The sequence below is a fragment of the Ruditapes philippinarum genome, unplaced genomic scaffold (assembly GCF_026571515.1).
Source record: "Ruditapes philippinarum isolate M1 unplaced genomic scaffold, ASM2657151v2 ctg1759_1_1_1_1, whole genome shotgun sequence".
Classification (NCBI taxonomy): Eukaryota; Metazoa; Mollusca; class Bivalvia; order Venerida; family Veneridae; genus Ruditapes; species Ruditapes philippinarum.
The window spans coordinates 572,274-716,452 of record NW_026856458.1 but is presented as its reverse complement, the minus strand read 5'-3'; the positions used below and the strand labels follow the sequence as shown (position 1 = coordinate 716,452).

Here is a 144,179-nt window from a genome sequence, read left to right as displayed (position 1 = left end):
CAATTCTTTATGATAACTTGAAGACGATAGAAAAGCGTATTAAACGAGATGTGTTTTAAACCGGTGATAGGGGTCGTGGACGATAACTTGCAATTGACAGTACCGTCGATCAAACCGAACCTGCAACATTTTCAATTTTGCCGTTTTGAACTTTCTTTAGGGATTCTTATTTTCTCTATTTTAGTTTTTATAAAACATAATTATCATTTAACTTCACGTACTTAAACAATCGTTCCATATCTCCAATGCAGCAGAAAATTAACACATAACCTATAAAGCATAATAAATGATGTTAAAATAGTTTCATTTTCGCCTCTGCTCTGCTCTTTTGGAAAAAGCATAATGTTAGATGACAAACAATCATATTTTATATTGAGATCAAACATGCAAATGATATTGCATTAATCATATCTGTCTAGGTTTCAGTCGTGGACTAATTCTTTGCCTACCGATTTTTTATAGTAACATATTATAGCGCAAGGTCTACAAATATATGTATGTTCTTAAGTTGAATTAAAGTACCGATTTTTGTGCCTTGTATAAAACCTGCGATCAGACATTGACTGCATTTGCATCAATTTTCTTCAATTATAGAACATTTAATTTAGATAAGGCAGTTCAAGAAAAGTTGAAAGATACATATAACTGATCTCGCTGTAGTCACTGATTTGCTTTCATGCTTCAGTTAGTGAGCTATAATCATTAATGGTATGCAGGAAATATTACATCATTCATATGAACATCAGGTTAAACAATAAATACTTGTGATTTATTATTATATCGTTGTTTGCTTTGTCAGCAGTTTTTCTGTTGTAAAGTGTCAACAGTAAGCAATCCTATCTACAATCGGTATACATTCATACAAACAACACTTTAATGTTAAGGTCATGCACGTCATTATAAATTTACATCATTTTTAAATAACATCCGATGTAATCGAAAAGTTCAATGTAATTGATTACTTTTACTTATTACAGAATCGAAGTGTGTCTCTTTTATTAATTGACGACTTAAGATTGAAAAAGAAATAACGTATACCGCTTTTCCTGGAATGGCATGGACTTTTCATATTGGTATATTCAATAGAGGCCATGGCCAACCGCATGCATTTGCCACAACTGACCTTGTATAGACTATTTCTCTGTTGCATCGACACTTTTCTTTCCGCAAACGGTTCACCTTTTTTCCATCTTAAACTTCTCTCACTGTTTTGTAATATTAATTTTCCTTGAGGCCATTGTATGTTTTTCTTACTGTTAATATAAGTGAATCAATTTATTTCAATACAGTTTTGTTTGTTTCTCTTTATTGTGGTAATAATTTTTACAAATGTCTTTTCTTAACAAGCTTCTCTTTTTCTGATATGTCATGCATTAAATAAAAGTATTTTAGCTTTACATAAGTGCAGCAATATGTCAGGCAACAACTGGCAACGCGTTTATCTAAGAATACCAAATTAGATTTGATGTTCATCCGATTTATAACAAGTTCATAATGTGTTGCAGTCAGTTTTATTTGTATCAAATCTTTGACAGAAACTATGACGCAAACAATCTTTATTGGACAACCTCTGGCATCAGGCGGTGTTAGAAAAACATAATATTATTCATACGTTAATGTAAGTAAGTAATGTAAAGTTTATTTTGTAACATAGGCCTCCAGCCCAAAATACAACATAATACAACAAACATGAAATAGCAATGGAAAAATACAATGAGATGATCATATATATACATAGTATATTGAAATATAAACATTGGTAGACATCATATCAAATTTTTTAAAAGATATATTAAAGATATTAAGAGAATTTCGTAGATCACATGTAGATTACACTATATAATTACCTTTATATTGTTTTATGTAATGTATTTTTTAAAGTACTGAATTGGCGTCTATATTTAGGTGCATGATCGAGAAAAACGTGCGATTAGTCTTATATAATGTCACATCTGCGTTTCTTACAACAGATATAAATTTTTCACGTGAAGGGATTTTTTCACCAGTATATCTGGTAAGAATTTTTTAAGTACAGAATTAAAGTGAGTACAAATCAAGAGAATGTGAAATTCGTCGTCTAAGCCCGTAAAACAGAGAGGATATATCCTTTGATCCATTGGTATATTATTGAAGAATCCAGTGTTATAACCCAAGAGCAGTAAACCGCCTCTTAATTTAACAATGAGCGACCTGTAATATGAATTTTCGATTTGATCTAGGTACGATTCTCTTATAAAGTCAATTTTAATACTTTTATAAAACAACAGTCTGCTAGATGAATCAAGAGCCTCGCGCCATGTTTGAACATCAATATCGCGCAATCTTTGAGATAATTTGCGACAGAAAAAGTCAATATTTCCTACTCCTGGTTAATCCATACATGACCAAATCCATTTATGAAAAGAACACGCCTAATTTGAAATGCCCAGCAATCAATGTATATTTCTGCCACAGGTATTGGACATTATAGCATAATAAAGGTAATCTATTTTTCATTCATTTTAGAATCCTAAACCAGTATTTGATTGCTTAAGAACTCTGTTACAATATAGTAAAAAAAAACTCTCCATATACATACTTATTAGGAGTTGACCAGTTTAATTTCAATGCATATTTACAAAACTTGTTATGAACGATGTCAATATCTTTAGCTTCATAAGAAAACCAAATTTCAGAGCCATATGCCAAATATAGGCTGTAGTTTTGAGTCAACAATTTTGAACAATAGAGATACAGGAAGTTGTCCGAATCTGTATAAATTAGTTTTAAGTGAAAAAAAACTTTATTTGCTTGTTTCAGATAATGTTTTTTTACACATATACCATGATAATCTAGACGAAAAACACTATTCCTAAAATTTATAGTAGACGTTACTTGTATATTTTCTACCCCATAGAACCATTTTAATAAGCACGCAGGTAACCACCATTCCTGAAGACAATGACCTTATGTTTTTATCGAGATTAATTTTTAGATTCAAATTATCACAGTACGACTTTAACCGATTAATCATTCTCTAAAGCTCTATTTTTGTTTCGGGAATTAAAACTAAATCGTCCGCGTAAAGTAAAGTGATTTTTTTTAAGTTCTAATGAGACACCCCATGGCAACCATCACTAACATAATTATTAAGGTCATTTAAGATTAGAGAAAATAGTAATGGTGATAACGTACACCCCTGCCTGACACGAAACAGCGATCAAAAAACTTTCTGTTAGTCAGATGGGGATTTAACTCTTGCTTTAATATCATGATATAACGATTTGATCCATTTTAAAAAAATTAAATAACAATTATTTGAGCATAGTTTATTGTATAGAGCCTGTCTATTATTCGGTCGAATGCTTTTTCAAAATCAACGAATAAAGTATAAAAACGGCCTTGAGTTTTGTAGATACTTGGTTATAAAAGTGCACAGGCAAAATATATTATCTATAGTGTTATAAACCACTCCTAAAACCCACATTGTTCTTCACCTTATACAGAGTTTGCATCACACCATTTCGCAAGCCTTCTATTTAAAATAGTTGTAAATATTTTACTCAGTACAGGTAGTAAGCTGATCCCACGATAATTGCTTGGATCATTTTGGTTACCCTTTTTAAGTACAGGTGTGATAAGTGAGATGGACCAACTGTTGGGAATTCACCGTTATCGTATAGCTTATTATAGCAAAAACATAAAATCGGAATAACTCTGTCAGAGGCTGCTTTAATAAACTCAGCTGTAATGCCGTCAATACCAGCTGATTTGCCTACTTTGAGTTGACCTATTGCTTAACTGACCTCAGAGGGGGAAATTGCGGAATCAAGTATATCATTAAATATTACACTGTCGTTTGTGGTATCATCAAACTCACTGTTAAGAACGGGATTAAATAAACTATTAAAATAACTATACCACTCTTCAGTTGTTATATTAACACGATTAAGCCCTGTGTTTGTCTTTAAATAATTCCAAAAATATTTCGGGTCATTACAATTGGCAGCAGCGACAAGTTTGATCGTTCATTAGCTTCATATCTTAGCTAACACTTACGACATGTTTCTCGATATTCGGATTTAGCTAATTTGTAGTTGTGTAAAGCGTTATCAGTTCGTGATCTACGAAATTCTCTTAACGAAGTCGATTACAAGTAGAATTATACCATTTTTGACATTTCTGATTTGTATTAAGATTATTTACACCATTATTTCTATTAATGTTTGATCCAGCATTGTAAAAGCAATCTGTTAGTCTCTGTATAGCTAGATGTATATCATTATTATCGAAAGCAGTATTAAAATAGTCATACATAGAGTCAAAACCTATAATTAACTTTTCAATGTATTGTTCATCCCATTTCAGTTTAGTTTATAGATTTTCAGAGACAGTACTAAATACTTGTTCAGAAAGATTATCTTCTAATTGTAATGAGCTCTAAATTTTAATGTAGACGGGTATGTGTATAGATTCAATTCGGTTTTCAACATCAAAATATAAGACATAATCAGATAATGACATATCAGACAAAATATAATCAATACGACTAGGAGAATAATCAGTATAACATGTGCAACAACCTTAATACATATTTAGAAATATTATCCTAATAATTACCGTAATGGTTATGTCAATGTAGCCTCTCCTAGACCATTTCTGTTTTGGCAAGAGCTTTGACTGAAGTAAGAAATTTGAAACAAGTGCTACTCCGCAACTAAATCGACATGAATTGTAGATACAAGAAATAAGTGAAGTTAAGATTTATTTTACGAAAATTCTTCCACTTTGAAAAAAAAAACGCCGGCCAAGAACTGCGGGCCTCTCGGGGTCATTTTTCTTAGGCTAGAGCTTTGTGCTTTAAATGGCTATAATGAAAGATTCCAAACTAATGCGAGGGCTAATCAATAATGTTTTCAGACAAATGGTGTTTATACGGTTTAATGTTATATTGACGAAAAGAAGAGACTCCAATAATTTTTAAATGTGTTTTCTTCATTTAGAACGATATTCCATTTGCTCCGTAAAATTTGCCATGTTGCCCCATAGGCGGCGGAAAAACCAAACAATTTATTTGAGACCCTGTATTTAGTGATATCTTCTAAATCAGTTGAATCTTATATGCAATCATTCTATCGATATTTAAATATTATTTTAAAAATAATCATGATATATTTTGACAGTTTCAATAAAAACACATAATCCAAAAAATGTATACATCAGCAACAGCGATATTTCGAAAAAAATCCATTGTATATATTTATCGGATAAAGTTAACTTATAGGGGCTGCTACCTTCTTCATAACATATTTTACATTTGGCCTTCCAATAACTATATTTTCCCCCAATTACATCAGCTATATCCTAAACAAGTTCGTATCTAGACATATGTATACAATTAATGATATAATATTCGAGACATTAATAGTTATCTACTAAAGTACTTTTCTTTTTTGGCTTTCTAACACTACTTTTGTGCTCATGAGTATTGCCAAATTCCTAGCTAATTTCGTTTTAGATAGTTTAATGGAAAAAAGACAAGTGGTTTGTCTAAATACTCAAACGTGTATGAAGTGTTACGATTATTGAAACAATTTTTAAAGTTTTAAATAACAACAAAAATATATATAGTCCATTCTCCACACGTAAAGCAAAACAGTTGCAATAATACCTTTACATTGTTGGTACGATATAACGTTTTAGTCTCATAAAAATATATATAATATTATATATTTATATAATAATTAAAAAAACATTGCTTACAAATAGCTATCGATATTGCCAATACATGAAATGTACTTGTCCGTAAAATCATGAAAATAACATAAAAGATGGTATAAAGGTGGTTATCTCTAAATGACTTAAATTTCTAAGCTGGCAGCTAAAGTTTGTTTGTCAGAGAAATATGTATATAAAGTAGTAGACTCAAATGTGGTTCAAATTTTCTCAATATTTTGCACAAATGTTTTGCAGACATGTTAATTGGAGACAATAGAGTACATACATTTTCTGTCCACACACATTCATATATTACCATTAATCATGCGTTCTAGCAATTTCAAGTCAATGAGTAAATATATTTAAGTCAATTTATACTTGACACAAATTTGAAGTAATTAATTTGTTCCACCAGTGATTTACCTGTTCCTTTACAATTTTTGTTTTTGTTTCGTGAGCGTTAATACAATTTTGTTACAATATTATCTATAGCATTCATGTTTCCCTTAAATTTATTGTCCGCCGGTCATCAAACGGTTCAAGGCGTGTTGATTATGCAATTTCATTGAAAGCAAATACTTACACCGCCGACAAAGTAATGCAAAACACAGATGATACTCATCTGAATTATTTAAACAAGTACATAAAAATATAGCGTATCTATTTTCCCATCTACAATCTTTTACAGTAGACAAAGAAACTGGACGCAATCGATATTGAGGGAATGATAATGTTGCAGCCTCTGGCATTAAGAATTGTAAAATATACATAAATTTCAGACGCTTTTGATTCTTTTTCTTTCGAAATTGTTTCTGATTCTAACAGACTGTTTATTGAAGGTTGTTAAATTGTAAAGACATCAAGTGGCTGTCCAGACACATCGATTTATCAATTATTACCATTATTCATGAAATGTTTTCTTTGACATGTCGTTTTAAGATAGAGGGTGAAAAACATTTAAGTCAATGCATGCAAATATTTGGTTCCTTTCTTTATAATCAAACTATAAGAACAAATTAGTATTTGCTTTTAAAGTGACATTATGCCAAACCATTTGTAAACTATGAGTCTACATTTAAAATTCAAAATAACTTTACATTTTACGATTATTGTTTTTAAATTTCATAAACATGCTTTATCAAACCGAGTCTGCAATATTTTAAATTTTGTCGTTGTGTGCGTTCTTTAGGGATTGGTTTATTTTCCCTACTTTATAACCTTATTTAGAGCCCACATGACTACGACATGTACGACAATTTCAATACATATCTCAACAATTTGTTATAAAACGAGTGGAACATAAATGTTAAGGCAGTTGCCAACATTTGTTTTCATTAAACTATGGTAAAGCATCATTTTAAAAGTAAATGTCCGAATTATATAGCTAATTCACCGAACTTGAGAGCAAATTTATGAACCTCACGTCACTTGAAAGGTAACGAGACATAGTAGATTTATGGACTCAAAACGAAGTTACAGACTCAAACATGTATTGCCGTTGACTGTATTTGATATTGGTTTAGTGTTTGAAAAAATGAATACAAAATGCTATAATTATAGTTCATGTTGTAAGTTTTTTTTTTATTATTAGTGTGATGGATGTATATATGCAACACAGTTTACGGCATTATCGTGCAAATCAGACTCAAGATAATTTTTAAGTCGGTCTTTGATACATAACCAAAACCACAAAATTTATTGTATAATTATGCAACACACACAACTGTTCGTTAAAGATAACTATAAATCTAAACAATGAGGTAGTTTCCTGGTATTGTTATGAAATTTGTCTAGGAAATAAAATACGAAAAATTTAACATGCGTTTAATGGAAAATCGATTGTGATATTAAACATATAAGATTCACTTCAGTCCTTGAATTTTAGACTTGAATATTATTGTACGTTGTTGCCTGGATACATATTTTTATCTATACATCTACTTTCAATTGCAGTAACAGTGTCCTGGCATACATGTTACTTAAACGTATATTTCCATTAGTTGTAAGCAATGCCTTGAACAATCTGCAATGTAAAAAATTTGAAATTCTCCTTATATATTTAGTGAATTCATGTTAAGATATGAAATTGATGTTTATGTTTTTATTTCTTTCATGATGACAGGTGGTATTTCTTTGTTTATTAAATCTTAGTACAATCATTTCTGTTTTTTTTTCTTTCTAAACGTTGCATAATTATGGAACAGAAGAGACGGGCTATTGAAAAATGCAGAAATAGATTTATAAGCTATAAATGATATAATTATGTACGCATAAACAGAATGTTATAAATCAACTCACGACAGTATAAAACAAAATGGAAAGCAAATATGAACCCGGTTTAAGTCTATGTGTATACCTACCACGACAAGGTCATTGGAATACCATATGGTTACAGAATTGCAGAAAGACTTTTTTGTATATACACTCAATAAAATAACAATGATATTTTAAGTATCATCGAAACATAATTGGAAACATCTGACCAGATAAACATCAATTTCGAAATGAAGATGTTAGATTATCAATGAAGTTGTCATGAACCACTTTATTCAAATAAATGTCGGCCATATTCAAAACAAATACTTATTTCTAGGCCTTTAATAAAAAAAGTAATCGTTTCCATTTCCGTTTTTTAGAATGTTTTTATTAAATGCTTTGAGTATAGCATTTGCGAGCTTCTTGTCGCTTTTGCCTTTTCATACCCTTAATAATTAAATATACACGTGTTTTCCTAGTTTATTTTTACAAGTATTTCGCTTTGGTTATACATTCTTTTTGTTTTTCGCTTTGTTCTTATTCTTTTGAAATAGACAAAAAATGCTCATAGTAACGTTGTATTTATTGCGTCCCTTTGCTACTGTATTAAGTAGAGCGGTCTTATCACTAAGATATCATTTCGGTCTACCTTATATATAATTATTTAGTACATATGTCATTAAAGTATACACAAACCACACCCTTTAATTACAAGCGGATACTGCCGCCATTTACGTTATTCAAATATGAAAAGATTATCATTAATATCATCTTCTGAAAGCATGTTAAAATTCAAAGAATATATTTTGGAGTTAATTAAATTACTACATTTAATTTACTTGATGAATGATGCACAATCGTTTTTCGGTCGCATAAATTTAGGTAAATTTAATAATATTATATTTTCAATATATAATTTACCTATTTACCTCGTTTGCTTTTCAATCTAAGTATGTACAATTTTCATTATAAATTTTCAGCAGAAAGGACAGTCATTATATATAGTTTATGGCTCATAAACTACGTGACAGGCGCAGCGGACATCTTAATTGGAATAGATAGGCAATCTGTGGAACTTTCCCGTCATTATCCCATTCATTTTTCGTTTTATTACCATCAATCGATGAAGATAGTAACAGTTTTGACTTTGTTTCATTAAAAGAAATATATTGAGAAGTAAAATAGTGTTCATGTGACGTACACATGTATTTTGTTTAAGGAACTCCACTGACTCAGGTCAAAAAGCCTTAATATTTATTGATGTTGCGTTTTTGAATTTGATAATCTTGCATACAATTATCTTCTAATCTTATAATATAAGAATATGAATCTAATTGATTGAATCATATTTATAAGATTTAAAAACGCTATAAATATGTTTTTACTTAACCATAATATTATGGATGATTCGCGAAAGAGTTGCAACATATATTAACCAAAGGAATCCGGAAAACAATATTATATTGCTGTTTTAAGCAAGTTTATATCAATGAATTCGTGTATTCGCCATTTGCATGTAAGGAGATATACAAACATTTTTTGTCTATCATTTAGAAAATATGATATTATTAGTTTTTTAATTCAAATCAAGAGGCAGCATACTATTACATTATTATTATATTATTAGTGTTAAAGAGAGACACAAGCAAAATTTCATTTCTTCTTTTATATTTTTTCATTCATAATTCTGTAAATGTCCTCAAAATAATTACACTAGACAGTCACAGGAACAAAACTGTTCACCATTTAAAGAATAAAATAGTTGGTACGCGGGCAGGTTAGAGCGTTAAGATTTCATAATAGTTGTGACAGTGAACTCTGGAAACGTTTAAGAACATTTTGGTTTGTCATACATTACCCACTTTATCTGTTATTGTAACTTCCAGGGTTTGTTCTAGTCACGTGACTACTATAGTTTTAAAAATGCTCGGTGATTCTGTCGGCGTCTTAATTACGTTCAAAATTATGTAAATATATTTACGATTCAAACCAAAAATATAATATAGAATTTATACAGAAATTAATGCTGGTGCTTTAACAAATGTAATGTTAGCGTGATTTGAGTAGGTAAATTTTGATATTTTTGTCAGCTTATAAACCACGGAGCGTGAACAAAATGTCGCACTAATCAGAATTAATGCAATAGGCAATGCGATCATGTTTTGTTTTTTGGTTTTTATTTGTTTGGGTCGTCAGTAGCGGAATTTCAGAGCCTGATGTTCTTATTTGCAAATGCCGAAAGTAGTCCAAACTCCTCGAAACGGTTACTTCCCTTCATATGCACATTAACGCCGAAAAATTAAGGGGAGATCACTGCGTAAAGATTGTCAAATGACAGGCGTATTAATTTTCGTGACGAAAAATAATTTCCGATTGGTCGAAGATTTTTCATATTGAGTTATTCTTATAGATATACATGCTTATATACAGCTCAATGATTATTTACTTCAGTGTTAAACAACTGGTTTACCTCAAAAATTAATAGCGGTTACAAACTCTAATTTAGCATAATATGGTATTCTTCAGACTATTATCATATAATTCCCCTTGGTCGAGGGGTTTACACGCTCGCTTTGGAAGCGAGAGGTCTGGAGTTTAAACCCAAGTTCAGGCAACTCATGTTTTTTTTTAGTTTTTTTTTTTTTTATTATTATTATTATAATTGTTTAAGCCAAATAAACATTAAATTGAATATCAGTGCTTCAATTAGTCTTCTAACCAATTTACTATAGCTTTAACACTGGAAACAGCAGTGGTGACACTATACAAACAAACTGCTTTATAATCTCACAACCTTATCCTTTCTGACATTCTGAGACCCAAACAAATTTAGCGCCTTCTGTGCTTTTATTATTTTTTTTCATTTTTTTATTGATTGCTTATCTTTCTAACGAATTAGACTCGACAATTTGATCATATACATGCGAATTTATGTTTACTTATTTAACACTGTAAAATGACGGTTAATCAATAACAAAATTAATATGCATTGTATTGTATTGTATTGTTAATGAATCACGATCAAGTACGTATAGATTAAGTGACGTTGGTCTAGGTCACCAGTACATTTTTAACATTTTAAAGTGGAAGAAAATAAATTTTTAACGAAAACTAAGTAAATTAAGCTGTTGTCTTTACATGACATAATTTGTGCAATAAAAACAAATGTTGTTTCTTTTAAATTATTTAACCCAGGTCAAAGGCCGCTTTTTATACATGACAGTGCAGCAATTGTCTTTTTGCGTTGATATACTTTAATAAAGTATGAATACATCTGCAGATGTTAATGAATTCAAGATATCACACTTTCCATGATTTAATGTGAATTCTGCTTAAGCCGGTGCTAGAAGGCATAGACGGTAGCTTACACTTTCCGGTACCGTCGAAGAACAGGCTCAATCAAACAGAACCAAAACAATTCCATTTTTGTTGTTTTTTGGCGTTCTTTAGGGAGATATGTATTAATGTGAAGGTCATTCGCAGACATAACTCTTATTTTATGGTAGTATTTTGTTAAAAAGGTTTTTAATTTCAATATTTCTTCTACAAACTATTTGTAGACATATTATCTATGCATGTCTTATAATGTCTGACAATATAGAAGAGATTGCGATTTTGGTGAAGGTTTCAACATTTATTTAACATACATGCATTGATTGTTTAAATAAAAATGAATTGTGTGTCAACAGAATTTTAAATTCAAATTCAAATACGTTGAATGGGATCTCTACTGATCTCCACAGGTATTTGTGGAATTTATAACATAACGGGGCGTACGTGACCAAGTGGTTAAGGTAACTGACTTCAACCCATCCGCCTTACTTCTATGAGTTCAAATCATGCCAGGGACTTCGGCGACTTCATTTGAGGAAATCATCCAGCTACATTAAACGTCGGTGGTTCTTCTTAGGATCCCGCCCTTGCCAGAAATTATCCACATATGGGCACATGGGGTGTTCCTCCACCAGTGAAGCTGGAAAGTCACTTTATGATCTCTATTATGTTGTTGCGAAGTAAAACCCGGTCGGAAAAAATCCGACAATAGAATCAACCGTGAAACGTATTGTGCAATCGATTGTATTATCTTAAGCAGTATTTCTAAGGATATTTGAAACCAGACTGAATGGTTGCCAAGATACAGTGACTGTTATTGTCATATTCTGTTTCTAATAGCATTATTTTTTCAAGGTAATGGCTATAATTATTTTACTTATAGGATCTTGTTCGCCATGATGTATATAAAATAAAGTTACATTAAAATTCTATTCTAAGCTGAACAATATATAAAGTTTGTAAAATCCACAATTTTTACCGTGAATTTACAATTGCCAAGTAGTTTGTCAGTAAATCCGATAGCAATACAAACATTATTGCCAAAATGTATCGTTGTTCTTAACTGCTCATAGCGACATGTCTTCGTTTTTCTTCCATTAATTATATAAATAGTAATTATTTATCTTCTATCGGGGTCAAACGGGTTAAATAATCCTCCTTTTAGTATGTAAAAGGAATCTGCCATTGTAAAATGATAGTAAAATAATATTAAAATGATAGTAATACATCTTAAATTCATTTTAATAATTATGATCGTGTGGTGATATAAAATATTTAATATTAAATAACTTTGAAAATTAAAGTAAATAAAACCAAAGGAGATACATGTATAAAGACTCTCTGGTAAGTTTGGTAAAGTGATTTGTCACAGAACTGGAAAACAATTGTTGTCCGGACAAGGCTTGATAAATATATATTATCATTCGATAAAAATATCCAATAAACGAAGTTTCCTTAAAAGTGACATTATTCTCATTTTTCCGCTTTTTAAGTTAAGCTTAATTAGTTATATGTTTCAGAAGATTGACTTTAATAATGGTGATTGGCCAATAATTGATCAGGATAATATTTAGGATACAATATAAAAATTACTTAAGTTATAAAAGTTTGCCACACGCTTGTTTTGAATTAGCCTCTATCGATACATTCTTAACCATTTTCATAAAAATTTCCTTTGGTCACTACATAATTGAGAATTTTGCATCGTAAAATAAAACTGAAAACAATTATGAGAAAATGTAAAGTTAATTGAGTTTAACCTGAGCAATCGCTTTGAAGGACACAATGTCACTTTAAGTTAGTCATGATAAACTGTCGGATTATTATTTAACTAACGTATGTGTTGTATGAATTGAGGTTTAGTTATTATAATATATAAGACGTTCTGAGAGGTAAGTAATCTTTTATCTTTCTTAATGATAATATTGTCTGTTCAGTTTCCATTTGGTATAAACATTGTCGATTATATCCGGGACAAAACTTGTTTTCCAGACGTTTTGATTCAATAAGAGTTGCTATTTGTGTATCTTAAATTACATTTTAATGCTCCGAGCTTAACAAGTGTCATTTGTAAGAAAGGAAAATTACTTTCGATTCTATTTTAGATCGTTTTAATAATCCTAGAGGAATCAAAAGGATATTTTCAATTCGCAAAGGTTCTACCAAACATCCAGCTGACTTTTGATTATTTTTAAATTGTTGAATAAACAAATATTATCACACACCCGTGCCGATTTTGCGACTCCGTAAATATGGTATTGCACGGCCGTGCATATATTTTGACGTGACGTCATTAGCGTTATACAAACATAGTGTAAAGAGCGCTAAATGTTAGCGTTATACTGAAAAATGGCTGTTGTTTCACTTTAAACGGTCTTTATTTTGGGTATGTGATAAATAGAATATTAAATTCGTGTAAGTTCCATACTGAATTTATTGCACTCGTTAAATAAAATAATATTATGCTCGCCAGAGGCTCGCATAATATAATTTTATTCAACTCGTGCAATAAATTCAGTATGGAACTTACACTCATTCAATATCCTCTATTTCTTATTTGTTGCTGTCCTTGCAAAATGATTGATTACAATATTTTAACTTCAAGAAAAATCTGCACATGTAAAAATGCTATCAAGAAAGTTCGTAAACCTGACAAACAGCATTATCATGCAGTCCCAAATTCAGGTCCTACCTGTTTGCCGACTTAGTTAAATTTTCAACATTAATGGTCAGTTAATTTTTTTCAATATTAATGGTCAATGGTAATAACTTTTAATGACGGTTTTCTCTATTACTAAATTAATATAAACAGCATTAACACGTGGTCTCATACCGTGGAAATCGATTACATATCGCTAATCCAATTCGTGTTGACCCACCAAGTTAAATTTGCGATATAAATGATTAATGGTCAGAAATTTTCTTAACGGTTTTCTTTGCAATCCAAAGCCTCTTGATATTTGGCATACAGTATTAACATATTGACCCATGCAGTGGGATTCGATTTCAGGTCTGTCGCTCATCCACTTCCTAATTACCGACTAAGTTAAATTTCGACATTAATGGTCAATGGTAGGAACTTTTCGTACCAGTCTGCTATTTATCACAGCCTCTTGATATTTTGTATTCAGCATGAACGTGTGGTCCCATACCTTGGCATCCGATTATAGGTATGTTGCTTATCCACTCCCTCTTTACCGACTTATTTAATTGGTAAAATGATTTTTCCGTAACATTGAAACCGTGTTATACTATGTATACAGATGCAACCCGGCATTTTCTGTCTTTGGTCCATCTTTTTTGTCTTACACCGCAGCATTTCTTTTCTTTCGTTTGGGTTTGTAAAGTAAAAGTCAAGAATCAATTTGTTGGAACTATTTTGCGTTATTTTCAACAATAAAAATTTGTCACAATGCAAAAATGTTTGTCTTGTGCCCTGTCCTGTTTTTGTTTGGGGTCCGCCCGGGCTCCTTGCCTCTGGTTCTTGTTGCTGGGTCGTATGGTGGTTGCGTTCATTGAACGCCGCCTTTCCTTGATGATCTTGTTTATCATATTTTACCGACTTCAATTTTCTCTATATTTACGGAGATTAGCATAATATATACAGTTTTATGTAAAATTACATAGTCATTTCGAGCAATGTTGATATATTTATGGAAATTAACAAACAAGAAGCAAAAAGCAAAAAATGATGTTATAGTTGCAAAACATGTGATGTAAAATTGTCACTGGCTGTACCAACAATATGCGAAAGATAATTCTTGCCCGGTAGTAAGGAGGATACAATGTGGTCCATAATAATTAAACACTTTATTTTTCAAATTGAAAGATTTTCGCACATCTTAAGCCATTTCTTTTTTATATTTTCTGTCTTATTAAACGCAATAAGGAACTATGTTTAATGATTTACTTAAGGAAAGCCAATACATGTTTTACTATAATCTGGGAGGAACATCATCATTATTTAGTTTTGTTTTAGCACAGGTTTTTGTAATATGCTTTTTTATTGTTGTTGTTTTCGAGTTGTTTCTTTTCTCACATTTGAAGGATCTATTTTCACACATTAAGTTAAAAATGTTTCTTTTTTCTCTTCTACACTGATCGACTATTCACACTAGAGTTTCAATAAAAGCAAAATAATAAAAGAAAGAAAGAAAGAAACAATCAACTTGAAAAATATGATTTCTTTTGTCTGCTTTTATTGACGTTAAAAAATAACAAACCTACAACCAGCAGGGAAACGTTTTTTTTCTGTCTAGACACGACACAAAACGAATTCCAACAAATAAGATAAAGTCCTCAAAGGCTAAAAAATTCGCTCTTCTTTTTACAGATTAAAATATGTAATAAGACCTATAATACACATTTCTCTTATTTGTTCTTACAATTTGGCCGACTTCTCTATTAGTTTGTGTTAACTGGCTGCAGTAGAAAATAATTATTTTACAGTGATAATATGAAAAATATGCATTTTATTTTATCAATGTTTCTCAATATTTCATTTATAAATATATTATAATAAAAAAATCAACTTAAAATATTAAAAGAAAAACAAAACAACAACAAAAACACATACGTGTAATAAATTATATCGAATTCTTTACAACTAATACTGGACATTATATTCTTAACAGAGTAAAAATTAAAAACAAAACCCCTGAGGATTGATATTTAGATAAACATGTGCTTTGCTTATATTTTTTTAGTAAAATACTTTTTCTTGCAGAACTTGATATCTTCTATAAATACTGACGATGTATAATTTGAATAAGAGAATTCACAATTTTTTCATAAACCTTATCATTATCTGCACATTTCTGCTGAAAAAAAAACAAACAAACAAAAAACTGTGTGTTGTTTCAAACTAAGTATTTTAGTAAAAGTGCATCTTATCACTATTATGTCTTCTTCTTAACCCCGAGAGTTATCTATAACGTGTCAGTGACGTTCCTGTCTATAAATAGAAGATCGGTACACGAATCGTCCGCTTTGCTAGTTTAAATATAGAGATGGTATCCTTATTATGTATTTTGTCGTCGGCAAATTTCGTTTTCCACCTTAATTCTTTTTATTTGACAATTGTTTGAAACGATTGATCACAAAATAACATGTTTAACCTTTAGAAAAGCTGAAACCCTCTTAAACAAGCTTCCTTCACTAATCGCATAGATGTGTTGCACTGTTGAACAGCCACCACTTATCTACAGTGTGAAGTACCCTTATTGTATTTTCTGACCGAAGATCATTAAAAACAAAGCTGACATTCAATCTCTGACACAGCGGTTAAACGACAAACCTAACAACAATTAGTTCTCAAAACAGCTTAAAACCAGCGATTTAAAAAAAAGAAATATTTTCATTTTGTTAAAAGTATCCAACAAATTACAACGCATTCAAAGTTTAAAAGTAGCGTTGGCTTATTTAATTGTCAATAAATGCAAAATCACAAATTACGAAATTATTCCAATCAATAAAAAAGCTATTTTTAGCGATGTCGATTACCGAATAATACAGAAATAAATCTGAGTGCCGAGTAGTGGAATATATAGATTCTACATGTCGGACTGTTTGGGCGAGAAGATTTTCGCTAAATTATTTACTTCAATTTTAAACAACAGGTTTATCCTGAACAAAATACGTCGAAATTAATAAGGATTACAAACCCGAAATGCGGTGGAAGTTGTAAATTTAGAATGACTTGATTTTATTCAGGCATTGTTTTTATAACTTCTCCGTGGTGCAGGGCTAACGCGCTCGTTTAGTGTGTGAGAGATCTGGAGTTCAAATCCTAGTCGAGGAAACATTTTTTAAATTCTTTTAGTGTCTTTATTTAGGAAGTAGCCACGATATGCAAGAATAAAGTGTGGCTATCATAAACAATGAACATAAATGATTTTTTGATGCAACTCTAGTTATACAAAATTCCGTATGTATCAAACTCTGGTGCCCTGCAACATGAATAATAGTACATGAAAATAAACTTATACAGGAAAATACAGATATACAGTACGATTTAGATTGCAAAGATCAGAAAATACCACAGAGCTTGCAGCCCTTTGATATATATGTATCAGAGCTGTGAAACTTTCAATAGCATAATGTCGTTTCTATTGCATTGTTCTCACATAAAATGACTAATTATATCAAATTAAAGTCTAGGTTCTTTGCCAGTTATAGTAATAAATAGTTTTCCCACGCAGAATATCCCTATAAAGTCCAGACATTTTGCATTATCAATAAACAACGTAGCAAAAAGAAAGAGAAGACTGTTTACAATAAACAGACAATTTTGTTTTGTTCTATAAATACATGTTTCATTTTCATCTTGTGGTATGAAAATGATTGTAATTCACTCGTTGCTACTGGAAATATTCATTTACATACCATTCGATGAAAATAAATCCAATATTAATTTTGTATAAAAAAATTTGAATATCCTCTACGTATATGCCATCAATGCTTAACAATTGAAAGGGAATCAGAGAAAATTATATATTATTTTTGCTCTAACCAAATTTGAAATATAAGTATGAAAGCGTGCTTAGTAAAAACTTATCTTTTTAGGAATTACGTTTTCAGATGTTTTTCTCTGACAGTCGATAGCTTCTGTTATTTATCTACTATACAAATTTCAATATTCAACAATACCGGTAACCGTTATGTTTTCTCATGACACTACAAAGTGACGGCGATAAACATTGTATCGAACTTTGTCGCACATCTGCAAATGATTAATATATTATTCTTGTTGCTGTTCAAATGTAGAATGGTTGAAATCATACTTCAGTAATATTGTTGACCGATGTCTCCAAATCTTCACTGAAACGTGTCTTGAAAATACCCCTCAGATGGTAAATCGATATTGAGAAACAAAATATAAATTGAACATTTAAGATATCTTCATATAAATCGTTGGAACAAGACAGCTTAACGATACAAAAGAAAAGAGACATTGTCATTATTTTATTTTATTGCAGACCTTTAAAGTTTTCATTGGAATGAATGCAATACATTTTTTGTATTTATTATTCTAATTGTGCACACACAAAAATGTCGCATGCTTGTATCATTGAATGCACTTATGCTAGTTAAATAGTTAAACCAATTTAGTTTAATTGACATTTTTTCAACTACCTTTGTGTCAGTTATATAAAAGAAAGGATAAAGTAATAAATGGATTTTTTTTTGGAATTGACAAGTAATAAAATATCGTTAGTTAATGTACCGTACCAGACAGCTTAATTTAGATTAAGTGGCAATGTGGTGATATTCCGCCATGTTTCCTTATTAATTAAAGGTTAGATAATCCGTAATGTAATCATGAATATTTAGAAATACCAGACTTGGAATATACACACTTTTGTAGTTCAGTGAAACAAAACGAATGAAATGCATTTTTACAATCATTATAGTAATACAATTATAACTACTACGGTTTTGGCTACATTTGAGTTTAAGATATTGATATAACGAGTTTTGGGAAGCTATAGACTTACCATGCTAAATATTTGTAATGGTTTACTGGTGCATCTTTTAATTAGGACAAAAATATTTAGCAACTGTAGTCAAAATTTCAATTATACACAAGTACAGAATACATAGTAATTCTTTAAACGATACGACCATGGTTAAACGATACAGACAATGCAAATCTATTTCTTATTAAGTCCTATTTCAAAGTATTTTCTCATCAGTATGACGTTAATCACGTATAGCTTGTGAGACCAAAATCACAAGACATATCGAACAATATTAAAAGGTTGCACTACGTAAAGAAACAATCTAAACGACGTAATTAAGATGTTTGATATTTGAAATATGCTCCTTAAGCATTTTTTAGAAAATGTACCTTTTTTGTCATTTAACATCATTTTAGAAACTAATAGAAGACAGTATTTCTAATAATCAATAAACTGTATTTTGTTTCATATCTACTCTCAAAGTTTTCAAATAAGCATAACAAATGAAATGTTGCCTAGATACCATATCTTACTACGCAATAATGGAATACTGAAGTGATAGTAAAATGTAAACATTGTGCTTATATAGAAAGTTAATATCTATTTGACAAATGTATGGAAGAAGTAAAAATACATCTCACTTTTATACGTACAGTTTCTATGGTTTGACATTGCTAAATCGTGTTAATCTTCCCCTCATATAGAAATATCTAAATGCTGTTAATTATTTGTATTTCATTTTCTTCCTCTTGAATAATGTAACTTTGCAGTTCTTAAGAGCTTAGGAAGTATATACGTGTATCAGATAGCGTTGCAAATATTCAAAGCAAGTTAACAACAATATCATAAATGACCGTTATATGCCATAGCCCAAAGACAGTGATATAAAATTATGAAATCCAGAAATCTGCGAAATGCTTAAAATCAATACGTAACGAGTTATTTCTGTCTGTGAATTATCAGATTCCATAAGCAATTACTTTTTGTCTGTATGTTTATTGAATTTATCCATTTATCCCTTTGCGCAATATTTGTTATTTGTTTTGCTGGATTTACTTCATTATTTATACTGCTCAAAGGGAATGCATATAGTCACCGGGTGGTCCGTCCTGCCGTCCATCATACTCTTGTCCAGGTAATATTATGAACATAACTAAATGAAGTTTATTAAAATTTCACACAGTGGGAAAAAGCAAATGTCTAAGAACCATAACTCTACCAGACTATTAATAAAACCCCATTGAAATTACTCGCAGTTGTTTTATTTTTTAATCATCGCCCTTTATAGTCTTTAGATGTATTACGTAATGCTCGTCCGGAGTAGAACTTCTACGACTTACTGTAAATAATATCTTACTGTGACATAAACATTTATAGCGGAATGTAGTGTTAAAGAACCATAACACCATGATTCTACACTACTAAGGTTTTTAAATTGTCTCATCTTATAGTACTAAACGTAGTGTGGGATTTATATACGTAATAATGCCAGTTTTGGGAATGACGTAGAAAGTATTTAAAACAAAACAACGCCTAGACTCGGTTTATTAATTGAGCATGGTCATGGCCGGTATAGGTAAATGCAAGCAACCGCCCAGCCGCGTCTTAAATAGAGATATCTGAATTTAAAAATACCATTAGAAATTTAACTAAGATTTTGTTGATTATATTTTTTGTGTTTCATTAAAAAAAAATACAAAATTGGATTAAGAACATTTTGGCAGTGTAAATTATTTCATTTCATTTTCGTTTTCTGTCTTTTACTGAAGCGTCCTGGTGCCAATTTAAAATGTTCTATAAAAATTATATATCCTATATAGAGGATAACAAAGTCTAATTAGGAGTTTATAACTCTTTTGTAAGACTTTATAGAATTTATAAATCCTACGTAGGACTTTGTAACTCCTACGTAGGAGATAAATAAAGCCTTTTTAGGAGTTTATAACTCCTTCGTGGGACTTTATATTACTTAATTCAACGAACTCATTACAAATTTATTCCGGCTGGCTATGTCGACATGTTTCGAAAATTTACAAAAGCTTAATGAATTGGTCGTCATCAGAAACGCAAGAACACAGCCGGTTGGGTGGTTGTCTGATATAAGAGAGTCCTACTGTTTTTCTCTTGTATATTTTTAATAGAAATGACCGAATTCTTTCATATAATATTATGAAGAAACGGATGTGAAGCAACACAGCAACGTTGTTTTGACTTGTTGTTGTTTTGCTCACAACCGTGTTGTTTGTGTCGTGTGGCGGCTGTAAAAAGTATCCCCATCATGCAATCAATGTTGTTATGTTTGCATCCTCAAGGGATTGTTCGGCGTTCAGTGTAAAGTTCATTGAACGCCGCCTTTCCTTGTTGATCTTGTTTATCATATTTTTTGTTTTGTGTTTGCTTTGCGAAGTTGAAGTGACATGTGCTGATTTCAATACTTTTGAATTTAAGATAAAAATTCTGAAACAATGGTATTAAATTGAGTATATATTTTAAAACTTATTAAACAAAAACAATAACATAAACATAATCACAGTTTGGAATTACCTCTAAAATGTAATCAAAAATATAAACAAGAGGGCCATAATGGCCCTGAGTCGCTCACCAGAAACAACTGTTTGTCAGTGTTATTTTTCAAATGAACTTGCTGAAAGGCCAGTCCAGCTCAACTTTTACTTGCCCTTCTAGTTATATACTTTCACAACAGTGATTGTTTTTTGGGGGTTTATTTTCTTCATAATTAACACTAGGGCCAAGATGGCCCTAGATCACTCATCTGACCCATCATTTCATCGTTCACTACATGAATTGAAATATTTTGCCCTAATATTTTGAAAATGATTTGTTAAAAATATCCAAATTGCAAGTGTGTTCCAATGAGACTATGTAGAATCAATGCAGAATAAATGACCACTACAGCAGGGTTAATTTTGATGGAACATTCTTTTTTTATAAATTTTGTGAATGAATACACAAAATGTCATATGAAAAATATGTAAGACGTAGATGTTTGAAGTTTACAGTTTGGGACAACAAATTTATTATACATCCTATATCGTAGCAGAACTGTACTTCAAAAAGAGTGACAATAAGCCGGACAAGGTAGAAAATATCAAAAGAAGGCCAGATGATAACAAAATTCAATTCAGCATCAAAAATTACACCCCTAGTCCAAATCTTGTCTGTAAGTCAAAACATAAGAAGGTAGGTCAAATGATATCAAAATTCAATTTGTCATCAAAAGTTACACCCATGGTCCAAATTTCAAATATGTATGTCACAAAACAAAAAGTTAGGTCAAGCGATATAGAAATAATATCAAAAGTAGGTAAGCTGATATCAAAATTCCATTCGGCATCAGAAGTTACACCCCTGGTTCAAACTTAAAGTTTGTAAGTCAAAAAACAAGAAAATAGGTCAAAAGTATCAAATATACATGTATCATAAATAGGTCAGCTGATATCAAAATTCAATTCAACATCAAAAATTAAACCCTTAGTCCAAATTTCATGTCTGTATGTCAAAAAACAAGGAAGTACATGTAAAATATCAAAAATAGATCAGATTATATTAAAATTTGATTCGACATCAGAAATTACACCCATGGTCCAAATTTCTGGTGTGTACATAAAAAAGAAAAAATGTAAGTCATGCGATATCAAAAAAATACCAAAAGTAGGATAGTTAATATAAAAATTCAATTCAGGATCAGAAATTAAACCCTTGTCCAAATTACAAGTAGGTACATCAAGAACAAGAAACGAGGTCAAACAATATCATTAATACAGATTTTACATTCCTGGTCAAAATTTCACGTCCGAACATCAAAAAACAAGAAAGTAGGTGAATCTTTCAAAATAAAAATAATAGCTCAAATGATACCAAAATTCAAGTATGCACATAAAACATCAGGCATTTTTTTTGAAATATGCTTTCTCCAAGTTTGAATTCAATTCAACAAAAAATGAAAAAAAAACAACAAATTTTTAACAAAATTCAATAAAAAAATAGAGCATATTTGTTTGTAAGGTACAGCAGGAAAGAAATGTAATATTTCTTCAGGCCTAATTTTATTTCCTGTGGGACGATTCTCAACTGAGTACATTGACCTACAAATGAAGCTGCAGAAGGATGAATAGAATGATGCAATCCATGGGAGTCCGAATTTATTCTAGAGCTAAATGTTATTTGATAATTTTATTTTATTGTTACCTAGCAAACAAGATTGCATACGCAACACTAAGTTATGGTACCACAAATATATTTTGCCATAGTGAGTTTTGGGGTCAGGGTCTTATTCAAGCATGTCAAAATGAAAAACAATGTGCAGATATGTTTTCTGTTCAGATACAAAGCACATAGTGTAGTTATTGATTCAATGTAAAAGTAATCTTAATTCACAAAAAATAAGCATTTATTGTAGTACATGTATACTGTCTTTTCAATACCTTCGTATTTGTGAAAACACTAACAATTTAAAATCATCAGTATATGTTATTGTTCTTTCATGCTGTTCTACAGAAAGGCAATGATAGTGACAGGAGAATGTTTCTAATTTCTGTAAAACAGCTACGGATGAATACACATATATTAAGTGCCCAGCTTTACTTGTCATCCTATTGAAATGCTGCATTTCTTACAAATTCTGTGTGTTAATTTTCATAGAAGAACAAGCGTTGATACTATATCAAAATCTGTTCATAGTAGCCTTTTTTATCTTAGAGTGTCATAGAACCTCGTTAATAAAAATAGACATGTAGTGATGTAATTAAGTGAATATGAATGAAACCAAATAAAGCTTGATACTAAGTCCTTATAATGTGCTCAAGTTATTTCATAAATATCATTTATCTTGCAGGAAGGTCATGACCTCAAATAATTTCATCAGCAAACAGGTCGTTCACATATATGAAAGACATTCCAACATCAGTTGTTTCCCTTCCATTAAACTATAATTTGAAGAAATGCCTTGGTCTGGGGTATTTAGCTTTAGCAGCCCCTAAAAGGGGCCAATCAAATAAATATGAGCATTTTTTTTATAAAAAATTACTAAAAGAATGCTAATAACAAAGTTTGGTGATCATCCATCAATAAGTTCTGTAGAAAAAGCTGTCTCAAGGTTTATATAATTTGTAGCTCCCTTGACCCCTAAAACGGGTCAATCAAATTATTATGAGCACATTTAATAAAAGACTTCCTCAGAATGCTACAGACAAAGCTTGGTGATCATCCATCAATTGGTTCTGTAGAAGATGTCTTAATGTTTTTTTTCCATTTTTAGGTCTAGAGACCAATAAAAGGGGCCAATCAAATTAATATGAGGAAATTTGATTAAAGACTACCTAAAATGCTACAGATAAAGTTTGGTGATCATCCATCAATTGGTTCTGTAGAAAGAGATGTCTAAATGTTTTTCTATTTTTTAGCTCTCTTGACCCATTAAAGGGGCCAATTGAAATCATATGAGCAAATGTGTGACTGTCACAAGGATGCTACAGACCAAATTTGAAGTAAATCTGTCCAGCGGTTTCGGAGAAGAAGATGATTGTTGACGCATGCCGACGGCCGCCGGAGCATCCCCCTTTGATACTAATAGCTCACCCTGACCCGCTAAATACATCGACCTTCGCCTAGATGATCGACATATAGAAATTACAAAACAGTAGTTTACACTATTGAGCTATAACGCTCAGTATAATTATTTCATAGACATACATTACATTTAAACACATCTCACTGTACACTTCTAGATCATTAGTATTGCACTGGTCAAGGATTTATGCATTAGTACGCAATCGACAGCTTAATAAAATCAAACAATAACTGCACATTCACACATTTCTGGTGATAACTCGCCGAAAACTAACTAAAACCTTAGTAAGTCTAGGAGCATTTAACTTGCTTCGACAAGATTCGTCATTTTATCAGATAAAGCGTATTTTGACATAAATGTTTAATTCGAAATATCTAGGGATTCGTTTTATCAGATTAAGTTTTCCGATTTGAAATTATATATCATATTATGTATCATTTTATATAAAAAAAGCTCTTGTTTCAGACGCATCAAATTGATGTTCAAGTCCCGTGTGATTTACTAGGTTCTCATTTTATGCACATGACGTGTATTTTGACGTTGAATTTGGATACAAAATATCTGGGGAGTTCTTGTAAAAGATTTTGTTTGTAGCTTGATAATAGTATACATCATATGTTTCAAAATCACTTAATACGTACTTCAATACATGCGCGCGCACACACACACACCAAGGACTAGATATTTTGACATTTTTCTCCGTTCCTCGGCTATTGTATCATACAATATACCTCTGACTTCATAAGGCCACGTATTGGGACTTCTTTCAATCACATGAAAAAACGGTGGTCTACATGTGACACATTCTTGACAAAAGAAATAGTTTATACAGATAAAGAAAACTAACAAACTCATTCCCAATAAAAAGAAGCATTGACGTTGGTAAATGTGGAAACTCTGATATTGTGTCATGTTGTATGGTTGAAGCAATAGTATATGCAATGTTGCAAGTTTTCCAGAAGTATTTCTGACAAAACATTATATATAACATGACAACATTTATTCTGTAATGTCACTGTATTTCTTCAGTAACGTAGATTTAAGATCTACTATTATAGTAGTAAATTGGTTGCATGCAACCATGTCTGTAAAAACTTGTGTCAAAAATTGTAAACTCTTGTCCAAAAGGAACGTTTCAACTCTGAGACTGGTACCTAACATATTGTTGAGTACATTTTTGACTGTTAAATATTCTTAGAAAGCATAATTATCCAATTTTAAGAATTATTATTTTTATTTAAATATATTATTTATTTCTTATTTCAAAACATATTCAAAAAAAAACAACTATAACAGGCTAAAAACATACGCAAATTTCATATCGGTATTTAACAACCGTCTTCATAACATTCAACTGATCGTTTTTCTTCATAATTGGAAATTGTATTTCCATGCAGTCCTATATATATATTTATACCATAAAGAAAATCACATCCGTTTCATTTTATTCAAATACAAGTAAAGATTCGCCTTGCCTTGTTGATCTTTGTTCTTATTTTTTCGGAAATAATTAATATAGATTTGAGAAATATTTTTGGGGGTTTAAATATTAGTGTTACACTGTTACATAAAGCATAACGTGCGGTCATTAAGCCATTGAAGACACAAATAAGTTGTTGATAATAATTAGCAGCGTGTCATACTTCTCAACATTTCTACTTGTGAATTGGCTGATTGAAATTATAATTTTCCTTAGCTAGACATTTTTGTATCTTCTTAGTTAAATCATAATGATAATATAAACATGTAAATATATTGAGAAACAAACTGATTTCGAAATAACAAATAGCGAAAAATTGGGCCCAAGTTCTTACAACATAAGCGATCGGCCTTCCCCTGAAAAATGTATTAATCAACATTGATGGCATTTATATGAGAAAGTGTTACATGTATACATACAAAGTGACCAAAGAAAAAAGATATATTAACATCAAAAAGATTAAAACAATGTAAGAAATAAGTAAGACAGACAAAAATGTATATTTATGTATTTATATAATAACGAAACGGTTAAGAATCCCGTATTTAGCATTGTTTGTCAAAGGAAGCAAACATCAATAATAAATGTGATTGTCAATTATGTATGGTACCAGGTTATTAAAATTTATACAATCGGCCGATTTACAAAATATCAAGTGTTTCGAAAACAGTCAGTAGTTTTGATAAATTTATGGACAGCCGCAAATATTTAATCATTATTGTTAACATCTAACGCATTGCTACCCCGCAGTAATAGCTCAATATTAAGCGGATGAAAAATTCTGGTTTCTGCGAAAGGTATAAGTCTCTCTGAAGTTTAAATAATGGACAGCAAAATAGATAGTGCTCGGCATCCTCACAACGGTTCCCACATATACAGGTCGGGCGTTCTCTCGAGTAATTTTTTGAAAGGTCAGCGTGTAAGTTGCTACAATATCTTATTACATCTACAACAACGTTAAAATTAATTTTGCTGCCTTAAATTATATTTTTCTTACCTTGACATTTGTCTGAACTTTGTTATGTACTATTTTCTAGTGAATTGTGTGAAATATGATACACAAGATCAACAAAGAAAGGCAGAGTTCAATGAACACAACCAGCACACGACCAAGCAACAAGAACCAGCGGCAAGGAGCCCAAGAGGATTCCAAACAAAAACAGGACAGGGCGCAAGGCGGAGCATGGACAAGACTAATTACTCTATAAACTCTATAAACCACTTTGTAAAACTGTTTAAGTGATTTCCATAGGCGGGTGCAATATGTTGATTCTAGAATTAGAATGTCACGTGTCTGAAGCAAATCTTAATGGCCAAATCATACCCACCTCATGTCTCGTTATGATTGAATTCATAACAGCAAGTTGGTAGTGATCTGTTTCAGCTATGGTCTAATATATAATCCAATATAAACAAGATCAACAAGGAAAGGCGGCATTCAATGAACGCAGCTCCCACCCGAGCCAGTAACAAGGGCCAGTGGCAAGGACCCCAAACAAAAACAGGACAGGGCAAGTTTAGTTTCATTTTAATGTTCCTTTGAGGTAATCGATTTGAATATGTTTGAAATAAATTGTAGAATTTTCTGCTTAAACTAGTTCTATGCTCCAGATTTCATTGTCTCACAAATAATAAATCAGAAGGAACCATTATAACTGTCGACAGATCGGTTCTAACTTATTTTATTCACATGTTATTTTGAAAAAGAAATTGATGATGAGCGATTTATTAAAAATAAGATATAAGTTATATTTCATAAATAAATGCGAAGAATTAATTATTAAAACAGACATCTAGACAGTTACAAATTTTACAAACGTTCTTTCTTTCTTTGGCAGGATAATTGACTCATCGATCACCGTAAACGTTTAAAATATGATAGCAAATATCAACAAAAAAGGCGGTGTTTAATGATCTCAACCCCAACAAGATCCAGCGGCAAGGAGGCCAGGGAAACCCCATACAATATAGGACAGGGCGCAAGGCAGAGCACGGACAGGATAATCACTTGAATGATACTTAAAAAAGAAATAATAGTAACCGACAGTTAGTAAGTTCTTTAGTGCTCCACTGTACATCTTGCCAATGCGTATTGCGATTTCTTGCAATATTAAGTATCTTGCAAGCTCATAATGTACACTTGGCAAATTTACAATCTATTTTTACTGGTAACAAGAGCAATATTAATGGAGAAACATTACACTTGGACATCCCAGACGTTTTAAATGGCTTGTTTAATACCCATGTGATTTACCAGGCTCAACATTTTATGTACACGAAGTGTGGTGTATTTGACGTTTTTATTTGATGCAATATGACAAAGGATTTCTTATAGATGATTTAGTGTAGCATTTTAAAATAGGTCATACGTCCTTTATGTGTCACATTCAAATAATTATTTCAAACGCAAAATACTATTTTCAGATACAAAGGCAATTCACTACGTCTACAGGAAGTGTATTTGGACATATAAATATTTGATTCAAAGAATCTTATTTAATTTGTAGAGATTCAAAAAATCATTTTAAGATATAAAAACACTCTATCTTAATATGTACAAACAGAAACAATAACCAATGTTCTTCCTGTTAACAAAGTTAAAGAAAATCTCGCAGCCCACCTTGACAATGCCGTTCTGATTTTATAGCCGTGAGTCCAAAAGCTATGAATGTCTCCTTTCCGAAACTATATGTGACAGTTTTCAAAGAAACATGCCCGCAATATTTCCGCTAGTCCGTGACGTTGCTTATATTGTGAGTTTGTTCTTTCTATATAATTATAAACTCCGCAAAACTTTCGAAAAAAGTACAATATGGAATTTACCCATATTCCAATTTTCAAGAAGAATGGTCAACACAATAGCTTTTAATGTTGTTTTTACGGCAATATAAAACACATCGCGCAAGTCAAAGAAAAATTGCGCTTTATGCCCACTTGATAAGAGCAAATCCACAAATAGTTTTCTTTTCATAAACAATACAAAATATCTCGTTAAACCTATCGTTTTTAGCACGTGTTTATACGAAGTTGACAGAGGAAATAACAAGTTTTGAATTTCGACGGTTCTGTCCATATAAAGTCCATATAAACTCAAGATGTCTTAAAATGCAGCAGCCCACTGACTTTCCCATTGCCATTACTCCTATACAAATTAAGCTGTGCAGTAGAAGTAACAGAGAAACAGAGAATTCCTTAAGAAAGCCAACACGGCAAAATTAAAAATGTTAGCTCGTTAGGTACATGGCTGTAGCTTTAAAACCATTGCCGACAAAACGCAGCTTTTAAATAAAAAAATAAATAAAACTGTTTCTGTCATTGGATATTTTGTTATGATTCCTTTTATATCAAAATGAAACTTGTAAGAACTCTATTTCTTAATTTATGGACATGAGTCCAAGTGTACACGCATACATTTTGATACAATTATTCGGAGAAGACACAAGGGAAAAGAAAGGAGGAAAGGTGCAAGACAATAACTGTAACAATTAATTTAGTTGAGAAAAACAGAATCTCTAAATAACACATAAAACGGAGAAAATGAAAAAAAATGAAGAAATGAAGATCAGTTTATCACTCTAGAGGGACCGTTCTTTCTCGGAATGAATAAATTTGCAATTACAATTTTGAAGTGACATATTGCAGCTGTGAAAAAGTGTCTTTTACTTCATCCAAGTGTAATTTCTTTTTTCTTCTTTTCTGTCGGTTGTTGTTTGTTTGTTTGTTTTGCGTGTTCTACTGGTGGAATATTCAATTCAAATATGCTAAGCATTAAAAATAGGCTACTGCTAATGCCGCTGTATCGGGATGTGCAGACTGCAATTACATTTGTAATTGAACTTGTGCTTATTTTAATGCTGCGAAGTGATCACTTTTTTCCCAAGATATTTATATATCACAACAGGAGGTGGCAAGTGCCGTGTGGCAACTATACAAAGTTGCTTCAGTTTTGTTATTATTATGTTTCTGATCCTTTGGGATCGATCATTGGTACCAGCACCAAAAGTGTTGACAAGTGCGTACGGCCGCTCAAGCCGGTGCTAGGGCACGTTTTCATTATCTCTCATGCACATACTCAATTAAACCGAGACTGCATTTGTCATGTAATTTTGCTGATTTTAATATTTCTAAGGGATCACTTTTACCAGATATTGCAACAACGTGATTATAACTACGTCGTACTAACCACTTGACCATCGGGCATTTGTTATGGACCCGAAACGGGAATAGTAATAAATCACAGAACTTCTAACGAAAGACTTACTGAAAATAAATCCCGGGTCAATATTGTCAAACAATACTAGAGCATTCTTTTTTAGCTCAGATTTACTTCAAATTTGGTCTGTAGCATCCTTGTGTCAGTCCTACTTGGATTTAGTCATGCTATTTTAATTGGCCCCTTTAAGGGGTCAACAGAGCTAAAAATAGAAAAATATAAACATCCTCTACTACAGAACTAATTGGATGATCATCAAACTTTGTCTGTAGCATTATTTGGAAATATTTTATCAAAGTTGCTCATATTTATTTGATTGGTCTCTTTAAGGGGTCTCTAGGGCTAAAAATAGAAAAAAACCTTTAAACATCGTCTTCTACAGAACTAATTGTAGGATGATAAGTCAAACATTCTCGGTAGCATTCTTGGGTAGTGTTGTATCAAGTTTGCTCATTCTAATTTGATAGGCCCCTTTATGGGCCGCAAAAGCTAAAAATAGAAATACCTTTAAACGTTTAATTTTTCCAGAACTAATTAATAAATAATAACCAAGTTTGCCTGTAGCATCTTTGGGTAATGTTTTTTAAGTTTTATAAGTTGGTCATATCAATGTGATTGGCCCCTTTTAGGGGCCGCTAACGCATAAAATATAAATACCTTTAAACGTTTATTTCTACAGAACTATTTGATAGATGATCACCAAAGTTTGTCTGTAGCAATCTTAGGTAGTCTTTTATCATGTTTGCTCATATTTATGTGATTGGCCCCTTATAGGGGCCGCTAAAGCTAAAACTAAAAATATTTTTAAACATATATTTCTACAGAACTAATTGACGGATGATCACCAAACTTTGTATGTAGCATTCTTATGTAATGTGTTATCAAGTGTACTCATATTAATTTGATTAGCCCTTTTTAAGGGCCACTAAAGCCAAAAATTAAAAAACTTTTGAACATCAATTCCTACTGAAATAATTGATAGATGATCACCAAACTTTGTATCATTCTTAGGTAGTCTTTTATCAAGTTTGCTCATAATAATTTGCTTGGCACCGTTTAAGCTAAAGCTCAAATGCCCCAGGTCATGGCGTTTCTTCAAATTATTGTTTAAACATATTCTATGCTCAAATTTAATATTACAAAATATTGACAATAGATAATTTCCTACACTGAAAAGCAGTTGTTTCTGGTGAGCGACTCAGGGCCATCATAGCCCTCTTGTTTTTCTTTTTATAATAACAATTATTTTTAGATTATAATATTATTTTAAGTTATTTTCTCTAGACTACATAACTAACATATAAGGGGAATTCGTTTACCCTATTAAATGACGAATTATTCGAGCTTTGCTTCAGAGTGTAAGTCACTGATTTAAAAATAAAATGCTCTTTATTTATATGTCTATTTCTAAATTGTTTAATCACTGTGCATATCCAGTAACGCAGAAATTGTAGTTAACAAATTACCGTATTTTGTCGCCATTAATAAGTGCACAAAACGCTTTTGAAACTTTATTTCCCTTTTATTTGGTATCCTTCAGACATTTGCCAAGTTGCTTATACACAGATTATAAATGATTCAGATGTTTAATGACTCAACCAGTGTTGCTTTTGGGAATCAATCGCCAAAACTGGCCTCAGTCGCATTCTGTCTGCTAATTTAAATGTGATATGACAAGAGAAGATAGGTAAAGGCCTCAGTCAATCTGTAAAGATATCAATAAACATATACGTTTTGTTGTAATTATTTTTTGTAATTGGACGAAACACACAAGTCGCATTAGTTACGATAGCCAGATCGTTATTCTCACGAATGATCTAGAAAAAAATAACACTTCCATGGAAATGTTTTGAAAAGTTTTAAAATATGTTTTTGCAGCAAATTTAATAAACCATAAAAATATCGGTTCATTTACTTTCTGTTGTGTTAGTTTTGGCCATAGAATCGTACACTTCTGCGTTACTGTTAAACTAGTTCTACGATATTTGCACATGATATACACGGTGTATATTTGTTGACGACGAGAACAAGTAAAAGCAGCATAGGGGAATACAGCTAATGACAGTTTATGAGACATCAGAAAATCATGTTTCATATCAGACGATAAATCGAAAGAGTGTCGAGCTTTTATTTTTTCTTCATCTCATATTTTGTTATTTAAAAGCTGTTGAAATATCTCACAAATGTAGTCCTACGACACTGTATACACTGGAAAACGTCACAGTATGGAAGCAGATATGGTCATGCATCTTTCAATGATATGTTGACATATGCACTGCGACGACTTTAAAGTAACATATAAAAGCAAACGAGCGGCTTCATTTAAAAAGGAAACAATGCAATGAGTATCAATTTGAAAACAAAAATCAAAATAAACCACATTTGAGAAGAAAGTTATTTGATAATGATTTGTCATGAAAAAATATATCAATTTCCTAAAAAAGAAATTTAAACATTTTTTTTAAATTAGTTTGGCTACCTTGATGTTTTGATGTATCTCATTCTAACAACAGAATATTTTATTAAGCAATATATTATTAAGCAATTATTGAAATGTAAAATAGCAGCAAAGACTTACGTATTTCATAATCGTGCATGTTTATCCCTTCAATTAAAAGTAGGACTTTGGGACATACGATTTTCTGTTTGCATTCAGATATTGTGAGTACATGTAGTTTGCGCGAAGGACTGTTAAAGTGGATTCGTCCATTATGGAAGACAAATTTTTGCCATTAATCAATATTATTTTGTCGATAGTACGACAACAAACCACGGAAGAAAATTTGTATGTTGTTGTACATGAACCAATATTATATATAATGTATATATCAGATAAAAAAGTGTTTTTGAACAAATATCATTATCCATCATATAAAATTTCACAGTTTATCACTTAGACTTCTATGAACAATTGTTCCAGAAATTATTTACATGCATATCCAAATGATACATTTTTTTATCAATATTTGAAATACTTGCCCATTATTGACCAACCAACTTTAATGTATAGATTCGTGTGGGTGGGGCAAATCGTTCGTTCTTGAAGCAATAAAGTATAAACTCCTTGCTTCCTTCTGGTTGTTTTAAGCTTACAGCTTCCTTTACAAACGAACTAAAATGAATTATGTATATTAACTTAATACTGATGGAGATAGAAGATTCACTTTTTCATGATTATTAATAATTAATTTACAAAAAAGACGCCGGCAATATTACCAAGTTCAAGTTCGTTTACTTTCTTTCATTATATTTGTTTATACAATGTTTATGAATTATCACACATTTGGTCTTCTTAAGCATGATTTATCAACAATTTATGGAAATTCCTGTATAATTAAAATGCAATAGCGTCAAGCTGCTTCGTATTTTCCAACATTACTGAATACTTTTCTGCATTTGGGTCAGTTTATAAATAAGCAAATAAGTACAAGAAAACGATTCCCATTTTTACTGAAAAATAATAACGGAATGGTTATAGCTAGGACTACATTTAGATGGTTAACATTCTGAAGAATGGATTCTCCCTCGGAGGCAGTTAAAACAACAATAATCTATTTAAATAGCAGTCCCTGTTTGATTGAGTCTGTTCATGAAATATAATGTAAAAGTGCAACCAACTTAAGTAGTATTCGATCTTCAACTCATACGTGCTGGAATGAATGATCCCGAAGGACCAGAAAAATATAACAACAATGAAGCGAAGTGCTAAGAAATTGTGCCATAAAAACTAAAGCACATGTAATAGTAACGCTGACAGACACACGTTCTTCGGACATATCATTTAAAGAAAAAACATGTTATCATACTACACATATCTCATAACGACATCATCATTCATTAAATTATTCCGGATTTAAAGGAATATAAGATTTATTATTTTGACTATAAAAAATATTTCTATGTAATTTCTGTGAACAAAAAATGCAATTTTAACATAAATCATGTTTGAAAATTGGGCATTAAACATAATTCTGACCTTCAAAACTGAGCACGCAGGTATGCAGTAATTTAGAAGAACACGTAACTGGGCTGTGTATGTTTATACGTACATCATAGTCTGCAAACGCCCTTTAGGCTATGACTTTTAATGCGTCTTTGTGCTTCTGTAGAGGTTTTTGCACCCACAAAATGTGCATTATCCCTTTATGATCAATATAATTATTTTGTCGTTTATTAATATAAATACTGGAGGACATTTTCTGTCATAAATATCAGTTAGAAATGACACTAGTTTAATGATTACATATATCTACCAACCCTTGTATCAGTATAGATTCAAATCAGTTCATGAACATAGTTTTGCAATTATAAGTATTTCTAAACTATAAAATATATTAAATTAATAGTACGCATGATTTCTTTCTGATTTATGGTGTCGTTTAGTGACATAACTACGAGTATGTCTTTATTGGAAATAGGAGCGTTTTAACCATTCCCTATAAGGAATAAACGTCATAGAAGGAAGTATGTGTTTTAATATCAAGCATGTTCTTCGCCTTTTATTACTTACTAGATAATGAACAGATATGTTCAAAAAATGAATGTAAATGCTTTTGTCATATTTTAGTAATAATGAAAATGATACGCCCTTACGTCTTAAACATTATCTATTTTTCACATTATGTATACACAGCAGGAAACAGATGATATCTCTGAAATATGATGTTTCAGCAAGACCAGTAAAATTATAGTTGTCGTATACTTAAATCTAAATTAAAATGACAAACCAAGCCTGTTTTGTTGCCTGGTTACGATTATATCTATATGGAGAAAACTGGAGAAATAATTGAAAGAAAAACATATGATATGTCTATGATATTGTAACGTACATACATGAAGTATTTAATTTCTCTAAAGAGAATCTTAAAGGCGCATTATCGCTCAAAAACGATTTTTTATTTATTCGTTAGTTAGGGGAATATTAATTTTATCACCGTTAAATAATGGTTATAGAGAATGTTACATGCATATCGCCTGAAGAAAGGGAAATTACTTTGTCTGAAAAGTAACAATATAATTGTTTTGCAATATGTATGTTTTTTTAAACTATCAAGATAATTAAAGTGATAGTACGCATGATTTCTTTCTGATTTATAGTGTTGTCTAGTGACATGATCATATCTTTATTGGAAATAGGAACGTTTTAACCAATCCCTATTGGGAACAAACGTCATCGAATTGTGTGTTTTAATATCAAATATGATCTCCGCCAATCTCAGATGATGAGTTGATGTGATTTGAATAATATTGTTCATTATTTACAAATCAAACATTCGTGCGTTTCATCTTACCCAGATTTAAAAATGATTAAATGTTTTGTTACATGATACACATTTAATTCATTGTTAAAACGCCTCGAAGTCATATAGACTTATGATGTTTCAAAATTCTAAATTTTACCAGTTCATGTTAAATGTTGAATTCTGCTTAAGCCGGTGCTAGGGGGCGTGGTCGGTAGTTTGCACATGACAGTACCGTCCATGAACAGGCTCAATCAAACCGAGCCTGCAACATTTCCAATTGTGCCGTGTTGGGCTTTCTTTAGGTATTCTTATTTTTCTCTATTGACCTATTATGACATATAGCGTTTTACCGCGAAATGACGCCAACATAACTTTTGTTTGTGTTTTTACATTTAAGGTATGACCCACCTAATGCATTACCTCCACTTTGAAGAGTATTCAAATAAACTAGAACTACTGTGAACTGCATTGGAACTGAGGGGCATGGGTTCAAGCCTAAGAAGAGGCAACATTTTTTTCTTTCTTTTTTTTCTTTGAACATTATTTATGTGTTTCTCTGATCATTCTTGTTTCATTTTATGAAAGAAATCATTATCAGTATTTTTTATTGGCTAAATTTATTATCAAATATGGTTCCTGTTATTTTTAGGTCTAATAATTTAAAAATAAAAACTAGACGGTAAAAATATTTTATATTTGACAAGCTCAACCAATATACAAATTTAGGCAAACTTTGAAAACAGCCTCTTATTTTGGTAAATTTTAGGGATATTTTGAATAAGGCCCACCAAGTAGGAAAATGGTCAAACAACTATTTAAAATGGGTGGGAAAGGGTAACATTTTTATACATTTTAAACAATTTTAGTAGAAACAATACTTATGCTTCTGTCATTTGTTAGCTAAATGCTATTACTTGTTTCTTAACAATGTTCAATAGGAAAACATGTTTCCATGTCCCCCTGGGCTCCTTGTCATTGGTTCTTGTTGCTGGGTCATGTGGGGGTTGCGTTCATTGAACGCCGCCTTTCCTTGTTGATCTTGTTTATCATATTTCATAATGATTATATTATAGATTATTTAGAGTTTCTCATTTCTGAAAAAGAGCCCTTCTGATAGCCAAGTTTTTACTAAGAAAAATCTCCACAATTTGTAAACCATACGGTAAACTTTGTTTCATCTTTGCATACAGGTGACCTTTAAGGTATATTACTGACCTATGTTGTCAATTTTATAGTTCCTTACAGTGCCCATTAGGGTCTCATACCTTAAAAATATCACTAACTACAATACAATCATTGCATTTAAACGTACCTTCAATTTTCTGCAAAGTTTCTTATGTCATCATCACAGTTTTATACAGTACTGCCTCCGTGGTCGAGGGGTTAGAGTCGATGACTTCTTATCCAGTTACCTCTCTGGCGTGGGTTCGATCCCCGGAGACGCTTTGGTAGTTTAGCGCGGATGAAGGTTGTCTAGTACTTGTGTATCTCTCCAGGAACGATGGTTAGGATTCTACCCGCATATATGACTGAAATACTGTTGCAAACAGGCGTAACATCAAACAAACGTCACAGTGGTTTCTAGTCACTATGTTGTAAATTTTTTAAAAGTTATATCGCCCGTACGTTAAATAGAGGAAACAGAATCCCTGAAGAGCGTCAAACACGTCAAACTTGAAAATGTTGTATGGCAACGTAATACCGTTTTTACGGAATAGCAAAGTGGAACGGGTGTGTGATAAAACTTCAAAAATACATGTAAAAGGTTACTAAAGAATTACGGGAAACTTTGCTCTGCCTTGTGCCCTGTCCTATTTTCTTTGGGGTCCTCCTGGGCTCCTTGCCGCTGGCTTTTGTTGCTGGGTCGGGTGGGGGCTGCGTTCGTTGGGCGCCGCCTTTCCTTGTCGATCTTGTTTATCATGTTTTTTGTCGTAGAAACATTTTACAAGTATCATAATATACAAATGATATATATTAATTAACAAATGTCTAAAGAGAGAGTGTATTAACAGAAAATTGAGTCTGTTCATGGACGGTAGTGGAAATTGCAAGCTATCGACCACGCCCGCTAGCACCGGCTTAAGCAGATTCAAAATTTAAAAAACAAAAGTGGTGAAGGTGAAATTTTTAATTCAAAAACATCGGCAGACATGTTCATACGGCGGTGTTTACGGTGTAATCATTCTTCTACACTTCACCAGCAGGAAACAGAGTATGATACGTTTGATATATGATGTTTCAGAAGGAACAATTCAATTATACTTGTCGTATACAAATTATAAACCAATCCCCCCTCTCCCATCCCCCCCACCTTTTCAACCTTAAAGCCCTTATCCCTTAATTCCCTTATGGGCCCCTTTTAGTTTACAGTATATAATTTCACATAACAATGTCCAACTCCTTTCACCCTTATGTCCACTTCAGGTTTTTGTTTGGTGCCTTCTGTGTGCCCTACTCGAGTGTGTCGGGGGGGGGGGGGCGGGGGCGTCCTGTGAACGTTGTCTATGCCTTGTTGATCTTTATTCTTGTTTTTTGGAGAATGTTGCATGCTTGTCATTTGCAAAAGTTGGTGATAAATTTAGAGTAATTGGTCATAAAATTAGCAAAATGTAAACAAATCTTTTGAGAAATAACAATTAAAGCATTTCTGAAGCATAACGGCCTTTAACTTAATAAATTAATTATATAGATCACTTTCCATCGTCTGTGCGTCCGTCCGTACATACTGCATTTTTAAATCAGTTTTGTTTCTGTTGTTGTTGCGCCTTTTATCTGATGTTATTATTATTGTTAGTGCCCTTCCTCTGTTAGACAATACATGTCATATGTTTTATTAAGAGTAGTTTAATTTAAAACTCAAATAGTTTTAATATTGCATACAATAATATGATATAGGTTAATGGTTATGTAATAGCATCTATTCAAAGAAAACGAAATACAATAATGGAATGCACAAAGAATTCCAGACAATATAAATTTTGATAGCATTTATTCAACGTCAATAAGATTTATTTAGTTACGAGTGGTTAACATGAAACAATTTACCCAAAAATGATGCAGGATAATTTTTAACTGGATAAAATTTGGGTTATTTAAAAAAGGGGAGTAATATTTTTAAAACATTTTTTTTTTTGGGCTCTTTGATATAGTTTTGGTTTTCCTTTCAGAACCTTAACAAAAAAAGGGTTTTTTCGAGAAAGTTGGATTTTTGTTTCCCCGAACTTCTAATATTTTATCATAAAAAATAATGCAAATTTTAATGGATCGAGGCAAAGGGAAGGGAATTAGAAAACCGCTAGGGGTTTTTTTAAATTCCTTTTAAACCCCCTTTGGGAAAAAAAATTTTTTAAAAGGGAAAAGAAAAAAGGTTAAATACATACAAAAGACATGCATATTGAGTCACGAATTACGTAACTGTATGGAATTACGAAGTCTAACGCGTGGGTTTACGACACACACCACTAAATCATATTTTTATTAAGTGTAAGGCTCCTGTTAAGTGCTTTTTAATCTGTAAGACTACACTTTGAGACAGAAGCTTACAAAAATAACAGTACACCTTTAGAAGGATTAAGTAAATGTTTTTAGTTTTTAGTATTAAAGTTTTTTGTACAAATATATAATAATTATTTTCTTTTTCTTTAGTGTGTTCTTTTACTTAGAAACTACCCGCCTATATGACTGAAATACTGTTGGGAAAGGCGTAAAATGAAACAAACAAACAAACAATAGTAAGACATAATTTGGAGACAGAGTGATATACAAAGATATTTCAATAACCTATTAACATGAAATCTTCATTTGCCTTATCATCTGTGTTGTGAGTAGATCAATATTTATAAAACAAATTATATGGTTTAAATTTGCTTTCAAGAAATTTGGCGACTTTAGATACTTCAATTATTTTCAGCAGATCAATGACTGTATGTTGGCTAAAAAGAAATATACAAATTATCTCTTCTACAAGACATGCCAGTTGTAAGTCTGCCAATGAATCCATTAAGCATTGGAAAGATAACGAAGTTATGCATGCTGTCCATTGGAAGACGCACAGTCAGAGCGCTTCAACAATGCGTGTAAAATCATTCTCCTCCTGATTTATAGACAAAATGACGGTAAGGCGCTATACAACTTTTACGCTTAGTAATATTTGCTTTAAATGACCTTTGCCGTAACCGTGAGCAAATAGATAACGATCTAAACTTAAGACCAGACCTGAACAATATTAGGAGACAATGTGAATAATGCACTTGTCTATAAAGGATATGTTCTTTTTAAAACCATGTATTTCTTTTTTTTATTTGAAATTTTAATTATACATCTTGAGTTCGTTAAGATAATAATAGAAGGTTTTTTTAAGTTCTAATATATTATCTAAAGTGAAGAATATTGGCAAATGTATAATTTCACTACCTTAAATGTATAGTTGTACAGAACTGAAAGGGTTGTAGCACTTCTACAAGCAATCAAGAGAGTTCTGTATTCTAAGACATTTCTAAAGTCAGTTTGTTAGGAAACAGTTTTAAACTAGGTAGTCTCTTTAATGATACAACTTAAATTGGTAGAGTGTGAGGTACTAAATGCAAGAACCTTTCCAACATAGTTACATATAAATACATACAGGTATTTTATTTTGGTTTCCTGTAGCATTGCAATGCTCTGAATGTTCCTCGAAAGGTTCAGCTCGTAATTCAACAAACACAAGAATAAGAATTTGATGAAGATGACAAGAATAATAAGTAAAGCATCTTGTAGCAGGTTCTACAGTGGTGCAATTTTCTTTTGCGACCATTGCCCCATCGCATAACAATGGAGCTCGAGAAAACAAGAACAATATAGTCCGAATGTAATGAATAACCATGCTAAACATTGAATTAAATTTTAATATTACCCATTAACAAAACATAAACTGATAGATACTATTTTAATCATAAGATAATGTAAGAATGAAAAACAGTTATTCCGTGCCTGCTCCTTTCATATTTGTAATAATACAAACACAGCATGCAATTTTAATTCCTTCCAATTCAATTCCGAACAGAATCAGCTGAGAACGATTATGACATATATGTTACATAACACATTAATATTAGCTATGTTAAATCGCGACATTCCATTTTTATTTATATGTTACAAAACAATTTTCTCTCAATTAAGAGAACACAAAAACAGATTTTTCCAGACTTTTCAAACCCCTCAGACAATTTAAATAGGTAGCCTTTAAAAATGGTTTCAGAAAAGCAAATAAAATTTATATTTTCGAGTAAGTTTTTTAAAAAAAAAATGATTTTAAAAACGCAAAACAGAAATTGTGTTCATTGCCCGTTTTGACGGCTAATGCAATCGTGATAAAGTTCCCTGGCATATTTTGTAAATAATTTGTATATATTTTAGTTCTTATCTATATGCACAATCATGTTTTAACTTTCCTCAACTTCTGAGAGTATAATCTTCTACTTTGTAAAAATGCGCCCACTGGAATGGCGATTTGGGATCAACCAGAAAGTAAAGTTCCGTGTTCTTTTGGTGGAAGCGAATTTTATCAAAAGATGTTGTTACCAATTTGCAGATGTAAGTAAATAGTTCTGACATTGCCCAAAATCAACTCCCAACCCAAATACCTTCTTTCCAATTCCAAGGGGGATAAGGCTGAAAATAAAATTTGCTCATCAAACTGTTTTAAAATCGTTTATATTTTAAGACAAATAACATTTTTATTATTGTCAATATCCATATAAAGGGAGGTAATGTATAATATAAACAAGTATAAACGTGTATTTTGTAATACTTAACACAGGAGAACGTGTTAGAAAATTATAAAGTATAATAAAGTGTATAATAAATACTATAATACTTGTTAAAGTGCCTAATGTGTCCTTTTAAACATTTTCCTTTTTTGTCTTTTTTTTTCATTTTAATATCACATTGAACAGTTGTGTACTTTCGTAATGATACACTCTGAGCAAAGCAACAACCTTTAGGAAACACATACTTTGTTTGCTGTTAACAGGTTTTGCTCTAGGGAGAACACATTTACTGTTATTTTCTTTAATGTAAGCAAGATTATTTAGAAAGAAAGTTGATGGCAGTGTTATAAACAGGTAATTGCTTTAAAATAGTGTTTCTCTGCAGTGGTTACACTAAATATATATACTTTGTTTATAGTATAACCTAAAATATGAAAAAGCAAGATAAAAGGGAAGGGGGGGGTTTCAATGAAACGAAACCCCCCAATACGACCCAGAAAACACAGGCCCCAAACCGGAAAGGGAGGCCAAAGCGGAAAACCCAAAATGAAAAAAAAGACAGGACAAAAAGGGACTTAAGTCTTTTTTTTACAAAAGTGCGACACGTATTAAGCAGACGATCAATCCTTTAGTATACCTTTTACGAGCAGGGTTATCTTCTGGCAAAAAAATTTTCCCCTATGTCGGGGGAACCTTTTTTGGGTCAAAAGTCCCCCGGAAATTTTTTTAACAGTTTTTTGTCAAAGAAAGACCTGACCAAAAATTTTTCCCCAGACCATTGTGTAAATTGGTATCCCAAAACCCTTTTTGAATTCGACATCTTTTTTGTGAACTTTAAAATCCCAAATTTCATGGGTTTTTTCGGGTAAAAAACAAACAAAACCCGACGTCATACAATGTAAGAAATTTAAAGAAATTTTTTTACATCATGTTTTTTGGCTTTTCTGACTGGAAACATTTATTTAAATTAAAAACCACAAAAAATGCTTTCGATGAAAAACAAAATTTTAAAAATAAAGAATTACAACAAATAACCCTACTTTTTACCATTAAACATTTATTATGTATTTATTACTTTATAACAGATATATACATTGCAATGCAAATTAGGGTAAAGATAAATATAAGCAAAAATGGCTTAAGTCAAAAATTTCAGTTCGTAACAGAAACTTGCAAATGAGTCAGAAAAAAATCCCGCATTCAAACTGGCGACCATAATCTTAAAAAAACAAGCTTAAAACCATGATTCAACGAATTTTTTCTTGACTTAGTTCTCAGAGGTTGCAGTTTAGGAGAAAGGTTTGCAGTCAACCAAAGCAATATAAATCCCTGATTCTCATCTTGTAATTTCCCTTATGAAATAACTAGTCTCTTAATAATCTGGACTATATTTGTTGCCAACTGCTGTGATCAAACTTACACCCTGAACATTTATTAAATTTATCATTATCATTTATTAAATTAAAGTTCTGAAAAGTAAATTCCGATCTACATTTGTACATGAACACTTAATTTAGAATGTTTTACTAAACTCCTACCAGTAATGACTAACAATCGGTACAATTGTAGAGTATCTCTGGGTTTCGAGCACGACTGCAAAGCTGTACGGCATGATTTTCACATCAGCCCAAGTGCATAATGTTCTTTTCCCCAAGACTGTAATAATCTCTTTTGTCATCTTCTTAAGACAGCTGTCATGGTGTAGTAGGTTTAATATTGCAGCCAGAATTGTGTTTGATGTGGACAAAAATCCTTAAATATAAATTATCACTACATAAACTATCCCTTTTCAGACAAACTGCGTTCTTATCACATTGAATTTTGCATAAACACTAATAAAACGTCGATCTAGTTTACAATACCGGTAAACAAAAATCTTTAAATGTCAAAAGTGTTATTTTCTTTGTTTGTTTGTTGTTTGCTTCAATTCATGACAAAGGATGATCACATGACGTAATTATTTTACTTTGTTGTGTTTAACAAGTTTGTTTGTTTCTATTTGTCTTTTTATTGTTGGGTTGTTATTTTTTGTTGTTTTTCTTTATAGTCTTTTATAAGCCACCATTTCCATCCGCAAATGATTTACTTCTGAATACTAAATAAAATTACCTCATATTTCCAAAATGTTTAATAAGATGAAATTATTTCAAATAACCAATAATAAAGAAAAACTTCATACGATAATAATATGATTTCATTGTGCATGTACATATTGTTAAAGTGGCACTATGCCCATCCGATGGTATATAGTGAGTGAACAGGTGAATATCAAAATAAGTTTTCATTTTGCAATAATTCCTTTTAAATTTAATAATTTACTTCCCATAAACAATAAATAATACACACATTCAAATACAATTTCTGTAAGTATCCATTAGAATTTACCTATAACGCTCAGTTTGTAAAAAGAGTGGGGCAGTTTTTCTATATTTTAGGCAGATTTATAATTTTATCCTGAACATTTCCAATATCAACTGTTGGTCAAACACCATTTTAACAGTCAATCTTTTGAAATATAAAGTCAATTTAGCTCAACTTGGCTGTAAAAATATGAGCATAATGTCACTTTAATTACTGACCACATTACGGAATAAAATGACACATTAAATCACGTTTTTATGAAGTATTTATTTGTTGAGGCACCAACAGGGTTTATTAGACATGCTGTATGAATAATTTACTTTGCTATCTTAACATTTTTATTGCAATATACTTCAATGAGAAGAACCTGTTAATCATTTGCAGTTGACCTTTAAATTTTAATTCTGTGAGATATGAAATTACTGACGTCACATAATGCTACATAGTAAATAAATCACGTGAGGGATCATCATTAAATCAAATATTCTTTATATCTAAAAAAATAACATCGTGATATTCATGCATGAGGTAATCACACATCCGTAAGATATGAGATAAAAATTTTACCTCCTCCTATTGTATCAAGTATAAGTGCCCTGATCATATCGTCAGTCAGCCAACAGGATCCGTCCTTTTGTATTTCTGTTTCCTGTATATTTAAACAGGTGTCAACCCAAATCCCCCGTTTTTTCCTGGGTTTTAAAATTTTTCCTTTAAGTAAAGGATTGTTAAAAAGATATTATTTGCGGGTTTTTGTTTTTTGTTAAAAAAAAATATAATATCTGCAAAATTTTTTTCACGGTGGGTTTGGGTTCTTGGGGTTTTTAATTTTAAGTTGGGGAATGATAAAACAAAAAAAAACCTTCATAAACATGAAATTAAACCAAATTTTCCCCGGTTTTAAAGGGGAATCACTTTAAAAACCAAAAAAATTATTGGAAGAAAATAATTTCTCAAAATGATCATTGTTATATTGTAATTGTATAGTTTTAAACCAATATCGTTTACGGTACAGTGATTTCAAAATAATCAGTGATAACTTTGAATTTTGAGATATAAAGATAAGCTTTTAAAAATCAGTTTTATTTACACAAAATTACGACATTCAAGCAATAGGAATTCCTCGAACATTTTTATAATGTTCAATGGAGACTTGTTAGATGTTACAACTCAATACAAACGTTTCTAAGAAAGAATACATCTAAAAGTTTTTGGTGGCAACTAAATATGCTCATGTGAACAGTGCATGCCATCATCAGCCGACACATCCGTGTCTGATGTCTGATCATGGTCTACTGTACTCCAATTTCAGTCAATATTTATTTTGAAATATTCCCTGAAGTAATTAGTAGGTCTGTCAAGATTGAAAGATTTTCATTTATGATATTTGCTGAATATGAGCTCTTTATTTTTAGGATATGGATATTTAAACAAAATCTTCTTTAAAATATTGAACATAGTAAATGAATACTAAAATAATTCCTGGAACATAATCTTAAGTTATTTTGTATGATTAATTGATTAATTTTGTTACTGTATTTATAATATTTTTAGGATATTCGAACAAAAGCTTCTTAGAGATATTGAACATAATGAAAATAATACTTAAATACTTCCTGGAAAATCATCTAAAATTAGAAGGTATGATTAATTTTGTTACTACATTTATAATACAGTCCGAAATACTCTTTGAAAGAATTATATATGTCTTCTTCAATACCAAAACGTTTGTCTCATTTTTTTACCTAGAATAATTATCTTATTTGATCATATTGCAAACGGAATTATTTTAGTTGTATATTTTGCTCTTTTCTTGAGTAAAATATTTTAATCAAAGAATTTAATTGAAATCTTTGAAATTCTTATTGAATATGTCTAATTTGAATATAAAAAAATGAATAAACTGTGTTTTGGAAGCTACGTTTCCTATTACAGGACAGGTAAATATGGTCTTTTCTTAAAAAAAACTGCCAGTTTTTTTAACGATATTATATATTCAAATTGTGACCACCTATAGTGTGTTGTGTTTTATACGTGATATATCTACTTTGTGTGGTCAAAACATGTTAATTTTTATATTTACAAAAAGACTATGTAGCAAATAGCAATATTTTCTGATATCAAATTTGAGCACAGTATATCTTTTAACATCTAATAATATTGCTTTATGTAGGTTTATTTGACAATTTTGTATAAAGAACAATTTCGCGTAATAAATATAGTTTATATGAGTATTTTATTATTATTAATTCATTTTTAATGAATCCACATTATCAATATGTATATGATACAGAGTGCCCATTTTAATGCACATTAAGTTTCAGAAATGAATATAGCTTTTTCTTCTGCCAAAATGAAAACCATGAATTTCATATGGTTGTAATTATGGACAATGTTTACAATTCAGAGTAATAACTCTGAATGTGACATTACAAAATGTATGTGTCATACAGGTACAAAATATTTAATAACTGTTAATGTACGGACGTACGCAAAACGCACAGGAAGCAACAGATGGTTCAGCTTAATGGCCGATGAGTTTGGAAACTGGTAAGAACAATTTCAATAGCAAATCTTTCATGAGATGACTATACAGTGTTGTAAGGTAATCAGAGAAGATATTCTATGAATATACTAACACGATAATCAGTGAGAAATCTTTGAAGAAGGATATCTCTCTTCCTTTTGGCGGTTGTATACATAGTGCCTGGTTCGCCGGGAAGGTGACGAAGAAACGGCAAATTCTTTAGCAAGCTTTCAATTCTCGGATTTAGCAATTTGTTTGACCAAAAAACAAAGTCAGAAATAATTTTCTGATCATTATCGGCACATTGACCTGCAATCTGGAAAGGAGTAGATACATTACATTATAAGTTACATGAATTCCTTTGCATAACTATATTCTGGTAATAATATTGTGATACATTTAACAAAACGTTTATTCCTGGCATTTTAAACTTGTATTTATGTTGAAAATCATGGAATAAATAAATACGTATTGTAACATTGAATTTGAAACATAATTTATGTTTTCCACAATATACAACAAAGTATAAGGGCATTGTTCAAGTACATCTTTATCTCTGAATATCGAATTAAACGTTCAAAGTAGTCAAATTAACACTTTGTTTTGTGTTTCATGTTTTTGTAAAGTTTAAAGAATTTTGAGTTTATTGTTTTCTTTTTGCACATTGTATTCATATTGCAATTGTGTGTTAAAACAGCAACGAATAGCTACGTATTTCCGTTTTCAAAAAGGATAGACATGTGTAAAATATTGTTGTAATTATGGATCCAAATAATATTAAAGACTAATCACCTGATTTTGACTTCAATATAGTGCACTAACTCGTTTTAATGTTACAAATTGCCAAAAAGTAAAACGAAGCAAAAGGTTGCCGGGCTTTATGGTTAATACGTAACGTTTTGGAAACTATTAAAGGACACAAAAGAAATAATAAAAAAATAAAGATTAGGAATAAATGCATCCGTATGCTTACAAATTTTCGTCAGACGTTTATATCTCATACGAATTATTGCAAATGATATAATTGTTAAATGAGTAAAATTCAATATCATAGCAACCTTACTCCCGTATGTTACACAGAACAAAATATAAACAGTTAGGAAGTAGGTATTTAAAACCAAACAGCAGATTAAAATGTTCAAAACAATAAGTATCCATTGGTTCCCGCTACGAAAACTGTTCAGAGAATTCGAACAAATTTTAGTTACATACCAACATCGTTAAGGTTTTAGCAATTATTGATTCAACGCTCCTTCTAGGACAAAAATCCTTTCCAACTTTATCTTTAAAAGCATCAATTAGTTCCTCTAACTCTGCTTTTAGTTGAGCACTAGACATTGAGGGCATAAGCCCTTTGTGCATGACGCTTTTCAGCTTGAACGTTCTTTCGTTGTATGGACCAAGCAATATATCAGCATGCCCATATACCAGGTATGTACCATAAAATCCTGTGTAATATAAAAGTATTATAAACATATTAATATACAAATGTGTTCTACACATGTTTTATAAAATGTTTTAACAGACACACATCTGAAAAACATATTGTTGAATAATAATAATTTATTTACCCAATAATATACATGTAACTATATTTAACTTTATTTAAATTTCATGGATATCGCTATATGGACCAACCTAACAATACACAAAGTATGTGCAAGAAAACTCTATCGAAGATAAAAAGCATAAACAGTTGATGCATTACGAATGATAAAATGAATTATCATAGTTTGGATGCAACAAAATATAATCTGATGCATGCATAGCTAACAATCGTGTATAGAAAAATATTTAAGAGGTCTTGATGAGTTTAATATAAAGGAGAGGGAGATTAAAAATAAACTGTCTAGCACTCTTTCTTATGATTCGGCATGTTTTTTTGCTTTGTTAAGTATACGCCACTTCATTACAATCTTTGAACCAAGAGATTATGGGAAAGGGTTACCAAAACTATATTAATTTTGATAAGATTGTTTTGCTAGTTTCATGCTTTTTAATTACTGCCAAATGAATTGAGAAAATAAAACAGACGTTTTAAGATATTATCAAGACAGCAATGCTATACTTTATGAATTGTATTTTGATAACAACTTAACAACGTTATCATAAAACGCTTACAAACCTCTCCATTTAAATAACTTATGACTTTATGTTGTATTAACACCAACATAAAAGATACATCATATTAAGATATAATATTGTATGATTATCAAATAAATCAAATTCAATTGTTTCATAAATTTATTTTACTACTTTAGTGATTTGTTTTATAAAATTATATTTCATGTATGATTATTGCAGTAACATTGTAAAATAGTTATGATTATTTCGTTTAAATTAAAAATTATTTTGATATTAGAATTACTAAAATAATATTGTCCATTGTCAAATAGATCACGTATACAATATAACTTATGTCATGAAACGACATGTTGTTAAAACTTGTACATTTTGCTTTGTCATTCCACGCCACCTCTCCCCCACTTCAGAACCGGCTTAAGCAGAATTCAACATTTAAACATGAAATAGTAAAATTTTGAATTAAGAAACAGATGTGTTCATATGGCGGTTATCATGGAACCTATCAGGTGACAAAGTAGTGCCATTCCATGAAAAGCTGCGTATGGTCCCAAATTAATAAAAAGTGTAAACTTGTGTCCAAAACCTAATTACCTTTTGCTTTGTCATTCAGCGATTCTTCAAATTTTGCTGTATCGAAGGCTTTTCTCATCACTTCTGATGTGTTTAATATAACAATATTCCTCCGCAATAATCGGATGTGTACAACTGGTCCAAACTTCTCGAAAATGCCATGAAGACTCTTGTGCACTCCATTTATGTCTAAGTCCTGTCCACACAAAAATATAAGGTTAATATTTTCATTAGTCTCCAATCAGGCATGTACGCTATTTATTCATTCTGCTTTGCAACATGTTTAATGATTTTTCGTATTTTCAGATGGTGTTTTAATCTGTTTGTATGTCATCAAGGTCGCTTTGACATTGTCCATTACTCATACAAATATGTTATAAGAATTTTATTTATCAATTTAATACATCAAATAAGGCGATGTGTTTTTCTTGATTGTTTGTTTTTTCCATTAATAATAACATGTCCACTTGTACTTGTTTGTTTTAGAGATTATCATTGCGCGTAGTAATATGTCACTTGCAATAATGACATAATTATCAAACATCTTAAGTATAGTTTCCGCCAAATATTATGTCATAATGTCATCTAATCATTATGATCAACATTTTTGTTTTGAGAGACTTTCATACTTATCATTGACAAAGGCTGACATAATAATTAAATAAAATGACATAGTATAATGAGATATATAAAGTAAACAGATCAACAAAATAAAATATAGAACAGTCGTCCTCTCAAATGAATTCAAATCTTTGAAATACATAAAGTTTGCGAAATGACTTTAATAAAGTTTCAAAGTTTCAAAGTTTATTTCAATCAAAACCATTAGGCTTAAAAGCCCATGAGGCATACATATACAAAACTTTATGACGAACAGTTTATATATTTAACAATAATTTCATTTTAACAATATATCTTGCAAACAAAGTTTACTTTGGAGAAGGTTTTTTCAACCTTATTCACCCTTACCAATTGTGACATATTTCGAACTAAATTTCATGTTACCTCTTTCCAGTTTTAAAGTCAACCTTTTAACGAAACGAAACATAAAGGCGACTGACTGGAGTGAACATAATACTAAGATAAACTACATGACCAATGTACTTTTCTGTGTTATAAGACCATTGTGCTACATATGAAAGACAACTTAACACAATACACATTAATATCCATTATATAGATACAGCACCAAAAGTGATAATGCATTCGATAAATTAAAACTTTACATGATTAACAATCTAGATAAATATTTGTATAACATATACCTTATTTCAATTACCATATAATATTTCGTTACGTTTTTTAAAAGCAGTATATATGAAAGTTCCAAGCATTCTTACTATCATCTGGTTTTCGTTATTCATCAATTCTATAAATTTGTACATATTTGGCCGTCGCCAATATTTTGATAATATATATTTATGTCTAAGTTCATCGTACAACTTGCATTCAATAATAAAATGATACTCGTCTTCTAAGACGTTACAAAAGTTACATAATCTTTCATTTACTGGTATAGTCGCCGGTCTTGACCAACGACCTGCTTCTATTTGCAGTCTATGTGACGAAACTCTTAATCTAACAAAAGATTGACAAAATTTACTATTTGTAAAGTGTTCTAAGTAAGGTTGAAATCTAAAATTTGAAATAGTTCGATAAAACAATGCTCTACTAGAACTTTCTAATCTATCATGCCAATTCTGCTTGAACTGATCGTGTAATCTTTGTTTAGCTAATGACAAAAATAAATTACTATTACCAACATTTTGTTGCAACCATACATCATAAAATCCAAGTGTACAAAATAAGTTTTTTACTAAAGAGCACCAATTTACTTTACTCGGTGCATTTTCTAAATCATTTTTGAGCATATTATATACCAAAGACACATATTTATTTTCTTCTGTATGTACAACTTTGACCCAATATTTTATTATGTTATAATAGTGTATTGTCTTAAAACTAAATCTACCTAGTTCACCGTAAATAAAATCATTTTGTGTGGTCTTTTTCACTCCAAGTACTTTCTTGCAAAACTGTAAATGTACCCTTTCTATTGTCAAATTTTTAGCAAAACCACACACTTCACTTCCATAATTTAGAATAGGAGCTACTAATTTATCAAATAAATCAAATTTATGCTTAGGAGTTATATATGTGAATTTATACAAATATTTGTTTAACTTAAAAATAGCTTTTTGAGCTTGTCCAGCTAGTGTACTTTGTGCTGTAGATAAAGATCCACCACTTGTAAAAACAATACCTAAATAAGTAAACTTACTAACTATTTCAATTTCTTCATCGTCGCAATAAAATTTAAGATTTCTAGGAATGGTTCCACCTCGTCTAAATATCATTACTTTTGTTTTTGTTGTGTTTACTTTCATTTTCCAAGTTTTACAATAATCTGCTAATAAATTTATATTCTGTTGCAACGCCGAAACATTTGGTGATTATTTTCCGTAATGAAAAAATTAGTATAATAGTTTTCAAAAAAAATAGAAGAATAAAATTTATCTTGAACCCATGTTTAAAACAATGTTACATCATAGATTTAAAGCATGTTGTTAGTTAATTACTGATATAAAATAGCCCTGAATATGAAATAACGTGTATATAACTATACTAATTGCCGAAGAACAGAAAAAGCAAAAGTTGGTTTAGCTTTGTGTTATCTTGCCTATGTCTTCCTGCTCGTAAACCGTAACGGCACTTAAAAAAAACAGACGGCTTTCACGAAATACAAGCTATACCTTTTAGGTCTAATAGGCCTTTGAAGAAGTATTATACGTCTATTGGACCAGCTTTGCTGATTATTACCGTGTTGAAAAGCAATATATTGCATGTAAAACACATAAGTAATAAGCAAATGATTAAAATTAAAGCTAATATAGAAGTTTCACCTTAAAATTTCCAAAAAGCGACGTTGGCGTTGGTCCAGGTGGCAAGTTTGGTGGGAGCTTACTTGAATATTTCTTCCACAGAAAAGCCAAAAACGCTATAGCAACTCCCGTCAAGGCTAGTTCTGAGAACATTGTGGCTTGTTCTCAGTTAATCCTTGTAGATTATATGTACATCAGATGTCAGTCTCTTATGTATCACAGACTTTTTCCCATATGTAATATGGTGTCAATCTTTTTCTACAGTAAGTTTAAACTCCAATCACTTCTTTCTGGAATTAAAATCATAAAATCAATTTAAAATCAGAAAGTATTCCAATTTAAGATAAATATAAATAACATTACTGTTTAAGATTGTACAAATACATGTATCGTTAAAAACATTCACCGTGATAGTATTGAAATTTTCTACAAGCAAAGTCCATTCCTACACATTGTATTCGCCCACAGTTCTTAATAAAATGTTTCTGTGCAAAACAATGATATGATACGTCTCAAATATCCCTAGCAATCAATTGTATGTCTTTGCGGTCATTCGCGATCCTCAGGTCCATTTTCAACCATTTAAAATGACAAAAATTCCAACATTATCAAGAAAAAGAAATCAGAATATTTAACAGCAATAATTCTGCGTATTGAAATTTGCAATTTAAGTTCAAGATTTTTATCTTAAAAACCATCATCAATGTCTTACTGCTAGAAATACAATGAGGAAGCGTTACATTTTTATGAAATACCTTGTTTCTTCCTAGTATGTGTTTTCTTTCAAACAATCGTTTTCTATATGTTTAGAAAAATCACTATATAAAATTCCTAGAAATGTTTGTTTTATTTATCTAAATCTAGCGGAGAAATAAGTTTAGCATCCGTTTTTTTCTGATTGCCAAACATGCCAAAGGCTTTCCCTGATAGGTTTGCTGATATTTCTCTATAACAAATGTCACATGTGCCGTATTATTTGAGTAGAATAGCGTACACTTATCAAGTCTTGTTGTAATTATATTATTCTGTTTAACGATGGCCTGAACCTTTTATCTCACAACAGACTTTCATAAGTCTACTTCAGTTTAGCTCTTCGGTGATTTAAGACATGAATAGTATTACACTAGGAGACATTTTTTCTTCCTTTATCGCTTTAACGTCACTTTAGTAGAAGTATAAATAATTTATATTTTTCCCAGGGTATCATGTAATGGCTTTTAACACTTTAGTTTTTGGAAGATGAGTAGTATGCATATTTCACAAGTTCTCGTAGATGTAAGACCAATGGGCAGAAAAGGTCTTAGTTGTTAACTATAAGCAGAGGTGTAACACATATATATGCTTACTCTATCTAACCCTAATATAATTTGAAAATTCAAAACATACTCCATAACAAATACCTTTTTATCAATGTCTATATGAGCACTTTGCTATGTTTATTGCTCGTTCATTCATATGTAAGTACGTGTCAAACAAACTATAGAAATTCTCACTCTTGAGGAACGGCAGTGATCTATTACATACAGGAAATAGTTCAAGAGTTGTATCATCTTCATAATAATCTAATAACATACGAAGCTATTTTGTTTTGTATTGTTTAATATCCTGTTTTGACTGATGTACACTCATGGGCAATTGTCCTGAAACTTTTAATTTCATTCATAATTTTAACATAATCTTTGTTACATAATATGCAATCTAATGATACTGTAAATTGGGTTTTGCGATCAAAATCTAGGACTTACTCGTAACTAAACACTTAGCGTACATGAATGTCAAAAAGATTCATCCTTCACTGACATTTTAAGGTTTGTCATGATTATTCATGATAAATTGTGTTTTTGTGGTAATGAGGCGTGTGCCAGCGTAACGATCGAATTCCTTATAAGCTTACACAAATTAAGTTATGAATCTCAATTAGTGTAGACAAATAGTTACAAATTGATGACAGAACTATTTTTAATTGGACAAAAGAAGTCAAAAGATAGTTTACGGCTTTGAAATAGTCATGGTAGATAATTATCAAACAGGTGTGATTTAAAAAGATAGAGAATAAAAGTCTAGAAAATTGAATCTCGAAGTTGGATCATCTCTTAGCAATTAGACTGTTTTAATTCAATAGTATGATGAACAAAAAACTACTAACAAATGTATTGCAAATCATTTCAAAGTCAAAATGTAACAGAAGAAAAATAAGAAAAGTTACGCATAGTAATAGTAATAATTACGAATAGTAAATAATAATGGTTTATTTATCAGAATTATGTGAAGAATTTTCGTTGTCCAAACGAAAAAAGAAGGAAAAAGGAAACAAAATGAAAGAAAGATTCAAAAGAAAAGAAAGTGTATACATAATTATCTTTATCTGAGTTGTTTATATAAAGTATAAATTGGAAGATATGTGACAAGAAAAGCGTCTCAGCAAGATCTGGCTAAATCTATCAGATTGAAAATGTCGCGAACAACAACTGTTGTAACAACGTTCAATTAAATCAAATAATCTTTAAACACTACACAGTTCATTATCGCAACTTTTTGCTACTTACCACTTTAGCATTCATGAAACAAACCTGAGAAGTTTCAAACTGTGCTAACCATAGGTAAGAATATTGATGTGAATTTGATGTAGATAATATCATTTATCAAACGGGAATGAGTTATCAAATTCTATTATACGGCTCGATAAGTGGTAATGAATAACGTTGAGCAACTGTTTAGACTAACATTCTCTTACATAATAATTTGTACAGTTATAAACGCTTATTTTTTTAAAAAGATGATTACTTTTCTTAAAAATCTTTAACTATAATATTGAACATTATTTCAGGTAGTAAGAACTTGGATTAATTCACACAACTGTCAAGTTGGCAACATTGATCTATAACCTACTTCATACCATGAATGATAAAAATATGTCATAATGAATTGTTTATAGTATAACAATAACATACAGTGTATATCAAAAATATTATAACATGCTAAAATTAATTAAAGTAAGTGGTACATACTAAAACTTGAAAAGTTAAACCATCCAATTTCAAACTTGTAAACAAATTTATTGAAATGAATCAGTTTATATGGTCAATATCGCTACATTTACAAATAAAGGAAGTCTGTACTTTTCTGTCGGTTAATATTTGTTTAATGTTTATTACGGAAATTGATAATTGGAAAGTAATTGTTGACCACTTTGAGCACTAAATGTACTATTAAATATAGATAACAAAAATTCAACACAACACTACCTGTCTACATGAAACCATAATTTCATGATCTTGACAATGTTAAACACCTAAGCACTGATTTTGTTGGGTCTTTATTTTCTTTCTCTATCTTTCTCTTTTTTAAGATACTTTATACTATTACTTGAATTGCAGTTCACCACTTCTCTTTTATTTTCAAACACGCTTTTCCTTTGCATTGGTTTAATACGATCGTATCAGTTTCCTATACAAAGACTGTTGATTTATACAGAATTTACTTTCGCTAGGTTGTGTATGAAGCTATACGCTTATAGATACACGTTCGAATCCGTTCCTGAAACCAACCAGTACCGAACAATGTATGTAATATTTCTTGCTCAAAGAAACAACAATCTGGCTCTAACTGGGTTCGAAACCATTCAGCTATCGATCATTAGATTACTAGTCCGACGCAGTAACCACTCGGCACTGCCGCCACTCCAATATACGGACCTTAGAAGTTTAACTTAAATTTTGATTTCTCCTCTGACATAAGGTTCATCGATAGATTCATATCCTTATGTTATAACATTTTTAACTTTATAAATTTTATCTGATGTGGTTGTTTTCTGTACTTACTAATTAGACATATAGTATATCTCGCTGTCTACTTCCTTTCACGAAACTTTATTCCTACATTAAATAAATTCCTTCAACAGTACATGCAGTAATAACTATTATAATGTACATTACTTCTGAAATAGCAGCCTATCGTTCTTTGAATGTCACTGACATATAGACCGCCTTTAAAGTTACACTCTTAGACATTGAAATGAGCTCTAATTTATCAAATATTAACCTGACCAACGCCAAGGAATCTACCTTTTATATATATACAGTAGGTGTGCGTCAGATAAATGACAATAAGCATATGTTGTGATGCAAAAGATAAATACTAAAACCACTTTATGATAAATATCTTTTTTTGAATATGGGTATAAAATGAATACCACAAGGTCCGGGTGCTATGGTAATTTTTGAAGTGAATCTGATACGATAAATTCTTATCTACTGGTACATTTATATAGATTTATATAGGCGTGAATTAATTAAATTTTGTTAATAGCATAATAACACACTGGTGTTAAAAAGTGGATTTGAAATAGTGTTTAGAAATACGTGAATTTAAAGTGCTATGTTGCCATCCTTTATAAAAATGTAAGAGATTAAAATAACGCTTTCTTATCACTTTATATGAACCAGACATCTTTACTAGACACGTTTGTTTCATATTGCCTATTGTTATTAATTAAAGCTCAAGGTAGACATATTCACCTCAACACATAAGATAAACAACGTTAATTACTTGAAAATGAATATGTGTAAGATTAACATATAAATAAAACTATAATGTTAAAACTTAAAACTTTAATTGGTAAGGGAAAACTACAGATCGTCTAATTGCAAGTTATCATACATGTATTTACTTTAAACAAGCCATTTTATGTTGTACAAGGCATTAATTCTTAAGATAACATAAACCTGGAGTACAATGAAACAATCGCTATGTGTGATTTGCAAATAACATATAATATAACTGTTATTGCAATAAGAAACGCTAGAGCATTTCTGAAATGGAACTATGGAAACAATTTCCAGTTTTTTATCATTTAAATGACTCATTTTTTATAATAAAGAAAACAACGATAGCAAAATAAAGGTTGCCTTCCTTTTGTTAAGGTTTATCCAGACGTTATAACAATGTGTTTAATTGATTTTTGTCCCTTCTTTATGTTTCTATTTGTCTGCGATATTTCTAAATTATCAAATAATCGGTCAATAGTAAACGGCGATAATCGCATTTTCATTTTTCCACGGAACACTTTTATTACGGATTGCAAATTTGTTATCAAACATTTTGAAAGGCTAGTTTCAAACTTGCCTATAGCTGCGGTATAAAATGAAATGCAAGAAAAGAAACGGTATATTCAAAATTTACAGTCAAAACTGTCTTAAGCAGCCAGCTAAGGAATGCAGTCATTTTGGCTGCTTAAGACAGGTGGGTGATGAATGGAGGGTCCAGTTTTTTTTATCCAAATACATATTATTAATATATTTGTAAAATAAATATAAATGACGTATAAATAAAGCAATCTGATTCATCATCATAATCATCGCCATCATCAGTTTTTAACCATTTACAAACGTATGCTATTAATGGTTTTACATGTACACTAATCCACCATAAATTAAAAATGTCAATAGTTGAAACTTATTATCCCATAAATATATTTATCTTTTTTCACAATAGTTCAAAATCAGTAATTTTTTATTCACAAAAAAATGACAGTATTTTTTAACTTTTGATCACTAGAACAATGTGTACACATCATCTCAGTTTCGGCACTTCCTATGCCACTTATTCATTTTTGATATTAATGTCGGAGACTTGTGCATACTAGTTATTGTACATTTGTTTTTCCTCGTTCCATGTTTGTTACATAACTTTAAATATCATCCAGCAGTTTTTTCCCAAAATTATGTAATATGTTCCCAAGATTATGTAATTTTTCAAAAATAAACCTTTTCTAGTTAAAATAAGTGACAGAAATTGCATTAAAATAATACTTATATGTAATGACATTTCTGAATAACCTTGAGAAAAAAGTTTAAACTTTTCCTCCTGTTTTGCTTTATATGATTTATATGTTTAAATTCCTTTTTTTCTGTTATTTTTCAGTGTCTTAAAGTTATACAATATAATAAATGTCATTTATAGTTAAAACACTCAAGGGAATTGCATATGTTTACGTGCTCTGTGCAAAGTTGTAAGTATGTTGGTATATTTCAATAATGGCGTCTGTACTGAAGTACCCTTTTAATAACATGGACATGTTAGCGGTTTCAGTAAATTTATAATTCTTTAATGTCCAACAATACGATGTATATCTTACTACTATCACATGAAGATTTAATAATTTTTTCTCAGTTATCTTATATATTGCAATGAATATGAGGTTTTGCTGACCGCTTGTTACGACATGGTAATAACCCCACCCCCAACTGACATCCCTGCTACAAATAAACCCTTCACTTTGCCTTAATTATACTTTAGAAAGAAATCCGGTTATTTACCGATTGCTCTAATAAAAATCTCTAAAATAATAGCATTGTGAAAATAATCCTTAAAATAATTTTACATGATTATAAACTACTCACGTTATATATAATTAAATTGTCCGTATTCACTTAACAGTATACAGTCATGTTTATCAGCAAATTGCATATTAACGCAATTAATTATTTTGACAACGTTTTTGATGATTTTCGTAAAATATCCGATACCTTGGAGATATCAAAATACACATACGGTTATAAGTCCTTTGCTAACAATTTCTTTATGATATATAAAATTACTCAACCGTGTAATGATGGCTATGATGGGGTATAGAAATTATTATCTCGTCTATCATCTATGTTCTATTTTTACCAACGATCGTTAGATGATAAATATTTTTAACAATTGAATCATTGTTCACCTATACATTTGTTAATATTTGTACAGCTTGTCGAGGATAGTAATTGAAGTTTGTTTAAAACAATATCTTGCGTTATGTTATACTTATGATATTTCAAACATTTTTTCACATAATATTATCGTCAACGCAATGTGTTGTCATTTGAGAAGTTATGTATGAGAATTAGATCGAAGTAGTAAGTTTTAAACTTACATATAGTTATTTCTTAATATTTGCCCACAAAGCAAATTACACTTACATGAATGAAATAAGATGATTTTCAATATTAAATCAGTTTTTTTGCTTTTTAACTAAGCGTTACGGTATTTAAGATTACAGGTACATCATGCATGCCTTGAAGCATAAGAACATCTCATAGAGACTCATTTAGTAAAACAGCAAAATATACAAACGATATCAGAACTCAAAAAATGAAACTTATTTTACACTTAAAGGGAAAAACGTCCTTTTTAAATTTTAAAAATCAATTTCAGTTTTTAATCGAAATTATGGTAAATCCACAAACAAATAAAAAAATTTTTTTATTAATTCCTTAACAAAAATATTGCTTATTTTTTGTTAGGGGATTTTAAAATTTTTGGGCCACTTGGGCACTTTTTTTTTAAAATTTAAAATAGATATTAAACATTTTCAACAAAGCAAGGAGGAAACATTTATGTCGCTTTTTTGTTTGTAGGGGGTTTCCAAAGAATTCGTCACTGAAAACGTGAGAGAAAAAAAACAAATGAATTATATCATTGAAAAGGAAATCTTCTCAAATAAGAAAACAAAAATAAAAACCGGTAAAAAGGGGTGTCGGTAAAAAATGGTCATTAAGTTACCTAAAATAAAGTTATACCGGGCGCAAAACAAAAAAATTGGGGTTTGTTTAAAATTTCGGGCTTGTTTTATTGTTTTTTGTTGTAAAGTGGCATTTTTTTTTTTTATAATTTTTTTATTTTTAGAGGGGGAAAATTTGCAAGTATTTTTAGTTTTTGTTTTTATGAACGTAATGTAAAATTCCAAAAAGTGACCAACTATATTGGCCCCCTCCCCCCGGGCCCTTTTCGGGGGGAGTCTGTCTGACCGTTTATAAACTTAACGATCTCCTTCTAAAAGGCGTTGGGGCCATTTAAAATACCTTATACATTAAATGTCCCCCTTCCTTTTGAGTTCTTTTTAGGTATTTGTTTTGGGGGTTTTACCAATATTGCACAAACTTTAATGATCGTCCGTATTTCCAGACGTTTAGCGACTGACATTTTCAAGTAATTACAGTATTGACGACCACGAACAAATGTTTGTTTACGACCGTTACAATAGGGCAAAGGACGTCATATTTTCTAGTGACGTAAGGAATACGTACACACACTTTTCCCTGAATTTTAACGTTTATATGTAGTGTTAAAAGAATACTGTGATGCATCAAAGTAATGAACTAACCCAAATCTTTGTCGTGCGCCGGTTTTACGTTACCAAGGTAACTGTATGACGATTTCTTTTCACGACATGCAGGTTACACGTTTTTTTCTTTTGTTGTCTTATTCGAGACAGATCTCCCCTTCAAATGATATATATTTCATGTTTTTCTATCATTAACTCTCACGACAATAACTGCAGTGCACGAATTTTTTGGACAACCCTCGTAACCCAAAAAAACCACGGACTTTACAGTATTTGTCCCTTAACTTTTTATATTAATTTTCTTATAACTGCATTATAGCATATTGGATAGGGAAGCTTGAAGTCCCATTACGCTAGTAAGCTTTACCTTTACAATGTTATTAAACATGTTTAATATAAGTTTCCTATTCCAAAACGGTATTTCTAAGTAGATGTGACGTATAACGTTGCTATATTAATTTCACTCTTTCTAATGTTTTATCAAATTGAATGTATTTATTTCCTTTTGCCCCAAGTTTTATTACCCTTTAAAGTTTGAAGTTATTTAATTTTACTGCTATCTCTATATGTAACAATTAGACTTTTTGTGTATCTCGCAGTCCATTTTATTTGACCAAAGTTTATTACTTACTTCAATATATTCCATCAAATGTAAAAGCTGTCATAATGTCCATCACCTCTTTTACACTTGACCAGAGTTTATTTCTAATTTCAATATATTCAATCAACTGTAATGTCCATCGCCTTTATAACCGTTAATATTCTGACCTCAGGTTTATAACTCTATTAATTTCGTCTTAATATCTAAGTTTTATTGCTCTGTGAATACCTATTTTACTAATTGTTTGACTCGCAGACCAAGGTTTACGACTGTCTTTTATGTATTAGCACTGTTGTAATAGTTTAAATGCCCGTCAACGTTGTAATGCAAGTTAATATTCTATGGATATCTGTTGAACTATTTACTAATTGTCTGAGGCAGTCAACTGACAAAACAACTGACCTGTAAGCTGTCTTACTATTTGTTTTGTTTGTGTAATAAATGATAAAAAAAAATTCTGATATAACTATTATAGATACACTTCAAGAGTTCAACTTATTGGGGAACAATGTTTGAACATGAAATTTCAAAATAACTTTTGAGGTAACTTTTGAGGTAATGTGAGGACAAATTTTTATCTTGTTTAGCAATTATTCGATCAATAATCATTCTTAAATTTATACTGTCCATACTGTCAGTCACCTGATAAAACAATTGTAAAAAAAAAAATGTGTCATTTGTTTCAATCTCTTGTAAACTTTTTTAAAAATAATGAAATATCTCTAATTTTGGCCCCGTTATTTGGGAAAAAGACAGATGCGCATAAAATATGTTTATGATGAAAGATGTGCTATATATGAGTTTTGAAGGATTAGTTTTCACTGTATAATAGAAATGCATAAAGTACGTTACAATTGTCAGACATTATAAAGTTTTCTTCTTAATGCAGTTTAGTTTCTCATGACATTCATACACATTCCAAGATACATTGTTTTCGTTTCATTTGTAATTCTATTAAAATGTTTTAATTAAAATCACTACGGTTGACATTTAACATTTAATAGAATACACATTAAAGTTAGTTTTATTTGCATTAGAACGGGTTATTGTTTACAACACCAAATACAAATTCTGATTGAAAGTTAAAAAACATTGATGAATTAATTTCAATGCAAATGATTCTTCATCAGGCATTATATTTTCATGCGAATCTTTTTTATGTCCTACCAAACCATTCGATGACCACAGACTACCATTCTGGTATATAACGCAACTCATTTTTATTTTAAATTTATCATTTATTTTTTTCTTTTACTACATATATGGTATATGTATATATGTAACAAGAAACGTCAATGATGTAATTGTGTTATCTGGAAGGAAGCCAATATCTATTTCATGGTATAGATTTTTAACAAATATGATGTTAACAAAATACGATTTTTTTCGCAGGTTTGGTCATTACATTATGTACATTAAATCAATGAAAATCTTTATTCTTTAATTGTTTGGTGTTTTAATTACATTTGTTTCTGTAATTGTAAATTTGCTAAAGATGTTAGAATTTCTACAATATCGAATAGTCAATTCTTAATAAAGGAAGATTTCTCACACTATCATAAGTTTCTAATGCGCCGTAACGCTTAAGGGTTTATTTTGTGTTATCTCGTTTCGGAAATGATTATATCAGAACAGAACAGAACAGAATTTTATTTACAGACTTATACATAGGTACATCGTCTTGTTTAACAAAAGATTTAATTTAACATAGTCACATGACATACGAAAACATACAAATTGTAAACATTCTTAAATAAATAAACATTATTTAAGAGGACAAACTTTATGCAAGATGATAATTACAAATCAGTGTTGTTAAGAGTTAATGATTGCGTTTCTCAACGATAAAGATTCATGGATATATTTAGATAACTTAATTAAAATACTTTTATTTTGCGTTGAAAGAAGATCTATAAATTTAAACACAGTGGGTCTAACATAATAACATTTTTTTAAGATAATGCATTCGAAGACTATTAAAACAAGGGCATGCACATATAAAATGGTATTCATCTTCTATGTCAAATGTATTGCAACATAAACAATATTGTTGATCACTATGTGTATTATTCCTATTGTATCTCCCAGTCTGTATTCTTAAAGGATGTACAGATAATCTAAATCTACAAAAATAATATCTATATTTACGAGGCAGAATATCAAGATAACTTTCATAACCATAATTAAGCTTAAAATTCTTGTAATTAAACAAAACTGGGCTAAGTTCTAACGTAGCTGTCCATTCTTGTATAAAAGTGTCTATAACTCTGCGTAAAATGATAGGGAACACTTTTGCATCAACGCAATGTTCATTAAAAATTTCAGCAAAACCATAATGACAGAGTAGTTCTTTAACATTTGAAACCCAATTGCGTTGTCCTTTATTACAATCCAATAAACCATCTTCATACATAGTTTTTAAAACAATATTATCAGTGTTTTTCAACTTACACCAAAACTTGACAATTCTAACGTAACGAGTCTCATACAGCGGATAACGCCCCAACTCACCATAAACTGCAGCAGAACATGTATTTGCGCTGACATTAAGCAAACGTTTATAAAATTTTAAGTGGATTATTTCCAATTCTTTAGATTTCATGTATCCCCAAAGTTCAGACCTAAAATAGACCCAATGAAAGCATCAAATAATTGACATAATATTTTAGGTTTGAGATCAAACTTTTTACAATTATAAAACAAAACATTAAGAGCTTTTAAAGCTTTCCCTACCAAGTGTTCTTGGTTAAGCGAAAAATTACCTGTATAATTAAAAACAGTACCTAAATAATTAAAATCATTTACAACTTCTAAACTTTGGCCATCATAAGTCCAGTTCTCATTTTGTAATAACCCCCCTCGTTTTCAAAAAACATTACTTCTGTTCTGCTTGCATTTACTTTTAATCCCCATGTTGAGCAATATGAATGTAAAAGATCCAAATGGTTTTGCAGTTCCAATGGTGACTTGTCTAAGGTGGCAATATCGTCAGCAAATAACAATAAAATCAATATTTAACATCATCAAATGACAGTCCTGATTCTTGACCAGTTTGCAAATATAGCTCTAAATCCTCTACAAAGAGAGAGAATAAAATTGGTGAAATTACCTCACCTTGATGTAATCCAATAGCATAATAAAAATAATCAGAATAATTCGAACAAGATTTGACACTAGATTTAACTTTTTGATACATGTTTCTTATAATACGCAGCAATTTACCTTTTATTCCTAATTTATACATATTCAGCCATAATGCATTTCTATATATACTGTCAAAACATTTCATCAATATCGACAAAAACAACATATAAACGTTTATTTTCATTCACAAATTTTTGAATTAATGACATAAGAACAAAATTGCATCGGTAGTAGAACGCCCTTTACGGAAACCAAATTGTGATCTGATATGATATTGTTACTTTCACAAAAGGATTCTATTCTAACATTAAGTACAGTGGTAAAACATTTTGACAAACAACTAACTAATGTTATGCCTCTATAGTTATTGACGTCATCAGTACGTCCCTTCTTATGGAGAGGGATAATAATTCCCTCTGTCCATTGTTCTGGATAAAAACCAGAGTTTAACACAACATCAAATATATCACATATATGGGCACCTAAAATATCGATGCTTTCTATGAAGTATCCATTCATTAAACAATCGCTACCTAATGATTTTCCACGTTTTAACATTTTTACGGCATTTTGAACTTCATTTAAAGTAATTAGTTTATCTAACTCATCATACTCAGTATTTATCTCATCAAAAGAATAATCTTCACAAAAAATTTCAGCCTCAATATTGTTACAATTTGATATATCATTACTTAAATTAGCAAACTATTCTTTAATTACATCTATTGGAATATTGCTAGTGTCTGAAGACGACTTATTCTTAAAATATTTCCAAAACTGCTTCGGTTTACTTTTTTTTTAATTTTCTATATCGGACATCTTTTTACAATAATATATTCTTTTCTTTTCACGAATAATACTTTAATATTCCGTTTGATATTTACACAGATTTATTCTATTGATATCATTATTATTTGTATTAAAAACCCTTAAAGCATCTAAATACAAAGTTCTAGCATTGATACATTCTCTATCAAACCAGTCAGAGTCATCTATACACGAGCTATCACTAAAATAGACGTCATTGTTAAAAGGACAACATTTACCAAATAATGGATCTGCTACATTGCGTAACACAGATGTAAAACTATTTAAAACACTATTTACACAGTCACGGTATTATCAATAATTCTGTAAAACTCAAGCAATGTTGCAATAAGACCACTGCGAAATTCATTTCTATATCGTTATATAATTATCTTATTCACTATCACCACGATATGAGCCGCGTCAAAACAAAACCAACAAAAAGGGTTTGCGACCATCATGGATCCAGACCAGCCTGCGCATCCGCGCAGTTTGATCAGGATCCATGCTGTTCGCTATTAGTTTCTCTACTTGTTATAGGGATTGTAAGCGAACAGCATGTATACTGATCAGATTGCGCGGATGCGCAGGCTGGTCTGGATCCATGCTGGTTGCAAACGTATTATGTTGGTTTTGTCGTGACGCGGCTCATATGTGTTTTAACGTCTAACAAGATCAATAAAATGCCATAAAGCATTTTTAAATAAACGGTTCCAGTAACAATTGCTTTCTATATATTTTTGGTATTATACATTATCTTTAAAAGTTTACGTTATTTATCAAATGAAAGAGAAAGATTATTTGGTGTCAGTCTTTTTCTAAAGTAAGGTTAAACTCCAATGACTTCTTTCTGGAATTAAAATCATGAAATTAAAATAAAATCAGTACGTATTCCAATTTAAGATAAAATTTAATATAAAAAAGACACTGCTGGTTAAAATTTTACAAATATCGTTAATAACATTCACCGGGAAAGTATTGAAATTTTCTACAAGCAAAGTCCATTCCTTCACATTTTATTCGCCCACAGGTACTTAATAAAATGTTTCTGTGCAAAACAATGATATGATATGTCTCATATATCCCTAGCAATCAATTGTATGTCTTTGTGGTCATAAACGATCCTTAGGTCCATTTAAAATGACAACAATTTTCAACGTTTTCAAGAAAAAGAAATCAGATCTATTTAACAGCAACAATTCTGCGCATTAAACTTGGGGCAATTTAAGTTCAAGATTTTTATCTTATTACAATTGTCTTACTTCTAGAAATACAAAGAGAAAGTGTTACATATTTATAAAATACCTTGTTTCTTTCTAGTAAATGTTTCCTTTCAAACAATCGTTTACCATAGTTTACCATATGTGAAGAAAAACACATTTAATTCGTAGAAATGTTTGTTTTATTTCTCTAAATCTAGCGGAATAATAAGTTTAGCATCCGTCTTTTTGATTGCCAAACATACCAAAGGCTTTCCCTGATAGCTTTGCTCACATTTCTCTATAACAAATGGCACATGTGCCGTATTATTTGAGTAGAATAGCGTACACTTATCAAGTCTAATGGTAATTATATTATTCTGTTTAACGATGGCCTGAACCTTTTATCTCACAACAGACTTTCATAAGTCTACTTCAGTTTAGCTCTTCGGTGATTTTAGATATAATAATATTACACTAGGAGACTAGGAATTTTTTTTCTTCTTTTATCGCTTTAACTTTACTTTAGTAGAAGTATAAATAATTTATATTTTTCCCAGGGTATCATGTAATGGGTTTTAGCACCTTAGTTTTTTCGAAGAAGAGTAGTATGCATATTTCACAAGTTCTCGTAGATTTAAGAATAGTCTTAGTTGTTAACTACGAATAGATGTGGAACATACACATATGTTTACTCTATCTAACCCTAAGATAATTTGAAAATTCAAAACATACTTCATTACAAATACCTTTTTAAGCAACGTCTATATAAGCACTTTGCTATGTTTATTGCTCATTCATTCATATGTAAATACGTGTCAAACAAACTATAGAAATTCACACTCTTGAGGAAAGTAAGTTATCTTATTACATACAGGAAATAATTCAAGAGTTGTATCATCCTCATAATAATGTAATGACATACGAAGCTTTTTTGTTTTGTATTGTTTAATATCCTGTTTTAACTTATGAACACTCATGGGCAATTGTTCTGAAAAATTTAATTTCTTTCATAATTTTAACATAATTTTTGTTACTTAATATGCAATCTATTGGCAAATACTAACGCAAATTAAATAAACATTAAAAACTGTAGTGTTAGACATACGCATATAAATACTTGAAATACCATGATTTAATTATCAACTGACTTTATATATAGCCCCGCCTTACGACAAACAAGAGTTACTGTTTTAAAGCAAATCTGGTTGCAACTATTAATTAATACGCTGATTATTATAATTCTAGGACTGCATTACTTTGCAAGAAACAGAACTGTTTCAATAGGACCTTTTGTTTTGGGATTTTTCCTCCTGTTTTATATTCAATGATAACTACTTATCGAAGACGCTGTATGAATATTCGCAAGATATATCGCTTAAAACGTAAAATACACGACCATATACATGCATTATACAATGTTTACAAGTATGCATAAAACATAGAAAAAAAAACATAGAATTGCAAATGACACCTTTCTTTGAATACATAGAATTGCAAATGACACCTTAGTAAAAATTAAATGAAAAACTTAAGATAATTGCGGGTTAATATCTTTCTTGTGTAGACTTTCTAACATCTTTTTGCTGTTATCTGGTATGATTCATGGACACTATGCGTAAATGATCATTATGTGTTCTGCAAGACTCTAATAAAGAACGTATAATTTGACAATTACAGGTATCGAGTAGATGTAAATACAAATGTAAAATGTGTATGAGAAAAAATGATAAAAATAATAATACAAATTGATCACTTTCAATTAAAAAGTAGATTAGTCTCTTATTTCAAATACTAGAACATTGTAACTGTAAAATCGTTTTGCGATCAAAATCTAGGACAAAAATCGTAACTAAACACGTGACGTACATGAATGATAGAAAGATTCATCCTTCAATGACATTTTAAGGTTTGTCATGATTATATATGATAAAATGTATCTTTTTTATTTGTTGTGGTAATTAGACGTATGTGATATATCTTGATCAGCGTAACTATCGAATTCCTTATAAGCTTACACGCATTAAGTTATGAATCTCAATTAGTGTAGACAAATTGTTACAAATTGATGACAGAACTATTTAATTGGACAAAATAAGTCAAAAGATATTTTACTGCTTTGAAATGGTCATGGGAGATAATTATCAAACAGATGTGATTTAAAAATAGAGAATTAAAGTCTAGAAAAATGAATCTCTCAGTTGTATCATCTCTTAGCAAATAGAAGTTTTAATTCAATAATTTGTTAAACAAAAATTACTAACAAATGTATTGCAAATCATTTCAAGGTGAAAAATTAACAGAAAAAAAATAAGTATTTACACAGAGTAATAGTAATAATTATGAATAGTAAATAATAATGGTTTATTTATCAGAATTCTGGGAAGAATTTTCGTTTTCCAAAAAAAGGAGAAAAAAGAAAACAAGAAGAAAGAAATAAAAACGAAATATCGCAAAGAAAATAAATTCTAAACATAATTGTCATTATCTGAGTTATTACATGTTGTTTTATATAAAGTATAGGTTAAAAGATATGTGACAACAAAATTGCCTCAGCAAAATCTGGCTTAATTTATCAGGTTTAAAAGGTCGCGGACAACAACTGTTGTAACAACCTTCATTTAATCAAATAATCTTTAAACACTACAAAGTTCATTTTCGCAACTTTTTTGCTACTTAAACACTTAAGCATTGAAAATTTCAACATTCATGAAAAAAACTTGAGAAGTATCGAACTGTGCTAACCATAGGTAAGAATATTGCTGTGAATTTGATGTAGATAATATATTTTATCAAACGAGAATGAGTTATCAAATTCTATTATACGGCTCGATAAGTGGTAATGAATAATGTTGATCAACTGTTTAGACTAAAGTTATCTTACATAATAAATTGTGCAGTTATAAAACGTTAATTATTTTTTAATAAGATAATTACTTCTCTTAAAGATCTATAACTATACAATGGAACAGAATATTTAATAGTAAGAATTTTGTGATTAATTTAAACAACTGTCAAGTTGGCAAAAATAATTTATAAACTGCTTCATGCCATAAATATTTTAAAACTGCTTGAAATAAATTGAAGTAAGTGGTACATACTAAAACTTGAAAAGTTAAACCATCCAATTTCAAACTTGAAACACATTTATTGAAATGTATCAGCATGTAAGGTCAATATTGCTACATTTACAAATAAAGGAAGCCTGTACTTTACTGTCGGTTAATATTTGCTTAATGTTTATTACGGAAATTGATAATTGGAAAAGTAATTGTTGACCACCTTGAGCACAAAGTTTACTATTAAATATAAATATTAAACATTCAACATAACAAGACCACATGGAACATTTATGTCGCTTCTTATATGAGACCATAATTTCATGATCTTTATAATGTTTGGCACTAGATCACCGATTGCGTTATTTTGTTGTAATTTTAACTTTATAAATTCCAGCTGATTCGTTTTTGTTTTTTTCTATACTTACCAATTAGACTAATTGTTTATCACGCTGTACATTTCTTGTTACAAAACCTTATTTCTAAATTAAATAAATTCCTTCATATGTAATAGCTATTACCTCTGTTATGGCAGCTGAAATTTCTTTGAACGTCACTGACCTATAGACGGCCTTTACATTTATTCTCTTAAACATGGGTACGAGCTCTAATTTGTAAATTTTATGAACCGGACCAACGCCAGGAAATCTACCTGTTATATCTATACAGTAGGTGTGCGTCAGATAAATGACAATAAGCATATGTTGTGATGCAAAAGATAAATACTAAAACCACTTTACGATAAATATCTTTTTTTTTAGATATGGGTATAAAATGAATACCACAAGGTTCGGCTGCTATGGTAATTTTTGAAGTGAATTTGATATGATAAATTCTTATCTCCTGTTACATTTATATAGGCGTGAATTAATTAAATTTTGTTAATAGCATCATAACACACTGGTGTTAAATCTTTTATGAAATACTTGTTAATTTATTCAAAGGTATGAATTTATCGTAAGGGCATAGAAAAATACGTACAAGATATTTGATAGATTATTAAGTAATAGTGTTACGAAATACTTCAATTTAAAATGCTATAGTGTCACCATTTATAAAAAATGTAATAGATTAAAATAACGCTTTCTTATCACTTTATATGAACCAGACATATTTCTAAGACACAGTTGTTACAAAACCTGAAATTTGAAAAATTCACGCCCATATATAAGATAAACCGCGTTAATTACTTGAAAATGAATATGTAAGATAAATATATTATATAAAATATATTATGTAAACCTTATGTCGTCTAAATGCAAGTTATCATGCATGTATTTACTTTAATCTAACATTGCTCAAGCAAACCATTTTATGCTTTACAAAGCATTAATTCTTTAGCGAACATCAATCTGGTGTACATTGAAACAATTGTTCTGTGTGATTTGCAAATATCATATAATATGCAACAAGAAACGCTAGAGCATATTTGAGATGGAACTATGGAAACAATCTCCAGATTTTTATCATTTAAATGTCTCATTGTTATATTAAAGAAAACAACGATAGCAAAATAAAAGTTGCCTTCTTTTTGCACAATAATCTAAAGTCTGTAATATTTTCTTCACAAAAAAATGACAGTTCTTTTAACTTTTGATCACTAGAACAATGTGTACGCATCATCTCAGTTTCGGCACTTCATATGCAACTTATTCATTTTTGATATTGATGTAGGAGACTTGTGCATACTAGTTTATGTAAATTTGTTTTCTGCATTCTATGTTTGTCACATAACTTTAAAAATCGTCCAGCAGTTTTTTTCCCGAAATTATGTAATAAGTTCCCAAGATTATGTAATTTTTCAAAAATAAACCTTTTCTAGTTAAAATAAGTGACAGAAATTGCATTAAAATAAAACTTATATGTAATGACATTTCTGAATAACCGTGAGAAAAAAAGTTTTAACTTTTCCTCTTGTTTTGCTTTATATGATTTATATGTTTAAATTCCATTTTTTCTGTTATTTTTCAGTGTCTTAAAAGTTATACAATAAAATAGATGTCATTTATAGTTAAAACACTCAAGGGAATTGCATATGTTTACGTGCTCTGTGCAAAGTCGTAGGAATATTGGTATATTTCAATTATGGCGTCTGTACTGAAGTACCCTTTTAATAACATGGGCATGTTAGTGGTGTAAGTAAATTTACCATTCATCCATGTCCATAATCCAACAGTACGATGCATATTTTATTTCTCAGTTCTCTAATATATTGCAATGATAGACCTCTTGTTACGACATGGTAATTACCCCGCGCCTTAACCCCTACCACACGGTTTATATAAACCCTTCATTTGACTTTCAATATCCTTTTAAAGGTCTAATAATTTTGTTTATTGATTGCTTTAATAAAAAATATCGGAACAATAGCATTATGAATAAATAATTTTGAAATATTTTTAAATATAAATTACTTACGTTATTTTTAATCAAGTTGTCCGTATTTCCAAAAAAGTATAAATCAATAGATTTCATAGTAGCATAATCAAATATTTTGACAATGTTTTTGATGATTTTCGTAAAATATCCGATACCTTGGAGATATCCAAGTACACATACTGTTATAAGGTCTTTGCTAACAATTTCTTTATGATATATAAGATTACTCAACCGTGTAATGATGGTTGTGATGGGTATTGAAATTATTATCTAGTCTATCATCTATGTTGTATTTTTAACATCGATCGTTAGATGATAAATATTTTTAACAATTAAGTGTTTGTTCAACTATACATTTGTTAATATTTGTACAGTTTGTCAAGGGTAGTAATTGAATTATGTTTAAAACAATATCTTATGTTATGCTTATGATATTTATAAAACTTTGCATTTGTTTAACATGATATTATAGTCAAGCAATATGTTGTCATTTGAGAAGTTATGTATGAAAATAAAAATTTAGTAGTAAGTTTTAAACTTACATATATGAATGAATGAAATAAGTTGATTTTCAAAATTAAATCAAATTATTCTTTCTAACTTAGCGTTACGGTATTTAAGATTACAGGTACATCCTTCAAGCCTTGAAACATAAGAACATCTCATAGAAACTCATTTAGTCAAAAAGAGAAATAGACAAACGATATCAGAACTGAAAATAAATGCAACTTACTTTAAACTTCAAAGGAGAAAGTACTTATACGGTATAACGATTAGACTTTTTGTGTATCTCGCAGTCCATTTTATTTGACCACAATGTATTACTAACTTCAATATATCCCATCAAATGTAAAAACTGTCATAATGTCCATCACCTCTATTACACTTGACCAAAGTTTATTACTAATTTCAATATATTCCATCAACAGAAATGCCCATCACCTTTATAACCGTTAATATTCTGACCTCAGGTTCATTACTTTATTAATTTCTTCTTAGCTAAGTTTGATTGCTCTGTAAATACCGATTTCACTAATTGTGTGGCTCGCATAACAAGGTTTATGACTTTCGATAATGTATTAGCACTGTTGTAATAGTCTAAATGTCCGTCAACGTTGTTATGCCGTTTAATGTTCTTTGTATATCTCTTGAACTATTTAATTATTGTCTTTCCAGTTATTGTCTGAGATAATCAACTGACAAAAGAACGGACCAGTAAGCTGTCTAACTATTTGTTTGTTTTTCAACCATATTTGATATACATGTAACTATAAATAAACTTCCACAGTTCATTTTATGGGGAAACATATTTTAACATGACCACAAGATCCGGTTTAAAAATAACTTTTGAGGTAAAGGTGATGACAAATTTTCATTTTGTTATCAATTATTTGACCAATAATCAATCTTATATTTATAAAGGATTTCAATTCTGTCAGTAACCTGATAAAACAATGTACTGTGTCATTTGTAAAACCCATGTAGAGCTTTTCAAATAATATGAATAGCTTTATTAGGTCGTTACTTGTAAGAAAGATGCGCATAAAATATGTTTTGATGAGCTAGCTATATATGAGTATTAAAGGATTAGTTTTCACTGTATAAAGAAATACAAAAGTACGTTACATTGTCAGACAATATAAGGTTTCTTAATGCAATAATTTCTTACGAATTCATACTCATTTCAAGATACATTTGTTTCGTTACATTTCTATTACTATTAAAATGTTGTAAGTAGACTAAATTGATATATTAACAATAATACAAAACACATAAAGTCAGTTTTTATTTACATTCGAACGCGAATGTTTTTATGTCCTACCAAACATCGATGACCACAGACTACCATTCTAGTGTACAACGCGACTCATTTTTATTTTCTAAATTTTATATTTTTAAATACATATAAGGTATATGTAACAAGAATCGTCAATGATGTAATTGTATTGTCTGAAAGGAAACCAATATCTAGTTCATGGTATATTTAATTTGCCTTAGTTTTATAATAAAAAATATTCTGTTAACAAAATACGACTAACTTCTCGCTGGTTTGGTAATTACATTATGCGTATTACATCAATGAAAATTTTAATTCTTAAAATGCTTGGCGTTTTAATAACATGTGTCCCTTTAATGTTTGTCCTTACATTGTAAATTTGCTAGATATATTAGAATATCTACAATTGTTAACAAACGGTGTTGTCTCAAACTTTTGTTATTTCTTATGTACCGTAACGCTTAAAGGTCTATTTTGTGTTATCTCGCCTCGGATTGTACAGTTTAGTTATTATATGATTATGCTATTAACTACCATAACGATATATGTTTAAACTTCTAACAAGAAAATGTCATGAAGCATTTTAAATACACGGTTACAGCGACAATTGTTTTAAAAAGATGTTTGGTATAAGACATTACCTTAAAAAGTTTACGTTATTTATTTAATGAAAGAGAAAGATTATTTGAAATAATTATTTCTAATGTATTCTATAATTTCCCATGCTAGAGGCATATGTAAAATACATTTTAATGTTTTAATCTTTTAGTGCCAATATCAATTTACATCATATGAAAAGTCAACCAGTTTACTAAATGACAAGAACAAAATATGTTACTGTTAAAATAATAAATGTAATGCCAAAAAGTAAGTGATTGACAATACATTTTACTTACGTTCTGTTTGATCCAACCATCCATATTTTAGTTACTATTTCAACAATGACGTTTTGTGCAATAGATGAATGCGATATTTGACAATCATTTATTTTGATGATTTGCTCATTGATTTGATGCATACGTGTGCATACTGTTATAAGTTCATTGTAAACATTTTCCTTAGTATATAAAGTTACAAAACCATAAAAAGATTGTTTAGATGGTGTATTGAAATATATCATTATCTTGCCTAGTATCTATTCAATCTTGAAAATAATTAATAGTCTTACAATTCAACCATTGCTTAACTAGCCACTTGATATTGTGTATAATTTGTCAAAGGTAGAAATTAAATTCTATATGTCTAAAACCATTAAATTTGAAAGGGTCGACTTGAGGGTCGTGAGTGTGCATTTAATCCAGCTTGGTCGGGCTTCATCAGGGAATTAATGTGATCGGGACGATCGAGTTGATCTAATCGGCGGTGAGAACATAGCATTACGTAAAAAAGACATCGACCCCCTCTAAATGAGGTTCGGGAATAATATCTTGTGATACTATTTTTAAGATAACTTAATCTTTTTTTATAACAAGTCATCTAATTTTGTCACATAAAACTATTACCAAGACAGTACGTTGCTATTTAATAAGTTAAGTTTAAGATAAAATAGTTGTTCTTTATCCCAAAACTACGTCCTTAACCTAAGACGTCGCAGGCATATCAATTACATCCATCAATTCAATTCGAACCATCCTTTATTTTCGATGAATGTAACATAATAAATCAAATACGCAGTTGTATTACTGTTTTATCTTTTCGATCAAGTAAGCCATAACATAATTAAAAAGAAAAACCCCCGCCATAACGCCCGTTAATATACGTCTTTATCCTTCAAAAGCTGTCATCGAATGTTTGCTTCCTTTTTGGGGAATTACGTACATGTATTACATCGTCTCGATCAGTTAAATGTATGTCCCAATGTTCATTCGAAACTTTTCGTAAATTGTATGCATCGTTTAATGAATGACAACCTGTACAAGTATCAAATTGTGGTGGGGTGAATAGGATTGTAATCATCTACAATTGGGATTCACACATCACTGTATTATTGTCAACATATTTGGTAAATTACCGCTTTTGAAATGCAATAAATTGGTGGGTGTTTTCAGGATAAAAAAGATAAACAATAAATAAGGAAACAAACTTCTATCTTTTGTAACATAATCACGTTATTCAAGTGGGCCATCACTTGAATATAACCTTCTATTCATCTTACACTCTTTTATCAAATATTGATAGTGAGCCACTTGAAAGGAAACTATTTCAGTTAGAAGAATCATAAACAAATTTAATAACAAGGAAACGAAATAAAATGTAAATTATGTAAGGCCAATGAAGCTCCAAAAGGAAATTACTTTTTAATTTGTAAGAATCTGTGTTTATAATTATCATTTAATTTATTATTATATATTATTTGTAAAAGACGGAAAACAACACGCCATAAATCTTTTATGAAATTTGAGTTATTTGAAAACATAAGCTAAATAGCTCTAGATGTCTCTTTTTCTCTAAAACTTTAATAACTGAATGTTGAAATTTAGAGATGCGTTCATAAATATAGCGATTTACATATTAAAATATATTTTTTTACATTTACTACGTAATTATTAAGTTTGAAACTCCGTTATAACATAATATATATTTTAAAGGCCACTTTTTCCTCAAAAATGCCTTTTTTTAAGTGTACTTTCATACTATTCAAAGATCACTCATTGGCTAAATCCTAGACCTTTTTTATCTGTTGCTTTTTTCAATAAGTACAGTTAAGGTGAATAGTATTTTGTAAGTCAAATAACTATTTTGTATACATTTTGCTACTTTTATAACAATTTTGTCACAGTTACTGCTACTTTTTTGAGATAACAAACATCTTATATTCACAAAAACCATTATTCAAGCATTATAAAATTCATGATAGCCCTTTCTAAAGATGTAACAATTCGTTTGTTTCTGATGTATAATTTGACTTTAATATTCTTTCCTTTTACTAGGAACACAATATCATAAGAAAATGAAATATATCACCCGTTTAAGTTTCGTATTACTAGGCATTCTTTAAGAAAAGATAAATGTCCATAAAAAACAAGTTTTAAATTACACAAAATTAATACACATTTTATATAAGTTGTAACGATAAGAGAAAACAGTTTTATTTTCAGATGCCTTAGACTTCATGAAAAATGCAATATAAACATGTTTCAAATAACTACATACATGTATGCTCTTTTCAATTAGGATAAGGAAGTGTATAGAAATATGTAAACATAAAGTATACTTAAGGCGTATAGAATAAGAAATGTCTCCTGAATGCAGTTTTCAAAAATTGCTCATGTATTTTTAAAAAGAATAATTCCAAAATGCCTTTATGATATAAAAATTGTAATATATTTCCTTAAGAGCGAATGATGCATGCACAAAATCATTGCTAATTAGTTAAAACCCTGCTAAAATAGCAGCATTCCATTTCGTTCCGGATTATTTGATTCTGTTTACGTATAGTAGTCAAGTGTGTAAAATATCAGAACATTCTATGTTACAACTCTTTCAATAATCGATCGAGAATAGGAAAACAAAGTATTCTTTTATTACCGTTTTTTTTTTCAATTTTGTAAAAAAAAATTCATAAGATGTTACTGTTTACCCTTTGATATAGTAGGTTATTTTAAATTAAAGCTTCTTACAAAGTATCGCAATAAAGTGGCGTCAAATTCATTTTGTATCATAAGGTGGCATCAAGTTTCATTCAAAGTCAAGATATTTTATATCAGGTGTATGACAGTATAGATCCGTTCATATTACTTTATGATAAACCTCGTATGTCAAGTGACATTAAAATCCATTTTTCCACACACAAATATATATTTGAATAAAAAAGTATTTAACGAATCTTTGACGGTGATAGATTGTTTTATGCCACAGATTATAAAAAATTGACACAGCTGACGGATGTCAAAATATTGATTTTGTTTACATGATTTTTCCACCAGCGAGAGTATCAGAGGTCTGTCTGTATAACATCAGCCGTTAAACAACACTTGGGCAACAGGGTATGATTTGTAATCAAGTACTGTGTTAATAATAAAAAATATAACATAGTATATTCGACAAAGTATACTTTATAATCAAAATTTCAATTCCTTTTACGTGTGATTTGAAAACAAACAAAAAGTAAATATGTGTTAAAATGGCATCGTAAAAAGACGTAATTGCTCAAACTGACTACAACTTTTAAAAGCCTTTCAAATCTACTAATAAACAGTGGATTTCTAATAAAAAAATACCCATTCGAATCGGCATTCATCACCTTCGTAGACTATTGCGTTCAAATAAAAACGCGAAAATCTCATTGATTCAACTTTATTTTATACAGTGTATGAACTATGTATCTATGCGAGACAGTTCTGACAGTATAATTTGATTTCACGACAAAATAACAGACTGAACATACAAGCATGTAACGATCCGGCCAGCATATTTGAATATGTTTAACAAAAAGCGACAAACTGCGACAACGGCGTCGCAATTACCAATTCAGTAACTCTAATTATGTTATGGGGTGGATACGCATTTAAAATTAAATTTTGAATTCAACTCAGCATCATTTGTGATAAATGGGGAAAATTGTCTTTATCCATGCCATTTATCAACTTATAAAGAAATACATCATCCCTATTTACGGTTAGGTTTATTTTTTGTGATGATAATCAATTTCATGATCCGTATGAAGTCCATTTTCTAACATGATGGATGATGATTTGATTGTTTGTTTTTTCTCGTTTAACGTCGATTTTAATACATTTTAGTCACATCTAGGCGGTCAATCCACAAAACCGGTTTTCCTGGATAACAAACCAGTAACTACCAATGTCTCCGCAATTGACCGACAACTTATCCCTCACGATTTCTGAATCAGCAATTAGAAACAAATGATTGTTAGAATCAATGTCCAGCATCAAAAGGTATGACAAAATTTTACCTCGAACCAGCGCCTCATGGATTAACAATATTTGAGCTGCACAATGACAAAACCAACATAATGGGTTTGCGACCAGCATAGATCCAGACCAGCCTGCGCCTCCGTGCAGTCTGATCAGGATCCATGTTGTTAGCTATCAGTTTCTCTACTTGTAATAGGATTTGTAAGCAAACAGCATGGATCCTGATCAGACTGCGCGGATGCGCAGACTGGTCTGGATCCACGCTGGTCGCAAATCCATTATGTTGGTTTTGTAATGACGCGGCTCGTTTTCGTTTACTGAATGTCTGAGTAAAATGAACATTGTACTTGTGTACATTATCGTATCTAGAATAAAGGCGAAGTTCAAACCATATTGCAAATATAAATAGCAACATTTGGTATTACGCCTAAGAAATAAATTACAATATCAAAATATTTTATATATTTATTGTGATATTTGTTACTTATGAAGTGTAATTTTACACGTCTTAACATTTAATTGCAGTTTCTTAAAAAATGCTATTTAGATGGTACATCTGATTTTTGTTCTTAAAAATGTGAAATGCATATACGGTTAACATAAAAGATATGTTTAAAATTTCAGACTGAGTAAAAAAAGACAAAACTATTGATTGATAGTTTTTATATCGCGTGATAATTCTATAAATATGCGAGATTGAAATTATACCGTATTGCAATTGCAAAAAAACAAAACACCAACAATTAAAAAAAACAACACTGGAGTCCCTTAAACAACTAAATATATAAACTTTTTTTTTTCGAAAAAATTTTAAATAAAATATTCTCACAGTTTCGCGTTGAAGATGCGCTAAATTGATAATGTACCTGAAAGTGTCATAAAATCTATCTTTAAATACAATCTATGTTACTTTTGCGTTTATTACTGAACGTATCCGTAGAGTTGACAAAAATAAAAATCTAATAACCCTGACGTGTCAGATTACACTCATAATTTTTATCTCTTTATTTTTTTTTAAATTTTAGATAACCTTTTACAATATCCCCTAAAACGCCTAATACGCAGAAAAATGACACAGACTTGATTTGATTGTGTCTGTTCATGAAACGTACTGGAACGTGCAATTTACAGTCACAGAAGCAGAATTTAAATTTCAACAACGAGGCTGTGCATTTGCCCCAACCAAAAATACTTCAATTGTCTAGATTAGTTTGCTTTATCAAAATAATAGCTTCAGCTCAACAGACATGGAAATGTGCCATGAAATTATTAACGGAATCGGTTTTAGGTATCTATGATAATACGTTTAGTAAAGTCAATATAAAATAAAAAAAGAGAAGGTTTTTGAGAAATGCAAATAACAGCATGTTGGGCTTAATTGGCGCCGAATAACAAACTTGGGCATTGAATGAAAGTATCTTCGTGTAAATGCGTTAAGAGAAACTTAACGCTTCCCTTCTTTCTCGGCCGCCTGGCCTTCGCCTCCCTTCTTTCTCCCCGGAGAGAAGGGGAAAACGAATCAGCCCGATGATTTGTGGTCTATGTCTTATATCTATATATATGCATACATAGTTTGGAAAAAGTGACAGTGTAGATTTATTACGCAGATAATTTACCGGAATATATTAACTGGGACGAAAAACTCTCAGACAGACACAGCATGGCTCGTCTGTATCAGACCCTCCATCTGAGGATGAATATACATCAATTGGGGCTCCTTTACTTTTTGTTACACCAGATGTTGATGGCTTTGGTGAAGAGTAAGCAACTGTAGCAGGTTTGATTTTTTTGTCTGCAGGCTTACTTTTTTCAGTGATTTTGCCTTGTTTGTGTTTTTTGTGAGTCTTTTTTCATGCTGGGACTTTATTGTTTCCATATTTTGTTCAGACAAAAGATTTCCTGAAACTTTAATTGGTGGCACAAACTTCTTTTTTGGCCTCTGAACAACAGAAGTGATATTTCTGCTATCAAAAAATTCTACAACTTTTGTATTGATATCTTATGATTCGTTTACATTTTTCATAGTAACAGTACTAGTGTCATTGACATTATCTGAGCTGTCCTCTGTATCTTTTGTTGTGTAGTATATAGAAGCAGGTGCTGTCTGTGTCCCATTTACCATCTACTTATCAAAAGGATATATTCCTGCTTTTCTAAAAGAGGAGATGACATTTTCTGGTGAAAAGGCACTGGCATAAAATATGAAAAACAAGATCAACAAGGAAAGGCGGCGTTCAATGAAGGCTTTGCAGTGAGCTTTGCTATTTCATATTTTGTAATACTCATGCCTGGATTGCTGTGCATGTAGGTCTTACATTCTCTGTAAAAATACTTTTTCATGGGGCCAAATACTCCAACATCAAGTGGTTGGGTCAGGTGACTGCTATGTGGTGGGAGCACAAAAAGAATTACATTATGCTCTTTTGCCCAGTTCGTAAGGGTTAATGACAAATGGGACTTGTGGCCATCATATAATATAAGTGTTGCTGGCTCATTTTTATCTTTACTAAGTCCAACATATTTTGAAAGTGGTTGATTATGTATGTTTCAAATATGCCCCTATTAATCCAACCACTTTCTGACATTCCTGTTGATGAACCAGGCAAACAATCTTTCATTAAATCCTCGTTCCATCTTTTTCCTGGGAAAATGTAGTATGGTGGTACATAGTTTCCTATGGCACTAGCACACCCAATCACGGTTACATTTTTTGTTCGTGATGATGTCACACTTTGGGCTTTAGAATCTTTTCCACAAACTATTTTTGGTGGGGAATGCTCTGTAGAAAAGCCTGATTCATCTACATTGAAAATTCTTTCAGGGGAATGAAGCAAATGGTTTTCTTTTAATACAGATTTTAGTTCATAAAAATATTTGGATATAGTTTCTCTGTATGAACATTTTGCCCTTGACATCACTATTATTTTTTGGGGAGAAACAACCTTCAGTTGGTCACATCTTCCTAAGAATGCGTAAAACCAACCCTGACTAAGTCCCTCTTTAGCTTGGACTTTCTTGCCAATAGACCTGGCATAGTGGGCTGCCATGTATTGAATGTCACTTATAGTGTATCCATAACCAATACTAGCCATGTAAACAATATGGTCAGCAAGCTGCTTTTCTTCTTCAATAGAGAAAAGTCTTTCAGGGCCTGGTTTGCAATCAAGTTCTACAATATGCCTTGTTCTGTCTCGCAATGTTGATTCAGGAACACTGTAGACTCTAAATGCCCTGTAGACAGACATTCCAGATAAGGTTGCATTGAAGGCTCTTTTCAAGTTTTCCCTATCATAGGGTTTCCTTTCCTTACTTTGCTTTGTTTTCTAGATAGAAATAAGAAAACAACTGAAATATTAATTTATAGAGGGAGTCAAATAATCAATTTTTAGTTGGATGAAAAAATGTAGTAATGTTGAACCTATAAAAATGTATAGCAGTGTTCAATCTATCAAAAATTATAGCAGTGTTCAGCCTTCAAATGGGCGGAGCCAATGGCAGCTATTTACATGGCTAAAAGAGAGAATACTGGCAGACGATTTGTAACAACTGAAGAATTTAGTTGAACAAAATAGATTTTTTTTTTGAAATTTTTATTTAAATTTAATTTAAAGTAAACATATTTTGTTAGGTAATTAAGCATTTACTTACCAAGATTTTACTCATTGTTGGTCATAAAATCAATTATTTATTGCAATGAAAAATGTAGGTCACCCACATTGACAGGTAAACATCGCGTAGGTGGCGCTTTACAAATACGGCGAGAATAGTGACACCGCGGAAATAGTGATGTCGAGTAAACTGTGTGATTTGAAAAATATCGTTCATTATTTAAAAATCAAACATTCGTGTGGTTCATCTTACCCAGATATAACAATGATTCAATGTTTTTTGTTAGATTATACGCATAAGCCTCGACGTTATATAGAATTTTGACCTATAATGATATATAGCGTTTAACCGCAAAATGATGCTGACGTCACTTTAGTTTATGTCTTTTTACATTTAAAGATATCAGTAACTACATGAACTACAATACATTCATTGAATTTAAACGTGCCTTCAATTTTCTGCGAAGTTTCTCATGTCAACATCACAGTTTTATACAAATGTCACCAAGGTTTCTAGTCACTATCATGTGACTATGTTGTAAATAATTTAAAAGTTATATACAACTTGTACGTTAAATAGAGGAAACGAAATCCCTAAAGAACGCAAAGCACGTCAAAATTGAAAATATGGCAGGCTCGGTTACATTGAGTCTGTTAATGGACGGTAGTGGAAATTGCAAGCTATCGACCACGCCCCCTAGCACCGGCTTAAGCAGATTCAACATTTAAAAAACAAGAGTGGTGAAGGTGAATATTTATTCCGAAACATCCGCAGATGTGTTCATACGGCGGTTATTTCGGTGTACATTCTTTTACATTTTATTTATATTTCACACAGCAGAAAACAGATGCTACGTCTGTAATATGATGTTTCAGAAAGACCAATTCAATAATAGTTGTCGTATATTTTTATCTAAATTTAAATGATAAACCAAGCCTGTTTTGTTGGCTAATTCCGAATATATCTGTATAAATAAAACTGGTGAAATAATAAAAGAAAAACATATGATATGTCTATAATATTGTAACGTACATATATGAAGTATTTAATTTTTTTCTACAGAGAATCTTAAAGGCACATTATGACTTAGAAACGATTTATTTATTCTTTGGAAAGGGATAATATTAATATAATTACCTTTAAAAATGGTTTTAGAGCCCGTTATATACAAAATGCCTGGAGAAAAATGCGTTCAATGCAAAATTATTATGTCTTAAAAGTAGCAAAATGTAAACAAAATAGTATTTTGACTATCATACAAAATTATTAACTGTAATGATTACCAGAAAGCAACAAAAGCAAACAGTGCTTCAGGTAATTGGCTAATGAGTAAATAATAGGACATCAAACATAAAAAGGTTTTGAATAATAAAAATAATAGCTTTTCTGAGTCATAATGGGCCTTTAAGCAACAAAATTGATTCATTTTAACAAATTTATGAAATTATTGCACTTCTAGACTGATGTAATTTTAGCTGTAGAAGGCCCTTCAAATGTGTCGCCTTATCAGTTTTTGTTCAAGACCACTATTAAATGCATATTATGCCTCAGAAGCAAATAAATATTGACTTGTTCAGAACGGGCAAACATGAAAATTTGTTAATGTTTAAATAATGGTTTTTTAAAATTTTTTAGAGGGGTCATCTGCAAAAAGGGATGCAATTTTGAAAAATCTTCAAAAATTGCAAAAGTAAACAAAATTTTATCTATTTACTATTTTAAATTTTTTTTATTTCAAAAAACAACAAGAAAAAGAGTTCAAAAAAATTTGGCCAATTTGGAGACTAAAAAATAACCAAATTTTTAAAACCTTTTTAAAAAGAATTAAAGCATAACGAGGCATAAAGAGCCTTAAACAATTAAAATTAATAATATAGATCACTTTCCATCATTCGTTTGTCTGTCCGTACATACTTCAGTTTTTAATCAGTGAAGTTTTTGTTGTTGTTGTTGTTGTTGATGTTGCTTTTATCTTATTTAATATTATTTTTGTTAGTGCACTTCTCCTGCAATATTATTATCTATGATTGATTTTGTTTATGACTTATCTGCAAGGAAATTCACTGTTGACAGATGATTCATAAAGTGTAAATTAGATTAATAGTTTTACCTTGCATGCAATAAATATATAGTTAGTATGAATAGCACCTATCCAAAGGAAATAAAATATACTAATGAAATGCACAAAGCAATCCAGTCAATATATTTTTGATAGCATTTATTCAACGTCAATATAATTTATTGAAGTTACGAGTGCTTAGCAGGCAACAATTTATCAAAATGATGCAGATACAAATTTTACTGCATACATTTGTTATTTTAAAGTAAAAATATTGTTACATTTATTTTTATTTTTTTTTTATTATTTTTTTTTTAATTATTATTTTTTGTTTTTTTTTGTTTGTTTTGCTTTTTGATATAGTTTTGGATTTCCTTTCAGATACCATAACGTGATAAAACGAATTCGAGAAGTTGGCACTTTTTGGCTTCTGTAACTTCTATATTTTATCTATAATCATGAACATGATATGATGCAGCATGTGATCGAGGCGAAAGACGATTTTTTAAAACGGCTAGCGTTTATTCTATTCCTTTTTCAAAATTACTTTTTAAACGGAAATTATTTAAAGGAATAGAGTCAAATGTTGTGCATACAACAGACATGCATATTGGGTCACGCAATACGTAACTTTATGAAATTACGTAGTCTATCGCGTGGGTTTACGTCACACACCACTAACTCGTATTTTTAATAGGTGTAAGGCTCCTATTAAGTGCGTTTTATCATGTGAGACTACACTTTGAGGCAGGAGACTCCATATTACAATGCTTAAAACAATAACAGTATACCTTTAGAAGGATAAAGTAAAAGTTTTTAGTTTTAAGAAGTAAAGTTTTTATACAAATATATAATAATTATTTTCTTCTTCGTCTAGTTTATTGTGTTCTTTTATTTAGTTAGACATAATTTGGAGACAGAGTGATATACAAAGATATTTCAATACTCTCTTCACATGAAATCTTCATTTGCCTTATCATCTGTGTTGTGAGTAGACCAATATTTATAAAATAAATTATATGGTTTAAACTTGCTTTCAAACAAATTGGCGACTTTAGATACTTTAATTATTTTCAGCATGCCAATGACTGTATGTTGGCTAGAAAGAAATATACAAATTATCTCTCCTACAAGACATGCCAGTTGTAAGTTTGTCAATGAATTCATTAAGCATTGGAAAGATACATAAGATAACGAAGTTATGCACGTTGTCCATTGAAAGACACACAGTCAGAGCGCTTCAACAATGCATGTGAAATCATTCTCCTCCTGATTTATGGACAAAATGACGGTAAGGCGCTATACAACTTTAACGCTTAGTAATATTTGCTTTAAATGACTTGTGCCGTAATCGTGCGCATAAAGATAACGATCTAAACTTCAGACCAGACTCATAACAATATTAGAAGACAATGTGAATAATGTTTATAAAGGATATGTTACTTAGTAAACCATGTAAACACATTTTTTTCAAACTCTCTAAATACACTTCTTATCCCGTTCAACACTAAATTGTCGCGATCCTAACAAACCATCCCAGGAATCTCCTGTATTCCATAATACATTCTAAACCGTCAAGCTATGTCAGGAGACAGTCTAAAACCCGGTATCTCTGAATGACATACAGACATCCATGCAAGACAAAGGTTTCATAAATACAGGTATTTAAAGTTCGGTCTCCAAAGCATCTAACAAATGCTCTGAACTCGTTCCTAAAATCAAGGGTCTGAAGTTTCCAACAATCACAAGCACGAAATAAAATAAGCAACATCCATAATTCTCACCTTTTGCGACCTGTGACTCCATCACAGTAAAACAATGAGAACACACACATATAGTCGAATGTAATACTTGCTAACATGAAATTAAATTATAAAATTCCATTAACAAAACATAAACTTATAATACTATTTTAACATAAGATATGTTAGATGATAAAACAGTTATTCCGTGTTGCTCCCTTCATATTTGTAATAATACAAACACAGCATGCAATTTTATTCCTTCAACTTCATTCCGAACAAATCAGCTGAGAACGATTATGACATATATGTTACATAACACTTAATATTAGCTATGTTAATCGCACATTACATTTTTATTTATATGTTACAAAACATTTTTCTCTCAATAAGAGACACAAAAACAGATTTTCCAGACTTTTCAAACCTCAGACATTTAAATAGGTAGCCTTTAAAATGTTCAGAAAAGCATAAAATATATTTCGAGTAAGTTTAAAAAATATAGAAAAACGCAATTGTGTTCATTGCCCGTGTGACGGCTAATGCAATCGTGATAGTTCTGGCATATTTTGTATTATATTTGGATATATTTTAGTTCATAACTATAGCACAATTATGTTTTCCTTTCCACTCTTAGAGTATAATCTTCTACTTGTAAAACTGCCCCACTGGAATAGCGATTTGGGTCACCAGAAAGGAGTTCCGTGTCTTTTGGTGGAAGAATATCAAAATGTTGTACCATTGTTACAATGTAAGTAAATAGTCTAGACATTGCAAAATCACTCCCAACGCAATACCTCTTTCCAATTCCAAGGGGGATAAGGCTGAAAATAAAATTTGTATCAAACTGTTTTAAAATCGTTTATATTTAAGACAAATAACATTTTTATTATTGTCAATATCCATATATATAAAGGGAGGTAATGTATAATATAAACAAGCATAAACGTGTATTTTGTAATACTTAACAAAGGAGAACGTGTAAGAAAGTTATAACGTCTATAATAAATACTAGTATACTTGTTTGGTTGCCGTCAGTGTCCTTTTAATTGTTTTTCTCTCTCTCTCATTTTAATCTCGCAGTGAACAGTAGTGTACTTTCGTAATAATACAATCTTTGCGCAAAGCAAAAACCTTTAGGAAACCGGGAAACCAATATTTTATTTGCTGTTGACAAGTTTTGCTCTAGGGAGACAAAATTAAGAGTCTTTTTAAGATTATTTAGAAAGAAAGTTAGAGAGAAAGTCGATGGCATTGTTATAAACAGGTAATTGCTTTAAAATAGTGTTTTTCTGCCAGAGGGTATACTGTATATATACTTTGTTTATAGTACAACCAAAAATATTAAAAACAAGATCAACAAAGAAGGGCGGCGTTCAATGAACGAAACCCCCAAACTAGACCCAGCAACACAGGACCACCGGCAAGGAGTACAGCAAGACCCAAATAAAAACAGGACAGGGCACAAGGCTTCTTAACAAACTGTGCCGACACGTATTAAACAGGCAATCAATCCTTTAGTATACCTTTTACGAGCAGGGTTATCTTCTGGCAAAAGATTTCCCATATTGTCGAGGAACCTCTCCGGGTCAAATGTCCACGGATTTTTATAAACAGTTTCGTCATGATGACCTGACCAAATATTACCCCAGACCATTGTGTCACTTGGTATCGTAAACCCTTCGAATTCGACATCTTTCTGTGAACTGAAGTCAGTTAAATGTTTATCAGGGTAACAAAACAAACAAAACAGACGTCATAGAAATCAACAGAAACTTGTTTTACATCATGTTTTTATGGCATTTTCTGACTGAAGCACTTAATTAATATACCACAAATATGCTTTACGATGAAAATCAAAATCATATTAATTTTACGAATTACACAAAACGTCTTATTTTGTTAACATTAAAACATTATCATGTATTTATTACTTTATAACAGATATGTACATTGCAATTCAAATAAGGGTATAGATAAATATAAGCAAAAAATGGCTTAAGTCAAAAATTTCAGTTCGTAACATAAACATGCATATGAGTCATAAAAAATCACGCATTCAAACTGGCGACCATAAGCTTAAAACAAAACAATAAAACAAGCTTAAAACCATGATTCAACGATTTTTTTTCTTGAGTTAGTTCTCAGAGGTTGCAGTTTAGAAGAAAGATTTGCAGTCAACCGAAGCAATATAAATCCCTGGTTCTCATCTTGTAATTTCACTTATGAAATGACTAGTTTCTAATAATCTGGACTATATTTGTTGCCAACTGCTGTGACAAACTTACACCTGAACATTTTTTAAATTTATCATTATCATTTTTAAATTAAAGTTCTGAAAAGTAAATTCCGATCTACATTTGTACATGTACACTTAATTTAGAATGTTTTACTAAAATCCTACCAGTAATGACTAACAATCGGAACAATTGTAGAGTATCTCTGGGTTTCGAGCACGACTGCAAAGCTGTACGGCATGATTTTTACATCAGCCCAAGTGCATAATGTTCTTTTCCCCAAGACTGTAATAATCTCTTCTGTCATCTTCTTAAGACAGCTTTCATGGTGTAGTAGGTTTAATATTGCAGCCAGAATTGTGTTTGATGTGGACAAAAATCCTTAAATATTAAAGTATCAGTACGAAAACTATCCCTTTTCAGACAAACTGCGTTCTTATCATATTAAATTTCGCATAAACACTAATAAAACGTCGATCTAGTTTACAATACCGGTAAACAAAAATCTTTACTTTGTCAAAAGTGTTATTGTCTTTGTTTGTTGTTTGCTTCAATTCATGATAAAGGATGATCATATGACGTAATTATTTTACTTTGTTGTGTTTCACAAGTTTGTTGGTTTCTTATTGTCTTTTTTTTTCTTTTTTTTTTTTGGTTTTGGGTTGGTAATATTTGCTGTTTGTCATTATACTCTATTATCAGGCACCATTTTCATCTGCAAATGATCTACTTCTGAATATTGAATAAAATAACCTTACGTTTCTAAAATGTTTAATAAGATGATATTATTCCTAATAACCAATAATAAAGAAATGCTTCATGGGCATGTAGATATTGTTAATTACTGACCACATTATGGAATAAAATGACACATTAAATCACGTTTTTATGAAGTTTTTTTGAGGCACCAACAGGTTTATTAGATATGTTGTATGAATAATTACTTTGCTATCTTAACATTTTTATTGCAATATACTTCAATGAGAAGAACCTGTTAATCTTTTACAGTTGACCTTTAAATGAAAAAAAATGAAAACAAAACGTGAGATTTGAAATTACTGATTACCCTCTGACGTCACATAATGCTACATAGTAAATAAGTTACATGAGGGATCATCATTAAATCAAATATTCTTTATATTTTAAAAAAAATTCGTGATATTCATGCATGATGTAATCACACATCCGTAAGATATAAGATATAAATCGTACCTCCTCCTATTGTATCAAGTATGAGTGCCCTGATCATATCATCAGTAAGCCAACATGATCCGTCCTTTTGTCTTTCTGTTTCCTGTATGTTTAAACAGGTGTCAACTAGTCCACGATTTACTCCTGGTTTGAATGTTTCCTGAAGATAAAGGATAACGATAAACGATAAACGCCACACAATTATTAACTCACATTCATTATTCCTGCGTTTATTGTGTATGTGTAAAACAATAGTAATATCTGCAAAATAATCTCACGTGTTTTGTATCTGGGCTATTATTGTAAGTTGGAAACTGTTACAACAAAACAATAACCTCCATAAACAATTTCCTTGAATTACCATTTCCCTGTGTAAACTGAATCACTTAAAAACAAATATAAGTGGAAGAAAAATGATTTCTCAAAATGATCAATGTAATCTTGTTTTTGATTGTAAGGTTTTAAACCAATATCGTTTAAGGAACATTAATTTCAAAATAATCTGTGATAACTATGTATTTTCATTTTCAAAATATGTTGTTTGTTTTACTCAAAACATCGGCTTAAAAGCAACAGGATTCCTAGTATGTTTTAAGAATGTTCAATGGGGTATTTATTGTTAGATGTTACAACTAAAGACAAACGTTTCTAAGAAATAATCCATCTGAAGGTTTTTAGTGGCAACTAACTATGCTCATGTGACCAGTGCATTCCATGATCAGCCAAAACATCCGTGTTTTCTAATCATGGTCTACTGCATTCGCTTTTCAGACAATTTCTATTTTGAAATATTCCCTGAAGTAATTATTAAACTGAATATGAGTTCTTTATTTTAAGGATATTCGAACAAAAGCTACTTAGAGATATCGAACATAATGAAAATAATACTAAAATAATTCCTGGAACATCATCTAAAATTAGAAGGTATGATTAATTTTGTTACTGCATTTATAATACAGTCAGAAATACTCTTCGAAAGAATTATTTATGTCTTCTTCCATATCGTTTTTCCAATACAAAACTAGAATATTCTTTACCTAGAATTATAATCTTATTTGATCATATTCCAAACAGAATGATTTTAGTTGTATGTTAATCTCTTTTTAAATACTTAATTTCTTTATGTAGCGTTACTTCAAAAACTTACTTGACTTTTTTGTATAAGAACAATTTCGCGTAATAGAAATAATTTATAAGAGTAATTTTTTATTATTAATTTATTTTATATGAATCCACATTATCAATCTTTTATAAGATACAACCGTTAAATGCACATTAAGACTCAGAAATGAAGACATTTTTTTTCTTCTGCAGAAATGGAAATGAATTTCATATTGTTTTAATAATGGATTTAGGGCAATACAATATTTACCATTCACAGTAATAACGCTGAATGTGAAATTACAAAATGTATGTTTCATACAGGTAACAAGCACAATATTTACAAAGAGGTGTTTTGCTCTTCATACAAAATATCTAATAACTGTTAATATGCGTACGTACACAAAACGCACAGGAAGCAACAGATGGATTAGCTGAATGGCCGATGAGATTTTGAAACTGGTAAGGACAACATAAATAGCAAATCTTAAATGAGAGGAATATGCAGTATTTCAAGGTAATACGATAAGATATTTTATAAATATACTAACACGATAATCAGTGAGAAATCTTTGAAGAAGGATATCTCTCTTGCTCTTGGCGGTGGTATACATAGTGCCTGGTTCGCCGGGAAGGTGACGAAGAAACGGCAAGTTCTTTAGCAAGCTCTCAATTCTCGGATTAAGCAATTTGTTTGACCATAACACGAAGTCAGAAATAATTTTCTGATCATTATCGGCACATTCACCTGCAATCTGAAGAAGAAACATGTAGTATTTTGACTTCAATTTAGTGCACTAACTCGTTTTAATGGAAATAAAACAAAGCAAAAGATTGTCTGGCTTTGCAGTTAATTAAGGTATTTAATTAAAACCACACAGCGGATTCAAATGGTTCAAACAATGAGTATTCATTGGTTCCCAGTACGTAAATTGATTAGATAATTCGAGAGATTTTAGAAACATACCAACATCGTCAAGGTTTTAGCAATTATTGATTCAACGCTCCTTCTAGGACAAAAGTCCTTTCCAACTTTATCTTTAAAAGCATCAATAAGTTCCCCTAACTCTGCTTTTAGTTGAGCACTAGACATTGAGGGCATAAGCCCTTTGTGCATAACGTTTTTCAGCTTGAACATTCTCTCGTTGTATGGACCAAGCAATATATCAGCATGCCCATATACCAGGTATGTACCATAAAATCCTGTGGAATAGAAAGTATTATAAACATATTATATAATTGTGTTATACAAATGTTTTATGAAATGTTTTTACAGACACATATTAGACAAAAAGATAATATTTTTGAATAATAATAATTTTATTTACCCCATAATATACATGTTACTATCTTTTATTTTATTCAAATTTCATGGATATCGCTATATGGACCAACCTAACAAAACACAAAGTATGTGCAAGAAAAATTCTATCGAATATTTAAAAAACATATACAGTTGATGCGATACGAATCTTACAAGATTAATGATAAAACGAATTATCATAGTTTAGATGCAACAAAATATATTCTGATGCATGCATAGCTAAAAATCAGGTATATTAAAATAATTTAAGAGGTCTTGATGAGTTTAATATAAAGGAGAGGAAGCACTATTTCTTATGATTCGACAGCAACATGGTTTTTTGGCTTTGTTAAGTATACGCAACTTCATCCAAGAAATTATTTGAAAGGGTTACCAAAATTAGCTAAATTTTAATATGATTTTTTGCTAGTTGCATGCTTTTTAATTACTGCCAAATGAATCGAGAAAATAAAACAGACGTTTTAAGACATAATCAGGACAGCAATGCTTGATTTATAAATTGTATTTTGATAACAACTTAACAACGTTATCCTAAAACGCTCACACACCTCTTTCCATTTAAATAACTTATGACTTTATGTTGTATTAACACCAACTTAAAAGACACACCATATTAAGATACATTATAAAATTTTATGATTATCGAATAAATATATTTTCTTTTTTTAATTCTTTTTTATTGGAAGCGGGTTTTCGTTTCAAGTTTTGTATGAATTTTATAGAACAAAGTTTTTATAACGTAATTTTAAACAGTCATGTTCTAAATTTGTACAAACACATTATGAGTAATATGTACAGTCTTCGAGATGATCAGAATATGGCTTATAATTGTTTCATAAATTTATTTTACTACTTTAATGATTTGTTTTATTACAATATATTTCATTTAATGATTATCTCAGTAATATTGTAAAATAGTTATGATTATTTCGTTAAATTGAAAATTATTTTGATATTAGAATAACTGAAATAATATTGTACATTGTCAAAAAAGATCACGTATACAATATAACTTATGTCATGAAACGACATGTTGTTAAAACTTGTGTCCAAAACCAAATTACCTTTTGCTTTGTCATTGCTTGCCCCCTCACCCCCAAGTAATAAAAAGCGTACTAAACTTGTGTCCAAAACCTAATTACCTTTTGCTTTGTCATTCAGCGATTCTTCAAATTTTGCTGTATCGAAGGCTTTTCTCATCACTTCTGATGTGTTTAATATAACAATATTCCTCCGCAATAATCGGATGTGTACAACTGGCCCAAACTTCTCGAAAATGCCATGAAGGCTCTTGTGCACTCCATTTATGTCCAAATCCTGTCCACACAAAAATGTAAGGTTAATATTTTCATAAGTCTCCAATCAGGCAAGTACACTAGTTATTGATTCTGCTTTGCAATATTTTTGGTGATTTTTCATATTTTCAGATGGTGTTTAGATCTGTCTGTATGTCATCAAGATACACTTTGACATTGTCCATTACTCATACAAATATGTCATAAGAATTCTATTTATAAAATTAATACATCAAACAAGGCGATGTGTTTTTCGTGTTCGTTTGTTTTTTCATTAATAATAAAATGTCCACTTAATATACGTTTGCGCGTAGCAATATGTCACTTGCAATAATGACATAATTATCAAAAATCTTAAGTATAGTTTCCGCCAAATATTATGTCATAATGTCATCTTATCATCATGATCGACATTATTTTGTTTTGTGAGTCGTTCATACTTATCATTGACAAAGGCTGACATAATAATAAAAAGACATATTATAAATTATTATTGGTCACGTGATAACATGGCGGACATACATTTTTTGATAATCATACTAAGAGTAAAAATAAATTGATACACGGAGTTTTACCAAATATTGTGATGGATTTTGACTTTGATATCTTAACATGTGATTAAGTACATTCATTCGGAGTATTCTTCTTTTAATATTGACTTTGTGGAGTATAAAAACTAAATTTTCAAGTGATGATTGTTGGCGGTTTTTTTTGAATATCTTCTTCGATGGGCAGAAAAAAACGTACATTATCACAAGCGTCTCCAAATTATTCGATCGAACAATCTGGTAAACGCCTAACTATGTCAGAACAGAGTCCAGTATCACCATCAGCAAGTTTCGTATCACCAGTAGCACAAGTACCGGGGTATTCAGGTCAGTTTTTACCCCCACATACCCAGTTTATGACCCCACCTCATTATGCCTCGCAGATGCCACAATCCAATATGCCTATTAATGTTATTTTAGAAAAACTTGAGGCTTTGGATAAAAGATTGAACAAATTAGACACTATCGAAAGTCAGATTAACAATTTAACACAGAAAATGGGGTTGATGGATCAACGTGTTTCGACAATTGAAAGTAAAATTCAGACACATAACAGTAAATTGATAGAGATTGAAGCTAGTAGAAATTTTGACGCTCAGACATGTGATGAAATCTTAGCAAAACAACATGATTTAGATAAACAGTTAAAAGCGGGAGTTGAGTCTAACAATAAACTGATGACGTCATATGAATCCTTAAAGCAGGAGAACCGCAGATTAAATGAGGAAGTTATAGATTTGCAGACTAGGTCTATGCGTGATAACCTGCTATTGTTTAATTTCGATGAATGCACCAACGCTGAGGCCCGTAGAGAGGAAAACTGCTGTGATACCATCTACACTTTCTGTGAGAAGGATTTGGGAATTGTGGACGCTAGATCTAGAATTAAAATTGACAGGGCACACCGACTGGGAAAATTTATGTCTAATAAAAAAAGACCTATTGTAGTCAAATTCAACCACTCCCCGGACAAATCGGAAATTAAGCAAAAGATTTATGATAAAAAAGAAATGATCAATATCAAATGCAGTGATCAATACCCTAAAGAAGTTCAGGATCGCAGAAAAAAATTAATTCCGCTTCTATTAAAAGCTAGAGAGGAACACAAAGAGGCTGTTTTACGGTTTGATAAACTGTACATAAACGGGGCTTTGTACCGAGGAGCGACGGAGGATGATCGATATTAGGACAGCAAGGAGCAGTTGAAATTTCTCCTATGGAATACACAAGGGCTTGTAAATAAACTTGATGACACTGATTTTTTGAATTATATCAACGAGTTTGATTTTTTGCTTTTTACCGAAACATGGAATTCAAAGATTTCGAATATTGATATTGACGGTTTTTGTTCATTTTCATGTTACAGGCCAAAGTTTAATAAGAAAGCTAAACGTTATAGCGGAGGTGTTATTATCTATTATAAATCAATATATTACAAGAAAATTGAACTAGTAAGTATTAACCATAATGGTATTGTTTGGATTAAGTTACTTAAACAATATTTTGGAACTCTTAATGATATTTACATGTGTACGTGTTATATTCCTCCTAGTGATTCGAACGTTTACAGCAACGTAGCATCTAGTTTATATAACTTTGACTTTTTTGATCAGCTGAATAATGACATACGTAAATATAAAATTTTGGGTGACATATACGTTACAGGTGATTTAAATGCGAGGACAGGTCAACGACCTGATTTTGTAGAAAATATAAACTTAGACCGTTATGTTTATATGCCTGAGGACTCAGATCCGTGTAATTTACCTGCACGAGTTTCGCATGATAGTCATGTAAATAGTTTTGGTTTAAAATTACTATCGTTATGTAAAGAAAATAGCATTTATATTGTAAATGGTCGTCTCGAAAATGGTTTATTTACATGTTACAGTGTTAATCGTGGCCGTAGGGCTGCTAGCGTTGTTGATTATTTGTTAACCACTAGTAATAATTTTTCATTGATTTCTAACTTGAAAGTTAATGATTTAACTGAATTTTCTGATCATTGTCCGATTGAATTTAGTTTACATTGTGATAATATGTTTTTTTATCAGTATGATGTGTTAACTTATGATAAAATTTTATGGGAAGATAATGATAATAATTTATTGTATAATACCCTTGAGGAAAATAAACACTTATTTGAAAATATTATGCATAAACTTGAGGCTGAGGAAAGAGATGTAAATTCGACTATTGATGATCTATCTAAAGTTATTTTTGATATATCTTTCAAGCTAAATGGTAAAACATTTAGCATTAAACCAAAAAATAATGTCAAAAAGAAGTCTCTCTGGTTTGATTCTAACTGTAAACATGCTAAAAATTATTTTTACTGTGACAAAAGAGCTTTTAAAGCTGTCCCGTCTGATGAAAATAGAGACAGATTTTTACATAGTAGAAAACATTATAGTTATACTAAGAGGAAGACAAGAAGAGATTTTTATTATACTGAAAAAAATGAATTATCAAATTTAAGTTAAACGCAACCCGTGTCAATTTTGGAAATATATTAATAAATTTAAAAATAAAAGTAAGCCAGATTCTTCTGATATAAGCATTCATGAATTTTCCGAATATTTTAAGAGTTTATCTAATTTGAATCAAAGTAATGATGTGTTTCATGATGAGATCAACTCTTCGTAATGAAAATGTCATTATAGATGAACTTGACTGTCCTTTTACTGTTGATGAGGTTTCTAGAGTAATTAGTAGTCTGAATAGGCATAAAAGCTGTGATTATGATAAAAATGTTGCTGATTTTTTTTATTGATTCTAATCACTTTATTTCACCATATTTAGTAGTTATTTTTAATAAAATCTTCGATTCAGGTATATATCCTGATGCTTGGAGTAAAGGCGTGATAATTCCTATTTTTAAAAAGGGAGATGAAGCTAATCCTAGTAATTATAGGGGAATCACTTTAACAAATGTTGTGGCAAAAATATTTTCTATCATTCTACGAAATAGAATTAACAAATGGTGTGAATCTAATGATGTTTTTAACGATTCACAATTTGGCTTCAGATATAAACATAGTACAAGTGATTGTATATTTTTATTACATACATTGATTCAAAATATTTTATTTAACAAATCTAAATTATTTTGTGTTTTTATAGATTATGAAAAGGCGTTCGATACTGTTGTTCGTGAAGCTTTGTGGATTAAATTATGTCAATCTAATATTAGCTGTAAAATCATTACAATGTTGAAATCTATTTATGCAAATGTTAAAGCATGCGTTAAATTGTCTTCGAACGTAAATATGTCAGATTTTTTTGATGTCAGTATTGGTTTAAAACAAGGGGAACCACTCTCGCCTTTACTATTTATTTTGTTCCTCAATGATATTAATACTTGTTTAGATTTAAATAATCTATCGGAGGGTGATTTGAACCAGTTATCAATGTATATGTTAATTTTTGCTGATGACATTGTTTTATTTACGACGAATGCAGCCAGCTTGCAAGCCCAACTTGATTGCATTTATCAATACTCGATTAAATGGGGCCTTAAGATAAACACCAAAAAGTCCAAAGTTTGTATTTTTGAAAAAAGAAAACAATCTAATTCTTTTGAATGGTTTATAAATGGTGAAAAATTAGAAACTGTAGATAATTTTTGTTATTTAGGTGTAAATTTTATTTACACTGGGAATATGAAAAATGCTGTTAAGGTGCTCTCTGACCAAGCTCTCAAAGCATATAATTGCCTCTTGTCATTATTTACTAGAATAAATCTTGATATCAAAACGAAACTTTCACTTTTTGACTCTATGGTTCTACCTATTTTATTGTACGCCTCGGAGATTTGGGGCATTTATGAATTTAAGGAAATAGATAAACTTCACATAAAATTTTGTAAACATATTCTTGGGGTTCGAACACAATCTTCAAATTTAGCAGTTTTAGGTGAATTGGGTCGTTTCCCTTTATCAGTTTTAATGAAAGAGAGGGCATTGAAATACTGGATAAAAATAATGAGTAATCAACACATGCCTATGTATACACTTTTTAGAGAGCAATGTAATTCCCAGAACGCAAATTCTTGGTCAAATAAAATTAAAAATTTACTTGATAGTCTAGGTTTCAGCGATATATGGTCAAATTTTGACTCTTCCTGTAACTATTTTTGTATTTTGAAACAAAGACTACGCGATCAATATATCCAAAACTGGCAAATGGAGATTCGTAATGTAGCTAAACTTGAATACTATAAACAATTTAAAGTCGATTTTTGTTATGAAAAATATCTAGATATTTTGACTAATAGTAAACATAGAGAGCTATATACTAAATTTAGAATATCAGCACATAATCTCGAAATTGAAGTAGGTAGATATACTGGCATTGAAAGACAAAATCGTATATGTAAACTTTGTCAATCACAATCTGTTGAATCTGAGTACCATTTTTTGTTATGTTGTAATAAATATTATGACCTACGACAGAAATATTTTACAAATAATGCTTGGCCTTCAGTACAAAAATTCATTAATATTATGTCATCAAAACGTAGAACTAGTATTGTAAAAAATGCAAAGTTTTTAACAGAAGCTTATAAATTGAGAAGTCTAACCCTTGAAAATAATGCTGCTTCGTAGGACTTATTACCTTTGTGAGTTAAAAATTGTGTTAATGTTTGATTTTTGGTGATTATTTATTATGTAAAGATTAAAAGTGTATTTATTTGTGTATCTTTTATGTATACTGTATGTCTTGACCATGTGTATTAGTATGTGTAAATGGTCAAAGGCAATTATTATGCCGATTTGCCAATAAATGAAATGAATATAAAATGTAAAGTAAGCAGATCAACAAAATGAAATTTAGAACAGTCGTCCTCTCAAATGAATTAATTCTTTGAAAAACATAAAGTTTTCGAAATGACTTTAATAGCGCCGAAACATTTGGTGATTATATACCGTAATGAAAAAAATAGTTAAACAGTTTTCAAAAAAAATAGAAGAATAAAATTTATCTTAAACCCATGTTTAAAACAATGTTAAATCATAGATTTAAAGCATGTTGCAAGTTAATTACTGGTATAAAATAGCCCTGAATATAAAAAAGCGTGTATATGACTATACTAATTGCCGAAGAACAGAAAATGCAAAAGTAGGTTTAGCTATGTGCTTTCTTGCCTATGTGTTCCTTCTAGTAAACCGTAATGGGACATCAAAAACAGAAAGCTTTAAAGAAATAACAATTATACCTTTTAGGTTTAATGGGTTTTTACAGAAGCATAATACGTCTATTGGACCAGCTTTGCTGATAATAAACGTGTTTTACAGAAATATAATGCATGTCAAAAATCATAAGTAATGAATTAAAGCCAAAAAAAAAGCTTTACCTTAAAATTTCCAAAAAGCGACGTTGCCGTCGGTCCTGGTGGCAAGTTTGGTGGGAGATTGCTTGAATATTTGTTCCACAAAAAAGCTAAAAACGCTATAGCAACTCCCGTCAAGGCCAGTTCTGAGAACATTATGGCTTGTTCTCAGTTAATTCTTGTAGATTGTATATGCATCAGATATTAGTCTCTTATGTATCACAGATTTTTTCCATACGTAATATGGTGTCAGTCTTTTTTTACAGTAAGTTTAAACTCCAATCACTTCTTTCTGGAATTAAAAGTATGAAATTAATTTAAAATCAGTACGTATTCCAATTTAAGATAAATAGAAAAAAAGACAGTACTGGTTAAGATTTTACAAATATCGTTAAAAACATTCACCGAGAATGTATTGAAATTTTCTACAAGCAAAGTCCATTCCTACACATTGTATTCGCCCACAGGTACTTAATAAAATGTTTCTGTGCAAAACAATTATATGATACGTCTCAAATATCCGTAGCAATCAATTGTATGTCTTTGTGGTCATTAACGATTCTTAGGTCCATTTAAAATGATAACGATTGCAACATTATCACGGAAAAAGAAATCAAAACTATTAAACGGCAATAATTCTGCGCATTGAAGTTTGAAATTTAAGATTTTTATTTTATAATAAATGTCATTTCTTCCAGAAAAACAATGAGAAAGCGTTACATATTAATTTTATGAAATACCTTGTTTCTTCCTAGTATATGTTTTATTTCAAACAATCGTTTACTATATGTTTAGAAAAAAACACTTTGTGTTATGTTAAATTCCCAGTAATTTTTGTTTTATTTCTCTAAATCTAGCGAAGTAATAAGTTTAACATCCGTCTGTTTGATTGCCAAAGGCTTCCCCTGATAGTTTTGCTTATATTTCTCTATAACAAATGGCACATGTGCCGTATCATTTGAGTAGAACAACGTACACTTATCAAGTCTTGTGGTAATTGTATTATTCTATTTAACGATGGCCTGAACTTTTTATCTAACAACAGACTAAGTCTACTTCAGTTTAGCTCTTCGGTGATTTTAGACATAAATAATATTACACTAGGACACATTTTTTCTCCCTTTATCGCTTTAACTTCACTTAAGTAGAAGTATAAATAATTTATATTTTTCCCAGGGTATCTTCTTATGGCTTTTCGCACTTCAGTTTTTGAAGCTGAGTAGTATGCATATTTTACAAGTTCTCGTAGATTTTAGACCAATGTGTAGAAAAAGTCTTAGTTTTAACTATAAGTAGAGATGTAACATACATATATGCTTACTCTATTTAACCCTACGATAATATATTCCATAACAAATACCCTTTTAAGCAACGTCTATATGAGCACTTTGCTATGTTTATTGCTCATTCATTCATATGTAAATACGTGTCAAACAAACTATAGAAATTCACACTCTTGAGGAACGTAAGTGATCTATCACATACAGGAAATAGTTCAAGAGTTGTATCATCTTCATAATAATGTAATGACATACGAAGCTATTTTGTTTTGTATAGTTTAATATCCTGTTTTGACTGATGAACACTCGATGGGCAATTGTCCTGAAACATTTAATATCATTCATAATTTTAACATAATTTTTGTTACATAATATGCAATCCATTGGAAAATACTTACGCAAATTGAAAAAAAAACATTAAAAATTGTAGTGTTAGACATCCGCATATAAATACTTGAAATACCATGATTGAATTATCAACTGACTTTATATATAGCCCCGCCTTACGATGAACAAGAGTTACTGTTTTAAGGCAAACCTGGTTCAACTATTAATTTATACGCTGATTATCATAATTCTAGGATTGCATTACTTCGCAAGAAACAGAACTGTTGCATTAGGACCGTTTGTTTTTGGGATTTTTCCCCCTGATTTTCCCTCCTGATTTTTCTTCCTGATTTATATTCAATAATAACTACTTATCGAAGACGCTGTATGAATATTCGCAAGATATACCGCTTAAAACGTAAAATACACGAACAAATACGTGCATTATACAATGTTTACAAGTATGCATAAAACATAGAAAAAAACATTGAATTGCAAATGACACCTTTGTATGAATATATAGAATTGCAAATGACACCTTTGTAAAAATTAAATAACAAACTTAAGATATCTGCGGGTTAATATTTTTCTTGTGTAGACTTTCTTACATCATTTTGCTGTTACTGGTATAAATCATGGACACTATACGTAAATGATCATTATGTGTTCTGCAAGACTCTAATAAAGAACGTATAATTTGACAATTACATGTATCGAGTAGATGTAAATACAAATGTAAAATGTGTATGAGAAAAAATGATAAAAATAATAATACAAATTGATCACTTTCAATTAAAAAGTAGATTGCTCTTTAGTTCAAATACTAGTACATTTGTACTGTAAATTCGTTTTTGCGATCAAAATCTAGGACTAAATCGTAGCTAAACACGTGACGTACATGAATATTAGAAAGAATCATCCTTCACTGACATTTAAGGTTTGTCATGATTATATATGATAAATTTTTTTCTTTTCTATTTTTGTGGTAATTAGTCGTTTGTGATATATCTTGATCGGCGTAACGACCGAATTCCTTATAAGCTTACACGCATTAAGTTATGAATCTCAATTAGTGTAGACAAATTGTTACAAATTGATGGCAGAACTATTTTTAATTGGATAATATTTGTCAAAAGATATTTTACTGCTTTTAAATAATTATAAAAGATAATCATTAAACAGATGTGATTTAAAAATAGAGAATAAAAGTCTAGAAAAATGAATCTCTTAGTTATATCATCTCTTAGCAAATAAAAAGTCTCAAATCAATAATTGATCAACAAAATCTAATAACAAATGTATTGCAAATCATTTCAAGGTGAAAAATTAACAGAAAAAAATAAGTATTTACACAGAGTAATAGTAATAATTATGAATAGTAAATAATAATGGTTTATTTATCAGAATTCTGTGAAGAATTTTCGTTGTCCAAAAAAGAAGAAAAAAGAAAACAAGAAAAAAAAGTAAAAACGAAATATCGCAAAGGAAATAAATTCTAAACATAATTATCTCATTATCTGACTTATAACATGTTGTTTTATATAAAGATAAGGTTAAAAAATATCAGACAACAAAATTGCCCCAGCAAGATCTGGCTAAATTTATCAGGTTTAAAAGGTCGCGAACAACAACTGTTGTAACAACCTTCATTTAAATCAAATAATCTTTAAACACTACAAAGTTCATTTTTACAACTTCTTGCCACTGAACCACTTAAGCATTGAAGATTTAAACATTCATGAAAAAAACCTGAGAAGTATCAAACTGTGCTAACCATAGGTAAGAATATTGCTGTGAATTTGATGTAGATAAAATCTTTTATCAAACGAGAATGAGTTATCAAATTCTATTATACGGCTCGATAAGTGGTAATGAATAATGTTGATCAACTGTTTAGACTAAAATCATCTTACATAATAAATTGTACAGTTATAAAACGTTAATTATTTTTAATAAGATAATTTCTTCTCTTAAAGATCTATAACTATAATATTGAACAGAATATTTAATAGTAAGAACTTTGTGATTAATTTAAACAACTGTTAAGTTGGCAACATTGATCTATAAACCGTTCTATGCCATGAATCAAAATAATGTGTCAGAATTAATTGTATATACTATACAATATAATGTATATTAGAAATATTTTAAATTTGCTAGAATCAATTGAAGTAAGTGGTACATACTGAAACTTGAAAAGTTAAACCATCCACTTTCAAACTTGAAAACAAACTTTTTGAAATAAATCAACATGTATGGTCAAAATCGCTACATTAACAAATAAAGGAAGCCTGTACTTTACTGTCGGTTAATATTTGTTTAATGTTTATTACGGAAATTGATAATTGGAAAAGTCATTGTTGACCACTTTAAGCACAAAGTGTACTATTAGATATAAATATTAAACATTCAGCACGTCAACAAGACCACATGGAACATTTATGTCGCTTCTTATATGAGACCATAATTTCATGATCTTTATAATGTTTGGCACTAGATCACCGATTGCGTTATTTTCTTGTAATTTTAACTTTATAAATTCCAGCTGATTCGTTTTTGTTTTTTCTATACTTACCAATTAGACTAATTGTTTATCACGCTGTACATTTCTTTTTACAAAACCTTATTTCTAAATTTAATAAATTCCTTCATATGTAATAGCTATTACCTCTGTTATGGCAGCTGAAATTTCTTTGAACGTCACTGACCTATAGACGGCCTTTATATTTATTCTCTTAAACATGGGTACGAGCTCTAATTTGTAAATTTTATTAACCGGACCAACGCCAGGGAATCTACCTTTTATATCTATACAGTAGGTGTGCGTCAGATAAATGACAATAAGCATATGTTGTGATGCAAAAGATAAATACTAAAACCACTTTATGATAAATATCTTTTTTTTAGATATGGGTATAAAATGAGGCTGCTATGGTAATTTTTGAAGTGAATTTGATATAATAAATCTTCTGTTACATTTATATAGGCGTGAATTAATTAAATTTTGTAAAAAGCAGCATCATAACACACTGGTGTTAAATTTTTATGAAATATTTGTTAATTTATTCAAAGTTATGAATTTATCGTAAGGACAAGAAATAGAAAAATACGTACACGATATTTCTTGAATTATTAGTATATTTGAAATAGTGTTAAGGAATATGTCAATTAAAAATGCTATGTTGTTATTCTTTATAAAAATGTAAGAGATTAAAATAACGCTTTCTTATCACTTTATATGAACCAGACATATTTCTAAGACACAGTTGTTATAAAACCTGAAATTTGAAAAATTCACGCCCATATATAAGATAAACCGCGTTAATTACTTGAAAATGAATATGTAAGATAAATATGTTATATAAAATATATTATGTAAACCTTATGTCGTCTAAATGCAAGTTATCATGCATGTATTTACTTTAATCTAACATTGCTCAAGCAAACCATTTTATGCTGTACAAAGCATTAATTCTTTAGTGAACATCAATCTGGTGTACATTGAAACAATTGTTCTGTGTGATTTGTAAATATCATATAATATGCAACAAGAAACGCTAGAGCATATTTGAGATGGAACTATGGAAACAATCTCAAGATTTTTATCATTGAAATGTCTCATTTTTATATTAAAGAAAACAACGATAGCAAAATAAAGGTTGCCTTCTTTTTGCACAACATTATTAAAAATCTGTAATATTTTTCTTCACAAAAAAATGACAGTTTTTATTAATTTTGATCACTAGAACAACGTGTACACATAATCTCAGTTTTGGCACTTCCCATGTAACTTATTCATTTTTTTATATCAATGTCGGAGACTTGTGCATACTAGTTTATGTAAATTTGTTTTCTGCGTTCCATGTTTGTCACATAACTTTAAAAATAATCCAGCAGTTTTTTCCCAAAATTATGTAATATGTTCCTAAGATTATGTAATTTTTCAAAAATAAACCTTTTCTAGTTAAAATAAGTGACAGAAATTGCATTAAAATAAAACTTATATGTAATGACATTTCTGAATAACTGTGAGAAAAAAAGTTTAAACTTTTCCTCTTGTTTTGCTTTATATGATTTATATGTTTAAATTCCTCTTTTTCTGTTATTTTTCCTAGTCTTAAAGTTATACAATAAAATAAATGTCATTTATAGTTAAAACACTCAAGGTAATTGTATATGTTTACGTGCTCTGTGCAAAGTCGTAAGAATATTGGTATATTTCAATTATGGCGTCTGTACTGAAGTACCCTTTTAATAACATGGGCCGTTAGTGGTGTAAGTAAATTTATAATTCATCCATGTCCATAATCCAACAGTACGATGTATATTTTATTACTTAATCTTTTGTTCTCAGTTCTCTAATATATTGCAATGATAAAGTGAATTTGTAGACCTCTTGTTACGACATGGTAATTACCCCGCCCCTTAACCCCTACCACACGGTTTATATAAACCCTTCATTTGACTTTCAATATCCTTTTAAAGGTCTGATAATTTTGTTTATTAATTGCTTTAATAAAAAATATCGGAACAATAGCATTATGAATAAATAATTTTGAAATAGTTTTAAATATAAATTACTTACGTTATTTTTAATCAAGTTGTTCGTATTTCCAAGAAAGTATAAATCAATAGATTTCATAGTAGCATAATCAAATATTTTGACAATGTTTTTGATGATTTTCGTAAAATATCCGATACCTTGGAGATATCCAAGTACACATACTGTTATAAGGTCTTTGCTAACAATTTCTTTATGATATATAAAATTACTCAACCGTGTAATGATGGTTGTGATGGTTATTGAAATTATTATCTAGTCTATCATCTATGTTCTATTTTTACCAACGATCTTTACATGATAAATATTTTTAACAATTGAATCTTTGTTCAACTATACATTTGGTATATTTGTACAGTTTGTCGATGATAGTAATTGAACTTGGTTTAAAACAATGTCTTGCATTATGTTATGCTTATGATATTTAAAAACTTCGCATTTTTTCACATAATATAATTATAGTATAGCAATATGATGCTATTTAAGAAGTAATGTATCAAAATTAGAATTTAGTAGTAAATTACACTAACATTAATGAAATAAGTTAATTTTTAGAATTAAATCAAGTTTCTAATTTAATGTTACGGTATTTAAGATAACAGCTTCATCCTACATGCCTTGAAACATAAGAACATCTCATATGGACTCATATTTTAAAACAGAGAAATATACAAACTATAGTAGAACTTAAAGTAAATGCAACTTACTTTACACTTCAAGGAGAAACTGTCCATTTTAAGTTTAAAGTCAAATCTACAGATACAAATCGAAATGTATGGTAAAAATCGCTATATAAACAAATAAAGGAAGTTTGTACTTAACTTTCACTTAACAGTTAATATTTGCTTATATGTTTATTACGGAAATTGATAATGGGAAGCTTAATTGTTGGCCACTTGGAGCACTTATTTTGTTACAATTATATAGATATTAAACACTTTCAACAAAGCAAGGTCCTGTCGCTTCTTGATTGTGACAAAAAAACGAAGGACTTTTCAATATACTTTTTTATATTAATTTTCTTATAAAGGCATTATAGCATATTGGATAGGGAAGCATGAAATCCGATTACCCTAGAAAGTTTTAAATTTACAATGATATATATATATAACATAAGTTTCCTATTCCAAAACTGTACTTCTAAGTATATGTGATGTGTTACGTTGCTGTATTTAATTTGACTCATACTAATGTTTTATCGATAGATTTATTTCCTTCTGACCCAAGTTTTATTACCCTTTAAAGTTTGAAGTTATATAATTTTACTGATCTCTCTATATATAACGATTAGACTTTTTGTGTATCTCGTAGTCCATTTGATTTGACCACAGTTTATTATTAACTTTAATATATTCCACCACATGTAAAAGCTGTCATAATGTCCATCACCTCTATTACACTTGACCAAAGTTTATTACTAATTTCAATATATTCCATCAACTGTAATGTCCATCGCCTTTATAACCGTTAATATTCTGACCTCAGGTTCATTACTTTATTAATTTCTTCTTAGTTAAGTTTTATTGCTTTGTAAATACCGATTTCACTAATTGTGTGGCTCGCAGACCATGGTTTATGACTTTCTATAATGTATTAGAACTGTTGTAATAGCCCAAATGTCCGTGACCTCTGTTATGCCGGTTAATACTCTATGTATATCTGTTGAACTATTTACTAATTGTCATTCGAGTTATTGTCTGAGGCATTCAACTGACAAAACAACGGACCAGTAAGCTGTCTAACTATTTGTTTTTTTATCTAATAAATGATAAAAACCATATTTGATATAACTATAAATAAACTTCCACAGATCAATTTATGGGGGGGAACATATTTTAACATGACCACAAGGTCCGTTACCAAAATAACTTTTAAGGTAAGGGTGATGACAATTTTGCATCTTGTTTAGCAATTATTTGACCAATAATCAATCAAATATTTATAAAGGATGTCCATACTGTCAGTAATCTGATAAAACAATGTTCTGTGTCATTTGTCAAACACCTATAAAGTTCTTATGAAAATTAAGAATAGCTTTATAAGGTTGTTATGTGTAAGAAAGATGCGCATAAAATGTGTTCTGATGAGCTGTGCTATACATCAGCTCATAATTGTGTATAGAAATATAAAAGTACGTTACATTATAAGATAATATAAGGTTTCTTAATGCAATAAGACATTTTAATGTTTAAGTTTTTTTTGAGTGCTCATATCAATTTACATTATTTGAAAAGTCAACCAGTTTCCTAAATGACAAGAAAAAAATAATATGTTACTCTTAAAATAATTTTATTGAATGTATGATATGTGTAGTGCCAAAAAGTGAAAACTGTAAATTAATTAACAATACATTTAACCCACCTTCTGTTTAATCCAACCATTTATATTTCATTTAATTTCTCAACAATGACGTTTTGTCCAATAGGTGAATGCGATATTTGACAATCATTTATTTTGATGATTTGCTCATTTATTTGATGCAAACGTGTGCATACTTTTACAGGTTCATTGTAAACATTTTCCTTAGAGTATAAAGTTACAAAACCATAAGCGAATTGTTTAGATGGTGTACTGAAATATATCATTAGCTTGTCTAGTATCTATTTAATCTTTCAAATAATTTATAGTCTTAGAATTCGACCATTGCTTAACTAGTCACTTGATAATGTCTATAATTTGCCTAAGGTGGTAATTAAATTCTATACGTCTAAAACTATAAAATTTGAAAGCCTTTCAGAAATAAACTGGTACATTTAAAAAAAAACTATAAAAAGATAATAGAAAAAATTAAAGTGTTTTCAGGATAAAAAAAGATATACAATAAATAAGGGAACAAACTTCTATCTTTTGTAACATAATCACGTTACTCAAGTGGGCCATCACTTGAATATAACCTTCTATTCATCATTACACTCTTTTATCATATATTGATAGTGAGCCACTTAACAGGAAACTATTTCAGTTAGAGAAATTAGAGACAAATTTAATAACAAGGAAACGAATTGTGTCTTAGGTAGAAAATGTAAATTATGTAAGGCCAAAAAAGCTCCAAAATGAAATTACTTTTAATTTGTAAAAATCTGTTTTTATAATTGTCATTTAATTTATTATTCTATATTATTTGTAAAAGACGGAAAACAACACGTCAATTAATCGTTTATGACAGATGAGTTATAAAAAGAAAATAAGTAACATAGCTCTAGAAGTCTCTTTTTCTCTAAAACTTTAATAACTGAATGTTGAAATTTAGAGATGCGTTCAAAAATATAGCGATTTACATATTAAAATATATTTTTTACATTTACTACGTAATTATTAAGTTTGAAACTCCGTTATAACATAATATATATTTTAAAGGCCACTTTTTCCTCAAAAATGCCTTTATTTTAAGTGTACTTTCATACTATTAAAAAGATCACTCATTGGCTAAATCCTAGACCTTTTTCATCTGTTGCTTTTTTCAATAAGTACAGTTATAGTGAATAGTATTTTGTAAGTCAAATTACTATTTTGTTTACATTTTGCTACTTTTATGACAATTTATTTTCACAGTTACCGCTACTTTCTTCAGATAACAAACATCTAACATTCACTAAAACCATTATTTAAGTATTATAAAATTCATGATAGCCCTTTCTAAAGATATAACAATTCGTTTGTTTCTGAGGTATAATTTGACTTTAATAGTCTTTCCTTTTACTAGGAACACAATATTGTAAGAAAATAAAATATATCTTCCGTTTAAGTTTCGTATTACCAAGCTTTCTTTAAGAAAAGATAAATGTCCATAAAAACCAAGTTTTAAATTACACAAATACACATTTTACATAAGTTGTAACGATAAGAGAAAATAGTTTTATTTTCAGATGCTTTAGACTTCATAAAAAATACAATATAAACATACATGTTTCAAATATCTACATACATTTATGCTCTTTTCAATAAGCATACGGAAGTGTATGGAAATATGTAAACATAAAGTATACTTAAGGCGTATAGAATAAGAAATGTCTCCTGAATGCAGTTTCCAAAAATTGTGCATGTATTTTTTAAAAAGAAAAATTTCAAAATGCCTGTATGAAATAAATATGTTAGTACACTTCCTTAAGAGCGAATGATGCATGCATGAAAACATGGCTAATTAGTTAAAACTCTGCTAAAATAGCAGCATTCCATTTTGTTCCGGATTATTTGATTCTGTTTACATATAATATTCAAGTATGTTAAATATCAGAACATTCTATGTTCAAATTATTTCAAGAATCGATCGAGATTAAGGAATCAAAATATTCTTTACCGCTTTTTTTAATTAAAAAAAAAACAACAAAAAAACATTTCATTAGATGTAACTGTTTGATATAGTAGGTTCTGTTAAATTAAAGCTTTTTACAAAGTATCGCAATAAAATGGCGTCAAATTGAGATTTTATCATACTAGTGTGGCATCAAGTTTCATTCAAAGTCAATCTATTACATCAGGTTTATGACAGTAAAGATCCGTTCAAATTACATTGTGATTAACCTTGTATGTACGCTTTTAGCTATCAGTTTCTCTACCTGTAATAGGGCTTGTAAGCGAACAGCATGGATCCTGATCAGACTGGTCGCAAACCCATTGTGTTGGTTTTGTCATGACGCGGCTCAATTTTTCTTGTATACAATGTCTGAGTTAAATGAACATTGTACTTCTGTACAATATCGTATCGAAAATAAAGGTTAAGTTCAAACCATATTGCAAATATCAATAGCAATTGTTTCATATTACGTCTAAGAAAAATATTACAAATTAAAAATATTTGATATTTATTAGGATATTTGTTTCTAATGAAGTGTAATGTTATACTAAGCATTTAACTGCAGTTTCTATATCGAAAATATTATTTAGATTGTATTCGAATTTATTTTTCAAATGTTACATTTATAAACGGTTAACATAAAACATATGTCTATTTTATTCAAAATCCCCCTTTTTTACATGATATAAAATCGTCTGTGGTGTGAAATATCAGCATAAATCATCAGCAAACCTCCACATTTGACTAAACTTTCTACCAGTATCATATTACAGATACGTTTAACTGAAATCGTACCTGACAGTGTCATTGCTTTACTTAAAATTTAGGATAAATCGGGTTTTAGATAACAGTAATTATAAGCTCTTTTGAAATCATTAAGATATATAATGTTACATCATGTCAAGTTATATTATGTTGTCATTCTATTGAATTCTCTATAGCATACTGTATGTAATCATGAGTACAGGTTTTTATACATTTTGTAATTATGTTATAGTGTTTGAATTTGTTTTAATATAGCAACATTATTATTTAAAATACATAACAATAAAATGATTTGTATTTAAGATATGTAGAACTTATAGTTTTACATTAAGTCTAATGTCAATCATTCATGTACTATAATTTCCCCTTGTAAACTTTATAATATCTTAAATGATTACAAATGATAACAAATATTAGATGCCCTCCAATTAAATGTACTACTCGTCGAATGTATTTAAGTGTTCATAGCTATAATATCTAATGAATTATTTTAGACGATTTTGTTTTTGTAATACTATCGTCATTTCTCGGAAAAACTATTACATAAAATGTCTCTGTTATTTAACACACATGAAAATTGTTCGTAAACGTAATAAATGTTCCGGAACAAAATATAATTTTGCTATTTTAGAAGGATTTTAACCCTTTAGCAATTAGCAACGTTTAGCAACCTTTAGCAGTCGTTTGCAGATAAATTATTGCTTTATACACAGTTATGTTATATTCTGTTAAATTTACTCATTGGACTGTTCATTTTCTTTCTTTTTATGTGAAAAACCTTTAATTTATTTCGAAATAACATATAATAAATGTCGAGATAATTATATCGATTACTGCATATGGAAGTATTAACTATAGAATGATTAAATAATTATATATGAGAAACCACGGAATAAAATGACATTTGTGATTTTTCTGCTCATACGCATAGTTATAAAAGCGCGACAGCATTCGTCCAAATAGTCTAACACAGACGGGCAATCATAACAGCCATAATTACCCGTATCTTATGTCAATCATCACGCATGTGTAACATAGATCGATTTCGATAAAACAATGTTTGTCTAAAAAGAAATGGGATAAAGTGTAAGGAATGCGTGCACTGTTAGCATAATATATACCATATTTTTGATATTATTCTAGGAAATGAAGATAGCTAGAATTCCTGTTTATCAGTACACTGACCTTTTCATTTCTTTTCAAATGATTAGAATTTGATTGCCTTAGAATATTATATACATGCTTATAAAAGGACTGTATAAAACTGTATAAGGTCAGACTCAACTTATGTTTATGAACGAATATTCATTTTGGTTATATAGCCGCAGTTGGTCCGCAAAACAAGCTTAAAGGTCCTGTAACACAATTTTGTATGGTTTTATATCATACATATGATGCTCAAATTAAGATTTATCAATTTTGTAAGATTCAAAAAAGCATTATTTATAAAGATGATATAAGGATCTTTAAACCATTAACAAACAAATTTCTACGAAAATGACCGACTACAAATCGGACGCGATTTGCGATACCTGTGATTATAAGAAAAAATCCTTCGTTTCGTTTTAAAGGATGTATTATATAATCAATGTTCTATTTAAAAAAAGAATTACTGACAATAATCGCTGCTTGTCAAATGCAAACAGTCACATATGGAATAATTACTACTATCATAAATAGTTTAAGGAACTTTTTAACATATTAAAGTAAATATGTAGAAATGTTTAATGTTTGAATTTCTATATAACAAATATAGGAAAGCATCGGTTAAATTGAAAAATATTCGACTAACCTTGGAGTTTATTTTAGCTATCCATTGTTAATTAAAATATATCGAAATAGCTCTTAAACGCTAGGGTATAACTCAACACGTAACACTTCTTTAAATAACGCATCTAACAGGTATTGAGGTACCCACACTTGTAAAAGTCCTATTGCGAACAATTTATGTAGGATATAAGATTACTTAACCATGAATTGATAACCCTGATGGTGAAAGAAAATTGTTTGCCTGTCTACCATACAATTGTATTTTTGTTAAATTTATATTTTTATATTTATATTTATATTTTTACATCGCATTTTTAAATCGCGTAACATTTGCCGAAGGTAGTTAACTGATACAATAAGAACATAAATGATATGATAAGTGCTATGGTAGTGATAATTGTATGTTTAAGGCAAAATAACTGCTGTTCTTTCATGTGAAAGTTTATAAATTTAGAGAAATTATAAATGTAGAGAAGGAATAATGCTTATCCTGATTATGTATGAAATATGGTCTGCAAAAGATGCTTTTCAAAAAGCATGTATTACCTCATCTGGTCGCCTTTTTTGCGGGACATTCCCATTAAAACAATTGACATAATTATTTAAGATAAAAAATCTATTACGATACTATCATCTTTATGTTACCTGATAAAAAAACCTTTTAGTTTTTGTTGCTAATATAACAATGTATACGTATTCAATAGTTTGACTCATCACCTAAATCATCTGTTTATATGGCATTTTTCATATTTTGACGATCATATTTAATAGAGTCTTGACCCCTTATAAGGATAGCAAGGTAGGTATATATCGTTATACTCGGAAACCCGTAAAGCAAAAGTCTCCAAGATATAGAGAAAGTCTACATGTTTCAATTTTTTTCATTTTGTACATATACGTAAACAACGAATTCTATTTTGCCATTCAACTTAAAATTTTGTTATATTTCATTTGAAATGTTATTTGACGCTTAAGGTATAACGCTAATTTATAACACAAAAAGCTATCGCGTACAAAATAGTCCAAACCTAATAATTCCTAAACCTTTGCTATTACATTTTCCTTTATTGCATCTTGAAATCAGACATTTTAATTTCAAAATGTTTTGAAGATAAACGATGCAGGATGTTTCATTTTTTTCCTGTACAATACAAACAATTAACAAGGAAATAAATCATGTACCGATCATATAATGAAGAATTCAAGTGGACAAAGCCATAAAGGTATTCAGATTATATCTTTATCACATACTTGTTATACGTGTAAAAGGTCCGCAAATCTTCAAACAGTTTCAGTACACAAAGTATCAGACTGAGAAAAAAATGATAAAACTATTTTTTTTAATCGCGTGGTAAATTAAAAGTATGCGAGATTGAAATTATACCGTATTGCAATTGCCAAAAACAATAACAAGCAAACAAGCAAACAAACAAACACTGGCGTCCCTTAAACAACGAAATATATAACAAACTTTTTCGAAATATGTAGCAAAATTGTTTAATTAAATATTCTCACAGTATCACGTTGTAGATGCGTTAAATTGATAATGTACCTGAAAGTGTCATAAAATCTGTCTTAAAATACAATTTATGTTACTTTTGCGTTTATTACTGAACGTATCCGTAGAGTTGACAAAAACAAAAATCTAATAACCCTGACGTGTCAGATTACACTGATAATTTTTATCTCTTTATTTTTTAATTTTATATAACCTTTTACAATATCCCTAAAAACGCCTAAAACGGTAGAAAATGACACGGACTAGATTTGATTGTGTCTGTTAATGAAACGTACCGGACAGTGCAATTTATCGTCACCGAAGCAGAATTTAAAAATCACCAACGAGGCTGTGCATTTGCTTCAAATATAATAGTTAAATTGTCTAGATTAGTTTGCTTTATCAAAATAATAGCTTTAGCTCAACAGACATGGAAAGGAAATGTGCCATGGCATTGGTAACATAAATGTGTTTAGGTATCTATGATAATACGTTTAGTAAAGTCAATATAAAATAAAAAGAAAATGTTTTTGAGAAATGAAAATGATAGCATGTTGGGCATAATTGGCGCTGAATAACAAACTTAGGTATTGAATGAAAGTATCTTCGTATAAATGCGTTAAGAGACACATAACGCTTCCCTTCTTTCTCGGCCGCCTAGCCTTCGCCTCCCTTCTTTCTCCCGGACAGAAGGGGAAAACAAATCAGCCCGAGCTTGTTTTGATGATGATTTGTTGTCTATATCCTATATCTATATATATAAGCATAAATAGTTTTGGAAAGAGTGACAGCGTAGATTTATTGCGTAGATATTTTACCGGAATATATTTAAGTTAGATATATTGCAAAGATTTATTTACAATTTTACAATTTGCGCTGATATATCTGGCATAAATTACAACGACACTGCAGTACAATGTTCCTGTCAAATATTTGCATTTATTAACGTTTTTTATGATGATAATTATAAACGTCTACCGACACTGACAATTAAAGCGTATTTCATTAAAATCTCCGGTTACAATAACAAAATGTATCTCGGTATTCACAGTCTTTTAAGTGCACTTGTGTTCCCAATATCTACAATATTTAAATGCCCATGTTGTTGTAGATATGCTATCATTTTTTATTTCTCAAAAACTTTTAATTTTTGATATCTTGTAATAATTTCAAAAACATTACTCATTTGTCATATAGAAGAACTTTATTAGCAATTAGTATAACAATAGTGTATAAGTATTTTGTGTTATGTAATAAACGATTCATTTCCTTAACATGCAGCTTAATTGATTTCACTGATCTAGAAATTAATGCATGAAGCTCAAAACTAAATTCATTTCTTAATTCTTAGTTTTAGATCAGTTCAGACAGAATTAGAGTGTAATAAAAACTTTGCATAAAGAACTTAACACATAAAGAAAAGAACATGATATATATATATATTGATATAAATGTGGCAACTTAACTGCGCTTTTTATTTGATATATTCCATTGCATATAAACAGTTAAATTCATAAACATCCGAATGACAACTAGAACTAGAACATACCTTTTGAAACATTGGGAATTCACTACAATGCATACAGTGTAGAGATTAATACATTGATATATTGGTTATTGTAAATGTTTAAATCACAGTTCATCACCAAAACTGTTTATATAAAGTTGACATGTACTTGTCATAGATCATTGTTGGAGGATATAGGATCAGTAAACCATCTTGTTCAAACACTTGATCGACATAGCCCAAACATGGTGATCGTCTTGTTTGAGTTGTAAAATTGTACCAATAATACTTCAGATGCTTGTATTAATTAAGAACTTATAGCACCTATTTTGTTAACTATTATAAAGGTCATGATAAACGATTGACCGTGCGTATTTATACAGAGTAGTTTATTTGACTGGCATTGTTATACAATGCTAAAGTAAAGATTTGGCTGAGATTACATATAAGAAAAAAGATGATTGTGAAATTCAGGTCAAGTATAATCAATTGATCCAAAACCAGCGTTGACTATGAAACATTACATTTTAGTTTCAGTGGAATATGAAAATACAACAATTGGTTTTCTAACAGTAAAGAGTCTGGTCAGACTGCACGTTATTTCGAGCTGGCCTGGCTGTATACTGGTCGCAAAAGCGAAATAGTTTCGGCCCAAACAGCAAAGAAGAAAGGTGTAGAACGATTTTTCTTTTGCAGCAGTCGAATCACAGAATCAAGCATACATTGGTTTCTTACTGCGTTGTCTGCAGGTATTTATTACTTCTCCAGACATCATGAATTGTACATCTTATCTAAATCTTGTGCAATCATCTAAAGTGATGGTCCAGTGAATTAGGAAGAACAAATCAAGTGACACCATTGCAACTAACACATGTACGAGCATGTAGTAAAGTCCTAAAAATGTTAACAACTTCTTTTTAAATCTATTGCCCAACCTTTGAATATCACATTTACATGCATGGAGTAAATATAATGCTCCTGATTTTATTTAAAAGACGCACCGTTTCCTATTCAATTAGTGAGTTTTATGATTCAGCGTTGAGTCCATTTAATTAATTAACCTCTTTGTATCCTTCTGTGAACAGTGTTTATGATCCGTGACAATTGTGTACAATACGTAAAATATTAACTGTGATATATACAAGGGTGCAACCAATAGATGTACAGATCGCTTTTAAGTACGTTGTTTACTAAAGATTCACATTTGTTTGAGAAGATAAATGATATGATATAATAATATTATCTAGCTTTTAAATCTAATGTACTAAAGTATGATGAAAACATTAGGGCTTTATTTTTTTCCTTATTTTCATCGAACTCTGGAGACCCAATAGTAAAATCTATCATGCCTTTTAAACTGAAAGGTTGGTACTTTTTGTTATTGTTTTTTTTTCTGTATTAACCAGTATCCGGGTTTGTAAGTTTATATCTACTGTGGAACCTTTCATCCGAACTCGTCCGGAACAGAAGAAAAGTTCGGATTAGAAAGGTTTCCGGATTAGAAGGGTTTAATACATGTTTGTTCATGTTATTGGCAGAATAGTTTAAGGAAAGAAAACTGCAATGCATTTGAAATTGCAATTATATAAATATTCTATTTTTGCAATCTATTATCGTTCATTAAACATAAGAAATATGTTTATTAAACATGTGAATACAAAAATAAATAAATAAAAATAGATAATAGTGGAGCCTTGCTAATCCGAACCCTTCTAATCCGGAATCCTTTCTTATCCGAACGAAGTGTCCGGTCCCGATATTTTTTCGTTCTATTTTCAATAGTAAAAAACCTTTCGGATCCGGAACCTGTCTACTCCGAATTCCGGACGAGTTTTTCATTTTTTTATTCTTATTTACTCTAAAATTAACCTCTGGGATTGGAACAGATTTTGCCAAATGTCGGTTGAAGGGACTGGAATATATTTGCGAGACCTGTATACGATTTGATTTAGGTCTGAGCTAAAATCTTTTAGTTTCAAGCATTTATTCACTCCATTTTCCCTAATTAATAATAAATATTGTGCAGAATGATAGAAATGGAAATTGTTTCATCGTTTTCCACTCTTTAATCGGGAAAAAAATCGTGCCAAAATCGAGTATTGATATAATTCTTGAGTATGTTTCTTTGTTATCTTTTGCATTTTTTTTTCTTTTTAGAAATGTTATGCCTCCTTTAACAATAACTAATCGGAACACGTTTATTTTCTTTGTCTTTCACTATATTGTTACAAGTGAAAATTTAAATGGTAATCTTGGCTATGATTTAGCTTTTCTTTAAAATGCATTTAATAAGATATAACATAGTGGTTTGATACTGATTTATAGAACCATTTGTCACGGTTCAGAACTGTTCACTATTTTGGGGAGAAGATAAGCGACCGGATAGCTCAGTCGGTGGAGCCGCGGTACGGTATTCCGTGGGCCGAGGGTTCGAGTCCCTAGCCTGACGGATGTACATCTCCACCACGTTGGCAAAGCTCTCTTTCAAACAAGAAATGTTGACTAATCAAATTATATATTAACACATTGTACAACTGATTTAGGCAATTTCTAGTAGAAAGAAAATCTAAGAAGTTAAAGAAAAAACAAACTAGTTGAATACCTAATGTTGTGAGTTATAAACCATGAATACACCTTTACAATTCACACCTGTTGCAAATATATTTCTACATATCTAGGAGGTTGTTATTATTTCTCTGAATATTCCTTTTTGTACTTCGATGTACATTGAGTTGAAAAAGGCTACATATTTCAATTTATCACACACCCGTGCCGATTTTGGGACTCCGTAAAAAATGGTATTGCACGACCGTGCATATATTTTGACGTGACGTCATTAGCGTTATACAAGCATAGTGTAAAGACGCGCTAAATGTTAGCGTTAAACTAAAGGCGTGTCAATGAAAATTGACTCTTATTTCACTTTAAACGGTGTTTATTTTGGGTATGTGATAAATAGAATATTAAATTCGTGTAAGTTCATTACTGAATTTATTGCACTCGTTGAATAAAATAATATTATCCTCGCCAGAGGCTCGCATAATATAATTTTATTCAACTCGTGCAATAAATTCAGTATTGAACTTACACTCATTCAATATCCTCTATTTATCAAATTTTTAACATATTGTAAAACTAATTTATTCAGTTGAAAATTTTTTTATCAGAAATGGACATGCACCCGTAACAGTTCTGATCTGAATACGTAAGTTAAATAAAAATAACTTGTTCAAACACTTGAGATAAAGCATACACACAATTTATTGTAGTACTTGACTTTTATCACACAATACTTCAACAAGAAATTAATCACATAACACTTATTTGTAAATCATAATATACTGCTCTGATAAGGTAAAGACCTATTGAAGACAACAAACAAATATATTTTCTTTTACGATAGAGATAACTTAATATTCTACAAATAGAAGTACGAACAACGGGAACATATTTTTTAATAGATTATATAACTAATACATCAGCCCTTACTATTTAATGTAGATTGTCTTAATAAGACTGGTCTAGCTCTGGTGACGTAGCTCATTCACTCCGTTCCGGTAGGTAGCTTAATGCACTCGTCCATGATTGATTTGTAGTAGTAAAATTCATGAGGATATATAATAAAATAAAATAAAAATGGAATACTGTACAAAATTGGCTGGGATATAGAAAATATCAGTAGTAATAATTATAGATTTGTTTAATTATTTACGTACATCGTAAACTTAAATGCACAGATAGTAGCAACAATAAAAGATGGAATGAACATTGAAATCTGGAAAAAGTGTGATATATATAGGACATAATTATTCACAACAAAATTACATGAAAATTGCGAACTTGGTTTGATTGAGTCTGTACATTAGGAATAATGAAAAAGTGCAATATCCATCACGTGCCCTTACAGCGACTTAAGTGGTACTCAATTTTCAACACTTAAAAGTGCAAGAATCAATGATCCCGAAGGACCAGAAAAATATAACAACACTAAAGTGAATTCAATTTTAGGTTGTACACCAATCTTGCTTGATTCCTCTTTAAGTTATGTTTTCACAATTCAATTAGATTGCTAAACATCTTTTTGAAATACAATTTAAAGAAACGGTTTATTGACATTCATTTTAAAGGTATATTATGTCTTGAAAATAAAACAGAAATTCTGTTTTTACTCTCATAAAAGACATGTTTGTTATTTGTTGGTTTTTTTTTTCAATAATGAATTTTAATCAAATCAGGTGCTGATAACTGTATTTTAAGTGGGCTGAATATGTAACAGTTTCTCAAACAGGTAGCAAGACGTTAACAGATTTTTTCTTTCCTTTCTTTATCCTCCATACATAACACTTAATCACTATAACTGTCCTAATGGTCAAATAGAAAAAGAAAGAAAAGACGGTTATGTGATATAGCCAATGAACATCACTTTGGCATTATTGAAGGTATAGCAATACAGACGTGAGTGTAACATGTAATTATGTTTTCATGTTTATGTCCTATATATAGCATAAATAGTTTTAGATTGAGTAGCATTGTAGATCTTTTGCACAGTTATTTTACCAGAATACATATAGTTAGCTATATTGCAAAGATTCACTCATAATTTAAAAAGTACGTACTAAACATTTTGCGCTGATGTAAAAAGACTTATTTGGCATGAATGACATCGAGATTGAACTGTTGTTGTAGAATATTTACTTTTATAATCCTGTGTTATCATTATGATTTTAGCCTTCTATTAAGATGGCCCTATATATCATACGAATGGCTCGGCCTTTTAAGTGCTCGTCTAAAATTAATTTTATGTATAATTGTATGTGGTAAAGAATAACAGGACATATTATAGCTTGAGTGTGTATTCGTAATTAAAGATATATTTCGTGATTACATGCCTAAAAGGTTTATTATTAATCTTCTTTATGTAGAGAAAAATTAAATTTCCCTTTAATTGTGTACTCTTTTAATTGATATTATCTTGTTATTGTAATTGCAAAAAGTCGTTGTCTTTACATTTTAACTTCCAAACTGTGATTTTTGTGTCTATTGATATCCTACAAAATTTATCAAGATGCACATCTAACCGCAGGGTTTTTGTTTGTGATAGATTTTCATCTATAAGTTTTACGACACATTAAAAAGTTACCGTCCTTTGTTAGAATACAAAATGCTTGAAGATATAGAGTGATATTAAAAAAGGTAATATTATCGTAAGCACTTATCAGATTAATTTCTTGTAAGTCATTTAGTATTTCAATTTTCATTTTAAAATTGTTTCCTCTGACTTGACATTAAAGGTTATTTACCTTATCTGACATTTTACAAATTTACACTGTATCAGCATACAAAATAAGGTGTAGACGTTCGCATTACTACTAGAAAGGTTAACAGATGTAGAATATAAACATTGTATTAATTTAATTAACCCATAACTTCATATAGACGTTTTTCAAGCCTTTACACTGTACCCCCTTCTGCTTTGGTATTTGAAAGGGGCCAGCAGACCATCTCCAATATACTTTTGAACTTGTGAGAGGCAAAAAATGACCTCACGCCGGCCTTAAAGTAACGTTTAACCAACGCTGAAAAGCCTTTGACTCTATCTCAATCCATTAAAAGTTGCAGCACTTTGAAATCACTTTATCTTCACCTTTTTATTTAGCTGTTTTTTTAAACGGCTATACTAAGTTAACGCAATTATTTAACTTTTGTGAAGAGCGATATGAAATTATCAAAATTGTATTATGAGCATTACGTGCAGTGATAAACGATTCCGTAACATGCAGATTAATTCATCTAACCGCATGGCGCTCATAAAAATGAAAATGAACTCAAAATTAATTTTTTTGATTATTTCAAACAACACAGAGTTCGTGAAAAGACAATTGCTTAAAGAATAAATAGATCTAGAATGGAACATGATATTTATGTGCCCACAAATAGATAATTGCTTACCTGTGCTTTTTACTTAACATATTCCATTGCATTCATACAATTAAATTCATAAAGATTAGAATCACATCTAGTTTGAATGATAGAGCATATCTATTGGAAAAATTACGTGTACACTACAGCGTATGCAGTTTAAAGATTAATATATTAATATATAAGTTATTGTAAAGTCATCACTTAAACTGTTTATATGAAATTGACATGTACTTGTCATAGATCATTGTCGTAGGATTTAGGATCAGTAAACCATCTTGTTCAAACACTTGAACGACATAGCCCAGACATGGTTATCGCCTTGTTTGAGTTGTAAAATTGTACCAATAATACTTCAGATGATTGTATTTTTTAAGCACCTATAGCACCTATTTCGTTAAATATAATTAAGGTAATGGTAAACGATTGACAGTGCGTAAAGACAGTGTTGTAAAGTTTATTTGACTGGGTTAAAGTAAAGATTTGGCTGATATTGCATAAAAGCAAATTGACAATTGTGACATTCAGGTCGAGTTTATGCGACACAACTATTTTTTTTATTTAATCTGTTGAATCATTGTCCAGCTTTGAATATGTAACAATGCATTCCAGTTTTAGTGGATAATAAAAGATGCGGCAATTGAGCTACTAACAGCGTAAAGTCTTGTCAGAGCTGCAAGTTTTTGTGAGCTGGCAAGGTTGTATAACTGTCGCAAAAGTTACATACATTCACTTCCTGCAGCAAAGAAAAAAGTGTGGAGTAATTTCTGCTTTGCAGTACTCGGGTCATGGAAACAAGCAGACAATGAATTTCTCACTGCCTTGTCTGCAGGTCTTTATTACTTCTTCAGACATCATGAATTGTACATCTTATTTTAATCTTGTCCAACAAATTAAAGTGATGGTCCAGTGAATTCAGAAGGGCAAATCAAGTGACACCGTTGCAACCAAAACATTTAGGTACATGAAGTAATGTTCTGAAAAGATGTAAACAGATATTTCAACTTCTATTTAAATCTATTACCCAACTTTTAACATGCCTTAGCATCTAATACAATGACATGCACAGAATTAATATTTTGCTCCTGATTTTATTAGAAGACGCACCGTATTTTATTTCATATAGTGGATTTTATGATGGAGCGTTGGACCCGTTAAATTCAATAACCTCTTATATTGTATCCCTATGTGAACAGTGTTTGTCATCCGTAAAAATTGTGTGTAATAATATAATGCGGTAAACAAGGGTGCAACCAAGAGATATACAGATAACATTACACAAAGTTTCTTTACTAGAGATTCACATTTGGTTGAGAACAAAAAATATATGATATAACATAATGATATTATCTTGCTCTTAACTCTAATGAAATACAGTATTGCTTTAATTTATTTATTCGTTTCGAAGGGTTATATAAAACAAAGCACATCGGTTATGATTTGGTAATATTTCATACCATACATTCCAAGACTGTTTCATCGAACACACAGGACTAAGACGTATAACCTGATTTCCGTTTCGAAGGAAATAAAGACGATTTCGTAAGGTTTTGACATAACAATTGTTTCATCAAACACATGAAAACGAAACGTATGTAATAATATCCCTTTTCTAAGGGAAATGAATATAAAACATGACTTCACGACAATTCTTCATTTAAACACATAAGACCCAAACATATATACTTTTCTGTTGCAAGGCTCATAAGCTGGTAAAGTGCTAACTCGATAATTGTTAAGAACACATAAGGCCTTCTTTCCGTTTCAAAGGAAAAGAAATAAACATACTCGTATATTTTAATTCTAGCTAAAGTTCTGACACGACACTAGCTTCATCGAACACGCCGAACCCAAACGTATAATTTTCGTTTCAAACGGACAAAAAATAACACACATGTGACATGGTAAAGATCTGACATGACAATTGTAATCGAACACATAAGAACCAAAAGTAAAATTAGATATGCCTTTTAAAATGAGATTGTGGCTGCTGTTATTGTTGTTTTTGTATTCTTTTTCTTTTTGCTCTATAGTTCGTATCCTGGTTTGTATGTTTATAACTATAATAATAAGTTATAATATCTTCCTTGCAGAATAGGATATAACTTTTTATTTATCACTTGAAATTTAACATTTGGGAAGATAAATCATTGAAGCGCATGATACTCTTTATATCTTTTCTTTGTGTTTAATTATAGATTGAATTCAATTAAGACACAAACGTTATGCTATTTTCAGTTTCGAAGAGAAATGTGCCTTTTTAAACGAGATTTGTATTGCTGTTGTTGTTTTTGTTTCCTTCTTTTCTGTCTATATTCGTCCCCTGGTTTTTAAATTTATAACTATAATGATAAGAAATATTATCTTCCTTGTCGAATGGGATATAACTTTTTATGACACAAGTTAAAGGAAAAAGGGTGTATTTTGTTACATGAAAATTAAGTTTTGTTATGTTAAATCATTGTTTTACGGGATTAGAAATATGTTTTCGAGACATGCGTACCATATGATTTATTGCTGTGCTTGACTTTTACCATACAATTCTTCAACACAAAGTTAAGCACATAGCACCTATTTGTAAATTAGGATATACTGTATGGTAAAGACCTGTTTCAGACAGCAAACAAATATTAAGTTTTACAACAAATTTTACTCATTCTACAAACATAACTATCAACGACAGGGCAACACAATCAGACTGGTCTAACTTCAAGCACTCATTTCCAGCAGGTCAAGTAAATGGTTATGGTGCAGCGTTAATAAGCATTGTTTTAAAACACTGGAAGACAGTAGGTGCAATATGATTCATACTACAATATCACTTACAAGGCATACAATTGTTAAGTGCATTGTACTAGTAGGCTACGCAATGTATAAACTTAACTTTTTTTTAATTGTAAAATTTTCTAACAATTTCTCTCATCTCGTTATATATTTTACTGAAAACACAAGAAAAATATTAGTGCGATAAATAAAAAAAAATATTCATGTATCAATAGTGTCAAGTAACAACGTTTGAATAAACAAATAATATAAAAACATCAAGTAGCCTTGGATTAATATATCGGGAATTCTTAAAGTTTGGCAATGTTAACACAGCTAAGAAGAAGACCTAAATTTAAAGTAAATAATATGCGACGGCTCTTCTTCTCTTTCAACGGGTGGGCTATATAATAATGTGTTGACAACATAAAATTTACTACTATCTACCCTAATGGTGTTTTTCACCCGTGAAATATGTTATATAGATAGTAGCTAAGTATTCAATGATATCACGTAGACGGATGCAACCACGAGATGTAGAGATACCATTATTACCGTCATGGGTGTTTTTGTGTCATACGAGCGAGTAATTCAATTTAAACATAACGTCAAACAGCTATCATGTTTATAAATCTAAGAGATGTTTTTGGAGACTGCATAAATAATCGATTAATTCTATGTTCATGTCAACTTTTGCTATGGTTTGATTCATATGATTTGGACTTTGAGATTATACGGTGCATCGGTCATAAATCACTCAGTGCTTTGAAAAGAGGTTTTTGATATACTTTTATACTGTTAATGTAGCATTTCTCTCTTAAATGTATTGTTGCTTTTCTCGTAACATGCTAATTGAAATAAGAAATTTTAGGTCATGTTACGTCAAATATCCATCGATTATATTCAGAATGTCTAATAAAAGTTTCGATTCTGAAGTTTAAACAGTGATAATCATTCTTTATTATTATAGCCTTCTACATATTTTTAATATTATATAATATTATCCCTTAATAATATAATAATGATTGTGGCTTGTATCATTGATAAAGCAGATAATGGGCACTTTCAAACTCACAACAAATCAATAACATAAACGTCTTTAAATACAGAGGATCTAAAAGTATTAAATCATTCGTTACATTTGTTTTCTTATGATGCATCAAGTGTCTGATTATCATAGATACAATGGAAGTTTTTAAGACCGCATATGATAATTGTAAGAAAATTAGTAGGAAAATATGAATCGTTATTCAGCAGTATAATACTATTGACAACAAATTCTAGACTAACTTGCACTACTTATCACCCCTTATTATTTCATTTCATTTTTTGAAAAAGTATCATTAATCATATATCGTTTTGTATCACTAAATCCCGGGGAAGGAATACATTGCGTTATTCCTATGATTGAATTATATAAGAGAAGCAAAGGGTTTAAAGTAAACATTGCACTCGTCCATGATTGCTGTGTGGCAGTTAAGATCATTTAGATAAAACAAAATACAAAGGGATAAAAAAATCAGCAATAGCTTTGTTAAATTGATTTAGCCAATCCTAACTTAAAATGCACAGAGAGTTACAATTGTGAAATATTGAATGTAATAAAGTACAAATAAAGTTATACACTCATCTTGAATGTTCGTTAAGATTGATTCCTCTCTTAAATCATATCCTGGACTTCTTTTTAAAGTACAATCAAAGAAACTGTTAAATTAAAAGTAAACATCTTTGAGTGTTTTTGTTGTAATGTCACTGTGTCAATATAAGTTAAATAAAGATTCACTCACAAATTAAAAATCACGTTTGCGCTGATGAGACATGTATGGCATAAATTACAAAGAGTTAAAATGCTGTTTATTTATTTTATAAACGTGTTTTATGTTTATGATTAAAAATGTCATCTGAAACTGACAGTTTATGTGTAAGGGCACACGCTTTATATTACTTGGGGACCATACGCCGCTTTTCATGGAATGACACGAAAGTGTCGCATTGAACGTTTAATATTAACCGCCGTATGAACACATCTGCGGATGTTTCTAATTTCAAAATGTCAACATTTTCATGTTTAAATGAAGCCGATGCTAGCGGGCGTGGACAGTAGTTTTCACTTGACAGTACCGTCAATGAACGGGCTCAAACCTAGCCAGCAACATTTCATTTTTTTTCTTTAGGGGTTCTTATTTCTAATCTATTGCATTCCAATCTCTTGGATAATCTATTAAGTGCTCTTTTATTTCCAAAATCTACAAAATTTAAGAACAGTAAAATATGGTAAAACTGCAAAAAAATATGGGTTGCACAAAATCACCAAATGTGTGTGTAAATTGCAATGTATACTTAATCAAATATATTTTTCGTAATTAAATACTTAAACGTTTCTTCTTCTTAGTTATGCAAAATAAAATACGTTCACCTACAGTTGTGTGTTTTTTAAATTCAGAACATTTGGTCAGTCGTTGCTTTAACTACCAAAATGTGATGTTTTTCTATTGTAATTTGACAAATTTTATCTGGGTGCACATCTACCCGTGGCGTTTTTGTTCGTGACAGATTCTTATTTTCCACTTAACCGCACAATGGTTACCGCCCTTTTTAAAATACAAAATGCTTGAATAACATGTTCTAAAGATGAAAAATGATACTGAAAGGCATTATAATTATAAGCACATATCAGATGTCTTTTTGGGGGGGGGGGTCTTTTAGTACTCTATCTTTATTTCAATGAGGTCTACTTTGACTCGACATCAAAGAGTATTTCCCTTTTATTGACAATTTACTTATTTAGCGTACATAAAATTGAGCAGACATTGCGCATGGGTTGGTATTACTACTAACGTAGAATATAAATAGTGTATTAATTTAAAACACTAAAATGACCATTTTTATCAAGCAACTAAACAATCATCTGTAATGAAAACAAATGACAACCTTGGCGTCTCACACTATGTTAAATTTATCGTGCAATTACAATTCTTATAATAGAAAACATAAGTCTTTTTTTCTTAGCTGTTTACATTAAACACTTACATAAACAAGCTTTACTAAGTTAGCGCGTTTATTTTACTTTGTGACGAGAAGAGCGATATAGAATATCTAAAGCAATATGCAGCGTAATTTATTTAACAGCATGCCGCTCATTAAAATAAAACTTAATTTACAATTGTTAGTTGTTTTTTTTAGACAGGACAGAATTCGTAAAAAAGAAATTTTGCTTGAAGAACTGATACATCAAGAATGTTACATGATATATATTTGGCACCAGATAAATATTGGCTTACCTGGGCTTCTTATTTAAAATATTCCATTGCATATAAACAGTTAAATCATAAAGATCCGAATCACAACTTGTTTAAAGGATAGGACATACCTTTTGAAAAATTGGGAGTACACTAAAATGCATACGGTTTAGAGATTAATATATTGAAATATTTGTTATTGTAACTGTTTAAAACACAGTTCATCACTAAAACTGTTTATATAAAGTTGACATCTACTTGTCATAGATCATTGTCGGAGAATATAGGATCATTAAACCATCTTGTTCAAACACTTTAACGACATAGCCCAGACATGGTTATCGCCTTGTTTGAGTTGTAAAATTGTACCAATAATACTTCAGATGCTTGTATTATTTCAACACCTATAGCACCTATTTTATTAACTATAATAAAGTAATGATAAACGATTGACAGTGCGTATTTATACGGCGTGTTCTAACGTTTATTTGACTGTCTTTGTTATACAATGTTAAAGTAAAGATTTGGCTGAGGTTACATAAAAGCAAATTGACAATTGTGAAATTCAGGTCGAGTTTATGCGACTCAACTATTTTTTTATTTAAACTGTTGAATCATTGTCCAGCTTTGAATATGTAACAGTGAATTCCAGTTTTAGTGGATAATAAACGATCCGACAATTGAGCTACTAACAGCATAAAGTCTGGTCAGACTGCAAGTGTTTGCTGTATAATGGTCGGAAAAGCTAATTGCATTTCCTTCCTGCAGCAAAAAAAAGGGAAGAGGATTTTCTGCTTTGCAGCACTCGGGTCACGGAAACAAGCAGACATGGGTTTCTCACCGTCTTGTCTGCATGTCTTGATAACTTCTTCAGACATCGTGAATTGTACATCTTAATCTTGTGCAACCATTTAAAATGATAGTCCAGTGAATTCAGAAGGGCAAATCAAGTGACACCGTTGAAACCAAAACATTTAGGTGCATGGAGTAACGTCCTGAAAAGATGTAAACAGATAACTCAACTTCTATTTAAATCTATTAGCCAACCTTTAACATGACTTTGCATCTAATACAATGACATGCATAGAGTTAATATTATGCTTCTGATTTTATTTAAAAGACTCACCGCATTCTATTTCAACAAGTGGGTTTTATGATGGAGCGTTGGACCGATTAAATTCAATAACCTCTTGTATTGTATCCCTCTCTGTGAATAGTGTTGCTCAGCTGTAAACATAGTGTTTACTAATATAATGCGTAAATTATATATATAGACTTCAATCTACAAGTGTGCAAGCAAGAGATGTATAGATATCTTTTTTTAACGTTCTTCATTACTAGAGATTCATATTTGTTGCAGTAATAAGTATCTAATATAACATCATAATATAATCAAGCTTTTAATTCAATGAACTAAAAGTATGGTGAATAAATTATTGCTTTAATTATTTTTCGTGTAAATTTCGTTTTGAAAGGATATAATATAAAACACATAGGTTATGATTTGGTAATATTGCTTTCACATAGGAAAATACCATACATACGAAAACTGTTTCATCGAACACATAGGACTTAGACGTATATCCTGATTTCCGTTTCGATGGAAATTAAGACGATTTCATAAGGTTTTGACATAATAATTGTTTCATCAACCACATGGGACCGAAACGTATGTTATTAAGGGAAATAAATATGACACATGAATTGGTAAATTTCTGACACAACAATTGCTTATTATAACCCATTTTTTGTTTTTTTTTTGTTGTTTTTTTTTTTTTTTTTTTTTTTTTTTTCATCAAAACTGATTTCAAATTACTGTAACTTCTCAATGGATTGAGATAGAGTCAAAGGCTTTTCAGCGTTTGTAACTAGTTACCCTAAGATCGACCTGAAGCCTTTTTTAGTCTGTCACATGTCCAAAATTTTCTTGGCGATGAGGGGGGCTGTCGCCCCTCCCCCTTCAAACCCTACAAACAGAAGAGGGCACATCTCCGGTCTGACAAGCCCTTGATGTACCATTTTGATAGAGGCAACAACATTTCTCAAACAAAAACCTGTGTTTGTGGCCTAAAAAGGGCATTGTTTCATTGATTGAGGCCTGAAAAGAGGGGTGCAAAAAGCCGTCAAAACACGTCTTTATGAGGTAAAATGTTAAGACATGGTACAGTTCTGACAGATATTTGTTTCCGTTATACACATAAGGCGAAAACATATACAAAGTATGCTTATTTCCGTTTCAAAGGAAAGGAATTTAAGAAAGTTTAATTCTAGGTAAAGTTCTGACACAACACTTGCTTTAGCAAACGCGTCGTACACAAACGTATAATATCTGTTTTGAACGGACAAAATATAACACATATGGCATGGTTCAGTTCTTACATGGCGATTGTAATCGAACACATAAGAACCAAAAGTAAATTTAGGTATGCCTTTTTAAATGAGATTGTGAAATGTGCCTTTAAAGACTATACTTTGTGGTTGTTTTTGTTTCGTTCTTTTCTGTCAATATTCGTCCCCTGGTTTGTAAGTTTAAAACTATAATGGTAAGTAATAATATCTTCCTTGCAGAATAAGATATAACTTTTTATGACACAAGTTAAAGGAAAAAGTGTCAAATCATTAATTTACGCCGTTTTCCCTGATAGATCATTTTTATTGTGCCAATTGATAAAAAAACTAAAAGTGTTACATGTCTTTTCACTCTCCAATCTGACTAAAAGCCATGCCAAATCGAGCAAGTATTTCCAATTTTATGTCCACTAACAATAACGAAACGGAATACGTTTATTTTCTTTGTCTGTCATTATATCGTTGCAAGTTACACTTAAATCGGTAAGGTTATTGGTTAGGATTCAAATATTCTTTAATATGCATTTAATTAGATACGACATGGTGATTTTGCACTAATCAATAGAACCATACGTCTCTAGACTGAAGGACGTACATCTGCACCACTTTGACAAAGCTTTCTTTCAAATAAACAAAATATATTTACACTTATGTACTACTGATTTTAGGCAATGTATAGAAGAAAGAAAATCTAAAAAGTTAAAGACAAAACAAACAAGTTGAATACCTAATGTTGTGAATTATAAACTATGAATACACCTATTACAATTCATACATTTTGAAAAAAAAATGTCTTCAAAAATAGGGGGTTGTTATAACTTTGCTGAATATCCCTATTTGTCTGTCGATGTACAATGACATTATAGAGGCTTCAAATTTCAATTTATCAAACTTTTAACATATTTTAAAACTATTGTTTTCAGTTAATTACATGTGTGTCATAAATTGACATGCACTCGTAACAGGTCAAATCTGAAGACGCAAGTTTAATAAAATAAGTTGTTCAAATACTTGAGATAAAGCATACATACTAACTTTATTGCCGTGCTTGACTTTAACCGCACAATACTTCAACAAAAAGTTAATCTCATAACACTTATTTGTAAATCATAGTATACTGTATGGTAAAGACCTGTTTCAGACAGCAAACATATACATTGTATTTAGTTTTACAATACATTTTACTAACTCTACATACATAACTATAAACGACGGGAAAAATTTCAAGCAGGTAAATGGTTATGGTGCAGCGGTAATAAGCAATTTTTTAAAACACTGGAAGACGGTTGGTGCAATATGATTCATACTACTATATCAGTTACATGGCAAATTGTTAAGTACATTTGTACTAGTAGGCAAAACAAAGTAATAAACTTAGCTATTTATATAATTGTAATACATTTGTACTACATAACAATTTCTCTCGTCTCGTTATAATAAGAAAAATATTAGTGCGATAATTAACAAAAACAAAAAATATTAATGCATCAATACTTCCAATTAACAAAGTTTGAACAAAAAAGAAATAAATGTTAAAAAACTTCAATCAGCCTCGGATTAATATATGGGGAATTCTTAAAGTTTTACGATTTTACCACACAGCTAAGAAATAGATCTAAATTAAAAATAAATTATATGCGACGACTCTTCTTCTCTTTCAAAGGGTGGGCTATATAATAATGTGTTGACAACATAAAATTTATTTCTATCTACCCTAATGGTGTTTTTCACCCGTGAAATGTGTTAAATAGATAGTAGCTAAGTATTCAATGATATCACGTAGACGTATGCAATCACGAGATGTAGAGATACCATTATTACCGTCACGTCGTGTTATTTTGTCATACGAGCGAGTAATTCAATTTAAACATAACATCATTCAGGTATCATGTTTATATAAATCAAAGTGATGTTTTTGGAGACTGCATAAATAAACGATTAATTCTATGTTCATGCCAACTTTTGCTATGGTTTGATTCATATGATATGGACTTTGAGATTATACGGTGCATCCGTCATAAATCACTATTTTAAAAAGAATTTGATATACTTTTGTAATGTTAATGTAGCATTTCTCTCTTAAAAGTTTGTTGCATTGCTCGAATATGTTGCAGGTTCGGTTTTATTTAGCCTGTTAATGGACGGCAGTTGGAAAATGCAAACTACAGGTAAGGCACCCTGGCACCGTCTTAAGTGGAACTTATGATAATGGCGCTGGTGGGCGTGAGAGTTGATGCAGCTTCCAACTTTCCACTATCTCTAATGAACAGACTCAATAAAACCTTGTCTGCATTGTTTTTGATGGGATATTCATTTCCAGATAAATCATGACTGTATGAAGTCCAGGCCATTTTATTATCACCAGGCCATTTTATTATCAAGAAGAGAAGAGTTTTAGTTATATATTCCTGGCATATTTTTCGCGTAGTGACACAGGTTTACTTCCTGAATTTTTAATACTGTTATATGTTTAAAACTGTGATATCCAGCTGTCATGTGTATTTAATTGCTGATTCTTGTAATACCAAATTCTTCATTATATTTAATTTTCCCATGTAAGTAAAACCATTTAAGAAAACTGGAATAATTATACAGAAATATTATACTATTCACTGTCTCTTATTATTTCATCATTTTATGTTGTATCATTTTGCAGCATGGAATCCTGGGGGATGGATGTATTGCGTTATTCCTATGAATGCATTATATAATGAGAAGCAAAACTTATTTGACAAGCATGACATTCGGCAATGATTATTTCGTGGCAATATGAATAATTTAAATTAAAAAAAAAGATATTACAAAGGAAATGGAAATAGAAATACTTCACAAAATAGAGTAAAGGACGAGATAAACAAAATATCAGTAGATATATAGCTTTCTTTAAACCTGATTGTATATAGTTTCGTAATCTTTTAACCGTTTGTTTTAATCAATACAAATTTTATTTACAAAATGTATTTATTTTTTTAAAGATATACTCGGTATATTAAACTACGATATTTAGTTAAAACAATCAAGTAAGGAAATTATTAACAAAATAGCATTTTTGAACGGAACAATAGTTCAATAATTAGCTGATAGCATTCTGAAAGACAATATAGTTTATGTCCTTTGATTACATACAAACAAAAGACTTTCTCATGTATACATTTGTAAACAATCTCAAATATCTTTATGAATCCTTTGTTTTAACTGTCATTTTACTATCTGATTTTAAATGGCAAATTTGTTAAAAAATCAAGTATTTTATTTTTTACTCAAAGATCTAGCGTGAAAATGATCTTTAGGTAAAGACAAATGAAGCGAAATGGCATTAAAGGATTGAAAAGAATTGTTTTGGGCTGAATAATTATTAGTTCCTTTGTGTCCTTTGGTTTTTCGGTTAAAATACGAGTTGATTTTGAGTTATTTTATTATGGTGTAAGAATGTAAGGGTGAAGCAATTTAGTGTTAACAATGAAATTATTAATCGTGATGCTTAGAAGGAATTTATGTATAAAATAGCATACAAGCTGTTATTATGAAAATATGAAATACCATCTTAGTTGGATATTACATCTCTTGTACATAATTGTATTCTTTTCTGACAATGGTAAGAAAAATGAAAAATGTTTTTATATATGATCTGAGTGGTTTCTATTGTTTTTATCGTGTTATACTTATATAATTATTTATGATATATACCAAATATAACACTAGAATTATGATATATACCAAGTATATAATTTTATTACTAACAACATAATATTAAATATGTCATTCATACGAATAATACTATTGTTACTTTATTTAGTATATGTCATGATTGTATTATCGCATTATGTGAATATAATATTATTATGTTTATTTCATCCTGTTACAAGGTAGACTTCATAATATTAATATCTTATAAGGCCGATATGAGAAATTTTTTTTGGCTTTTTTTTTTGTAAATACAGGATTTATTTTCATCGAGTGATACGAAAATTAATAGTTCATGAGTGGCAGCCACGAGTGAAATATGTAATTTACATACCACAAGAACAAAACAAATCTACGACTGTAATTAAAGGAAAACACTACTTTAATTTTCTGTTTATAATATAATTTTTTCTCTTTTTGACATTGTATTTTGAAAGACTTTGCCTTAAATTTTGTGTATTGGCTGAATTTAAAGGAAAGAAGTCTAGCAAGTCACCAGTGAAAATGTGGAAAATATGTTTCACTGCAGAGAAAAATAATTTTTTACAGGGAAAATATGGAAAATGAAAAAGAAACGCATTTTATTTCGTCAATATTTCTCAATATTTCATTTATAAGTAAAAAATAAATCGTTTTATTAGGTAATGTCAATGTTTTACATAAAATACATACATGTATTATAATATACGTTTTTATAATAGACAGTGTGTATATTGTTTAACCATTTAAGTTTTAGATGATAATTAACTTATTTACGTATGTGTCAACACTGCATACTATTGTCGGTGTTCTGAATTATTTTAAACAATATTGCTGCTTCACTGTATGTCTTATTAAAAAATAAACTGAGAATATAATGTAACAAAAATGAGCTACTTGTTAAAAGAGTATAAAGGGTTTTGTAAGCTTCATAAATTTATTCAAACAAAAAATTTTTGGATAGGTGAAAATATGAATATTTTTTACAAAATATAATTCTGAAATAGCACCAAAAAATTATACTGGTCTGTAATACCTTAAATGCACATCATGCCTAAGAAAGCTATATATGTTTTTAATTTCTCAGAATGTTAAACATGTGTTTAATTATGTTTGAATAATAGATTAAGAGCATGTTAAATGTTTAACAACTGCAAAAAAGTAGCGCTGAACAGGATTGACTTCTATACAAAATATTATTGTACTATAATTATACCAACTGTCAACAGACCTAAAGATGCAAAAGATGGTTCATTTATATATCAATTGAGTGTGGTTTTGAAAACTGTTACAAGATACCAAACAAACAGTTTTTGAGAAATAAAAATAATAGCATTTCTGATGCATAATGGGCTTGTAATAAACTTTTGATATGATTATATATTCTATAAAAAATAGTACTGGTAATTGTAAAAAAAAAAGCAAACTACGAGATGTGTTTAAAACAATATCGTGGCTTATGCGAAAGATATACACAGACCGATAATTAGACTATTTCCATACGAGCTATAGATAAATTGATAAACTGACAAAATTAAAATTAATTTGTACTTACTTACTTATGAAAGATGAATTGATATAATCGTAACCAGCAAATCATTTGTAGAAAAGCTGTCTAGTCTGATCAGATCCTACCATGTCAATAAATATTTTTGCATTTTGATACTGAAATCCGTTAAACTTTGAATTAACCATTCCAAATTAAAGCACACAAATGCAACCGTTGAAGAGTTAAATGTTTGTTAAGTGTTTATTGATCATTCATTTTGGGCTCACGCATTCTTTTTCTGGAATGGTACGAAAGTGTTTCATTGGAGGATCTATGATAACCGCCGCGGATGTTTCTAAATTCAAATTATTTATATGTTGAAGTCTGCTTAAGCCGGTGCTAGGGGTCGTGAACAGGCTCAATCAAATTGATTCAAAAGCTGTTATCATTCATGTTTGCATATTTCATATTTCCTAATGAGCGAATAGCACGTTCACAAAATCACTGCTTAACAGTTAAAACTCAACTTCAAATAACAGTATTATAATAATTATTTAGTTCCGAAACATTATATACCATTTAAAACTTTATTCGTGTGCATACGCTAAGTGACTTACAGAGATATAATCTACAAAATTATATCAACAATATAGTTTTGGTTGAATAACTTTTTGAAAAAAAACTCTTAAGATAAATCTCTTTAAAATGTTAAAAGCAATCTTCAGAATGTACTAGTCTTAATATCTCACTTTGTCTTTTTTATTTTTCAGTGTATACCTCTACACCGTTCTACACCAGCTCCCAGAATCTGTTCAACTCGCTAACGTACGGTCATAACGCAAACATTCGACCAGACAGTAATGTTAGGGTGTCCGTATCCCTAGCTGTTACCTCCGTCAATTATCTGGTAATTATGAATTCTACACAAAATCTTTTGTCACGTTTTTCGTCACAGTTGTTTGCTCCACATCCATCTAAACTTTTGTTATTTACATAGGCTTCACGTGAAAGTATTTAATTTTTAAACGGTAAGAATTTGTACATTTCATTTTCTAAAACCTTTTTGAAGTGATTCACTAAGAATACTTGATAATATTATGTTTATGAAACTCAAAAACGAGCTCTTACAAATAAAACATGTTGACTGAAAAAAACATTACAGAACGACCTTTTTTCCCGTTATTATTTTATTCGACTATTTCATCCATGATCTTGGAAAATTGAATAAATAGAAATATTAAATAATAACACATCATGTACTTTATTTTCTTATTGATTATGCCATTATGGGATCTATTTATATTTTGTAATTTTATTATTATCTGATTTTTCTTGAAAAAAAACAAACTAACTACTGTTTTGTTTCTCATAGGACATCGGAACTGGGAAATTTTCTGTGACAGGCTGGTTTTCTGTGGTGAGTTAGTTTTGTCTTTATCGACACTTTGAAAAAATGAAAATTTAAATCGGAAAAGTTAGATTTTAATATCAATTGTTAGTTTCTACATCTGTTTTGATTTTCAAAGTGACAAATTACCCGCACAAGGGTATATAGTGAGTCAACAAAGGTGAATATCACGTAAGTTTACATCTTTTTAATAATTCATTCCTATTTCATCATTTAATTCACATGAACGATAAATAACCAATAACCATGTGGCCAGAAGAAATTTATGTAATTTTGTAGCTATACTGAATTAACCTCTAACGTTCAAAATCTACAAAAATAGTGGGGCAGTCTTTTTAAAATTTCTGCAAATTTTATTTTATCTTTAACATATTCCAATATTGGCTGTAAGCCAATCTGCATTATAACAGTCAATCTTTGAAATCTAAAGTGAATTCAGCTCAAATTGATATAGAAAGAAATAGACGATAATATGACCCGAACAGATAATTGACGTATTTGCATAATTATAATCAGCCTTCTTGTCTTCGTTTAATTGACACTATGACATTTGTGCAATGTTTGTTTCTCATGAAATAATTATTATTAGTCTCTGAATAACTGATATTTTGATTTTAATATAAAACTATGGTAAAGGTGAGAGTCTTCAAAAACATAAAAAGTGAGAAAACTGCATAGTCGGTGTCATTGAGTCTGTCCATATGAGAAAATGTAAGATGCAACATTTCTTAGGCACCCTAGCACCGGCGTAAGGACATGTTGCAGTATTACTAATATTCAATAAAAAACACTCACACACAATAAACTATCGAACTCAATGACCTCGAAGAACCAGAAAAATATAAAACACACAAGACAAATTAAGATTAAGCAAACTTAATGTTCTATTCTTCAGAATAATAAAGATGTGCAAAAAACGTTATTATACATTTAAGGAAGTAAAAACACAAACAAATTACATACTATTTCAATCATACCACATTGCGTAACTGATGAGGATATTTGACAATTTTATATTACAGTCATGGGTAGACACTGCTTTTGTATGGACACCTAGCAATCATGGAAATGTGGATTATTTGTTTCTTACTAAAGAATATTGCTGGAAACCACAGCTTGCTGTAGAGAATACGTAAGCCTTACTTATTAGTTTGTACACTTCGTTACATTCATACGCGTAAAACAGTTTGCAGACATTTGTAAAAAAAAATCACTGAAAGCTTCAGGGACTTTACGAGGTTTTATACAATACATTTGTTTAGTTAGCATGCTTTGATACTTTTGGAAATATCTGTTTGATTTTGAGAACATAATTTGTCTACTACGTCAAGGGTAGCTAATTTGTACAGAAATCGTTAACCGCTAAAAGTCAGCTGAATGGATTTCCATGTTTATATCTTTTGAAGCAACATTAATACCCATTGACATCTGTTTGAATTAGAAAAGAAATGGAGTTGCAAGTTTTAGAGGTAAAGGGTATGAGATACTTTCCTAGACATAATGTATTGCGTAAATGTATAACAGTACATCATTTGAGTGTCAATAGTCAATTAAGTATAGTCTTAACATATTCAGTCTTGAAAGTCTTGAAAATTCTTTACTGTGTGTGACATATCATTAACATTCAGTGTTATTCAGGACTTTATCATTTTCCAAATAACTAAAGGTCTGTAGACGCAAGGTCTGGTTACTAACGATAACGTGGAAGCTATTATAGGATTGGTAATTGTTGTCATATTAAATTATATGTTTTAGTTCAGCATTGTCCAAGGGGAACATATTTACATTTGCTGCGATTTACATGGCTGTAAATCGTATCACTTTTGTCATTTCTGAAGATTAGGCTCTATTGAATGTTTTGTAGCTTTTGTGCTATAAGCATTTGAATGAATGACAACACTTTCCCAAAGCACCTTTATCAGTTCTTAAATAATCATCGCACGTCTATCCCTAACACAAGGCTGTAGTCACAGACTTCATTCATCGCATCAATCTGCATAAAGAACTTTCTTCCATCAAGTGACATACTCGGATAGGTGTCCTATTAATCATGATAAAAGGTAAAGACACCATATCAGTTTCGTCTTTAAGAATGGAATGAACTGAATGAACATTGGTCACAACATCGCCTTTTTAACTTTCATCTAACCCTTCTGTTTATTTCAAGTACTTGAGAGACTGAAAAAAATAGCAGAACCCGTAAAGAAAGCTCGACACGGAAAAATGTTGATTGAGTCTGTTCATAGACTACAGTTCATGCCCTCTAACACCGACTTAAGCAAAATTAACATTTAACATAACCTGGTAAAATTTTCTATTTTTCTATTTTGAAACATTCACAGATGTATTCATATGGCAGTTATCATGGAACTATTCATGTGACACGTTGGTGTCATTCCATGAAAACAGGCTTATGGTCCCTAGGTAAAAACGGTAAACAGAAAATGTGTCCCTAAATGAGAAACAAGCCAGACATTATCAACAATGTTGTCCATGCAAAGATTTTTATTGTCAATCAACTTTTGTAGTAGCAAATAAAAAAGATATTAAGATAAGTCCCTTGTGACATTACAATATCAGCAACCTGAAGATGTTATACCATTTTCTTGCAAAAACTGAATTGCCACAAACTGAGGCAATTTAATCATTTTGAAAATGTCACTCGCTGTATTAAGTTGAGAAAGATTCCACGTGTGTAAAACCTGGAAAAAACGGACTATGGACTATAAAATGTCATCGGAAAATGGGTTCTGGATTTTAAAATGAATTGTACTAAATCTAAAGCGCGAAAGTAAAGCAAAGTCCGAGAAAGATCACCGGATTTACATAAAACCAATCGGAACACCTCGGGCGACTTCAAGAATTCACGGAGATTGTCGAGTTGTTACGATTGACATAAAACAAGACTAAAGATGTATGTCATATATAGTGACTCTACACGCCTGTGATTGTCAAAACTAAGTCCTACCTAAATAGTTAACATTCTATTTGCTTTCATTAATATAAAAGATTTAAATCAACCACATGACATAGAAAGAAATCTTGTAGCACAAAGAGATTAAGTTCTATGATAGCGTTACATTGACCTATTTATTAAACAATAGAAAAAATATTCATAAAATATTTGGACCAAAATACAGGTGTAGAATTTCGAAACCTGCATAGAAATGATTAATGATATTCGTGTTATTTGTCGCTTGCATGACCCATTTTGATAATCAAAATATTCCATTAAACGTTTCTTTAAGCTATTGTAGGTATACTGTACTTTATTTGAAAATATTGATAATTATAACACAGATTGTTTTTTTTGTAAATATATAATAAGTATGTTTTGACTAAACACAAAGCAGATATGTTATGACTAAGTGGTGACTTTACAAAAAAAACTTTACATAACCCGTAATATAAGGAATTCTCATGCATAGTTTGTACGTTCTTTTATTCAAATAAAACATTTTGAGTTAGAATTTTATAGATTTCAATAAATTTTGCAATAAAACATTTTACTCAAAGATGATCATCTTAAATGATTTACTCCGTCATAGTATTAGAACATTGCATTTACAATTTAAATACAATAATTAAAGGCACATTTTGTTTTAGCAACAAATAAAGTTTTAATTCTTGCCTCCGTGGTCGAGGGGTTAGAGTCGATGACTTCTAATCCAGTTACCTCTCTGGCGTGGGTTCGATCCCCGGGAGATGCTTTGGTAGTTTAGCGCGGAGGAAGGTAGTCTAGTACTGGTGTAACTCTCCAGGAACGATGGTTAGGAAACTACCCGCCTATATGACTGAAATACTGTTGGAAAAAGGCGTAAAATGAAACAAACAAACAAACAAACAAAGAAAGGGCTAACATGAATTTTATAATGTTTACATTATGGTTTTAGAGATTGCTAAATGCTTTTTACCTGAAGAAAGTAGCATTAAGTGTGTAATATTTTGTCGTGAAAACAAAGTAGTATTTTGACTTCAATACAAAATACATACTCGCTATAACTGTGCTATTTGATATAAAACCAAAAGATGAAAAATATGGTACATTTTATTGGCCAATGAGTAACGTTTTCGATACACCAAATTATTTAAGTACACCAACTATTTTAACGCTTTTGAGAAATAAAATTAAAAGTATTTCTGAGGCATAATGGGCATTTATGTAAAATCCTGATTAGGTTGCACGGATGTCAAGGCTGGCCTGGTTTTATACTGATAACAAAGGCCAGCCATTTTGGACTCCAACAGATTGATGGTTAACTCTTAGTCGACGTTTTCGTTGTTGTAATCTCAAGATGATATTCTGTGAAAATTACTTAGTCATATAGTATTCTGTATATATTAGAAAACGAAAAAAAAACATATAAAATAACTGTGTCAATACATGAGTAAACAAACTGTATCGCAACATGGTGAACTGGTCTTATGCACGTGTTACGAGCAAAGCAACAGTGTTACGAATCCTCCAATATTGAAATTGAAAAGTTATTTTATCATATTGCTCAAAATGGATTCCGCTTTATACATTTTTGTACTTTATGATGTTTGTCTATACCAATATACATTTGCTCACTCGATTTTTCCAGAATAATTATTTCTGTTCTGCGAAATGAATTAAAATTTACTGCGTAATTACTGAAATGGTATGCTATTTAAGAAATAATATATCACAAACAGTGATTTTATCGCTCAATAACATCACTGTTTGTCGTTCGGATGCGCATCATTATATCACGAGGGCGTAGCCTCGCATCCGAACTCCAAACATAATAACACACACTTTCTGTTCTTCTGTGTTCTTCTGTTCTTCTTTTTCTAGGGAAAAATGCGGGTCGTGTTAGAATAACTTATTATACATTGCGACCTCCTTTTAACCACCTTTCAGGGAACTGTCTTAAATCTATGTTAGATATGTAATTACCACTATCATGTTTAAATTTTTCCAGGCAAATTATTGACATTTCTATATACTTGTATCAGTAAATATTAAAATTATTTACAAAATATAAAACCAAGATATGCACTTCTGTCCAAACTAAATAGAAAAATAATATTTATGATCAAGCATATAGGAGTTCAGAAAGTTTAAAGGTTGAAATAAAAAGTTTACACTCTCCGGTAATTATCATTCGGCATCGTTTAATTACAGGGCGGATGAATTTGAGATTTTAGATGACGTATCGCAGCAAATGCGGGTAGATAGTTCCGGTTCAGTTGTTTGGGAACCAGGTGGGGTATTTACAGTGCATTGTGAGGTTGACCCGACATATTTCCCATATGACAGACAGACCTGCTATATACGTAAGTTGGCATTTTATATCAAAATATTCTAGAATGCATATTTTCTAAAATGTTAAAGTGACATTGTGCTCATATTTTAACTGTCAAGTTTTATATTTTAAAAGACTAACCATCACTATTGCAGATTGACCAACAGTTCATATTTGAAATTGATCAGGATAAAATGTAAATCTGCCTAAAATATAAAAAGACTGCCCCACTTTTTTATAATTTTAACGTGACAGATACATTTCGATGGATATTTATAGAAACTTCTTTGGGCTATGTTAGTTATATATCGACCATGCAAAGGAAAATTATAGAATAGAAGGGAATTTTGTGAAATTGTAAGCTTTGTTTGACTTTCACAATTTCACTCAATATATACCCTTGGCGGGCATAACGTCACTTTAAGGTTTGATATATAAACGGTAAAGCAAAAAAAAGATAATTTTGTACTTGTTAATCTAATTACAAGCTATCGTGTATCGACTTATCCTCGGAGTCTAATTACATATAAAAATGGTGAATGGAAAGGCTGGTCAGCTCATTGGATGGTTGGTGGTGATAATTTTGGATTATGTTTCTGATGCAATACAAAATAAAACTTTGGTTTTCTTTGGTCTGTCATAAATAATATAAGTCTTTGTCTTAATTGCGGATTGGTCTAAGTTATGGTTTCAATAACTTAAGGACAAATAATAATGTAAAACATAAGCTAAAATTGTCTTCCACGTGTGCGTAAGGGACAATAGTCGTATATAGTTATGTATACATTATAATACGATCATTTGTAGTATAACAAAACAAGACGGAAATTATCTTTACGAAACAACTCTCATAAATCATAAAATTAACAGTATTAAAGATATATGCACTTAAATATCAATATTCATATTCATGCATACTTGTTGTTGTTGTTGCTGCTGCTGTTGTTGTTTCTTTCTTTTGTGTGTGTTTCATTCAATCTCTCGTATTCAGGTTTGACAAGTGCTGCCTATGACAACACGGAGGTAACTCTGTCACATAACTCTACCAGCATAAAACTGGACAATGTTATCGACCATGACGAATGGACTGTGTTTGAAACAACTACAGAGACTGAAGATCAGCTTGACCTTCACGGAAAATTCCCGAAAACATTGCTAAAGTAAGTACCATGTACTGCCATCTTTTACATACAGTTGAATCGCGGTAACTCGAATTTCAATGGACTGGGCATTTCACTACGAGAGAAACGGAATATCTGTCACCATCACGTTAACACCAGTCATTTGTAATATAATTGATTTTCATTTTGTAAATAAGTTTTCTCGATTATATATTATTTATTCGTATTTTGTTAATCAGGCTTTTTATGTAATTATTAAAATTCGGTTTTTACAAACAGAGCACGGATATACACAAATTTAATGTATATATTGCAATGGCCGCTGTTATCTACTTTATTGAACATATTGTGGTTTTATGTGTGTCAAATATTTCTTTCATTTATTTCAGATTCACATTTAAACTTCAGCGCAATTGTTCATTTTATTTGTGGATGTTGCTTGTCCCGTATTTTCTGGTATCAAGCCTCGGTTTGGTTGTCTTTATACTTCCGTCAACAAAGGGAGAAAAATCTTCATTTTCCTTACGCATAATTATACTCGATGTTATCTCCCTGGCAATGTTTACCTCACTAATCCCGCTTACCAAGGGCAAGCTTCCTGCAATTAGTAAGTAAAAGCTTACTGTCCCCTTTCACTATATTTATATATTTGGTTAATTTTTATCTTTAAGACATTATTTCATTTTGGCTCAGTATAAATCATATATGGCCAAATTCTTCAAATAAAAATATCGGGCTTTAATCACGGTGAAAGTTCATTGGGCTCAGTATAAATATTTATTTAAGCTTCGGGATTGCCAAGGCAAGTTTCCCTTGCAACTTATTATTAATCGTTTTCAAATCCGCTTCCAATGGAACCAAACAGTACTGATGTCATATGAAGAAACATGTCGTCTGAACCTGAGTGAGGCTCGAACTCACGCTCTGGGTTTTGAGAGGCAGACAATTAACCATTATGCCACCGCTTCCCTTTAAGGGCATAAATCCTTATGGTCAAATGTAATTTTCAATATAAAAAAATTTATCCATGTTTTTTACGGTGTTAATGATTATACAGTTAATTTCTTTGGAAATTACTACCCACTGTGTAACAAAAAAAGCGTCTGTTTTTTATGTCCTGATTTTCTTAAAAAAAATAATCTTCATCCGGGGTTCACCGGCGGTTTCATTCCATAAAAGCATTTTAATTCCTCAAGTTTTTCTTTTTCAATATTTTTATTTTTAGGGGTTGGTTTTCTTCATTTTAACTCTTCTTTTTCATTAACAATTTTTGACTTTTGAGTTGGCAAGTCGTCGTTGAAAAGTCTGGGACCGAAAAAAGACCGCGACGAGCGTCCTCCTGTCGGTTTTAAAAAATTAAAGGCTACCCCCCAACGTCGATGTTTTTCCAGGAATGGGTTGTTTACTTTTTAGAGTGAAACACGCCCCTCCCTCAATTTTACAGACGTCACTCAATAGTACAGAATTACCAACGACACGCATTATAGAAGCACCCGGGGAACAAAACACGGGACATTATTCTCTGGCAGATTTCCAATGGGGCCCAAAGAAATACCGTGGTTTAGCCCTCCCTCTTTTAACCGGGGGTATAGGCAAAACCCCGCTAAACGGCGGGTCACGGCAGCCAGACCGCGTAACGGCCACCAGGTATTTGATAGAATGAACAGTGCACAAAGCACGCGGACTTCTTCGGATGTTACGGTTTCTACTGACGGTTCGAACACTTCATCTACGCAGCCGTTACAACCCTACGGCCCAGAATATTCTTGGATAGACATTGCTTGTATGGTTGATAGAATGTGTTTCCTTTTATTTGCAATATCTGAACTGTTGTTAACTGCGGTGTTCCTTGCTGTGTTACATTTATATCATGTGTAACCTACTAATTAAAACATAAAAGGCCCATTATGTCTAAGAAATGAATAACTTTTTACTTCTCTACTAGTTTAGAGAGAGCAAACGTGAATTTTATGGCGTTTGAATAGTGGGTAAAGTGCATGTTATATAAATATCATCTGAAGAACGTTAATGTAAAATAATTTGTTATATATGTAGCAAAATGGTAACAAAGTAGTTTTGTGACTTCCAAACAAAATACTTATTCATTATAAATGCACTAATTGCCAAGAACACAGACAACAACAGATGAAAAAAGAGGGTTCAGGTACTAGTAATTGGCCAATGAGTTATTTTTTTTCGGAAACTATACCAAAAACTCCAAAAATCAAACGCTTTTGTGAAATAAAAATTAAAGCATTTCTAAGACTTAATTGGCCTTTAATAGAAGTATCACTTTCTCTTATAGAATATTTTTTTCAAAGTTGCTACTTTTTTAAATAACTCTGGGATAAATTTTGTAAATATTTAATATTAGAATTTGTTACAGCATTTGTTGTTGTTGTTTTTTGTACATGTAGTGTTTAACATAAAACGTGTATTGATTCTTTTAAAAAGGTGAATGTCACATGCGTGTGGATGATATCGCAATCTACGATGTCTTGTTTATCAAATTATATCATTTTGGATAGAATGTTTAAATTTTTACCGACCAACAGAAGCCATGAATTTAAATTGAAAAAATCTAAAATATTGTAACGACGTTGGTAGAACGTATACTCATAATGAGCATAAGAATATGCAAAAACTAAAGGTGATGAATTTATTTATTGGATAGTATCCCATATATATAGGTTTGAACCACTGGTTATTGTGTGCTAGCGTTTCACCTACACCATGGCAAATTTCAAACATTATCTTTTGAATGGTAGGATATTACGTCATCGCGCTCATGCTAAATGTCCGACTCGGACAATTTTTTTGCAGAAATTCTGTCGACTCGAAGGAAAAATACAATTTTATCAGTAAGAGTATCAGAAAAATGTATTTTTTTAACATCTCAACAACACATTATTCTTAAGATTAAAGATCCAAACTGTCCATTTAAAGACTTATAGCGCTAGCTTTGTTGTTGGCTTTAATTTTGAATAATCTCTTCGGATAAGCCAAGTGCACGTTCTGGTAAAGTGATCCTATCACTTGAACCTTTGCCATGGCGCCTTATTACTGTCTGACGACGTCTTTCTTCAGGATCAAAGAAGTGATCTCTGTAAAAAAATAGGGAAAAAAA

The 144,179-nt window shown here is 30.4% G+C and overlaps 3 protein-coding genes across 9 annotated transcripts; 1 reads left to right on the top strand and 2 right to left on the bottom strand.

Annotated features, from left to right (window-relative positions):
- Nucleotides 1-45,674: 45,674 nt before the first annotated feature.
- LOC132746622 (uncharacterized) lies at nt 45,675-111,053 on the bottom strand. 7 transcript variants are annotated; one of them, XM_060735839.1, is made up of 5 exons: nt 101,623-101,647; nt 51,466-51,734; nt 48,584-48,758; nt 47,120-47,355; nt 45,675-46,223 (listed from the first exon to the last, which is right to left on the bottom strand). In XM_060735839.1, exons 2-5 carry the CDS (start codon nt 51,595-51,597, stop codon nt 45,990-45,992), a joined length of 777 nt encoding a protein of 258 aa, XP_060591822.1. In that variant the 5' UTR covers nt 51,598-51,734; nt 101,623-101,647; the 3' UTR covers nt 45,675-45,989. The 7 variants fall into 7 exon arrangements, with proteins under 7 accessions (XP_060591822.1, XP_060591818.1, XP_060591823.1 ...); XM_060735835.1 differs by lacking the exon at nt 101,623-101,647 and adding an exon at nt 70,777-70,925; XM_060735840.1 differs by lacking the exon at nt 101,623-101,647 and adding an exon at nt 68,880-68,900.
- LOC132746621 (cytochrome P450 2C31-like) lies at nt 84,963-98,009 on the bottom strand. Its single transcript, XM_060735833.1, has 8 exons — nt 97,854-98,009; nt 91,797-91,971; nt 90,298-90,533; nt 89,882-90,085; nt 88,251-88,389; nt 87,206-87,419; nt 86,328-86,507; nt 84,963-85,625 (listed from the first exon to the last, which is right to left on the bottom strand). Exons 1-8 carry the CDS (start codon nt 97,983-97,985, stop codon nt 85,415-85,417), a joined length of 1,491 nt encoding a protein of 496 aa, XP_060591816.1. The 5' UTR covers nt 97,986-98,009; the 3' UTR covers nt 84,963-85,414.
- A 20,399-nt stretch (nt 111,054-131,452) lies between the features above and the next one.
- LOC132746612 (acetylcholine receptor subunit alpha-like 2) lies at nt 131,453-141,667 on the top strand. The gene is made up of 7 exons (XM_060735821.1): nt 131,453-131,696; nt 134,024-134,160; nt 134,626-134,670; nt 135,684-135,793; nt 139,811-139,962; nt 140,923-141,091; nt 141,442-141,667. The coding sequence occupies exons 1-7, from the start codon at nt 131,633-131,635 to the stop codon at nt 141,665-141,667; spliced, it is 903 nt and encodes a 300-aa protein (XP_060591804.1). The 5' UTR covers nt 131,453-131,632.
- Nucleotides 141,668-144,179: the final 2,512 nt, after the last annotated feature.

Bases quoted from the DNA above. Each gene is read 5' to 3' on its own strand.
- LOC132746622 (XM_060735834.1), bottom strand. From the start codon at position 51,597: ATGTTCTCAGAACTAGCCTTGACGGGAGTTGCTATAGCGTTTTTGGCT. The intron at 47,356-48,583 runs GTAATTAGGTTT...TATATTACACAG, and splicing joins GCTGAATGACAAAGCAAAAG to GATTTTATGGTACATACCTG. The intron at 46,224-47,119 runs GTATGTAACTAA...ACTCCTTTCCAG, and splicing joins CTAAAACCTTAACGATGTTG to ATTGCAGGTCAATGTGCCGA.
- LOC132746621 (XM_060735833.1), bottom strand. From the start codon at position 97,985: ATGTTCTCAGAACTGGCCTTGACGGGAGTTGCTATAGCGTTTTTAGCT. The intron at 90,534-91,796 runs GTAATTAGGTTT...TCTATTCCACAG, and splicing joins GCTGAATGACAAAGCAAAAG to GATTTTATGGTACATACCTG. The intron at 88,390-89,881 runs GTTAGTATATTT...CTTTATCTTCAG, and splicing joins GATTTCTCACTGATTATCGT to GAAACATTCAAACCAGGAGT.
- LOC132746612 (XM_060735821.1), top strand. From the start codon at position 131,633: ATGAAATACCATCTTAGTTGGATATTACATCTCTTGTACATAATTGTA. The intron at 131,697-134,023 runs GTAAGAAAAATG...TTTATTTTTCAG, and splicing joins TGTATTCTTTTCTGACAATG to TGTATACCTCTACACCGTTC. The intron at 135,794-139,810 runs GTAAGCCTTACT...GTTTAATTACAG, and splicing joins CAGCTTGCTGTAGAGAATAC to GGCGGATGAATTTGAGATTT.